At 42.9% G+C, this 144,179-nt stretch overlaps 3 protein-coding genes across 4 annotated transcripts; all 3 read right to left on the reverse strand.

Moving 5' to 3' along the window:
* Positions 1-627: 627 nt before the first annotated feature.
* On the reverse strand, positions 628-69,835 carry GCKR (glucokinase regulator). Of its 2 annotated transcripts, none has more exons than XM_089659711.1 (20): positions 69,802-69,835; positions 64,358-64,439; positions 64,127-64,282; positions 63,286-63,354; positions 60,120-60,188; positions 52,970-53,043; positions 52,764-52,830; positions 50,020-50,073; positions 49,779-49,873; positions 49,599-49,704; positions 49,323-49,438; positions 47,107-47,205; positions 43,437-43,534; positions 34,740-34,816; positions 33,388-33,484; positions 13,253-13,350; positions 5,205-5,288; positions 3,470-3,619; positions 3,253-3,387; positions 628-1,082 (listed from the first exon to the last, which is right to left on the reverse strand). In XM_089659711.1, the coding sequence occupies exons 2-20, from the start codon at positions 64,415-64,417 to the stop codon at positions 915-917; spliced, it is 1,872 nt and encodes a 623-aa protein (XP_089515837.1). In that variant the 5' UTR covers positions 64,418-64,439; positions 69,802-69,835; the 3' UTR covers positions 628-914. The 2 variants fall into 2 exon arrangements, with proteins under 2 accessions (XP_089515837.1, XP_089515836.1); XM_089659710.1 differs by lacking the exon at positions 69,802-69,835 and adding an exon at positions 69,736-69,780.
* A 15,158-nt stretch (positions 69,836-84,993) lies between these two features.
* Positions 84,994-86,124, reverse strand: LOC149438566 (4-galactosyl-N-acetylglucosaminide 3-alpha-L-fucosyltransferase FUT5-like). The gene has a single exon (XM_089659712.1). It carries the CDS (start codon positions 86,084-86,086, stop codon positions 85,109-85,111), a length of 978 nt encoding a protein of 325 aa, XP_089515838.1. The 5' UTR covers positions 86,087-86,124; the 3' UTR covers positions 84,994-85,108.
* A 23,861-nt stretch (positions 86,125-109,985) lies between these two features.
* Positions 109,986-137,490, reverse strand: LOC149438567 (vomeronasal type-2 receptor 1-like). Its single transcript, XM_089659651.1, has 7 exons — positions 137,282-137,490; positions 136,527-136,818; positions 134,177-135,004; positions 129,914-130,138; positions 127,951-128,074; positions 123,016-123,906; positions 109,986-110,977 (listed from the first exon to the last, which is right to left on the reverse strand). Exons 1-7 carry the CDS (start codon positions 137,488-137,490, stop codon positions 109,986-109,988), a joined length of 3,561 nt encoding a protein of 1,186 aa, XP_089515777.1.
* Positions 137,491-144,179: the final 6,689 nt, after the last annotated feature.

Raw genomic sequence — 144,179 nt, forward strand, 5'->3', positions numbered from 1 at the left:
TCTTAACCAAAAATATGTTTTCCAAGGGAGATGAACATTTGCACTAGTTTCTCCTAACCACACACCTAGACATTTACTGTCTGTTTAGCTTTTTGACTTTTATGATCAGAGAGGTAGCAGCCTAGGACTACGGTTCATACATAAATGTAAATTATCTGCCTCTGTTGCCATAAAAAAGTCTTATAAATGCCTGTGATGTCACCATATAGCCCCACTGGCTTCCTAAAACTTCAGAGCACTAGAAGGATCCGAAGTATAAAGGACCCAGCAGAGGACAGGATGTGGTGAGGCAAAGTTAGGCTCCATTCACACTTGTGTGACTTGTCATGTGACTTTGCACATCAAAGTCATATGACAAGTCACAGCCCATTCTTTTCAATGGCACCAGTTGAAATTGGTGCGGTTTTCAGTGGCAGCAATTTTTAAAAGTTACATGCACTACTCTGGTGCGGCTTTTGATGCGACTTTGATCCAGAGAATGTCAACTCAGATCAAAGTGGCACCAAAAGTTGTGCTTTTGTGAATGTGAATGGAGCGTGTTGCATAGTCAGAAGTACAGCATGAATTGAAACCTCTATGGATTGTGGATGGGAATGTGCAAGATAAATAAATACCAAGGTACCAATATTGAGTTTATATAACAATACTTTTATTGGGAAAGCTGGAGCATGAGGATGATTTACCATACAATGGTCTATTTAAAAAAAAATAAGCTGTAATAGCTGTGGAAGACCAAAACTTTGAGTGTCCTTTAAGGAAAATAAATTTTCTTCCAAACATGGAGTTTTTCACAGTTCACTATCATTTTGGTGGGTTGAAATCTGGTGAACATTCATTTTGTAAAAAACAAGAACACATAAGAAAAGCAAAAAAAACAATGGAAATAAAATATAACTATGTGGTTTCCTGAGCACCTATCGGCTGCGCCCCTCTGTCTCTGTGCTCTCGGCCCCCCTTTTCCTTCCAGGAACGTTGAGAGATGCCTCTATGGTGGCACGAATGGTCACCGAGGAGTCTAAGCGGATCCTGGCCTCCTGAACAGAGCAATTCCGTAACAAACTCACAATGGCCACGGGAAGAACCTGAGGGGAAGATCAAAGGTTTGCCATTATTTCCTAACTGGAAAATGTGGTAATAATGTGCAGAATTTCTTCAGATTATGACCACAAAGACACCACACCCAAAACGTGTCTCCATCAATGTGATGAAGTAAAGCCAAGAACGGTATTCTCCTGTGAGAAACAAATGATTCACTAGCTAGCAGGTGCAGAACGATTGTCCGTGTGATTTGATAAAGACTCTTGGACTGTTGGAAATCCATTTACAATGCTAAAAGAGTACAACCCTACACTGTGCACTCAGGAAAGGTTGAACCAGAGTTGAGGCATAGCAGTAAAGGTGATAAAATAAAAAATGGAGCTGAACTTCTATTGGCCTTGAGTTATTTTGTTAATGGTTAGGTGAAGAATTTTTAGGTTAGGGATCATTTCATGCCACCAGTAATCACATTCAAATACGTAAATTTTCCATTTAGAGGATATAAATTACATTTTTCTTAAGCTGAAATGATAATCTTATCCCAAGCCCTTAGCTGACCCATTGTGGAACACACCTCTTTTGGGTACCAGAGCCAAGTTTCCTCTCTGACGTGCTGCCACCAACACTACCAAGTTTGATCTAGAAGTACTGGGGCAGCAACCAGTCAGTAGACAGCCCTACTGTTTGGTGTCATCTTAAATTGCAAAGCATTTAACCAGTACATTGCAATACTTTAGCTGTGCCTCCCTGCTGCAGAACGTATCTGCCTCCTGTGGCCCAGTATTCTCCAGAGTTATCTTGCCTCCTCCATGCACAACCACCTGCTTGAGTCTATGACTACCTCAGCCCCTTATGTCCTCCAGTGTCCCCATATACCCCGTGCCTTAGTGTGTCTCCAGCATGCCTCTGTGCTTTTCCATGCCTCCAAGTGTACTACTGTGCCATCAACGTTTCTCTGTGAACCTCCACCTGCTAACATCACATCCAAGATATTGCCTAGCAGCAGTGTTATGTCTTTTAGATGTCTACACCAGAGAGGCGTTTATAGTTAAATAATACTATAATAAATATTTGAAATGCACATGTAATCTTATTAATATAAAGCCCAATTCAACTTTTAGGTTTAAATTAGCAAAATATATTGTAGGTGTAACAGTGAAAAATAGTGCAAAGTATCAAAGTTGATTATCTTTTGAAGGTTGCCACAGCCTGAGTAGAAAAACCTACAGTATCCCCTACAAGGATGTTGCAGAGTAGGACCCTTGCTCTCCATGTGGAAGCAGTGGTCTGGCGCACTAAGGCAGAGCCAGAGCTCTCCAATCATCAAAGCTCATGCTCCTCCCTGATTAAAAAGCTCTAGTTCAAACTCAGAAGGGGGTGTATGGATTTAAACTGGATTCAAAATGGATTCCCCCCCCCATAGATGACCTTTCCAGTAGAGATCTATGAAGCTTACACCTATCTGTTTTGGAGCTCTCTATGGGTGACACCCAGGGGCGGACTGACCATTGGTAAACTCGGGCACTGCCCGAGGGCCCAGGGTCAGTAGGGGGCCCCATGAGATGTCCCTGGTACCTTTCATATGCTTTTTTGGGTGTGGTTTGAGTGTGGGCAAGGACACAGGGGCCCCATGATCCCCTATTGCCTGGGGGCCCCATGAGTTGTCAGTCCGCCCCTGGTGACACCCCTCCTTGTATATCAGGTGAGAGGCTGATGGTGACAGTATCACACAAGTGGTGTTATCATAAATTATAGCCCTGTGCACTTGGATAGGATTGATTCAGTATACATGGAAGCTGGAAAAGACTTTCATTATCGCAGATGCATTGTTATCCTGAATTTGCATTGTCTATTGACATACATATAAGGACTATATTAGCATTATATATGTAGCGTTGTCCTGGACTTTGTATTGAATATCTTCCGCTGCTACTTCTGTAGGTGAGCTTTCCTTCAACTGGCGATGAAGGTGACACCCATCTCTTTCAGGGATCAGTGTGGGGGAAGCTATCCCCCACTGGAACCCTCTTTCCACTTAAACTCTGGAAAGATGACAACAGATTTCCACTGGAGCTCCGTGAAGGTGAAAACATATCTATAATGGAAACATCTATAGGTGGCATTTATAGTATACTAGAATCTTGTGTTTATGGACACCTGTCTTCTGCTGGGTACATTTCAGGTGAGGTGGTCACCCTGAGTCGTGTTTCATACCTTGTCCTTTAATGAAGCCACCTCTACATGTCGGGAGATCTCGGTGTTCTTAGTCTGGTCACTCAAGATCTGCTCTCCATGGATAGACTGGAAAAGAGCCTCTGTGCACCGGGCCTGGGAGTGTCCTGTCAGACGCTGTGGATCATGTAGATTCGTGTTATGGGGTTGAATTATATAAAATGAAGCATATTTTTGGGAGGTGGCTGCAGAGACATACCTGTAGGATTGAGATTGCCCTATGAAAGTGTTTGTTATTACTGACTCTGAAATCCACTGGGAAGTTACGGTATATTTGGCCCTTAAGGACATGGGCCCCACTGGTCACCGTGTTCAGGATCCACTTACTGCTCAGCTCCCTCTGGAACGTCTGTTAGGGATGGAATAAGAAGAAATTATACTACATGCACAGAGCAATGAAAGAGCTATGACATCAGCAACATCCCACCCGTTGAATGATGTCATTAGACTGCCAGCATTCACTACATTGGCTCTGAATGATTACATAAAACTGTAACACCTCTAGCATTTACTACATTGGTCCTGAGGAATCACATGACATCATCACACTACCAGCTTTCACTATAATGGTTCTGATGAATCACATGACATCACCACTATGCCAGCTTTTATTACATTGGTTCTGAGGAATCACATGACATCATCATGCTGCCAGCTTTCATTACATTGGTTCTGAGGAATCACATGACATCATCACGATACCAGCTTTTATTAAATTGACTCTGAGGAATCACATGGCATCATCACGCTGTCAGTTTTCATTACATTGGCTCTAAGGAATCACATGACATGATCATGCTGCCAGCTTTCATTACATTGGTTCTAAGGAATCACATGACATCATGAAGCTTCCAGCTTTCATTACATTGGTTCTGATTAATCACATGACATCATCACGCTGCCAGCTTTCATTACATTGGTTCTGATTAATCACATGACATCTTCACACTGCCAGCATTCAATATATTTGCTCTAAGAAATCACATGACATCGTCACGTTGCCAGCTTTCATTACATTGGCTCTCAGTAATCACATGACATCATCACGCTGTCAGCATTCATTACATTGGTTCTGAGGAATCATATAACATCATCACGTTGCCAGCTTTCATTACATTAGTTCTCAGGAATCACTTGAAATAATCATTCTGCCAGCTTTCATTATATTGTTTCTGATGAATCACATGACATCATCATGCTGTTAGCTTTCACCACATTGGCTCTGAAAGTTCACATGACATCATCACGTCTGACCTTTCCTTCTACTAGAGAACTATGAAAGTGACACCTATCTGTTTTGGAATTCTGTATGAGTGACACTTATGTTCAACTGGATCTCCTGTAGGTGATCTTTCCTTCAATTGGAGATGCAGGTGACACCTACTGTATCTTTTTCTGAGATCAATGTGAGGGAAACTATCCCCCACTGGAACCCTCTTTCTACTTGAACTCTGGGAGGAGTCACATTTACATGATTGGAATGATTACATCAAACTGTAGCACCTTTAGCATTTACTACATTTGGTTTTGAGGAATAACATGATATCATCACACCACCAACTTTCACTACATTAGTTCTGATGAATCACATGACATCACCACACTGCCAGCTCTCATTACATTGGCTCTGAGGAATCACATGATATCATCACGCTGCCAGCTTTCATTACATTGGTTCTGAGGAATCACATGACATCATCCCACTGCCAGATTTGACTACATTGGCTCTGAGGAATCACATGACACCATCACACTGCAAGCTTTCATTACATTGTTAGCATTCACCACAATGACTCTAAATGACCAAATGACATCACCACGCTTTCATCTTTCACCACATTGGCTCTGAAGGATCACATGACTTTATCCATCTCCAGCTTTCACCACATTGGCTGACCACAAAGAGGCAACACCGATTGGGGGATGAAATGTACCTGGATGAAGGCTCCTTCGTACTCCAGGAACAGGATGGGCCACGTAATACTGATGATGTTGGGGATGAGATTTTTCGTAGTGTTCTAATGGAAATAAAGATATAATTTGATATGTAGCGCTACCCTCGTACAGGCTGCTGATATTAACTGTTTAATTCCCAGACAGTGCAGAGGCTAACAATCAAACAGGCAACAGTCCATCCATACTGGCTTCAATAAACAGTCTAGGGGATGTTGTTTTGATATATTGCTTAATGAAGTGGTAATAGGAGAGGGGTCGGGGTGGTATAAGATACTCCAAAAATGCTGAATTGTGAAGGGAGGACGCACTTCACTAGGTGAGACTTCTTTGAACAGTCTTTAAGGCAGAGACCAAGGAAAATACCAGAGCTGATACCCTGTAGGACAGCACAATCGTTAAATCTTGAGCTTGGGTCAGTACTCACAATATCCCAGGGTAGCTGTACAACTCTCAGCTTCTGCCAGATGCTCCTCAGTGAGTTCTCTTGAACAAATTAGGAATAGGCCCCCAATTCTGCCACAGCTGGGACCTTGATGAACATCAGCCGACTCCATCAGGACTTCCTCAAAGGGGCAGCAACCCCTGAGGCTTCTGAAGCAGAACTAGACCAGCAGTGCCAGGACAAGGTCATCTGGCGCCTCACCTCCCCAAAATGTATGAGCATTATAAGCATTATGTCAGCCAAATTTCCCTCCCTCCCCAAAAAACATTTTGAACACTAATCTGCATGCTTACTGTCTAAGCATAAATTCACCTTGCAAGCCAAAATTCTCCCCAAACAAAACCCCCTCTTCCTCTACAAATACACAAATTCCCCCCTCCTCCCAATTAAATTCCCAACCCAGCACAAATCTTTGCCCCCGCATCCCCTCTCCCATCTCAAATCCTCTCCCTCCTTAACCAATTCAATACCGGGCACTTTTACCCTCCCTTCCTGCCCAGGCCAATTTTCAGGTTTCAGCGTTCTCACACTTTGAATGACAATTGCGCGGTCATACAACATTGTACCCAAACTAAAATGTTATAATTTTCTTCACACAACTAGAGCTTTCTTTTGGTGGTATTTAATCACCACTGGGGTTTTTATTTTTTGCTAAATTAACAAAAAAAAAAAAAAAAAAGTTTTTCTTTGTTTCTGTTATAAAAGTTTACAAATAAATAATTGTTCTTCATACATTTAGGCCGAGATGTATTCTGCTACATGTCTTTGGTGAAAATAACCCAAATTAGGGTGTATTATTTAGTTTGTAGGAAAGTTATAGAGTTCACAAACTATGGTATAGATCTGAAAATTGATCAATCCTGAAGTACTGACGGCCAATCTAATTTCTTGAGGTCCAAGAATGTCAGAACAGTACAGATATCCCCCAAATGTCAGAACAGTACAGATATCCCCCAAATGTCAGGACAGTACAGATATCCCCCAAATGTCAGGACAGTACAGATATCCCCCAAATGTCAGAACAGTACAGATATCCCCCAAATGTCAGAACGGTACAGATATCCCCCAAATGTCAGAACAGTACAGATATCCCCCAAATGTCAGAACGGTACAGCTATCCCCCAAATGTCAGGACAGGACAGATATCCCCCAAATGTCAGAACGGTACAGATATCCCCCAAATGTCAGGACAGTACAGATATCCCCCAAATGTCAGAACAGTACAGCTATCCCCCAAATGTCAGGACAGTACAGATATCCCCCAAATGTCAGAACAGTACAGATATCCCCCAAATGTCAGAACAGTACAGATATCCCCCAAATGTCAGGACAGTACAGATATCCCCCAAATGTCAGAACAGTACAGATATCCCTCAAATGTCAGGACAGTACAGATATCCCCCAAATGTCAGGACAGTACAGATATCCCCCAAATGTCAGGACAGTACAGATATCCCCCAAATGTCAGAACAGTACAGATATCCCCCAAATGTCAGAACAGTACAGATATCCCCCAAATGTCAGAACATTACAGATATCCCCCAAATGTCAGAACAGTACAGATATCCCCCAAATGTCAGAACATTACAGATATCCCCCAAATGTCAGAATAGTACAGATATCCCCCAAATGTCAGGACAGGACAGATATCCCCCAAATGTCAGGACAGTACAGATATCCCCCAAATGTCAGAACAGTACAGATATCCCCCAAATGTCAGGACAGTACAGATATCCCCCAAATAACCCCTTTTTGTCAAGTAGACAGTCCGACGTATATCATAAGAGGCATGGCGAGTTTTTTGAAGTTGTATTTTTTTTGTCATAATTTTTCGGAAAATGAAAAAATTTAAAAAATTATTTTCACTATATTTTTTTTACATACTGTCACCAGTGCAGTACAGCGTCATCATATAACTGGCATGGTGGTGATCAGGGACACTGACTGGTGACAGTATGAAAAAAAAAAAATATATATTTTTTTTTTATATTTTATTAAATGTTTTTTATTTTTTTTAAGATTTTTTTTCATATTTCACTATGACCAAAGTAGTACAATGTTACCATAGTGATCAGTATTTTTGTTTTTTTTTTACACAATTTGCTTATAGCAAAGAATTACTTTGCTATAAGCAAGCATTTACCTGAATGACATCGATTCATTCAGGGGTTTTTTTTTTTTTTCTTTTGTGCTTAGCTGTGATTTGGCCACAGCTAATTACATGACATGTGCATGTGATTAGCTGTGACCATTCACAGATTCACAGCTAGGCACTAGTATACAATGTATAGCATGAATGAAGCCATCCATTGTATACAACTGTCATGTGACCTGCTGTGATTGGTCACAGCAGGTCACATGGTACCGGCAATGGGGGCCGGTACTCAGATCTGTCATCGGCCGTGTCTGAGGTACACGGCCAGTGACAGATCGTGCCGCTGCGCCGATCTGCAGGAGTGAAATCTGCGCATGTGCGGGAGGACGCCATATGGCGTCCACCCGGAACGCTGATGACATTTGCCACCCGCCATTCGGCCATAGGGCAGGCGGCAAATGGTAAATCCCCCCTTCTAGCACAAATACTACATAGTCTGGCTAAAAAAAGACAACAGTCCATCCAGTTCAATCAGAAAAAAAACTGTTATAATCCTATACCCACAGTTGATCCAGAGGAAGGCAAAAAAAACCAGCAAAGCATGATCCAATTTGCTCCTTCAGGGAAACAATTCCTTCCTGATCCCCTATGAGGCAAGCGGATATTACCTGGATCAACTTTACCTACAAAGGTTAGTTACATAGTGTCCCATGGTTGGTATCAATGGGAGGAACAATGCTCCATAGTTGGCTTCAGTGGGAGGAATAGTGTCCCATGGTTAGTATCAATGGAAGGTATAGTGCCCCATGGTTGATATCACTGGAAGGTATAGTGCCCCATGGTTAGTATCACTGGAAGGTATAGTGCCCCATGGTTAGTATCACTGGAAGGTATAGTGCCCCATGGTTAGTATCACTGGAAGGTATAGTGCCCCATGGTTAGTATCACTGGAAGGTATAGTGCCCCATGGTTAGTATCAATGGAAGGTATAGTGCCCCATGGTTAGTATCACTGGAAGGTATAGTGCCCCATGGTTAGTATCAATGGAAGGTATAGTGTCCCATGGTTAGTATCAATGGAAGGTATAGTGTCCCATGGTTAGTATCACTGGAAGGTATAGTGTCCCATGGTTAGTATCACTGGAAGGTATAGTGTCCCATGGTTAGTATCACTGGAAGGTATAGTGCCCCATGGTTAGTATCAATGGAAGGTATAGTGCCCCATGGTTAGTATCACTGGAAGGTATAGTGTCCCATGGTTAGTATCAATGGAAGGTATAGTGTCCCATGGTTAGTATCACTGGAAGGTATAGTGTCCCATGGTTAGTATCACTGGAAGGTATAGTGCCCCATGGTTAGTATCAATGGAAGGTATAGTGTCCCATGGTTAGTATCAATGGAAGGTATAGTGTCCCATGGTTAGTATCAATGGAAGGTATAGTGCCCCATGGTTAGTATCACTGGAAGGTATAGTGCCCCATGGTTAGTATCACTGGAAGGTATAGTGTCCCATGGTTAGTATGAATGGAAGGTATAGTGCCCCATGGTTAGTATCACTGAAGGGTATAGTGTCCCATGGTTAGTATCAATGGAAGGTATAGTGCCCCATGGTTAGTATCAATGGAAGGTATAGTGCCCCATGGTTAGTATCAATGGAAGGTATAGTGTCCCATGGTTAGTATCACTGGAGGGTATAGTGTCCCATGGTTAGTATCAATGGAAGGTATAGTGCCCCATGGTTAGTATCACTGGAGGGTAGAGTGTCCCATGGTTAGTATCAATGGAAGGTATAGTGCCCCATGGTTAGTATCAATGGAAGGTATAGTGCCCCATGGTTAGTATCACTGGAGGGTATAGTGTCCCATGGTTAGTATCAATGGAAGGTATAGTGCCCCATGGTTAGTATCACTGGAGGGTATAGTGTCCCATGGTTAGTATCAATGGAAGGTATAGTGCCCCATGGTTAGTATCAATGGAAGGTATAGTGCCCCATGGTTAGTATCAATGGAAGGTATAGTGCCCCATGGTTAGTATCACTGGAGGGTATAGTGTCCCATGGTTAGTATCAATGGAAGGTATAGTGCCCCATGGTTAGTATCAATGGAAGGTATAGTGCCCCATGGTTAGTATCACTGGAGGGTATAGTGTCCCATGGTTAGTATCAATGGAAGGTATAGTGCCCCATGGTTAGTATCAATGGAAGGTATAGTGTCCCATGGTTAGTATCACTGGAAGGTATAGTGCCCCATGGTTAGTATCACTGGAAGGTATAGTGCCCCATGGTTAGTATCACTGGAAGGTATAGTGTCCCATGGTTAGTATCACTGGAAGGTATAGTGCCCCATGGTTAGTATCACTGGAAGGTATAGTGTCCCATGGTTAGTATCACTGGAAGGTATAGTGTCCCATGGTTAGTATCACTGGAAGGTATAGTGTCCCATGGTTAGTATCACTGGAAGGTATAGTGTCCCATGGTTAGTATCAATGGTTAGTATAGTGCCCCATGGTTAGTATCAATGGTTAGTATAGTGCCTAGGAATGGAGGTATAGTACAGTATATCCAATAAAGAATCCAGGCCTTTTTTAAAGAATAAAATACTCTTTTCCTAAAATTTACCTTCTGAGCATCAATCCTTCCAAACCCCCCTCCTAGCATATCCCTCCAAAATCACCCCCCCATATTTGTCCTCCTAAACCAAATCTCACGCCACTGCTGCCCCCCAAATGTCTCCTCAGTACAAGTCCTCTCCCACTCAATTCCCCTTTCTTGCACATATACCCCCAAACCACCCACCTGGCACAAATCTTCTTCTCCCCCCCCACTCCTAGCTGAAATACTCTCATCCCCAGCACAAGTGTTTGTTACACTGCCAATCACTACTCCTGTCAGCTTGTTGGTAGGAACTTGCCATGTGGTGCCCCCCCACCTCACATGATACCACTGTGCTCAGGGTAGCTTGTCCTCCCACCCACTCCTTGTCCTGGACAGGTAGACCAGGGTTGCCCCAAAAACCCCAGTTATTTATGTTCCCTTCCGGCCACCTACTGAGTACACCTTCCTGGGGATTGGCTGAAGCACAATTCAAGCTGCCTATTTAACTTTCCAAGCCCTCTGTGTTCTGGAAACCTCCAAAATGTAGGGGGAAACAATCAAACCTGCAACCTGTGAAATCTGGAGCAGCCCAAAGAAATCAACAGCCGCGCCCAAGACTACAGAGGAGCCAAAAAACAAAGTTTACCTAGAATTCTATACTAGGAGGGTGCGACAATTTTAAGATATCATTAAAAAAAGACTAAGAAGGAGCAGATGGAAGTGGAGGCTACAGACATTTCAGACACATAGTAGACTTACTCTGCATAGCTTAAAGGGAAATGTTAGTGCATTATCAGTCAGTACCCGTTTGCACGTTTCACATACAGGTTTGTGCATCAAGCAGTACAGTCAGCAATCCTACTGAATGGCTGCTGAGGCAAGATTAATTAGTCATGTAGAGGGTGTATTATTACCTAGTCTGGGTGGATTGATTGACTTGCATTGAAAGGAAGGAACGGTAAAGCACACTCACCATGCTGTGCTACTTTACCCATATATTTACAAAGGGGGCACTCTTTACTTCTGGAGGAAAATAAATTTAACCTCCAAATACGGAAAGGTTTCTTCACAGTGAGAGCTGTGAACATGTGGAATAGACTCCCTCAAGAATTGGTTCTGGCCAGCTCAGTGGATTGCTATAAAAAAGTCCTGGATTCTTTCTTGGATACACAGAATATAACTGGATAGTAACATTTATAGGTAAAGTTGATCCAGGGAATATCCAATTTCCTCTCGGGGGATCAGGGAGGATTTTTTTCACCTGCAGGAGCAAATTGGATCGTGCTTTGCTGGGTTTTTTTGCCTTCCTCTGGATAAACTGTGGGTATAGGATTATAACTTTATTTTTTTGAATGGTTTAACTGGATGGACTTGTGTCTTTTTTCAGCCAGACTAACTATGTAACTATTCCTCCCATTGATACTAACCATGGGAAACTATTCCTCTCATTGATACCAACCATGGGGCACTATTCCTCCCACTGATACCAATGATGGGGCACTATTCCTCCCACTGATACCAATGATGGGGCACTATTCCTCCTACTGATATCAATGATGAGGCACTATTCCTCCCACTGATACCAATGATGGGGCACTATTCCTCCCACTGATACCAATGATGGGGCACTATTCCTCCCACTGATACCAATGATGGGGCACTATTCCTCCCACTGATACCAATAATGGGGCACTATTCCTCCCACTGACACCAATGATGGGCACTATTCCTCCCATTGATATCAACCATGGGGCACTATTCCTCCCACTGATACCAATGATGGGGAACTATTCCTCTCATTGATACCAACCATGGGGCACTATTCCTCCCACTGATACCAATGATGGGGCACTATTCCTCCCACTGATACCAATGATGGGCACTATTCCTCCCATTGATACCAATGATGGGGCACTATTCCTCCCACTGACACCAATGATGGGCACTATTCCTTCCACTGATACCAATGATGGGGCACTATTCCTCCCACTGATACCAATGATGGGGCACTATTCCTCCCATTGATACCAACCATGGGGCACTATTCCTTCCACTGATACCAATGATGGGACACTATTCCTCCCACTGATACCAATGATGGGGCACTATTCCTCCCACTGATACCAATGATGGGGCACTATTCCTTCCACTGATACCAATGATGGGGCACTATTCCTCTCATTGATACCAACCATGGGGCACTATTCCTCCCACTGATACCAATGATGGGGCACTATTGCTCCCATTGATACCAACCATGGGGCACTATTCCTTCCACTGATACCAATGATGGGGCACTATTCCTCCCATTGATACCAATGTTGGGACACTATTCCTCCCACTGATACCAATGATGGGGCACTATTCCTCCCACTGATACCAATGATGGGGCACTATTCTTCTCATTGATACCAACCATGGGGCACTATTGCTCCCATTGATACCACCCATGGGGCACTATTCCTTCCACTGATACCAATGATGGGGCACTATTCCTCTCATTGATACCAACCATGGGAAATTATTCCTCCCATTGATACCAACCATGGGGCACTATTCCTTTTGTTAAAACCAATGATGGGGCAGTATTTACTCCCACTGATGCCAGGACATTTTCTACTTACACTGGCCACAATCCAGCCCCCCTAAGGCCTTAAGAACAGTAAGCTGACCCCTTGTTTAAAAAGTTTGGAGACCCCTGTTCTTGAGCATTCCAACCTGACTCTACAACAAACCACAGTTCTTTTTTTTGATGGTTGAACTGGATGGACTTTTGTCTTTTTTCAGCCAGACTATGTAACTATATTAACTGTAACAATGATTCCAAGTTATGAAAGCCATAGTATCGGGGTGTGACAGAAGAAAAAGAAAATCGTAGAATGACACAGCTCACTCACCGGCAAATATTGTCCTGCTGTAGCATGAGAAACAGCATGGATGTTCGATGTCTTCTCCTTCACCAGATCCACCAGCTTCTCTACCTCGCTGAGCTCATCTGCAGGCAGAAGAAGAGTCATCAGCACTCTTATCCCTCAAGAGAAGGGGGACACTGGGCAGGATCCACGTACCCATAGAACCCCAAAATGTTTCATTGGTGGGTGCCTGGAATATTCTGCTGCCAATGCTCCTTGAGCAAACAAAGAGAATGTAATACAACCATGTCCCTATTAGATAAGCCAGGATTAGAGGTGTCTCGGAGTTTTCTTCCTTACATGTGCTTTTAGGTGACAGTGGTGTGATTCTGATCCTCGAGGGCAGGGCTGCCGTTAGAAAATAAGGGGCCCCATACAGCCTACATGACAAGGCCCTCCCCCCACCCTCAAAAATATTGAAACAATATTTTCACGACAAATACACAAATAATTTAACACCAAAAAATGAATTATGCTATGGCTATACCAAATCAAAATTAAAGTGTGAAAAACCTCAAATGATAACTGGAGCAGCTGCTCACATGTGTTCCAATTTTACTCAAAGAGAAATTCCTTTAGAACAGCGCTTTCCAGAACGGTACTTGCCTGACTGCATTGTGCCAAGTGTAAAGTTTGGTGGAGGGGGATTATGGTGTGGGGTTGTATTTCAGGGGTTGGGCTTGGCCCCCTAGTTCCAGTGAAGGGAACTCTTAAGGCGTCAGCATACCAAGACAGTCCGGACAATTTCATGGTCCCAACTAGGGATGGGCTTCATGTTCAAGTCGAACATAAGTTCAACTCAAACCTGGGCTGTTCGTTTGTTTGTGGAACACATGAACGGTAGGGAAGTTTGGCGGGCTGTTCGTCCACCAAGCCCCACAGTGCACTGTGCCCTGGCAGTGCATTGCGATTGGTCAAAGCCAGGGGCGGACTGACCATTTGGAAACTCGGGCACTGCCCGAGGGCCCGGGGTCAGTAGGGGGCCCCATGAGATGCCCCTGGTACCTTTTTCATAGGCTTTTTTGAGTTTGGGCAAGGATACAGGGGCCCCATGATCCCCTATTGCCGGGGGCCCCATGAGTTGTCAGTCCGTTCCTGGACAAAGCAATGCACCTGTCCACGAGTTAGGTGCAATGTTTTGACCAATCACAGCATGTGATGACATCACAAGGGGGTTGGGCGTGGCCTCATAGTTCCAGTGAAGGGAACTCTTAGGGCGTCAGCGTACCAAGACAGTCTGGACAATTTCATGCTCCCAACTAGGGATGGGCTTCATGTTGGAGTTGAACCCAAGTTTGACTCGAATCTGGGCCATTCGTGTTTGTGGAATACACAAACAGTACGGGCCCTGACAGTGCATTGTGATTGGTTAAAGCAATGCACCTGACCACAGGTGAGGCGCAATGTTTTGACCAATCACAGCGCGTGATGAAGTCACAAGGGGGCAGGGTAAACCCCCCCACCCCCTTGTGATGTCATGACAGTATATAAGAACTGTCATTGCGGGCACAGCTGTTAGACGGCGGGAGCCAGCATCATGAGCAAAGCAATTTTTTCTTTTTGCGGCGGCAGTGGGCATTGTGATTGACGTTGGATCTATTTCAGGGGACATTTTTTAAATTTTATTTTTAATAAAGGACTTGTCAAAAACTGTCTCCTGTCTTTTTTTTACACTACATTTTCTATGTTTTTTTTTTAAATGTTAGTTTTTATTAGTGAAATGCAAAGGTTACATACATAAGCGTATGGACAAAGGCACCGCATAGGCATAATATGACAAAAACAGTAATCAGAATGTAAAACAGTACAGATAGTTATTAATATAAATAAACATTAGAATTGTACATATAGGCTCATAACATCAAAATGTCCATACAAGGTACCACTCATGGCAGAAAGAAGAAAAAGAAAAAGGGAAGAGGACGAAAGAAAGGGAGCCGATAAGGGATAGTTTACATACATGGTATGATATGGGGTGTTAATATAGGCTATTAGCGCGGATATAAGAGAGCTATCCAGCAAGTAGAATACTCAAAACAAAAATCAGGTATTACACCACATACTGTAAGCCAAGCTTTCCAGGCTTGCTTAAATGTGGGTAATGTGTCAGGTTGGATAGTTATTAATCTTTCATATGAGTAATGTTGTTGACTGACGGATTGGGGGCCAGTTCCTTTTTTCCAATGTTTTGTAATGGTTAATTTAGCAGATAACAGGTGGTTGGCAATAATCTTGCGGTAAGGAAAGGGGAAGTTATCTATTCCCAGGTTCAATATAGCCAGACCAGGATTAGGGGGAGTAAGTATACCTGATATGTCTGACAGGATTTGGAATATTCTTTGCCAGAAGCTGTGAATACTTTTGCATGTCCACATTATATGAAACAAATTCCCCGTAGACCTCTCCAGCAAAGGGAAGAGCACTCAGGATATGTGCGAACCAACTTATAAAGTGTAAGATACCATCTTGTATTTAATTTTAAGGCCAATTCCCAATGGTTCACACAGTCGGTAATATTATACGTGTATTTTATGGCATATTGCCAGTGAGAGATGGTGAAGGCCACATTGAGATCCATTTCCCATTTTAGCATGGGGTTATTTTTTTAAAAATTTAGATTTGTTTTGAAGTAGATTGTAGATTAGAGATATTCCTCTTGATGGTTTCTCTGGGCATGTTAAGAAACACTACAAATTAGGGTGTAGATAAATCCTAGGTAGAGGATGAGATAACAAAAAATATCTAATATTTAATAATGTAAATAATGTTGTTCATGGTAATTTAAATGTATTTATTATAGTTTCAGGAGTGTCAGGGTTTCCATCTGTGAGCAGTTCCTCAGCCCAGGTAATTCCATATTCCTCCCAGTTGTGTATTCCTATGTTTGGGATTAAAATTTCCAGTATGTGAATGGGAAATCTTACATTGTCATCATGTAAGGGAGGATGAGTGGATTTGATTAATGTTCTCCAAGCCAGAATATATGCTTTTGGTGGTAATGGGCAAGTTCTCTATGGGGATCGGTCTCCAAAGGTCTGCTAACAGCAAGTGGCCTAATGTAGCGTTTTTTGTAAGATGTTTTTTGATATCAACCCAAAGCGGAGTCTCACTGGAAGAAAACCAATAACCAATATTTCAATTGGTCAGATTGAGTTGCTGTGGGGTAAGATATCTATTATCCCCATGCCTCCCACTCTCATGTGTTTTGTGAAAAGAATATGTGAGCATTTAGATTTTTTTCCCATTCACATAAATTTTTTAAGCATAGTGGATAATAGAGATAGGTACAAACGTGGAGTGGGAATATGTAGGGTTCTAAATAAATAAAGGATTTGAGGGAGGATGAGTATTTTGAAAGCAGTAAACCTACCTGTCCATGATAGTTCAACTTGGGCAAGGGCGTTTAATTCTATTTCTTGTTTAGAAATAAGAGTTTTATGAAGTGATTGGCAATCTCAAGGGCAGTGAGTGAGGTGCTGGGTGGAGGTGGGGGTGGTGGGAGTAGAGAGTTGAAGGTGGAGAAGAGTCGGCGAGGATTGGAGGAGAGGGTCTTGATGAGGGTCAGGAAGTAGGCTTGTTTGGCTGCGTGGAGGGAGGAGGTGTAGGTGTGGAAGGCAGATTTGTAGCGGGTGAAGGCTTGTTGGGATTTGGTTTTGCGCCATAGTCGCTCCAGGGCACGACTGTGTCATTTGAGGGTTTTGGTGTGATCAGTCTGCCAGGGCTGGAGTGGTCGGGGTCTGATGCTGTGTGTGGTTAACGGCGCTAGTGAGTCAAGGGCTGTTGACAGCGCATTGTTGTAGGCAGTCATGGAAAACTGACACCGTGCATTCCACGTGTAGTAACGGATATCAACTGTAACGGCAGAAGAGGAAGCTATTTGTATTCCAAGATAGGTGATGCTTGTTCTCGCCCACGAATATGGTAGATGTTGTTGCAGGGAAAAGCAGAAGGATGGAGGACATTGATATTAGAAGTGAATGATTTACTGAAATTTACTTTATAGTAAGAGATCAAACTAAACTCCAACAGGATAGTATGGGCTTGATAGAGTCATATTTCTGGGTTAGTTAGCATTAGGATAACATCATTTGTGAACAAGTTAATAACATGAGACAGATCTTTAACAAAAAAGTCATTATGAGGGAGTGGGATTGTATATGTAAGATGGGGAAACAGCTCTCATTGTTTGAACACTGGAGTAAATCAAATGTTTTGACTGACATTCTGCGGTTTAGCCACAAGATGTCACTGTTTTTCTAGCACAGCCTCAGACTGCATAGATACTTCTATATTCATGAAGAGGTGGGGTTTTCACACAAGAGTTGAGTGAACAGGGAGAGGAGACAGCAGCCATGCTTTGGAGAATGGGGCTGTGTGTGAGCTGAGAATCCGATGCCATTCAGGTGTGAGAACATCCCTCCGTAATCAGAAATGCAGCTAAGTGAAGCTGATGGTGTTCAAGACGCTGATCCTGTTCAGAGAAAGGAAGATTGCTGCCAGGAATGCTGATGAGATTGCTGCTTGTTGGAGAGACATTTGTTCTGTTCAGAGTCACCAGAGGATGCAAAGCAGACCTGGGTCGGTAGGATCGTGCACGCACCTCATTTCAGTGTTGGCGCCTTTAGACTGAGTCCAGGCCTATAGTTAGTTAGTTAGGGTCTCTGTTTGTGTCAGGCCACAAGTGTTGTTACTGATCATTGGAAGGACTCCACAACTTAAAGTGACATTTCACATTGGAGAGCTGATAAAATCCCACAAACTCAAGCCAGACTGACATTTTGCTCAGAAGGAATACTCAGGCACATGCTACAGGACCATTTATGGGAGGGGGAATACTGTAGAGTTGTGTAAGATTGTAAGCTGTTGTGCTGCACTGCCACAGGCTAGCCCATACCGTACACCCATCCACTGATTCTTCCTCTTTTAGGGTAATAACAGGTAAGGTGTGGCCGCTTAGTTGTGCCCACCAGTAGGTAAATTACTTCACTTTCTACCTTCATCCATCAGAAGGCACCGTGCTGTGCAGCACAAGGGTCTCAGCCTTTGGGCTGGGTGTATGTAAATTTATTGTATGTTGCCAGCATTTGTGGTTGTGTTTATTTGCCACATCTAAGTAAAATTCTGTTGTGGCAAAAGCTGGTGTTGGGGTTGCTTTCCTGGTTCGTAACTTCACTGTATCCTGGGGAGCCCACCCCGGTACACGGCTTATATATATGCTCTGCTAAAGGCTCAGTCATCAAATTGAAAATTAAGGGGGGTAATGGGCATCCTTTGTGGGTGTCATTTGTAATAGAGAATGGCTTAGAGACAAGGCTGGAAGTGTAGACCTGGGTTGAGGGAGATGAATAAAGAGCTAGTATGGCAGATAGAATCGGACCTCGAAAACCAAATTGACTTAATACTTGTGACATATAGCCCCAATGAAAGCAGTTGAATGCCTTCTCTGCATCTATAGACAAGAGTAGAGAAGGCGTCCGACCCTGCCCTACATAGTGAATAATATTCATGAGTCTTCTAGTGGCATCTGAGGTTTGTCTATCAGCTATAAACCCCATTTGGTCAGGTTTAATCAATTTAGGCAAAAAGGATGATAAGCAGAAGGCTATAATCTTTGCTTAAAGTTTTATATCCAAATTGAGAAGAGAAATGGGTCTAAAATTATTGGAGAGTTGGGTTATACCCAGGGCTTAGGAAGAGTCACAATATGCGCCCTCAACATCTCTGAGGGGAAGGAGGATTGTTCAGCTGCTGCATTAAATAACGTGGTTAAGTATGGAGCCAGGTGTTCTCCAAAAGTCTAATAATATTCATTTGAGAACCCGTCAGGGGATTTACCTTTTGGTAGTGATTTAAGAACATGGAGTACCTCTTTATTGGAAAAGGGCTGGTTAAGATCGATCAGATCAGATGTTGATAACGAGGGAAGCTGGAGATGGTCTAAGAAGGTAATAATTGCCATTGGTGATGGATGGGGTGTGGTAGAATCTGGAGATTATACAGTGAAGCATAATAATCTGCAAACACATCCGCAATATGTTGGGGATTGTCACGGAGTGCCAGTGCCTTTCCCATCCCTCCCTTCCCCCTTGCACATTCAGATGTCCTTGTAGCTTCCATGAACAAGGCTGGGCCCGCCGTTGCAACCTAGCAGCGTCCCGCATGGATTTTAAAAGACTGGCACAAGAAGCACACTGCTGGAATCATCTGGAGAAGCTGGCCGCTGTGAGGGCCCCTGCCTTCTGATCACTGGGCCCCTGGAGAAGCTGGCCACTGTGAGGGCCCTTGCTGCTGATCGCTGGGCCCCTGGAGAAGCTGGCCACTGTGAGGGCCCCTGCCTGCTGGTCCCTAGAAAGCTGGGTGGGAGCTCTGCTAGGCCAGACTCCACAGCTAGAGTCCCATTGAGTCCCCAAGACCCCTGCCCAGGGATAGGTTGCCCGCCTGTTGCCCGAGTCTCCAATCCGCTGTCCAGTCACGGAGGGAGCTCGGCTAAGGCGGGAACCTCATGACCAGACTTTGCCTGGCATCCCCCAAGCCTAGGGGGGAGATTGCCTGCCTGTTGCCTGAGACCCCTGCCCAGGGGTAGGTTGCCCGCCTGTTGCCCGAGTCTCCAATCCGCTGTCCAGTCATGGAGGGAGCTCGGTTGAGGCGGGACCCTCATGACCAGACTCTGCCTGGGACCCCCCAAGCCTAGGGGGGAGATTGCCTGCTTGTTGCCCAAGACCCCAGTCCAGGGGTGGGTTGCCTGCCTGTCCCTGAAGACCCCCGTGCCTGGAATCGTCCCTGGTTTGCGCACATATCACCCTCCCTGCCATTTCCCCATTGAGTGTCTGTCAGTTTGTTGTTTCAATAAAGCTTTGTGTGTTCCCCATCTTCTCCGTGTGCTCTGTCCTGCCTACGCTTCCGTCACAGGGATTATGCAGTTTTTGTTTAGTGGCATAATTAAACAAATAGGGAATTTTAGATTTGGCCCTTTGTGTTTTTAGACGGGATGCTAAAAATTTCCCCAATCTGTTATGATGAGCATAATACTTAAAGTTTAAGTTGACTGAGTAGCCAGTCATGGTTATCAGTAAGAACTCCATGTAGTTCCATTCGTAGACTAGTAAGCGTACGCGCCGTACTTGGATTTGGAGTGATTTTATTTTGGGTGTCTAGGGAATGAAGTGTGCTTAGTTGAATCATTATGCCAGTACCTGGAGTGAAATAGCTTTTTCCAGTCATTGTTCTTGCGGAATGCGGATAAGATGCGTTCCTTGACTTGGTAATAGTGTATTCGCATTAGAACATCTCTGGAAACCTCTTGTGGTAAGAAGGACGGTTTAGCTAGAATATGTTATGAAAAGTTGAGAAGAAATAAAGAGAGGGGTGGTTTGGGTGTGCCAGATTTTAAGAGATATTATAAATCTGTAATAATGGCGAGAATTTTTGATTGGATGCACAACCCAGGGAAAAGTTGGGTCAAAATCGAAAATGCACTGAGCGGAACAAATTTGAGTGTAGGCTCTGATGGGTGCCCGTGGATGTAGTGCTTGTGGAGCTATAGCTTCATGCGGCCATCTTTGGTGAGCGGTCGTCACTCCCCCCCACACTACATTTTTTTTTTTGTGAATGGATACTGGTACCAAGTACCGCATACTCATTCACATGGGGGGCTGGGATCTGGGGGCCCCCTTATGAAAGGGGGCTTCCAAATTCTGATAAGCCCCCTGCCCCCACAACCAAAGGCTATGCTTGTGGAGAAGAGGCCCTTGTCCCCATCAACATGGGGACAAGGTGCCACCCCAAAGCACCCCCCCATATTGAGGGGATGTGGCCTGTTATGGTTCAGGAGGGGGTGCTCGCTCATCCCCCCCTTCCTGTCAAGCCGGGCGACATGCTCGGATATGTGTCCGGTATGAATTTTGGGGGGGACCCCCATGTCACGTCTTTTTTTAACCCTCTTCACAGCGACATAACACAACTGGGCTTTTTTCCGTGGGGCTAAATATTTGCATACCTGTCTATGTGCTGGGAGTGCGCTGCACAGCACGCTCCCAGCACAAAGACTGGGGTGTCACTGAGATCTCTGAGCCCCATTCTAACTCCCGATTCTGGGTCACATGATCACTGTGATAGCCTCTGATTGGCTATCACAGTGATCAGTCACTGTACAGCCCACCCCCTTTGTTTTCTTTTTTTTGTGCATGGTATCTCTCTCTCTCTCCCTGCATAGAGAAAAAAAACAACTGTTTGTTAAAAAATAAATAAATATTAAAAAATAAAGGAAAAAATAAAGAAAAATACCTAGATCAAGGTTTGAGCTAGTTCAGTTCCAGGGTCAGTGTTTGGGTCAAAGGTCAGGGTCAAAAGTCAGGATTTTTTTTCCTAAATTGGTATCAGTGTCAGTTTGTGTCAGTGTCAGTGTGTTTTAGGTAAACAAAAACCCCAAAATGCGCACTATTGTTTCTGGGCTGTACTACGGGTACAAACACAAATAACATACACATAGCTGGTATCGCTGTGAACGTCAAGAGCTGGAAAATTTATTTTGGGTTATTTTTTAGTAGTAGGTTATGGAAGTAGCAAGAAACACACAGCTAAATTAAAAAATGTTTTTTTTTTACTATTTTGACCCAGTTTTTCTTTGATACAAAATTAGGAGATATCCATTACCATTTACCACCAAATGAAAGCCCAGTTTGTCCTGAAAGAAAAACAAGGTATGATTCACCTGGAGGTACAAAGTAGTTGTGATGATATGGACGGTTTTACTAAAACATGTCAAAGTTGCAAAATTGTGCTTAGGCATTAAGATTTGTTTTACGCTTAGGCGTGAAGGGGTTAAATTCCCCTCAAATTTCATATCAGACCTGAAGGGCTTGGTATGGATGGCAGGGCGGACCCCATGCCATTAACCAACTCAATACCGGGCAATTTTACCCCTTCCTGCCCAGGCCATTTTTCAGGTTTCAGCGCTCTCACACTTTGAATGACAATTACGCGGTCATACAACATTGTACCCAAACTAAAATTTTATCATTTTCTTCACACAACTAGAGCTTTCTTTTGGTGGTATTTAACCATTAGCCGCCCGGCCAATGGCCGTTTGGCGGCTTCAAATGTGCCTCTGCACTCCGGGTGCACGCCATTTGGCGTGCTCCCGCACATGCGCATTTTGCGCCAATGCAGAGCGGCGCAGCAGTGCGATCTGTCACCGGCCGTGCACCTCGGACACGGCCGATGACAGATCCGAATACCGGCTCCCGTTGCTGGTACCATGTGACCTGCTGTGACCAATCACAGCAGGTCACATGACAGTTGCATACAATGGATGGCTTCATTCATGATGCCGTCCATTGTATACTAGTGCCTAGCTGTGAATGGTCACAGCTAATCACATGCACATGTCATGTGATTAGCTGTGACCAAATCACAGCTAAGCACAAAAAAAAAAAAAAAAAAAAAGCTGAATGAATCGATTTCTTTCAGATAAATGCTTGCTTATAGCAAAGTAATTCTTTGCTATAAGCAAATTGTGTAAAAAAAAAAAAAAATACTGATCACTTCCCCAAAGTAGTACAATGTTACTATGGTAACATTGTACTACTTTGGTCATAGTAAAATATGAAAAAAATTTTTAAAAAAAATAAAAAAAAATGTAATAAAAAATTAAATATAATAAAAAAATAAAAAAAAAATAAAAAATATATATATTTTTTTTTCATACTGTCACAAGTCAGTGTCCCTGTTCACCGCCATTCCAGTTATATGATGACACTGTACTGCACTGGTGACAGTATGTAAAAAAAAAAATAGTGAAAATAATTTTTTTCATTTTTTCATTTTCCGAAAAATTATGACTAAAAAATACAACTTCAAAAAACTCGCCATGCCTCTTATGAAGTACGTCGGACTGTCTACTCTGCAAAAAGGGGTCATTTGGGGATATCTGTACTGTCCTGACATTTGGGGATATCTGTACTATTCTGACATTCTTGGACCTCAAGAAATTAGATTGTCTGTCAGTACTTCAGGATTGATCAATTTTCAGATCTATACCATAGTTTGTGAACTCTATAACTTTCCTACAAACTAAATAATACATCCTAATTTGGGTTATTTTCACCAAAGACATGTAGCAGAATACATCTCGGCCTAAATTTATGAAGAACAATTATTTATTTGTAAACTTTTATAACAGAAACAAAGAAAAATGTGGGTTTTTTTCCAAATTTTTGGTATTTTTTTGTTAATTTAGCAAAAAATAAAAACCCCAGCGGTGATTAAATACCACCAAAAGAAAGCTCTAGTTGTGTGAAGAAAATGATAAAATTTTAGTTTGGGTACAATGTTGTATGACCGCGCAATTGTCATTCAAAGTGTGAGAGCGCTGAAACCTGAAAAATGGCCTGGGCAGGAAGGTGTAAAATTGCACGGTATTGAAACGGTTAATCATCTCCGGGGTTTTTGCCTTATAGTTAATAAGAGGCAGTTAGTGGGCGGTACACATGGGGTTTTATGTATCATACGTCATCACAAAGAACTACAAATATTTACCCACAACCATCAATTACATGTAGACTTTTAGGGCAGGTCTGACTATATGTGGTGGCAGAGCCACCATTAGAAACCATGGGGCCCCATTCAGCCTACCCAACAAGATCCCCTTATCTCTGTCTTGACCAATCAAGGCAAGACTTTCTTTACAGTGCTCACTCCTGCAATTCAGGAGCTGTTTTGTACATTTGGTATTAGAATTAATGGGGCCGCAATGTGCCAGAAAGTATCTCTATTTCTTAGTAAGGGCACATTGCTACAAATGGCCTTGAGTTTCACATACGTTCACCAATGGGATTGTCAAGTGCAATACTCATATTGCCCACCACTTGCTGAGCAGGTGGGTTCCCAAAACTGTACTCACACACTATGGTAATGGCCTCAGCGTATGCAACATCTCCAAGATATGCTGCTTCCTAACCAATGACACCACAAAGCTTCTAACTCACTCCCTGGTCATCTCCCGCCTCAACTACTGCAACTCCCTCCTCACTGGCTTACCTTTATATAGGCTATCCCCACTCCTCTCCATCATGAATGATGTTGTCAAGCTCATCCACCTTACCAACCGTTCAGTGTCTGCCACCCCTTTCTGCCAATCGCTCCACTCCTCTTACCCAATGAATTCAATTCAAGATACTTACAACTTATAAATCCATCAACAACTCAGCCCCCAGCTACATCACTAACCTAGTCTCAAAATACCGACCAAATCTTTCTCTTTGTTCCTCCCAAGAACGCTTGCTCTCTAGCTCCCTTCTCACCTCCTCCCCTGCTCGTCTCCAGGACTTTTCCAGAGCTGCTCCCACCCTCTGGAACCCCCCTCCCCAAATGTGTCCAACTATCTCCTACTCTGTCCACTTTTAGATGATCCCTAAAAACTTATCTCTTCAGAGAGACCTATTCTGCCCCCACCTAACAACTGTACATGTATTTTCTCCATCAGCTCATCCTCCACAGTTATTACCTTATGTATCATAATAAATGAGCAAGACCCTCTGATTCCTCCTGTATTTATTTGTATTGTAATAGTACTGTCTGTCCCTATGTTGTACAGCGCTGCGTAAATTGTGCGCTATATAAATCCTGTATAATAATAATGGTGCTGATCACTTTACTATTACTGGCTGGTATTTATAAGAAGCTTTGGTTCTACCCCTGCCCACCATACAACCACTACCCAAGAAGTGGAGATCCCAGCATAACTGACTCTGCCTCCTGGATTGTCGCCAACTATTAAGCAAAGCCACCCACTGTTTTCAGAGAACTGCCTTCAGGTTTGCATGGTGGACAGAAAAGGGGTCTCCACAGACTCTCTTTCTAACGTGTCTGTCTCCAACATGGTACCATTGGGTCGTGTAGATATAGTTTAAGTCACCAGCACATTTTTTCCCCTAAAAACTCTTCTATTTACAGTATGCATGTTCAAAAAGTCACAAATGCGTGCAACATTTCAGACCAATGATAGTTTCCTCAGCAAGGCAACATGACACCATTCTGCCTCGATGAATGTCCCCCGTGCAGCTCCGAAATGTTGTATCTCTTTTTTTCAGTATGCACAAACAAAAAAGAAGTCCATGAAGAAAGAAGGTGTGCTGGTGACTTAAGCTATATCTGTAGAACACGTGGCTATCAGTTGCCACATCACCTTCCAGACAAGGTTCAATGGTGGTTTGGTGTGCAACAAAGATAATTCAATGAATACAACAAACAATAAAAGGGTGAAGAGCCTGTCTGTAGGCGTTGATTGCATAAATGTTACACCAATGACAGAATATTTACTCCAATATGAATCTGACCTTTTAATATACAGCCCCGTCCCCAACCACACCTTCACCACCATACCCATAGGCCAATTCTGACTTTTCTCACATACATGTAAAATCCCCACACCGTAATCCCCCTTCCACCAAACCTTACACTTGGCACAATGCAGTCAGGCAAGTACTGTTCTCCTGGCAACTGTCAAACCCAAACACGTCCATCAGATTGCCAGACAGAGAATAGTGATTGGTCACTCCAGAGAACATGTCTACACTGCTCTAGAGTCCAGTGGCGGCGTGCTTTACACCACTACATCCAACGCTTTGCATTGCACTTGGTGATGTAAGGTTTGGATGCAGCTGCTCGGCCATGGAAATCCATTCCATGAAGCTCTCTACTTACTGCTGTTGTACTAATCTGAAGGCCATATGAAGTATTATTGACTCTGCAGACAGTTGGCAACATCTGCCCACTGTGTGTTTCAGCCTGCGCTGACCCGGCTCCGGCATTTTATGTGACCTACCACTTGGTGGCTGAGTTGCTGTTGTTCCCAGTTGCTTCCACTTTGTTATACTCCTACTAACAGTTGACTGTGGAATATTTAGTAGCCAGGAAATGTCACGGATGGACTTATTGCACAGGTGACAACCTATCACGGTACCACGCTTGGATTCCCTGAGCTCCTGAGAGCGACCCATTCTTTCACAAATGTTTGTAAAAGCAATCTGCATGCCTATGGGCTTGATTGTATACACCTGTGGCCATGGAGGGGATTGGAACACCTGAATCCAATGATCTGGAAGGCTAGCCCAATACTTTTGGTAATATAGCGTATATTTCATACATTGACTCCACAGCTGCCATACACAGTATAGCACACCGATACTCCACTTCTTTGTACTGCTTGACTTGTTCACTTATATATACACCATGCACCAAAAATAAACTTCTTAAAGTTGTTGTCGTTTTCCTGGAGTATGAAAAGTATATGGACTACTTTATCCCAATTTGACCAACCAAATTCTGATATCATCCACTCAATGTTTCCTTGTATAAACGCCATGGTATCCAAGCAGGAAAGCTGTAAAATCAGAATTTTTGCTCTGGTGGATTAATTCAACCTCACGTGCACCCTGTCTTTGTCAAAATATACAGATGAGCAAAAACTAGAGGTGAACAGGTATGTACAGATTGTAAAAAAAAAATAGTCCATATCTACTTATCAAGGCTGAATTGTTTGCATTCTCTCACTCTGAAAATGAAGAGGCTTCATTGCTTCATCTACAACAAACAGTCAAAGTCCTCAACAAATGCAGTGGAAAAAAAAACCAGCATTTCGATTTGAATTTTGAAAAAGAAAGACTAAAAACAAGGCTGCAAGATGAGACAGGAGGGTATGGAACTGAGTGGGTGTCATGGTCGGGGGTCGGGCTCAGAGATTAGTAGACTTATCAGCAGAGAGACTCCCACTGACCAGCTGGAACAGTACAATACACAACCTGGTAACCCTGGCAGAAGATGCGGGCTCACCGCGGGTGCTAGGTTCTAAGCACTAGCCAGTGTTCACCAGAGCTCCTGATGATGGAGATTTGCACTGTGTTAGTACCAGGTCTTGGTCCTCAGGATCATCCCACCAAGAGGTGAGCAAGCCAGGGTCCAGTAGCAGATACAGTAGGTAGGGATCAAACAGAAGAGTAGTCAGTAAAGAAGCCAGAGGTCAATAACAAATGGTTTCAAGTTGGGATCAAGCAGAAGAGTAGTAAAGATAGGTAAGCAGTAGTGGTGGAGAATAAGACAGCTGCAGGTACACAACGGAGCAAGATATCGACTGGAGAAAGCACAATATTCTGGCAAACAGTAAGTGCAAAAGAATGGATAAAATTGGAAGTTCATAGGAGGAGCAAAGGCTTCAAGCAAAACACGACACAAGGCAAGGTTGTCTAAGGAATCAGGCAGGGAGCTCTGCAATATTTTAGGTGGCTAAGCAAGAAGAACTACTGCCTGATGATATATCATGAGTTCAGATCCTAATCGTGACAGGGGGTGAATCCTGGACACTTGGTATAAATGTTGAGCCTTCTGGAGATCTAGTGGACTTATCAACAAAACATCAATGAAAAAGAGTGCCCACTTGATGACCCTAGTGATGAACTACACTCCCGCTCTTCACCAATCTCAACATCAAAAGTTCTGATTTATTATAGGGACTGAAACATCAAATCAATTGGACTTGTTCTGTTATGTTGAGGACATTTTGTAGCTTGTCCAAGTCACTTCTCAAAGATGTAATGAGTGTCAATAAAATATCCCAACATATGTTTCCAGATGGGAATCATATACACCTTGACCCAAACACCATGGAAAGAAAAATTGTTTTGTTTAAGGGCAGGATAGAGAAGTGTGAAAATTGTAGAGTGACCCTGTTTTCGTTCCCTAATCTCATTCTTTATGTCAGAAAGGCTTTGCAAATGCTAATTCTTCAATTTATGAGGTTAAAGACGTGAATTGTTGTCAAACCACAAGGGTAGCGGTGTTAAAGAGAGACACACTCTCGGAGAGACACTGCTTGGGAGTGCAAGCCCCAAGCCACAACTCCATCTCCACCATCAGGAGCTCTAGAGAAGATCAAGTAGAAGACCAGGTACTTTCAGGTGTTGCCCTTCATAATTAATCTTTGCTGCCCATTTGTGACACCACTGTTTCAATTTCTGTTCGGTCTACCTTTGTGCTTTGTGGTTTCATCCTGGATAGTCAAACTGCCACTGACCTCTGCTATTGTCTGATATTCTGTATGGTCCACCTGCCACTAACCTCTACTATTATCTCACATTCTGGATGGTCCACCTGCCACTAACCTTTGCTATTATCTGACATTCTGGATGTTTAGCCTTCCACTAACCTCTGCTATTATCTCACATTCTGGATGGTCCACCTGCCACTAACCTTTGCTATTATCTAACATTCTGGATGTTTCGCCTTCCACTAACCTCTGATATTATCTCACATTCCGGATGGTCCACCTGCCACTAACCTCTGCTATTATCTGACATTCTGGATGATCCACCTGCCACTGACCCCTACTATTATCTGACTATTTCCTTTGGCATTTGACCCTTAACAATGCTTTTGTCTTTGGTAATTTTGTATTTACCCTTGAGCCAAGACTAAAAGTATCTAAGCACCTAACCCCAACCATTCTGCTGGTCCTATGGGCTCATCAACAAAAAAATGAGAACCCTGATGATGTACCTACCCTCACACTTGTCATCACAACAATACGCCGTGAGTGGAACAACACCAGCAAACCCAATAATCTCTACAAACAATTCAAATTTAATGTGTGGATATAACACAATGACAAAGAATGATGATGTAGCTACCCACATCCTTGTAACCAGACTGATAACATCACGCCATGAGATTGACATATCAAGTCCTATTACCTCTACAGGTTTACAAACAATTCAGACTTGATGAGTAGATATGGACTACATTTTTTTTTGTATACTTACCTGTTGACCCTGTTTGAACTACAGAATCCAATCTGACAGGTTTTGTGCTTGAGCACCATGTGATTTATATAAGAAAACAATGAGCATATTATATGAAACTTCAAGTCAAAGTGGGATAAAGTTGATAGTGTACTTAAACTTCTTCAAGTTGTATTTGTAGACCTGAATAATTTAATTTTCATTACATGGCGAAGTGAACGACTCAAGCAATACAGAATAGTGGAGTGGCTGTGTGCTGTACAGTATATGGCAGCCGTAGAATCAAAGTGAAATATATTGATTTCAAATATTTATTTATTTTACCAAGCACAGTGGTCTTTGTTTTACGGGTCCATAATACAATGCATGGTGGCCCATGTATAGATGAGGTTTGTAGAGCTGTGTGTGATTTATGAATTAAATTGCTAATATATACACAAGACCATGTTTATGATGAGTCTTCTCTGATCTACAGTTTTTAACAATTTTTTGTAAGTCCTAATAAAAAGGTGAATATGGGATAAATAGGATTCTAAAACTCTGATTTCACATTGACAAAACAAAAATTTCCTTTTTTAGGGGCAGGGTTTTTTTCAATCAAAACGCATTTCTGGCACCTGGAGCACTGAATATGTAATGGCAGGGGGTGCAGGGGCATGCTGGAGGGTGCTGGCTGCTGGGGGATCTATTGTTGCTGAGGAGATCTAGAATTGCCGGTATGAGATCCATGTTGTTGGGAGGGTTTATGTTGCTGAGGTTTCAATTGTCTCTGGGAGAGATCTACTGTTGAGAGAGGGGGTTCTACTGATGCTGGCTTTTGGGAGTTACATTGTTGCTAGCGGGGGTCTATTGTTGCTGGGTGGATTTATTGATGTGGGGAGGGTATATTGTTGCAGGTGTTCTGTTGTTGCTGGGGAGTATATTGTTGAAGGGGTTCTATTTCTGCTAGTGGGGGTCTTTTAGTGCTGGGGTGAATCTATTGTTGTTGGGGAGTATATTGTAAGGGGGGTTCTATTGTTGCTGGGGGTTATACTATTGAAAATGTTATATTGTTGTTGGGGGATATATTGTTGCAGGGGGATCTGTTGCTACTGGGGGTCTATTGTTGCTTGGGAGGATCTATTGTTGCTTGGAAGTACATTTTTGAAGGGGCTCTATTGTTTCTGGGGGGTCTATTGTTGCTGGGGGATCTATGTTTGCTGGCTGCAGAGGATCTATTTTACTGCTTTTCATGTTATCATTAACACGTTCCATACAAACTACTCAACACAACAACAGGATAATTGATGTTGTATTCTCTAAAAGGGGCAATTCAGGGAGGTGGGTTGGGGATGGAACCAATGTACAGTGCTCAGAGGTGGGTAGGGGTTGGAGACAAGGGGTGACTTAAAAGGGGGGAGTACCAGAAGCTATTCTCTGAGAAAAGAACAAAACAAAAAAACTGCCTATTTAGGGATATATATATATAACATGGTGACATTTCAATGATCATGGATGGATACTGCTGGGCATCTGGTAAAATGAAATTCTTTATTATCAAATCAAATACTTAAACAAGTGATGTGATATCACTTTGATGCCTTATTGGAAACAATATTGGAGTTCAAAATAGGTAACTATAACTGCTTTTAACGGAACCGGACCCTGACTGCCCTAGGGAATTTCCACTAGACTCCCGCTTCCGTGTCCGAACATTATCCACGGACACCACCGCTGACCATACAGGACGAGACAGCACCAGGCTTCTTAAGACGGGAAGTGAACTGCTTTATTTTAAAACAAAACACAAGATATATACACAGGGCGGGGCAATACAACCAGTAACAAGAAACACATCAGCAGGCCCTCCCATCAGGGGGAAGGGCTGCCGGAAACACCCCCCACCAAACCAAGACACACAATAGAACAATGGGATACACCACTTGGCAGTAGACAATACAGGAACACATACATCCCATAATAGTTTTCTCCTAAGCAAGACACATAATAGAACATGGGACAACCACCTGGCATTAAACAATGAACAACCCCCCACACCAATACACAAACATTACATTCCATAATAGTTTGCTAGAACAATGGGATGCAGCCACATGGCAGAGAACAATGAACAATCCTCATACCAGTATTAGAACATTTCACCCTGTACCCCTAACAGGCATAGGGTGACTTACACATAATGGGAACATGGGGAGCTGAGACAGGAGTCCCCCCACCCCCAAAAGTCACTCCTGTCACACTGCTCCCCAGCATGTATTATGTCCACTATCAGACTTAGGACAGCCACTGAAGACCCAGCCCAATCCAATAATCCATATGTTTCATTGCGTTCAGGTATGGAGAGACTGTCAGGTCCATGTTGGTTGGGTGTGTGATGAAGATGTTTCCATGATTGTTTTGTGGGATACCCATGTGGCTCTGGTAACATTGAATCATTTTTCATCAGATCATCAAACTGGTGATGTGGCATTAGAACATTGTAGCAAGTAACATGCTCACTATCAGGCCTAGGACAGCCAAACACAGCCAGCCTCACCCCCAATAACCCATATGTTTCATTGTGTTCAGTTATAGCAAGTCCTTAAAAGGAATACAAGGTCCAATGGTGGTTGGGTATGCAAATAAGACATTTCAATGATTGTGTTGTGTGAATACCTCTGTAGCACTGGTAACACTTTATCATCATCCCATAAAATAATGATAAGTCATTGCTTTAAAAATGTCACTTTGGACCCCTGTTGGAAACACCGTGGAGTCAGTAGCCATAATGATGCCCCAGCATGTTCAAATGTCCACTATCAGGCCTAGGACAGTTGTTGAAGACTATGCCCACCCCCTCCCAATAACCCACATGTTGCATTGTGTTAGTCATGGAGAACCACTCTAAAGGGACTACAAGGTCCAATGATAGTTGGGTGTGTGACAAAGATATTTCAATGATCATGTTGTGTTGATACCATTCTGGCTCTGGTAACAGTGAATCCTTTATCATCAACCCATGAAACTAATAAGGCATTGCTTTGAAAATATCATTTTGGCCCCTTGTTGGAAACACTGTAGGAGTCAGTAGCCTTAATGGTGTGCTAGCATTTACAATGTCCACTATCAGGCTTAGGACAGTTGTTGATGAACAAGCTCCACCTCCCCAATAATCTACATGTTGCATTGTGTTAAGTCATGGAGAACCACTCTAAAGGGACTACAAGGTCCAATGATAGTTGGGTGTGTGACAAAGATATTTCAATTATCATGTTGTGTTGATACCATTCTGGCTCTGGTAACAATGAATCCTTTATCATCAACCCATGAAAATAATGTTAAGGCATTGCTTTGAAAATATAATTTTGGCCCCTTGTTGGAAACACTGTAGGAGTCAGTAGCCATAATGGTGTCCCAGCAATTGCAATGTCCACTATCAGGCTTAGGACAGTTGTTGATGAACAAGCTCCACCTCCCCAATAATCTACATGTTGCATTGTGTTAAGTCCTGGAGAACCCATCAAAAGGGACTACAAGGTCCAATGATGGTTGGGTGTCTGATGAAGATATTTCAATGATCATGTTGTGTTGATACCATTCTGGCTCTGGTAACAATGAGTCCCTTTGTCATCAACCCATGAAACTAATGATAAGGCAGCGCTGTGAAAATATAATTTTGGCCCCTTGTTGGAAACACTGTTGGAGTCAGTAGCCATAATGGTATTCCAGCATTTACAATGTCCACTATCAGGTGTAGGAGAGCTGTTGGTGATCAGGCTCCATCCCCCAATAATCTACATGTTGCATTGTGTTAAGTCCTGGAGAATCCCTCTAAAGGGTCTACAAGGTCCAATGGTGGTTTTATGTGAAGAAGATATTTCACTGATTGTGATGTGTGGAAACTGTCGTGACTCTGACAACATTGAATCCTCTCTCATCAATATCAAGCTAATGACACAAATTGGCATTGTAACATTGTAGCACGTACCATGCCCAAGTCATTGAAGACTCAATCCCACTCTACCTCCAATAATTCATATGTTGCATTGTGTAAGTCATGGCAGGGGCGGACTGACCATTTGGAAACTCGGGCACTGCCTGGGGCCCAGGGTCAGTAGGTGGCCCCATTAGATGCCCCTGGTACCTTTTTCATAGGCTTTTTTGAGTTTGGGCAAGGACACAGGGGCCCCATGATCCCCTATTGCCCGGGGGCCCCATGAGTTGTCAGTCCGTCCCTGAGTCATGGAGAGCCACTCTACAGGTTCTACAAGGCCCAATGTAGGAGTGAGCAATGGTGCTGTATCCTCTGCAGGACATGAATTCAGATTTTTTAATGGTATATTCACTCACCATCAATCGTAAAGAGGAAGAGGACAGTGTCTGTCTCAGATATGGATGGGAGGACGCTCTTCACAAAGTCTTCATGGGAAATGGCAAATTCAGCACCCTGTGGATAACAGAAACATTGAATTTGGGGGGTGTTCTGTGCCATGCAACCTCAGGGACCCACTCACATCAATAGAACTCTTTTAAACCCAATTGAATTGGAATAAGTAGGGGAGAAAAATGTTATAGTGTACCCATCACAGCAGTAATATGATCAACACCATAACTGAGCACTTTGTTTATTTCAGTTACTTATATAGCTTTATCAATTTACACAGCACTTTACTTATATATTGTTCATTCACATCAGTCCCTAACCCTCAAGGGGTGTACAATCTAAGGTCCCTAACTCACATTCATACATACACATACTAGGGACAATTTAGACAGGATCCAATTAACTTACCAGCATGTCTTTGGAGTGTGGGAGGCACAAGCAAGAGAGAACATGCAAACTCCAGGCAGGTGGTGCCATGGCTGGGATTTGAACCAATGACCCTAGTACTGCCAGATGGAGGTGCTAACCATTTAGCCACTGTGCTGCTCAAAGATCTTGTAGAAATTCTAGTTACCTGCCTGACCCTGGTCCTTTAATGCATCACATGACCTCTGTCCTGAAATTGAACTTGGGACCATCCCCTGTACTCAGCTATTGGCCAATAAGTCCACATATCATAGCTCTAAAACAATATGGAGGTGTGCAGGATGGGAGACCCTCAGGAAGTAAAGTGATGGTTCGTATAAAAGAGTAAAGTCCTTTTTCATCACAGTTAAACATTTAGAGATGCAAACTAAGTCCATCCAAAACTGATAAACAGCATTTGGAAGATGATGGAGAATTAAACCACTTGACAATTGCTTTCTTTTTTTTTTGGGGGGGGGGGCTGTTCTACTTATACCCAGTGTTAGGTGATCTTCTTGGGAGGTCTGCAAGCTTCTTGCTGGACTTCCCAGCTCCAGCTGTCAGAACCTGGATCACCTGCTAGAGGCGCTGTACTTCCCAGAGTGGAACGTTGTAATTTCAGAGTCCACCAGCAGATCCCAGTAATCAGTTTCCACCTGATGCTGGCTGGTGGGATGGTATTTAGGTCCTCCTCTACTAGTACCTCTCGCCGCTGCCAGGAACACAAAAGAGGAGATCTTACTAATGGAATGCAAAGGATTGGACAATGAGTTCATACTATAAGAACCAACCTGGGAGTGAAATAACAGTTTTGGGTGAACACAACTTTGCATTGTCCATAAATAAATAAAATGTACCCATCTGTCTGACTTCAGGAAGTTTTTTTTTTTACCAGTGACTGTCAACCACTCACCAGAGAGGTCAGGTCCCCCTCCTTGTTTTCCATGGTTTGATATCCTCCATTTATAAATCCACGCACATCTCTCCAATCTGCAAAAAAAAATCACATGGTACATTGTCAGCTACTGACATGCAACATCCCTGCTAGGAAGAATCAGGCAATGATCCAATCAGAGTGCAGAACCTGGCCCATGAGGAGACCCAGTGCAGGAACTGCACCATCTATTAACTTAAACCCTTTTTTTATATACTTTTTTGGTTATGAGGAGCATACTGACCAACATTATGGTAATGGGTTTTGGGAAATGGGGAAACCTTGAACTCCAGCCTTCCCTTCAGTCTTGAACTGTTGTATCTCTTCCTCTCCTAGACTGCAATGGCTTTAACTGCACACTGTGAGCTTCTCGCAATGTGCATTAGAAGCTGCAGCAAGTCATGTAGAGCCCACCTCATTTTTAGGCTGGAAGATGTCTTTTGTCATCTAGCTCTTTTTTCCACACCCTGACTGTTACTGGTCTGCCCCTTTCATTCATAGGATTTCAGCTCTTCCAATGATGGAGGTCCAGTGTCACAACACAAGCCAACTGATCTCCACTTTAAAGTATACCTAAACCTACGAGTAAAGGTAATGGTAAAGAGGTTATGGTTAGTGTTAGAAGGATAGCGATTGGGTTAGAGCAGGGGTGGACTGACAACTCATGGGGCCCCCGGGCAATAGGGGATCATGGGGCCCCTGTGTCCTTGCCCAAACTCAAAAAAGCCTATGAAAAAGGTACCAGGGGCATCTCATGGGGCCCCCTACTGACCCCAGGCCCTCGGGCAGTGCCTGAGTTTCCAAATGGTCAGTCCACCCCTGGGTTAGAGTTATGCCCCATACACATGATCAGAAAATCATATGACAAATACCGATTCCGAAGTGATTGCACAATAATCTGATCATTAGTACACAGCTTTCGTAGGAAATTATTAGAAGGGACAAGCAGGAACATCTTTCTCGTACGATACCAGATTGTACAATTTTCATTTAATCAATACACTTGTCCAAAAATACAATACAAATACATTACATCACTTCCGAATTTTTTTTTCTGTCTTACGAGAATTTCTGTTACTTTAGTAACTTATTCGTTTTTGATATGAGACTAGCAGGCACAAAAAAAAAAAAAAAAACGGAAGGTCATTTGTCCGAGATTCTAATCGTGTGTACGACACATTAGAGCTAGGGGGTTAGAGTTTGGGTTAGACTTAGGGCTCGTTTACACTTGCTTCAAAATTTGGCATTGGACACGCTTTTTTTACAGCACACTGAATGCCAGTTAAAGCACCTGTCTCTAAATAAAATGGTTAGCTTACAGTCCTGTTCACACATTGAATTTGTTTTGCTTTGCTTCAAAAATTATACCCCGTGTAGCTTTTTTGGTGCTTCAAAGTGTCTTCAAAGCCACCATAGAAGTTTATGACAATGCTCACTAACAGCACCTACAGCCTTTGAAAGGCTTTTATTCAGCTTTAACTTTGCTTTGTTTTGGAGGTATTGCTGGTGTGAGATATCCCAGGATGCACTGGGAAACCAACATGCGAACCAGAAAGATGTCATCAGCAGTAACTTCCAGTTTATGTGTATATATTCTGGATGTGTCTAGTGCAGACGTCACATCTTGTGTGCAGAATGGAGAAGAATGAAGATGAGCGGGGACTGAAGCAGGAGAAACTAGCAGATGTCACACTTGGTAAGCAGCATAAGAGCAATATAGTGGGAGGTGAGTGGGAATCAGGGAGAGAGGAGGGTCAGCAAACCAGAGGATCAGCAGAGCTGGGGGTTACTACTGAGTGGGAGATCAGCAAAGTTGTGGGTTACTATTGTGCAGGGGATCAGCAGACTTGAGGGTTACTATTGTGCAGGGGATCAGCAGAGCTGGGGGTTACTAATGAGTGAGGGATTAGCAGAGTTTGGGATTACTAATAAGTGGGGGATCAGCAGAGCTGGGGGTTACTAATGAGTGGGGGATCAACAGAGATGGAGGTTTCTACTGAGAGAGGGAATAGAAGAGCTGGGAGTACTACTGAGCCAGGGATGATGATACTAATGAGCTGGGGATCTGCTGAGTGGGGGAACTAATGAGCTGAGGATCTACTAAACAGGGGTACTAATGAGCTAGGGATCTGCTGAACAGGGAAATCAATCAGCTGGAGGATCTGCTGAGGGGAGGAACTAATGAGCTGGAGACCTGCTAAACAGGGTTACTAATGAGCTGGGAGTCTTCTGAGTAGCTGAAGTAATGAGCTTGGGGACCTGCTGAGTGGGGGAACTAATGAGTTGGGGATCTGCTGAGCAGGGTAACTTATGAGCTGAGGATCTTCTGAACGGGGGAATCAATGAGTTGGGGATCTGCTGAGTGGGGGAATTAATGAGCTGGGGATCTGCTGAACAGGGGTACTAATGAGCTCGGTATCTGCTGAGTGGGGAAATTAATGAGCTGGGGATCTGCTGAGTGGGGGAACCTATGAGCTGGGGATCTGCTGAATGGGAGAATTAATGAGCTAGGGATCTGCTGAGTGGGGGAATTAATGAGCTGGGGATCTGCTGAACAGGGGTACTAATGAGCTAGGGATCTGCTGAATGGGGGAATTAATGAGCTGGGGATCTGCTGAACAGGGGTACCAATGAGCTGGGAATCTGCTGAGAGGGGGAACTAATGATCTGGGGATTTGCTGAGTGGGGGGATCTAATGAGCTTGGGATTTGCTGAGTGGGGGAGCTAATGAGCTGGGGGATCTGCTGAGCGGGGGAATTAATGAGCTGGGGATCTGCTGAACAGGGGTACTAATGAGCTTGGAATCTGCTGAGTGGGGTAACTAATGAGCTGGGTTTCTGCTGAGCAGGGAAAATAATGACCTGGGGATCTGCTGAGTGGAGAAACAATTGAGCTAGGGATCTGCTGAAAGAGGGAATAAATGAGCTGGGGGATCTGCTGAGCAGGGCAATTAATGAGCTGGGGATCTGGTGAACAGGGGTACTAATGAGCTGGGAAGGACTGCTATCAACGCTTTATAAATCCAGCAGGGTTGGTGGAAAGCCCTCATAATGGTCAAAGTAGACCTGTGAACTCTGCTCAGAGATCTCACCAGTAGAGTCCTCAGGAGACCGGACAGAGCAATGGGGGCTGCCATTGTCTTGCTGACATGTGGATCTTCTGGCTTCAAAGGCCTTAACCTTACTGGGTGAGATCAGGAATTCTAATCTTCAAGTTCCCTTTAAAACAGGGCAGGGCAGAGACACGATAATTCCTTATGTTTGGTGTAGCAGATGGTCTTATTTTCATCAAAGCTCCTCCCAGTTTCTCAGCCTAAGAAAAAAGTATAACCTCATTATAACAACGTAGAAGGTTTTTTGTTGTCTCAGTCCTTTGTAGACTGTATATGAGGTGATGTCAGCTGCATGTTTCAGGTCGGGGAGTGGAATGTTCTTTGAAACAGAGATACCTATCTAGTTACCGAATGTTCTTTACCAGAAGAAATGCAGGAAGTGCGGGCAGAATATGCCGAGAATTTCCAAGATTATTCTTTGGTATTTGGACCACAATGGGTTATTTTAGGGTGGAAAACCCTACCATCTACTTCCTTCTCTGCTGCTGACCTACTTCACTGAGGGGCCCCAGAGAGGTCAGTCAATGGGAGGCCCCATCAGCAACCAGGATATAATAACCCAGGCTCTGTGAATCTTGCCATATTTCTTTCTATTGGATCCCATATTTCGGTATTTTTAACGATAAGATCCCTTATGAAAAATTGTCCTTCATCCTGATTGGCTGCTGCCATCCCAGATGCAGGTATTTTTAATCCATTCATCCATTTCTGGGTTTTTTTTTAACCCTTTGCCCAAACTGTAGGCAGAAAAATATGAGGGGCGTTCAAGTCAAACCGGAACATTTCATTTTATAGGTATGAAAAGGGATGCTAGTGTGGCGGTACTACATGTAGTAGTAAGTGGCAAGTGTGTCCTTGTACTGATAGGTTGCACCAGGGCTCCTGTTGGTAACCAAGGGGGCCCATACAGCCAACCTAACAGCCCCCCACCACCAAAAAAACCCCCACAGTTTACTATGTCTCAGTTATGAATGAACACCATGAATGATTGTTACCGATCACTCATTGTGTACATTCATGAAAGGAAGGTGCTGGTAAATGTGAAATATTTAACAGACCCTTCCCCTACTCTCCATCCAGAGGGATCCTACTGAGTGCTTGCAGATGCTCGTGGGAAGGAGAGGAGGAAAGTCGTCAGCACTGTGGGAGTGGGGGCATATAGGGGGGCCTGGGCAGCAGGAGGAAACGTATGGGGCACAGGAAAGGTAATGAGTGCGGCAGGGGAAATTACTGGAACCGATCCCCTGTATGGCTTTCTCTGCAGCAGCTGAAAGCCAACAGGAGGTAGAGAAGAAGAAACCACCCTCCTTGCCCACATCTGATTCACCAAGCTGCCTGGGCCCCCCTGCTGACCTGGGCTCCATACAGGAGGACTGGTGGTACTCCCTTATCCACATATCAAGGGCCAGTCCAGGGACCAATAATCAAGATGGCAACAGTGGTATTGAGTGCATGGAACAGCGTGTGATGATGAAGGCGTAAAACCCATGGATATCTACAGAAGACATCAAGCATGATACGGTGCCGCAGTAAGACATTTGAATGGTGTAAACATTTCAAAGATGGCCGTACAATCCGGCTCCGGCTCCAATTCTGGTTCCCAGCCCACAAAAGTCATTCCTGTGAGCATTAAGCACATGGAATGCCTGATCTTGGATAATGGATGCATAACCTGTCATGAAATTGCACATGAGACAAATCTTTATGTGGGAACGGTGAACACAATCATTCAGGCTGTCCTAGGATGTACAAGCGTACTGGTGAATCTTTCTATGCCAAAGCTTTCCAGGCATTAGTTAAATGCTGGAATAAGTGTATAAATGTAGCAGGGGAGTATGTTGAAAAGTAAATGCACTTTTCCTCTCCTTGAAATTTGTTATTTTATTATATAAACTCAAAGGTCCCAGTTTGACTTGAAAGCCCCTCATAGTAATATCTGTATCTCCCACCTTTTTTTGTTTTAATAAATGGTCTCCCAGTTCCATCAAAAAAGAGCCCATTGTGTGGTACTCTGCAGAGTTAGACCTACATCTGTCCAATCAGCAAAGTTGATGAGGAGAGCAAAGGTAGCTGATTGGAGAGCAGTAGGTCTGATGCAGCAGGGGGCGTGTTACACAGAGTGCACAGGGTTAACAGCTCCAATCTCCATAACCCTAGCTCTAACCCTAACTTTAACCCCCTAACCTCAATTCTAACCCTTACTCTACTCTAACCCTTAATCCTAACTCTAATCCTAACCCTATCATCCTAATCCCCAAAAACTAACCCTAAACCTAACCCTAACCTAACTCTTACTCTAACCCTAACTCCCTAACCATTATTATAACCCGAACTCTAATCCTGATTCTATCATCCTAATCCCCAAAAACTAATCTTAACCTAACTCTTACTCTAACCCTAACCGCAAAACTAACCCTATCATCCTAATCCCCTAAAACTAACCCTAACCTTACTCTTACTCTAACCCTAACTCCCTGACCATTATTATAACCCGAACTCTAATCCTGACCCTATCATCCAAATCCTCAAAAACTAACCCTAAACCTAACCCTAACCTAACTCTTACTCTAACCCTAACCTAACTGTTACTCTGACCCTAACCATTATTATAATCCTAACCGCAAAACTAACCCTATCATCCTAAATCCCCTAAAACTAACCCTAACCCTAACCTAACTCTTACTCTAACTTCCTAACCATTATTATAATACTAACTTTAATCCTAACTCCCTAACCCTAATTCTAACCGTAACTCCCTAACCCTAATTCTAGACCCAACTCCCTAACGCTAATTCTAACCGTAACTCTCTAACCCTAATTCTAACCCTAACTCCCTAAATCTAACACTAACCCTAACTCCCTAACCATTATTATAATCCTAACTCTAATCCTAACCCTACCATCCTAATCCCCTAAAACTAACCCTAACACCCTAATCCTAATTCTAATCCTAACTCCTTAACCCTAATTCTAACCCTAACTCCCTAATCCTAATTCTAGACTTAACTCCCTAACCCTAAACCTAACTCTTAACCTAACCCTAATTCTAACCCTAGCTCTAAACCTTAGCCATAGCCCCCTAACCCCAACTCTAATCCTAACCCTATAACCCTAATCTCCTAAAGCTAACCCTAACTCCCTAACCCTAATTCTAACCCTAACTCCCTAATCCTAATTCTAGACTTAACTCCCTAACCCTAAACCTAACTCTTAACCTAACCCTAATTCTAACCCTAGCTCTAAACCTTAGCCATAGCCCCCTAACCCCAACTCTAATCCTAACCCTATAACCCTAATCTCCTAAAGCTAACCCTAACTCCCTAACCCTAATTCTAACCCTAACTCCCTAATCCTAATTCTAGACTTAACTCCCTAAACCTAACTCTTAACCTAACTCTAATTCTAACCCTAGCTCTAAACCTTAGCCATAGCCCCCTAACCCCAACTCTTATCCTAACCCTATAACCCTAATCTCCTAAAGCTAACCCTAACTCACTAACCCTAATTCTAACCCTAACTCCCTAACACTAAACCTAACTCTTAACCTAACCCTACCTCCTTAACCCTTATTCTAACACTAGCTCTAATCCCAATCCTAATCCTAACCCTATAACCTTAATTCTCTAAAACTAACCCTAACTCTCTAACCAGAATTCTTACCCCAACCCCAATCATTATCTCCAACTCTAAACTTAAACCTGACCCTAATTCTCTAACCCTAATTCTAAACCATAACCCTAACCCCCACCCCAGCTATAACCCTAACAGTAATATTAACTACCTAAACCAAATTCCAACCATAACTCCAACCCTAACCCCTAACCGCAAAACTAATCTTAATTCAAACTCCAAATGCTAATCCACTAATACCCAAACCCTAACTCCCAACCCTAATTCTAACCCTAACTCTAATCCTAATCATAACTCCTTAACCCTTATTATCATCCTAACTCCCTAATCCTAATTCTAATCCTAACCCTAACCTTAACTCACCCTAATTCTAATCCTAACTCTAAACCTAGTCATAACCCCCTAACCCCAATTTTAACCCTAATTCCCTAACCATTATTCTAACCCTAACTTTAATCCTAGCAGTATAATCTTAATCCCCTAAAACTAACCCTAACTCCCTAACCCAAATTCTTACCCTAACTCCAACCTCAATCCTTAACTCCAATTCTAACCCTAAACCTGACCCTAATTCCCTAACCATAATTCCCAACTCTAACCCTAACACTAATATTAACTACCCAAACCAAATTCCAACCCTAACCCCTAACTACAAAACTAACCCTAATTCAAACTCCAAATCCTAATCCCCTAACTCTAACACCCAACCCTAATTCTAACCCTAACTCTAATCCTAACCCTTATTCTAACTCTAACCCTAATTCCCTAATCCTAATTCTAAACCTAACTCTAACCCTAACCTTAATTTATTAACCCTAATTTTGATCCTAACTCTGACCCTAACACTAAATCTAACTCTTAACCTAACCCTACCCCTTAACCATAATTCTAATCCTAGCTCTAAACCCTAGTTATAGCCCCCTAACCCTAATTTTAAACTTAACTCCTTAACTCTAATTATAACCCTAACTCTAGCCTAAATATATCCCTATAACTTTTATCCCCTAAAACTGACCCTAACTCCCCAACCCTAACCCTATAATCCTAATCCCCGAAAACTAACCCTTGACCCAAATTGTAACCCTTAACCCCAACTCTAACCCTAAAATAGCTTGATTCCCTAACCCTAATGCTAACCTTAACTCTTAGACTAACCTCCTAGCTCCAGCTCTAACCCTAATTCTAACTCCAACTATACCCGTAACTCCCACTAACACTAACCTGAATTCCCCAACCTTAACTCCTACCCTAACCCCTAACACTAACCTGAATTTCCCAACCCGATATCTAACCTTAACTGCTACCCTAACCCCTAACACTAACCTGAATTCCTAACCTGATATCCAACCTTATCTCCTACCTTAACCCCTAACACTAACCTGAATTCCCCAACCCGATATCTAACCTTATGTCTGACCCTAATCCCTAACAGTAACCTGGATTCCTCAAGCCGATATCTAACCTTATCTCCTAACCTAACCCCTAACACTAACCTGGATTCTTTAAGCAGATATCTAACCTTATCTCTTACCCTAACCCCTAACACTAACCTGGAATCCCCAAACTGATATCCAACCTTATCTCCTAACCTAACCCCTAACATTAACCTGGATTCCTCAAGCAGATATCTAACCTTATTTCCTACCCTAAACCCTAACACTAACCTGGAATCCCCAACCTGATAGCTAACCTTATCTCCTAACCTAACCTCTAACACTAACCTGGATTCCTCAAGCCGATATCTAACCTTATCTCTTGCCGTAACCCCTAACCATAAAGCTAACCCAGGTCATGGTAAAGTTAGTTCCGAATAAGCCGTCCTGTAGCAGAAGTGTAAGAATGTCTCTGCTCTATTGGGGGAGGGGGACTGGTTAGGACATAGAACTGGTTGATCACAGAGAAGGACTAGAAGAGGGGAAAGTGAAAGACTGTACCTGCATGATAGGCCGGCACGCACTCCGCCGCCTCCATCATCGCCATCATTCCCAGGGTCCCCCAGCCCAGAACGTAGAGGTGGCCCTTCTTCTGTAGGCTGCCAACAGGGAGAGAGCAATGGGTCAGAACTGATCTATATGGAGGTGGATTTGCCCATTACATATGTAGTGTCTGCTCCCTGCATAGTAGCGGTGTATAGTGACTGCGCTTTACAGCTCCTCAACACTAACAGTTTTCAATCAATCTGCGCACACCAATGGACTTAAAGTAGACCTGGTTATCAGATATGTCCTACCATTTTGGGTGCAGCATGCTGAGTAATGTATCAGTACAACCCTTCCAGGTTTGTCTTGACAATGCCTTCATCTATGTTTCCCTCCAGAAGGGCAGTCCCATCTTTGTTCAGGCATCATCCAGGGTCACCATCTACTTCCTGGACTGAGATGCCAGCTCAGAGATAACACCATCAGGGTACTTGTGCAGTTCTTTGCTGTGTTCACAAATGTCTGACATAGATCAGCCCCCTGCTGCAGCCTCTCATCTTCTGACTTGCTACAAAATTACAACGTACAGTCTGAAAACTGGGGGAGAGTTGACTGAGGAAATGCTTCCTCCTTCCTGAAGCAGACAGATAACACCATCTGAGACTAGGCAAAGTCACTGGGGGGAGACTGATGCAGGCCATAGATGGGGAGAAAAAACGGCAGATTTTTCTTTTAAAAAACGAAAATTCGGTTGCTCAAGCGGCCGACGTTACCATCAATGGTAAAAAAAATCGGCCGATTTTCATCCCTTCTACAGCTGGCAAAAAATGTCCCTGCAGAGAGCTCCGCTATTTCTGACAGTTCTGACAGTTCCTTCACATTTACAGCGGTTGAAACATTGTATCTATTTGTTTCCATTTAGGATACAGATGTTTTTATTCGGAAACAAATAGATACAATGTTTCAACCGCTGTAAATGTGAAGGAACTGTCAGAGAACTGTCAGATATAGCGGAGCTCTCAGCAGAGATACTTTTTGCTGGACTCAAATTCTTCTTATTTTCATCCTACTTCTTCTTCTTCTTCATCCTCATCCTCTTCTTCTTCTTCTTCATCCTCATCCTCTTCTTCTTCTTCATCCTCATCCTCTTCTTCTTCTTCTTCATCCTCTTCTTCATCCTCATCCTCTTCTTCTTCTTCTTCTTCTTCCTCATCCTCTTCTTCTTCTTCATCCTCATCCTCTTCTTCTTCATCATCCTCATCCTCTTCTTCTTCATCATCCTCCTCCTCCTCTTCTTCTTCTTCATCCTCCTCCTCCTCCTCTTCTTCCTCATCCTCATCCTCTTCTTCTTCTTCTTCTTCTTCTTCATCATCCTCATCTTCTTCTTCTTCTTCATCCTCCTCCTCTTCTTCTTCATCATCCTCATCCTCTTCTTCTTCATCCTCCTCCTCCTCTTCTTCTTCTTCTTCATCCTCCTCCTCCTCCTCTTCTTCCTCATCCTCATCTTCTTCTTCTTCATCATCATCCTCATCCTCTTCTTCTTCATCCTCATCCTCATCCTCTTCTTCTTCTTCTTCATCCTCATCCTCTTCTTCTTCTTCTTCATCCTCTTCTTCTTCTTCTTCTTCTTCTTCTTCATCCTCATCCTCTTCTTCTTCATCATCATCCTCATCCTCTTCTTCATCCTCATCTTCTTCTTCTTCATCATCCTCATCCTCTTCTTCTTCTTCTTCTGCATCCTCATCCTATTCTTCTTCATCCTCATCCTCTTCTTCATCCTCATCCTCTTCTTCTTCATCCTCATCCTCTTCTTCTTCATCCTCATCCTCTTCTTCATCCTCATCCTCTTCTTCTTCATCCTCATCCTCTTCCTCTTCTTCTTCTTCTTCTTCATCCTCTTCCTCTTCTTCTTTTTCTTCTTTTTGTCTTCCTCTTGCAGGTCACTGCTCATGCGCAGATTTTTTATCGGTAAAAAATCGGCCGATTTGCCCACTAATTGCCGCGAAAATCGGCCGATCGGCAAAATCGGCCGATTTTTTTCCAACTTTACCGAAAAAAAAAACCGGCCAAAATACCGAAAAACGGCCGACCAAATCGCCCACTAACGATCCGAAAATCGGCCGATTTTATTTTCGGCCGAAAAATCGGCCGATTTTCGACCCATCTATGGCCTGCATTATGCCGATTTTCGGATCGTTAGTGGGCGATTTGGTCGGCCGTTTTTCGGTATTTTGGCCGTTTTTGTTTTTCGGTAAAGTTGGAAAAAAAATCGGCCGATTTTGCCGATCGGCCGATTTTCGCGGCAATTAGTGGGCATTAGCATTGATGGTAACGTCGGCCACTTGAACAACCGATTTTTCGTTTTTTAAAAGAAAAATCTGCAGTTTTTCTCCCCATCTATGGCCTGCATAATGCATAGATGGGGAGAAAAACTGCAGATTTTTCTTTTAAAAAACGAAAAATCGGTTGTTCAAGTGGCCGACGTTACCATCAATGTTAAAAAAAATCGGCCGATTTTCTACCCGTCTAGAGCCGGCAAAAAGTGTCCCTGCAGAGAGCTCTGCTATTTCTTTGACAGTTCTCTGACAGTTCCTTGACATTTATAGAAGTTGCAACAATGTATCTATTTGTTTCCATTTAGGATACAGATGTTTTTATTCGGAAACAAATAGATACAATGTTTCAACCGCTGTAAATGTCAAGGAACTGTCAGAGAACTGTCAGAAATAGCGGAGCTCTCTGCAGAGACACTTTTTGCTGGACTGGAATTCTTCTTATTTTCATCCTACTTCTTCTTCTTCTTCTTCTTCTTCTTCTTCTTCATCCTCATCCTCTTCTTCTTCATCCTCATCCTCTTCTTCTTCTTCATCCTCTTCCTCTTCTTCTTCATCCTCATCCTCTTCTTCATCCTCATCCTCTTCTTCTTCTTCTTCATCCTCATCCTCTTCTTCATCCTCATCCTCTTCTTCTTCATCATCCTCATCCTCTTCTTCTTCTTCTTCTTCTTCTTCTTCTTCTGCATCCTCATCCTATTCTTCTTCATCCTCATCCTCTTCTTCATCCTCATCCTCTTCTTCTTCTTCTTCATCCTCATCCTCTTCTTCTTCATCATCCTCATCCTCATCCTCTTCTTCTTCATCCTCTTCTTCTTCCTCTTCTTCTTCTTCATCCTCTTCTTCATCATCTTCACCTTCTTCTTTTTCTTCTTTTTGTCTTCCTCTTGCAGGTCACTGCTCATGCGCAGATTTTTTATCGGTAAAAAATCGGCCGATTTGCCCACTAATTGCCGCGAAAATCGGCCGATCGGCAAAATCGGCCGATTTTTTCTCCAACTTTACCGAAAAAAAAAACGGCCAAAATACCGAAAAACGGCCGACCAAATCGCCCACTAACGATCCGAAAATCGGCCGATTTTATTTTCGGCCGAAAAATCGGCCGATTTTCGACCCATCTATTAGGAAATGCTTCCTCCTGCCTGAAGCAGATTGATGATATTATTTGAGCCTAGTCAAAATGGGATCATTGGTCTGTCATACAGCCACGAGCTCTGTTACCATCTTGTGGCCACCTATAGGAAATGCACATTTTAGGATATCATTGCTCTGTGTTTGAACAGAAAGCTTCACCTGAGCTCTGCTGCCATCGCATGGCCACATGTATGAATTGCGAGGTGTCGGGTACGAACCTGGTGGCTGACTGCTTGAGCAATGCAGCAATTTTCTTGCTGTGGGCATAGGTCACCTTGTGTGCCCTCTCATACGTCCGCAGGATTTCCAACAAGCACCTGAGAAGGAAACACACAGAAAAGATTTAATCCTGGTCCACCCCAGAGGCTGTCTTCGAAGAGCTTGTATAGGTCATGCGTTTCCTCTAATAGTAGTTGAATAAAAGCCTTTTGTCTGCACCTCTCTGATTTAGTTTCACTTTGTGTTCTGACTAAGCTTAGCCATGCTTAATGCCATCCTTCCTGTCCAACAGTGGTTTCTGAGGGATGACCATTCTATGTGTCCCTGACAACCTTAGAGCAATCCCTTTCCTCCTCTATACTCTAAGGGCTCACAAGTAGTAACCCCCAGCTCTGCTGATCCCCCACTCAGTAGTAACCCCCAGCTCTGCTGATCCCCCACTCAGTAGTAACCCCCAGCTCTGCTGATCCCCCACTCAGTAGTAACCCCCAGCTCTGCTGATCCCCCACTCAGTAGTAACCGCCGGCTCAGCTAATCCCATGCTAAGTAGTAACCCCTAGCTCTTCTGATTCCCCACTCAGTAGTAACTCCCCAGATCAGCTTATCTCCTGCTCAGTAGTAACCCCCAGCTTTGCTTATCCCCCACTCAGTAGTAACTCCCAGCTTTGCTTATCCCCCACTCAGTAGTAACCCCAGCTTTACAGCTTTACTGATCCCCTGCTCAGTAGTAACCCCGAGCTCTGCTGAACTCCCACTTAGTAGTGCCCTCTGCTTTGCTGACCCCCGCTCAGTAGTAACCCCTAGATCTTCTGATCCCCTGCTCGGTAGTAACCCCCAGATCAGCTGATCTCCTGATCAGTAGTAACCCCCAGCTTTGCATATCCCCCACACAGTAGTAACCCCCAGCTCTACTGAACCCCCACTCAGTAGTACCCTCAGCTTTGCTGATCCCCCGCTCAATAGTAACCCCTAGCTTTTCTGATCCCCTGCTCAGTAGTAACCCCCCAGATCAGTTGATCTTCCACTCAGTAGTAACCCCCTGCTCTGCTGATTCCTCGTTCATTTGTAACCCTTAGCTTTGCTGATCCCCTGCTCAGTAGTAACCCCCAGCCTTGCTGATGCCCTACTGGTAGTAACCCCCAGCTCTGCTGATCCCCACTCAGTAGTAACCCACATAGGGGTGGACTGACAATTCATGGGGCCCCCGGGCAATAGGGGATCATGGGGCCCCTGTGTCCTTGCCCAAACTCAAAAAAAGCCTATGAAAAAGGTACCAGGGGCATCTCATGGGTTCCTCTACTGACTGTGGGCCCTCGGGCAGTGCCCGAGTTTCCAAATGGTCAGTCCGCCCCTGAACCCACAGCTTTCCTGATCCTCTGTTTGGTAGTAACCACCAGCTTTGCTGATCTCCTGCTCAGTAGTAACCCCCAGCCCTGCTGATGCCCTACTCTGTAGTACCCCCAGCTTTGCCAATCCCCTGCTCAGTAGTAACCCCCAGCTCTGCTGACCCCCACTCAGTAGTACCCTCAGCTTTGCTGATCCCTCATTCAGTAGTAACCCCTAGTTCTTCTGATCCCCTACTCAGTAGCAGCTCCTCAGATCAGCTAAACTCCTGCTCAGTAGTAACCCCCAGCTTTGCTAATCCCCTGCTAAGTAGAATCCCCCAGCTCTGCTGATCCACCGCTCAGTAGTAACTCCTAACTCTGCTGATTCCCCACTCAGTAGTAAGCCCCAGTTTTGCTTATCCCCATTCAGTTGTAACCCCCGGCTCTGCTGACCCCCACACAGTAGTAACCCCAGCTCTGCTGATCGCCCACTCAGTAGTAACCCCCTGCTCTGCTGACCCCTCACAGTAGTAACCCCCAGGTCTGTTGATCCTCTGGTTTGCTGATCCTCCTCTCTGGTTCCAGATCACCTCCCACTATATTGCTCCCACGCTGCACACCACAATTGAAAATGCTAGTTTTTCCTGCTTCAGTCTGCCAGCTCTGCTGATCCTCCACCTTGCTTTTTAAAAAAGCAAGTGCAATGCCAAATTTTGAAGCAAATGTAAACGAGCCCTAAAAACTAATACAACCAGCACTGATGATGGGAACCCCTCCCACTGGTTAAACATCTCTTCCTCTGTGGTACTTTTATACTCATCTATCACCTGAGCTTCCAGCATGATTGGCTGGTACAAGATGTTGGGTAGATTCAGCCTGTGGTCACATACTTCTCAGTCACCTCCACGTTGGAACTGGCTTTGTGGGCCACCAGGAACAGCGTCTCCAGCAGGATCTTTGTAGCACTGCCACCTTTCATACGCGAGGAGCCACAAATGCCCTCGGGCTGTAATGAGAATGAAAAGTGGTTTTTGCTTGATATTCACAGTGAGTGGTCACTCTACAGAATTAAAACAACATGCCAAAATGCCAAGGCCTAACTGGGCCCTGAAAAACAATCTTTAGTCTCTTCAGGGACTTTCCAAGAATGAACATTTCAGACTTACCCCAATGGCTGGGTTGAGTACAAAGCCCCTCTGTGTGTCATGGAGGCTCTGCATCCGCTCAGCCACTTGCCGGAAGGTGGAGGTCCATCCTTCGATTCTCTCATTCCTGGAAGGTAACATGAGAGGTCAGCCTTCCTTCTCTGCCAGGGAGACCAAGATCTGCCTCCTTCCACAACCTACCTGGCTGTACCCACAGGATTAAACCCTACCAGAACTGGCAGGAAGACATCCAGGTTCTTCATACAGAAGTCCAACTGACCAGCAATGAATGGAGCCTATACAAAATACAAAGTCAATGGACTTGTTGCTAATATTGATATAGCACCAACATCTTCCATAGCATTGTTCAAAGTGTGCTCACCCAGTGAATGTAACTAAAGAATGATATTTGTGATTGGTGATTGGGGTAGTCAGTACTTACTGATAAGCTGCAGGAGATGCCCAGGTAGATGACCTTCTTCTTCCCAGCACACACCTGGAATGGCAAACACCAACATATGAAGTAATAGCCTTGGTGGAGGAGAAAGGACCAACAGGACAGACAGGAGAGATCAATGAGCTCTTTGACACACATTGGATCATGTGATTATGGGAAAGGACTGGGGTTCTGCCATAGCATTGGCCACAGATACACAGATGTTTTCATATAAAAGTCCAACTGGCCAACAATTTATGAGGCCTGTATGGCTTCTCTGATGGAGGAGGAAGGACCGACAGACAACATAGGTCACTGAGCTCTGACATTAATTATTTTTGTCTGCCATTGTTGAGTTGTCTCCAGTAGCTAATGCAAGTTATTAATATCTATCTGTTTTAGTCAATCACTGAGGGTTTTATTTTCATGGTGTGGTTAAGGGGAAAGGATAAATATTCTGAGCAACCTTCTGGAAAGCTCCTTCCTGGGTTTCTGCTTGGCGAGGATGCCACTGCAATGAGTTTTTTTCTTTTTGCATCCTGAGCCTGTGCCAAAATCAAAGATATCTACATCAGCCTAAGCTAAGGCTTCAAGAACCCAAGTTATTTTGATGGGGGATAGCTACCATTAGGTAGAATTTCTATAAGAAACAAGAAGATGGCTACCTGGAGGGAGCATCTTCAGAGAATCTGGAACAAGAAGGTAGATACTTGGGAGCATCTTTTAGAAACTAGAACAAGAAGATGACTGCCTGGAGGGAGCACCTTCAGAAAAACTAGAACAAGAAGGTAGATACTTGGGTGCATCTTTGGAGAATCTATAACAAGAAGGTGGATACTTGTGAGCATCTTCGAGAAACTAGAGCAAGAAGGTAGTTTCCCAGTGAGAGCATCTTCAGAGAAACTAGGATAGGTGGCTTCCTGGCTGGAGCATCTTCAGAGATTCTAGGAGAGGAAGGTGGCTATTCAGAGTGAGCTTCTTCAGAAAAACTAGAACAAAAACGTAGATACTTGGGAGCATCTTCAGAGAGTCTAAAACAAGAAGGTGGATACTTGGGAGCATCTTCAGAGAATCTAGAACAAGAAGGTGGATACTTGGGAGCATCTTCGAGAAACTAGAACAAAAAGAAAGCTTACCATTGGGAGCATCTTCAGAGAAACTAGGATAGGTGGTGTAACGGAAGCACAGGCAGGACAGAGCACAGCGTTCCAGGGACAACCAGCGATCAGCAGACAGCAGCAGCTCCCAGGGCACTCAGCAGCAGACAGCTTCCAGGGACACACGGCCACGGACAGTGTGCAGGGTCCCTCAGCAGCACCTCCCAGGGCACTCAGCAGAAGACAGCTTCCAGGGACACGCAGCCACGGACAGTGTGCAGGGTCCCTCAGCAGCAGCTCCCAGGGCACTCAGCAGCAGACAGGGTGCAAGGGTGCCCAGTAGACAGGCTTACAGGCTTACAGGCTGGCAGGGTCTCAGCTGTGGGGTCTGACCTTTGAGGGGAAGGCTCATGCAGAGCTGTGGAAACTCCCAACCCTGGGGTATTGCAGAGGGCTACAGTCCTGACCTTTTGGGGGTCTGCAGAGTGCACAGGGGGGATGGCTGGGGAGGCTCGGTCCCCCTCACCCGAGCCTCCCAGCATCTTTCTGGGAGCAAGATGATTCCAGCAGCATGGACAGGAACAAAAAAAGAAGGTCTGCTTCCTGTGTGGGTCTCTTGAAGATCATGTGGGACGCGGCTAGGTTGCCTCGGCAACGGCCGGCCCAGCCCTGTCCATGGAAGCCCCACAGGCCTTGGAATATACAAGGGGGAGGGGAGGGGTGGAGGGATATGGCAGGGGATGGGAGAGGCCCTGCAGTCCGTGACAGGTGGCTTCCTGGCTGCAGCATCTTCAGAGATTCTAGGAGAGAAAGGTGGGTACCCAGATGGATCATCTTCAGAAAAACTAGAACAAGAAGGTAGATACTTGGAAGCATCTTTAGAGAATCTAGAACAAGAAGGCGGATACTTGGGAGCATCTTTGAGAAACTAGAACAAGAAGGTACAGTAGCTTCACATTGGAAGCATCTTTAGAGAAACTAGGATAGGTGGCTTCCTGGCTGGAGCATCTTTAGAGATTCTAGAATAAGAAAGTGACTACCTTTTTGGATCATCTTTAGAGGAGTCTGCTATGCTGAAGAGAGTCCAGAAGAGCTTAAAAGAAGTGGCTGTTGGATGGACATTGCATGCAGACCTCATTACTCAACATTTAGGGTACCTGTATCTGCTCACACAGGGTCAAAGGGCCAACCACTATTAAAAGATTGCTACAGACCATGACATCGTTCTCTCATGAAGTCACTTCCACTCATTTTACTGCTAACAAAGGATTAAAGAGCCAAGTATTGTTGGAAGTCCACTTTTATAGGATCTCTATCGATTTTTCTGCAACTGGAAAGCCTGACATTTTTCTGTTTTTTGTATTCAGTGGCCCAAAACCCTCTCTGCAAGAATTCAAAACAAAGGTGAATGACACCAAACCATTTTTTTACTCCATAATAAGCTAAGGACCCACCGTGAGATGGTAAAATGCTACCCTGTTTTGGGTGTCATCCTCTACTGCCCAGATGCGAGGAGTGATAAAGTGAAAAAACTATTCTCTTTAACTTCCATTGGCTGTCTTTACTGAAAATAACAGTTTTTATGGCCAATAACAATCTTTATATCTGAAATAAACCCCAAGTTTCGGGTGCCTTTCAATGGTTGGGGCTTACCCTTTCCAGTTCCTGTGCTCCCAGCAGCGGACTGTCCTCAGGTGCCTCCTGTGCCGCCACGATGGACCTGTGGAGACAATAAGTCACTGAACATCTCCACTGCTGCCAGGACAAAGAGAGAACTGGGCATCACCACCACAATACCCCACCCATGTATCCCTGACAGAGAAAAGGGTGATGACACAATTACGGTGACGCACACTCACCGGTCTCCTCCCGCTATGATGTACGTGTAACACGGCTTCCGGTGCAGACCTTGTAGAAGGTGGTTGAATGAATTCTGTGGAGTTATATTTTTAATTTTTTTTTTTTTAACTTAGCTTTATACAGCTTTGCTTATCAACAAAGGGTTATGGTTAGAAGGTTAAGGTTAGCATTAAAGGGTCATTGTTAGGGTTACCATTGGAATTAGTGTAAGGCTTTGTTTTTTTTTAAAGTTCCAATAATTATTTTTCATTTTAACTATTATTACTCCTTTAGGAAAAGTCTTTCTTTCTTTATATGGATTTATCGACAAAGGGTTTTGAGTATGGTTAGAGTTAGCATTGGTGATAGTGGTATGGTTGGAGTTCGAGTTATGGTTAGTGTTAGGGTTATCTTTAGACATAGTGTTAGGGTTAGTGTTAAGGGTAGAATTACAAAGTTAGGGTTAGTGTTAGGGTTGGTATCAAAGATAATGTTCGGGTTAGGATTAGTAATAGAGTTAGTGTTAGGGTTAGTATTAGTCATAGTATTCGAATTAGTGTTAGAGTGTTAGGATTAGTGTTGTGATTGGAGTTAGAGAGTTAGTGTTAGAATTAGTATTAGAGATAGTGTTAGGGTTAAAGGGTTAGAGATTATGTTAGGGTTAGAGGGTCAAGATTAGTGTTAGCATTAGAGATAGAGTTAGGGTTAAAGGGCTAGAGATTGTGTTAGTGTTAGGGTTAGAGGTTCAAGATTAGTGTTAGCATTAGAGATAGAGTCGGCGTTATGGTTAGAGTTAAAGGGTTAGAGATTGTGTTAGTGTTAGGGTTAGAGGTTCAAGATTAGTGTTAGCATTAGAGATAGAGTCGGCGTTATGGTTAGAGTTAAAGGGTTAGAGATTGTGTTAGTGTTAGGGTTAGAGGTTCAAGATTAGTGTTAGCATTAGAGATAGAGTCGGCATTATGGTTAGAGTTAAAGGGCTAGAGATTGTGTTAGTGTTAGGGTTAGAGGTTCAAGATTAGTGTTAGCATTAGAGATAGAGTCGGCGTTATGGTTAGAGTTAAAGGGTTAGAGACTGTGTTAGTGTTAGGGTTAGAGGATCAAGATTAGTGTTAGCATTAGAGATAGAGTTCAAGTTCGAGTTATGGTTAGAGTTAAAGGGACAGAGATTGTGTTAGGGTTAGTGTTAGGGTTAACATTAGAGATAGTGTTAGTGTTATGATTAGGGTTATAGAGTTAGTGTTAGGGTTAGCACGGGAGATAGTGTTAGGGTTAGAGTTAAAGAGTTAGTGTTATGGTTAGCATTGGAGATAGTGTTAGGGATAGTGTTATGCTTAGAGTTAGAATGTTAGTGTTAGGGTTAGCATTGGAGATACTGTTGGTGTTTTGGCTAGAATTAGAGATTTAGGATTAGTTTTAGTGTTAGGTTTAGAGTTTTATTGTTAGGGTTAGTATTAGAGATAGAGTTAGGATTAGTGTTATGGTTAAAGGGCTAGAGATTATGTTAGTGTTAGGGTTAAAGGGTCAAGGTTAGTGTTAGCATTAGAGATAGAGTCGGTGTTATGGTTAGAGATAAAGGGTTAGAGATTGTGTTAGTGTTAGAGGATCAAGATTAGTGTTAGCATTAGAGATAGAGTTCAAGTTCGAGTTATGGTTAGAGTTAAAGGGACAGAGATTGTGTTAGAATTAGTGTTATGGTTGAAGGGTTGGTGTTAAGGTTAAGTTTAGAGGTAGTGTTAGGTTTATAGTTATAGAGTTAGTGTTAGGGTTAAGGTTAGAGATGAGCGAATCGAACCAGGCGAACCGGAATTCGATACGAATTTCAGGAAAAATTCGATTCGCGTCGAATCCGAATATTTGCCTACTTCGGGTGCATTCGCGATCGGATTTTTCGCGATCAGCCGGCAAAAGTGTCCCTGCAGAGAGCTCCGCTATTTCTGACATTTCTCTGACAGTTTCTTCACATGTACAGCGGTTGAAACATTGTATCTATTAGTTTCCATTTAGGATACAGATGTTTCAACCCCTGTACATGTGAAGAAGCTGTCAGAGAACTGTCAGAAATAGAGGAACTCTGCACATACACTTTTTGCCGGTTTGGAATTCTTATTTTCATCCTACTTCTTCTTCTTCTTCTTCTTCATCCTCATCCTCATCCTCAGAAGAAGAAGAAGAGGATGAGGATGAGGATGAAGAAGAAGAAGAAGAAGAAGAAGAAGTAGGATGAAAATAAGAAGAATTCCAAGCCGGCAAAAAGTGTATCTGCAGAGCTCCTCTAAGTGTATCTGCAGAGCTCCTCTAAGTGTATCTGCAGAATAGAGGAGCTCTGCAGATACACTTTTTGCCGGCTTGGAATTATTCTTATTTTCATCCTACTTCTTCTTCTTCTTCATCCTCATCCTCATCCTCAGAAGAAGAAGAAGAGGATGAGGATGAAGAAGAAGAAGAAGAAGAAGTAGGATGAAAATAGGAATAATTCCAAGCCGGCAAAAAGTGTATCTGCAGAGCTCCTCTAAGTGTATCTGCAGAGCTCCGCTATTTCTGACAGTTCTGTGACATTCACTCCATACAGCGGTTGAAACATTGTATCTATTTGTTTCCATAAATGGATCCATTTATGGAAACAAATAGATACAATGTTTCAACCGCTGTATGGAGTGAATGTCACAGAACTGTCAGAAATAGACAGAAACTGTCACAGAACTGTCCTTCTTCTCATCCTTCTCCTTCTTCTCATCCTTCTTCTCATCCTTCTTCTCATCCTTCTCCTTCTTCTCATCCTTCTCCTTCTTCTCATCCTTCTCCTTCTTCTCATCCTTCTTCTTCTCATCCTTCTCCTTCTTCTCATCCTTCTTCTCATCCTTCTCCTTCTCCTTCTCCTTCTCCTTCTTCTCATCCTTCTCCTTCTTCTCATCCTTCTCCTTCTTCTCATCCTTCTCCTTCTCCTTCTTCTCATCCTTCTCCTTCTTCTCATCCTTCTCCTTCTTCTCATCCTTCTCCTTCTTCTCATCCTTCTCCTTCTCCTTCTTCTCATCCTTCTCCTTCTTCTCATCTTTCTTCTCATCCTTCTCCTTCTTCTCATCCTTCTCCTTCTCCTTCTTCTCATCCTTCTCCTTCTTCTCATCCTTCTTCTCATCCTTCTCCTTCTTCTCATCCTTCTTCTCATCCTTCTTCTCATCCTTCTCCTTCTTCTCATCCTTCTCCTTCTTCTCATCCTTCTCCTTCTCCTTCTTCTCATCCTTCTCCTTCTTCTCATCCTTCTCCTTCTTCTCATCCTTCTCCTTCTCCTTCTTCTCATCCTTCTCCTTCTTCTCATCCTTCTCCTTCTCCATCTTCTCATCCTTCTCCTTCTTCTCATCCTTCTCCTTCTCCTTCTCCTTCTCCTTCTTCTCATCCTTCTCCTTCTTCTCATCCTTCTCCTTCTTCTCATCCTTCTCCTTCTCCTTCTTCTCATCCTTCTCCTTCTTCTCATCCTTCTCCTTCTCCTTCCTCATCTCCAAGGGCATTTAAATTAAAGGTACAGTGTTCTGCACTAATTTAAAGGCTCTCTGAAGCCTAGAAACCCTTTTTATAAGTTAACTTCGTAGCGAATTAATTCGCATCGAATCGAATTTCTTCCTGAAATTCGGGGAATCAGCCGAATCGAATTTTTGAATAATTCGCTCATCTCTAGTTAAGGTTATAGAGTTAGTGTTAGGATTAGCATTAGAGATAGTGTTATGGTTAGAGTTAGAATGTTAGTGTTAGGGTTAGCATGGGAGATAGTGTTAGGGTTAGAGGTAAAGAGTTAGTGTTAGGGTTAGCATGGGATATAGTGTTAGGGTTAGAGTTAAAGAGTTAGTGTTAGGGTTAGCATTAGAGATAGTGTTAGGGTTAGTGTTATGGTTAGCATTGGAGATACTGTTGGTAGTTTGGTTAGAATTAGAGTTAGGATTAGTTTTAGGTTTAGTGTTAGGCAGGGGCGGACTGACAACTCATGGGGCCCCCGGGCAATAGGGGATCATGGGGCCCCTGTGTCCTTGCCCAAACTCAAAAAAGCCTATGAAAAAGGTACTAGGGGCATCTCATGGAGCCCCCTACTGACCCCGGGCCCTCGGGCCATGCCCAAGTCTCCAAATGGTCAGTCCGCCCCTGGTGTTAGGTTTAGAGTTTTATAGTTAGGGTTAGTGTTAGTATTAGAGATAGCATTAGAGTTAGAGTTAAAGGGCTAGAGACTGTGTTAGGCTTAGGGCTAGGGATAGAGGGTCAATGTTAGTGTTAGCATAAGAAATAGTGTTAGAGTTAGTGGTATCAATAGAATTAGAGACTTAAGGTAAGTGTTAAGGTTAGCATTAAAGAGAGTTTTAAGGTTGGTGTTGTATAAGAGTTAGAGAGTTAGTGTAAGGGGTTATTGTTATGGTTGAAGGGTTAGTGTTAGCATTAGCGATAGTGTTAGATATAGTGTTATGATTAGGGTTATAGATTTAGTGTTAGGGTTAACATTGGAGATAGTGTTAGAATTCGAGTTCTGGTTAGAGGTAGAATGTTAGTGTTAGGGTTAACATTGGAGATAGTGTTGGAATTCGAGTTCTGGTTAGAGGTAGAATGTTAGTGTTAGGGTTAACATTGGAGATAGTGTTAGAATTCGAGTTACGGTTAGAGGTAGAATGTTAGTGTTAGGGTTAACATTGGAGATAGTGTTAGAATTCGAGTTATGGTTAGAGGTAGAATGTTAGTGTTAGGGTTAACATTGGAGATAGTGTTAGAATTCGAGTTACGGTTAGAGGTAGAATGTTAGTGTTAGGGTTAACATTGGAGATAGTGTTGGAATTCGAGTTCTGGTTAGAGGTAGAATGTTAGTGTTAGGGTTAACATTGGAGATAGTGTTAGAATTCGAGTTACGGTTAGAGGTAGAATGTTAGTGTTAGGGTTAACATTGGAGATAGTGTTAGAATTCGAGTTATGGTTAGAGGTAGAACGTTAGTGTTAGGGTTAATATTGGAGACACTGTTAGTGGTTTGGGTAGAGTTAGGGTCGGTTTTAGGGTTAGGTTTAGAGTTTCACAGTTAGGTTTAGAATTATGATTAGCACTGGAGATGGTGTTAGGTTCATAGTTAGAGTTACAGAACTAGGGCCAGTGTTAGGATTAGCATTAAAGATAGTGTTAGGGTTAGTTATGATTAGAACCTAAGTTCAACTCGAACATGGGCCATTCATGTCTTCAGCATGGGGTCCCCCTCCCATCCATATCAAGCTGTTTGGGTCTGGTATGGATTTTGATGGGAACCCCCATGCCAACATTTAAAAAAAAAATGGCATGAGGGTCCCCCCAAAATCCATACCAGGCCCTTATCCGAGCATGCAGCCCAGAAGGTCAGGAAAGGGGAGGATGAGCAAGCTCCACCCACCCCTCCTGAACCATACCAGGCCACATGCCCTCAACATAGGGGGTGCTTTGGAGTGGGGGGTTCCCCCTTCAAAGCACCTTGTCCCCATGCTGATGGGGACAAGGGCCACTTTCCCATAACCCTGGGCTGTGGTTGTGGGGGTCTGTGGGCAGGAGGCTTATCGGAATCTGGAAGCCCCCTTTAACAATGGGGCCCCAAACCATGACTGGTATGGGCATTGGACGGGCTGTTCACCTGACGCACCCCATAATGCACTGTGCTCTGTCAGTGCATTGTGATTGGTCAAAGCAATGCACCTGGCCGCAGGTCAGATGCAATGCTTTGGCCAACCACAGCATAGGATGATGTCACAAGGGAGCGGGGTTCACCCCGCCCCCTTGTGACATCATGACTGTATTTAAGAACTGTCATCCCGATGCAGCTGTCAGACGGTGGAAGCTGGCGTTATGAGCGGAGTGGTTTTTCATTTTGGGTAGCAGCGGCATCAGGCATCATGATTGATGTTGGATCTGCTTCGGGGGACATTTTTTTTAAATTTTTTTTTAATAAAGGACTTGTCACAGACTGTCTCCTGTCTTTTTTACACTACATTTTTTTTTTGTGAATGGGTACAGCATATTCATTCATATGGGGGCTTCCAGATTTTTAAAGGGGGCTTCCAGATTCCAATAAGCTCCCCGCCCGCAGACCTCCACAACCACAGCCTAGGGTTCTGGGGAAGAGGCCCTAGTCCCCATCAACATGGGGACAAGGTGATTTGAGGGGGGAGCCCCCCACTCCAAAGCACCCCCATGTTGAGGGAATGTGGCTTGGTATGGTTCTGGAGGGGTGGGGCACTTGCTTGCCCCCCCCTTTTCCTGATCTGTGGGGCTGTATGCTCGGATAAGGGTCTGGTATGGATTTTGGGGAGGACCGCCATGCAATAAAAAAAACTTTGGCATGGGGGTTCCTCTCAAAATCCATACCAGACCCGAAGGGCTTGGTATGGATGGGAGGGGGGGGCCCCATGCTGTTTTTTTTTTTAATTTCAATTTCCGGGCAATGCCGACAATTCTTTTTGCATTCAGCTGTCAGAGGGGAACCCCACTGACAGATGAAACATGAATGAATGTCTCACTACTAAAATACCGCATGACTTCATCATTTGTTATATTTTTATTAATTTTACATTATAAATGTAACAAAAATTTCAAAACATCACAAGCCTTATTGACACGTTCCGGTGTGTTTTTAATGCGTTCCCGTTCATTTTTTCCCCTTCTCTTTGTCTTCGATTTAAATAGGGACATGTGAGTTCCAGAGCGTTTTTGGGTTTTTCTATGCGTTTTACCACGTTCCAGTACAATTCTGTGCAGGAAAAATGCAGCCTGATCTTTCTTTTTCTTTTTCTGCATCCAGAACGCACCGGAGCTGCAAGCACTGAAGTGAACAATGACATTGACAACCATACCTACTTTCTGTGCAGTCTGGGTGCAGAAAAAAAAGCGCACTGAAACGAATGGAGTGTGAACCGGCCCTTAGTGTTAAGAATTCGAGTAAGGTTGGAGGTTTTTGTTAGGGTTGGCTTTGTTTATCAACAAAATCGTTACTCATTATATCAGCGCTTTTACGGCGATCGCACGGCTCACAAAAAAAATTAAAAAACAAAGCCATTTCACGAAGCGAAGTTCCGGTCTTAAAAAAATAAAAAATGTGAAAGTGATGTGTCCCAGGATGAGAGACCAGAGATCGGCACAGCGAACATAGCCAGAAGTGTGCTTGTGAATTTTTCAATAGAAGTACGTACAGCCAGGAGCAGCGCCAAACGCCCGGACGTGCCGCATCCACTCAGGACGACGAGACCATCATCGGGATTCTACGGGGAAGACATTGGTGACATTATGACTTTCCTTCATTCCCTTTCTTCCTTTCTTTGTCCATATTATGTCCATTTACTGGTACTGTTTCCATAAACAAAATTAAAAAGTAACAAGGACAATTCTACCGTCTAATGTGCTGAGTTTATGGCTGACGTTTAAATTGCATATATTTTTCCTTCCTCTGTCCCCCCCCCCTCCCGTTCATCAACATGCTAATGATTTTTTTTTTTAAATAAATATTAATTTGTAGATATTAAATAATAATAATTTAATGTTCTGTTTTCATTACAAACCTTTTTCTAGGTCATCACTGGGCCTCTGTGCCTCTCTATGCAATGCAGGCAGATCATGTCTGGTGGGAGGTGTAGCAAACTTGCTCGTCAGAGTTGGACACAGAGTTCCCCTTTTTTATTAGAAGTATTCCTCAATCCTTCATTCCCTACCCCCTCCCTGCCTGAGAGGCACATTGACAGATGGTGTGGGCTGGTATGGGTCAACAGCAGGTTAAGGCATCCTTAGTTCGGTGCCGAGCAGTCTGCGAAAGTGTAGACTTCCTCACCTAGTGTTCCTCAGAGAATTGGGAAGCACTGACCCCAGAACTTGTGTAGGCTCACACATCATAAAACAGATAAGGCAGCTTCTCCCAGGAATTGAGAGAGATTGTAACCTCACAAAACCTAACAGTTAAAGGTGACAGAATGAAATGAACATTCCTAAATCAGGTTTTTCCCCTATGTTTCATGTCATGGATTATGACAGATGTTGGTTCTAATTCAGAGTTCGCCCGACTGACCCCTCCCAAAAACAGGGTATTGGCCAGTATTCAGAGCCACCCCCCCCCCCTGCAGGGAGACTTTAAAAGACAGGCTGGCAAGCCTAAAGTTTAAGCTAAGGAGATCTCCTAATTTTTTACATCGTAACAGCAGGAGATCAAAGACCCTTTCCGCTCTGCAACTTGGATCTGCTTACCTTAAGGCTGAACATGGCAAGTAACTTAACCTTTTAACTTCCCCCTGTTATCTCTGTGCTGAGCTGTTTTCTTTGCATATATATACAGTATATATCTTAGTTACATTTTCTTTGTAAATATTTTATTGCACCTGTTTGACTCTTTTAGTAATAAATCTTTCTTTCTGCAAGTGTTAAACTGCTTCTAAGCGCTTACTTGCAATTAACAAATTTCTGCCTTTTGAAGAGATGCTACTGTGTTTGTTTAATCCTCTGCCCAATCGGGCCTGCAGTGACCGTATTGGACAGGTGACCTTTCAACCATTACAGCGTATATTTGATAAAGAGAGTTTCCCCTTTCTCTGTACAAAAAGGGGTGGTGGCAGTGAAGGGTTAGTTGCGTAATTAACCTGACCCAGTAACAAGCGCATTCAGGCTGCTGGTGCGTCGATTGTGTTCCATTAGCTGTACAATCGTTGTGCATGGTGCAGCTGAGTGTGGCATTGTTACGCACGTCACATCGCAGTTTTAGATTGGCCGGTCCTTTGGTCACGAGTTTGGTGAGAAGGTCTGGGGTCTGACGCTGCGGGCATGACGTAATATTGTTGGTCGCGGTCGTGCGATTGTCGCATGTTGAGGGTGGCGATCGGCCGATCGTGACAGGAGGGGCCAGCAAGGTGCTTCCTGAAAACATCACAGCGCCCTGCCTCAATACTCCTTTCAAGAACCCTCAGCACTGAAGTAGTGGGAGGAGTTATGCAAATATCACTATGCCTTGATGGACAGGTGTTAGTCTGGAGGAGTTGGCATTCCTAGGCAGGCTGTGGTTATATGAAGGCCACTCTCAGTGATGCTGAGACTTCATGATTGACAGAACTGAAATCCAATGAATGAAAGAGGTGGGCCAAGGACTGTCAGGCTGGGGAGGAAAGAGCTTAAATGCTGCTGGAGGTTCTCATGCCAGGAAAGGAGGCGGAACTCTATCTGACTTGCTGCAGCTTCTAATGCACATTGTGAGAAGCTCACAGTGTGCAGTGAATGCAGAGCTAGTGCTGGGTTTTCTTATTAGAATCAGAGTAAGCCATTTCAGACCAGGAGAGGGGCCAGTACAACTGCACAAGACTGAAGGGAAGGCCGGAGGTCAGATTTAGGGAAGATAATTAATTTAGATAAAAAATACAACAACAATGGTCGGTCAGAACTGTCAGTAGGTGCAAAGATAGTGCTAGGCTTTCCTATTAGAACCAGAGTAAACTATTTCAGTCCAGGAGGGGAGCCAGTATGACTGTGTAAGACTGAAGGGAAGGCTGGAGTTCAGATTTAGGGAAGGAATCAATTTAGATAGAAAATACAACAATGGTCAGTCAGCAATGAACTGTCAGTAGGTGCAGAGCTAGTGCTGGGCTTTCCTATTAGAATCAGAGTAAGCCATTTCAGACCAGGAGAGGAGCTGGTACAACTGCACAAGACTGCAGGGAATGCCAGAGGTCAGATTTAGGGAAAATAATTAATTTAGATAGAAAATACAATAACAATGGTGGGTCAGCAATGAACTGTCAATAGGTGCAGAGCTAGTTCTGGGCTTTCCTATTAGAATTAGAGTAAGCCATTTCAGTCCAGGAGGCGAGCCGGTACAACTGTGCAAGACTGAAGGGAAAGCTGAAGGTCAGATTTAAGGAAGAGAATTTAGATAGAAAAAACAACAATGTCCGGTCAGCAATGAACTGTCAGTAGGTGCAGCGCTAGTGCTAGGCTTTCTTAATAGAATCAGGTTAAGCCATTTCAGTCCAGGATAGGAGCTGGTACAACTGTGCAAGATTGAAGGGAAGGCTGGAATTCAGATTTAAGGAAGAGAATCAATATAGATTGAAAATAAAACAACACTGGTTGGTCAGCAATTAACTGTCAGTAGGTGCAGAGCTAGTGCTGGGCTTTCTTATTGGAGATCAATGTAAGCTTGCCAAGTGCAATGTTATAGAAACAGAATGTATTACATTGCTTATTAACAGGAAGAAATAACAATGTATCAGTTTATAAAATTACAAACTTTCAATAATATTTAGGATAAAAATCACAAAGGCCCATTACAGCCCCACCCACTGCAGTCCTGGATGATGGTGAAAACCCAGAATGTGTCATTTTTACCTCTATGACATCCTGCACCCGCTTGGCGATGTCTCCTACCATCTTCAAAATGGATTCACTGTACAGCCTCTGTGGGGGAGCAGACACAGGTGAGAGATCACTAATATGAATTAGAGTGTAAGCTCCTCTTGTGCAGAGACTGATGTGACTGGCTCAGTGTTCTCTGTACAGCACTGCAGTATATGTCAGAGCTATAGAAATGTATAATAATAATAGTGTGTGACTGTGGGGGGACATTAGAGTGTAAGCTCCTCTGGTACAGAGACTGATGTGACTGGCTCAGTGTTCTCTGTACAGCACTACTGTGGTATATGTCAGAGCCAGGGTGCGGACTGACCATTGGGGAATTCGGGCACTGCCCCGAGGGCCTGGGGTCAGTAGGGGGCCCCATGAGCTGTCCCTGGTACCTTTCATAGACTTTTTGGGTGTGGTTTGAGTGTGGGCGAGGACACAGGGGCCCCATGATCCCCTATTGCCCGGGGGCCCCATGAGTTGTCAGTCCGCCCCTGGTCAGAGCTATATAATTGTATAATATTAATAGTGTGCAAATGGGGGGGGGCATTAGAGTGTAAGCTCCTCTGGTACAGAGACTGATGTGACTGGTTCAGTGATCTCTGTACAGCCCTGCGGTATATGTCAGAGTATAATATGTATATGACATATGTATATGTCAATGTATAATAATAATAGTGTGTGAATGTGAGGGGATGTTAGAATGTAAGCTCCTTGGTTGCAGAGGCTGATGTTACCTGCTCACCTACTGTGTTCTGTTCTATGGTACAGTATATGTCATCATCTTATAAATACAAGCAGTTCTGGAGGAGAAACATTGTCCTCTCACCTTATAGTTGATGATGGCCTCATCCTCCTCTTGAAATATTTCAGCGTCACAGTCTCGTAGAAGTTGAACCATCTGGTTGGGGTCGGCCTTATCCAGTTCCCGAGTGATGGGATTAGACTTCTCACTGATGGGGAGGGACTCCTCATACCCGGCTAGCTGGGGACCATAATGAGGAAGTCAAATATCACATCCATGTCATATATCACATCATTTTATTCACTGGGTTCTTACCTCCCACTTCCCAGTGTCAGGGGTCTCGATAACATGCTTGTATCTGCGGCTTCCTCTCATGTTTGGGGTTCAGTAGCGCAAGCTGTTGGAAGATTCCATATACTACATTACAATCTCATTATTATTTGGCCAATACACTCTGCAGAGAAGACTGGTAGAGGGGAAACTCTTTAAAAATGTAGAGTGGGGTGGAAAGGTTTGGACACCCTTAGCCTAATTGGATTTTATTGCCCTTCTAAGTAAACATAAGTAAATACAACCTCAGCAGGGAACTCCTAAAATCATGACTGGTTCCTTTAGATTCATGCATAAAAACATAAAATGTGTCATGTGCAAATTCTGGGCTTCCTGACCATCATTAGAAACATTTCCTGCTGGAATTTACATCCTTCAACCAGTTTAAGTCTTTCTGCTCTTTCTTTAGATGTTTATTTTCTTACATGAGTCTAGTTCACGAATATCTTAGGTTGTTTTACATGTACATTGTACTTAATGTTTGAGATCTCCCTAAAGATATTCATTAGTATTCAACTCTGGACACTGAGCAGATCATTTGAAAAGTTCAGTTGTGTTTTGGATTTTCCTGATGGTCTTTTTGAGCTTTGGTTCCTTTACACTTGACTTAATTTTAAAGGTTTGGTTGATACCTTGTAGAACCCTTTCCTCCTATTTCCTCTACTTCTGTAGTATCTTTTGTGTCACTGGCTGTTGGACAACCCCACAAAGATCGGTGGTTTTTAGTAATTTTACCCAGAAAGATTGTCTCATTCGACTCAGCACAGACCACAGACTACATTTGGCTTTATAGGTGCCTCCTAACTTTAGGTTGTGTTTTGGATTGTCCTGATGGTCTATTTCAGGGGTCTCCAAACTTTCTGAGCAAAGGGACAGTTTTCTGTCATTCAGGATTTAGGGGGGGCCGGACTTTGGTCAGTGGGAGTAACAAATGCCCCAGCATCAGTGCCCCATCATTGATTTAATTGGTAGGAATAATGTCCCACTGTTCATATCAATGAGAAGACTAGTGCCCCATTGATTATGTCAGTAGGAGGAATGGAGCTCCCTCATTGGTATCAGTTGGTGGAATAGTGCCCAAGGGCCAGATAAAGCCAAGCAAAGGGCCCCATTCAACCCCATGCCACAGTTTGAAAACCATTGGTCTATTTGATCAGTTTACATCTTTGGTTTCTTTACACAAGAGGTTTAGTTGGAAGTAGAATCCATTATTCCTGTCACTTGTATAGTATTTGTTGTGTCCTTGGTTGCTGGATAATTTGTGAGAGATCCACCTCTAGGCTTTACATGTGCCAAGCAAGGTGTACCTTGATTATCCTTGTAGACCACAGTGGATGGTTTTTAGTAATTGAACCAAACAGCTTGTCTCATCCCCTCAGCACAGACCAAAGACTATGCTTAGTCTTAGAAATTCCTCTGTGCTATTTCAGGGCTGTGTGGTCTCTCTGCACACTGTAGAGGTCATTGGAGAATTTTACAGTTGACCTTGAGTTGTAATATGGATTGTCCTGATGATCTACTTGACCTGTTTACAGCTTTTGTTTCTTCATACTGGGCATTATCTTAAAGGTGATACTTCCTGCTCCCTCCACTTATGTAGCATTAGCTGTATCATTGACTGCCAGAAAACCCATGAAAGATCCACCTCCAGGCTCCACAGTTGGCAAGGTATATTTAAATGTTATTAAAGATCAAGTTGGGTGATTTTAGCAATTGTACCCAAATGGCTTGTATCATCTCCTTCAGCACAGACTACACTTGTTTCCATAGATTCCTCTATGCTATGTCAGGGTGGACTTCCCCAGTTGCTGAATTATGTGATGATACCACAGATATGGTTTCCCAGTTACCAACTCCTGGTGACATCTGAACCTGTCAGCAGTGTTGCTATCCTGACCAGTTCACAAAAGACACAACAAAACCATATTAAAATACTGCAACCAAAGCGTATTTGTTCTCCTTGACTTCCATTTATTAACAATATTCCAGAGAGTGCAAATTGCAACCTGAAAGCTTTAGATCCTCTTTAACAGAGTCCCTCCCTGTGTAAGAGCTGGTAATCTCTTTTGTCAAATTCTCAGTCAACTGCCTAGAGGAGCCCATGACAGTTGATTGGACACATGCTGCCCAAGAAGATAGTTAATTCAGCGTTATAATTGTCCTTTCTTGCTGTAGCACCTTCCTAGTGTACAGTAGAGAAGAAGGGCATGAAGCCTGAAAATTTATGGAACTCCAGCCAACACCTGGGCAGGTGTAACCAGTAGGTGGTGAGAGAGTCCTTAAATAGTCTGAGGCCTGAGCAATGGGGTGCAGTGCACCTGCGTCCAGTCCTGCAGGTGGAGACCCCTGTTCAGGGGCTCTGCCTCTGAAGTAGAAGTCTGAAGGAGCTATTAGGAAGACACCAAGGTTTCACCTAAGCTTAGCTGGGGTGGGCTTATTCGCAAGCTCAAGCCCGGGGATCAAGTCGGGTCTGGAGAAGCTCTCTGGAGAGAGTCAGAAGGAAGTTAGTGAGAAAGAGTCCAGCTATCCTATGGTGGTGAAATCTACATCTCCCTCTCTAGGAAGAACCTGATGGACATCAACAGGAGGAAAATGATGATCCTATGGCTAATTGAGTAAATGATCCCAATGATAAAGAGTAATGACTGTGTGTAGCTTTTGACTCTAGAAGGAATACCGGCCAGTGTCAGCATAGAGATCCTGTGGGACATTCCTTGTTTTGTACAGTGTAGCCAAAGTTTGAGGAGTTTTCAAGTTGTTAAGTTCCACAGTTTATAGTGGTATTCCATGCTCCCTATCCCTATCCAAGGTAATTGTTCTCAATAAAAACCCAAAAAGATACCCCTAGACCGTTCTTTGGAGCCAGTGCAAGAGTGCACAAAATGCTGTGTGCCTGGCTGTGTGTGCTCTAAAAGGGAAATAGGACTCAATTCACCAGCGGCTCTTTACTGGGTGACTTGGATCAAGGCTAAATCTTACCATACATATTACAATCTGACTGTATAAACAACATGTAATATGAGGACCGACTTAAACTATCTAAGCAATTTACAATATAACCAATCAAGCAGGTCCTTGAACCACATAGTTGTTGGTAGATGTAAAGACAGAATGTAATTTATGTGTTGTATATAAATGAGTCTATTAAAGTGCACCTGTAATGAAACAATTATGAAAATAGACCCAGGTGTCCAAACCCGACAACCGATCACATTGTAACGCAGCAAGACATCTGCATACAAGTACAATTAAAAAACAACTTTATACTCCTGCAGTAATGAATCAACTTGTCAGGCTTGTAGTGCTGATTATGTCCACGTTGGGAAGATTTCCTTTCATTTGTAGACAGTGGACACCTTTCCATTCAAATTTGGATATTGATTTTAATTTGGGGAAAACATCACATGTGATGGAAGTTGTTTGTGAGCAGAGCAGGCTGCTTTGTCAGCAAATTCTTCTCATATTGTTGCATTGTAGAAGCTGAACTGGCTAAAAGATGTTCTAGAAGTTCAGCCTCTAAATGGAGCAAAACATCCCGTTCATCTCCAGAACCCATAAAGCCCAGAGGACCACCATACCTTACAGAGCCCAGAGCACAAATCTTCTAAAGCCAAGAGAACCACCATATCCTCCAGAGTTTAGCTACATCCCCAGGTCTCCTTAAAACCATAGAACCACTATTTCCTCCTGGGTCCAGTGCATACCCAGTTCTCCTATAACCTAGGGAGATTTCCAGACCCCCCCAGAGCCTTGTGCATCCCCAGAAACCCTTGAAGCCCCGATAATCATCAGATCATCCAGAACCCAGAGCATCCCCAAACATTCTAAAGCCCAGAGAACCACCAGATCCTCCACAACCCAGAACATCCCCAGTTCCCCTATAGACCATAGAATCACCAGATCCTCCTGGGTGCAGTGCATCTCAAGACCCCTTATAACCCAAGGCATCTCCCCAGAGCCTTGTGCATTCCCAGAACCCCTTAAAGCCCAGAGAATCACCAGATCCTCCAAAGCATTCCCAAATCCTCTAAAGCCCAGAAAACCACTAGATTCTCCAAAGCCAAGGTCATCCACTAATCTTCTAATGTCCAAAGAACCACTAGATCTTCCACAACCCAGTGCATCCCCAGGTGCCGTATAGACTAGAGAACCACTAGATCCTCCTGGGTCCAGTACATCTACAGATTCATATAACCCTAGACATCTCCAGACCACCAGGCTCTCATGCATCCAGAGAACGTCTTAAAGCCCATAGAACCACCAGATCTTCCAGATCCTAGAGCATCACTAGATCCCATTAGGCACAGGGCATTTTCAGATGCTATACAAAAAAATGAAAACCACCTCAACCTATAACTAGCCTTTGGAGCAAGGGCAGCACACATCGCAAACAAATGTTTGTGAAATTCCCAGAACCCAGACCATTCCCAGATCCCATTAGGCACAGGGCTTTATCAGATACCTCAGAACCCAGGGCATCCCCAGATCTTTTAAATCCCAAGGAATCTCCAAAGCTGGCAGAACCTAACCCATCCCTACATTTCATGAGGCCTAGGACATTCCCAAATTCCACAAAGCATCCCTGGATCCTCTAGAGCCCAGGACATCACTAAATTCCCCATGGCCCAGGGCATTCCCAGATCCAGCACAGCCTAAAGCATCCTCAGATTGCCAAGAGCCCAGTGTATCCCTAGGGACTTGAGAGACCTTCCAGATCCCCTGGAGTCCAGGGTGCCTGTAGATTACACAGAGTTCATGTTTTTGCCACATTCCCCATAGCCCAGGGCATTCTCATGTTCTCTACAGTCTAGAACATCACAGAATCCCACTAAGCCCAGGACAACCCCTGGTCCCATAGAGCCCACAGCATCCCTTGGTCCACTAGAGCCCAGAGAATCCCCAGATTACCTATAGCCCAGGGCATCCCCAAAACCTTCAGAGCTCAGGGCATTCTCAGATCCCCCAGAACCTAGGATATCCCAGATTTCCCAGAGCCCAGGATATCCCCAGAACCTAGGGCACAAGGACAGAATGTAGTAAGCTCCTCAGGGTGAGGCTGATCTGGACATCTTTGGCATCATATGAAGCATGGTGCAGGAAATTCAAAGTTCTATAAATGAGTGGAAAAAATTTTTATATATTCCACCACAAAAAACAATGATCTGGGAACCAATGTGCCCAACTCTGGGAGTTTCCTTGGTAATGACTGGAACTCCTGAACCCTGGATGAAGTCACTGTGCAGTCATAATGCAACAAATACAGTGATTAAGTGTCACCAAATTCTGAATCCGGTCTGAGCACCAAAAATATCTCCTCCCATACCAAGAACAACAAGAAGTGAAAGAACTCCAGATTGGCCCACCACCGCAGAGGGGTCCCAATGTGTCCCATCCCAGGGATCCACCAGCCTTCCACAAGGAATACTCACACACTGTCCTTGTTCTCTGTGTCTCATACAGTCCTCCAGTCTCTGCTGTCATAGGACTTGTTTTTTCTGTTGTTATCAGATAATAAAGTAATCATTAAACTTTCTGGTTAAATTTCAAGCAAAGTTTTCCTGAGTGCTGAGAAAAACAGATGGAGAGAGAGAAAACACTGCGCACCTGCCACCACAACACATTACATCACACCCTGCACACTGGCCAGATCTATCTATTTATCTATTTATCTATCTATCTATCTATCTATCTATCTATCTATCTATCAAAAAAAAAAATGAAAGGAGCACTTTGAAAACACATCAGATCTCAATGGGGAAAAATCTCCTGCTGAATCTCTATACTGCTATGGACTGGGTAATGTGTTAGGAACGTAAGGATGCCCCATCATTTGATGGAAATGAAAATGATCGACCTACAGAGGACTGAATTCAAAGACACCCTGAAAATCAAAGTGAAAAAAATGATGCAGCAGGCTAGTCCATTTTTCTGAAATGTCATTGCAGCAACTCAAAATGGTCCTCAGTAGTTTGTATGTCCCCCACCTGCTTGTATACATGCCTGACAGAGTTGGGGTAAGCTTCTAATGAGACGACGATTGGTGTCTTGGGGTATTTACTGATTTACTATTTACAGATCTGGACCAGGGCATCCCTGAGCTCCTGGGAAAGTCTGAAGTGCAACCTGGCGGTGTCAGATGGACGAAACATGGTATCCAAGAGGTGTTCTATTGGATTTAGGTCAGGCGAGTGTGGGGGCCATTCAATGGTATCAATTCCTTCATCCTCCAGGAACTGCCTGCATACTCTCCTCACATGAGACTGGGCATTGTTGTGCACCAGGAGGCACCCAGGACCCACTGCGCCAGTGTAGGGTCTGACACCTAAGTGGCAGTCACGGTGCTATTTTCTAGCCTGTAGAGGTCTGTGCATTCCTCCATGGATATGTGCTTAAAGGGGTGGGGGGACTGTGTTGGGCACCCTGAAGTAATTGGGGCTCTGATGTAAGGGGGGCTCTGATATAAAGGGGTCTGACAATAGGGACCCTGATGTGGCTAAAATGTAAGCAGGGACCCTGATGGGGAAGGGAACTCTAATAGGGACCCTGATTTAAGGAGGGACACTGATGGAGACCCTAATGGGTTGGCTCTGATTAAGTTCATGATTAAAGGTAGGGGGCACTGATGTAAGGGGATTGTGATGGAGACCCTAATGTAAGGGGAATTTTGATATAAAAGAAACTTTGATAGGGACCCTGAAGTAAGAGGACTCTAATAGGGATTCTGGTGTATGAGGGTGACCCTGATATTAGGGGATCTATGGCAGGGACCCAGTGTAAGAGGGACTGTGAAGGGGACAGTAATGTAAGGGGAGGGGGTCCTCTAATGAGGACTGTGATGTAAGGTGCTACTCCGATGGGGACAGTAATGTAAGGGGAACTCTGCTAGGGACCCTGATATAAGGGGGATTCTCATAGGGGCCCTTTCTCTTTTGTTTTGAATCATGTCATGGTAATTAAAAAAAATCCTTAAAAACTTAATTCATTTATAAAATGTATTTTGTTTTTGTCTACAAAAATGTGTAAAATATACAATGTGGCCGTCTTACTGAAAAGTGGCGAGACCCTTGCTCTAGGGGGTCACTTGGAAGTTTGATAGAATCAAATGAGCATAGTGATGGTAAAGTGTGCTAGGAGGAGCTCTGCTACCCTCTAGTGTTCACCTGACAGCATCACAGAATCAGGTGAGTTCAGTGATGTTTTAAGGGAAGTGCTCTTCTGCCTTCTAGTGCTCACTTTGCAGTATTACACAAGTGACATGAACAAAGCACACAACTTGTTTTTCCGCAGAGCGAGGACAATGACCTGTACTCCAGCGTCATTCCTGCAGATCAGCAATCCAAACATCAGTGTTGATCCCTGACATTGCCAGTCTGACCAGCACAGAGGAAGAGACATATGCTGATTATTAACCTGCTGAGCTGGACAGATGATTGTTATGATTTTACAAAACATTGACTTTACTTATTCTCATTTCCCTTTTTGTTTGTTCCTTTCTTGGAATTCTTTGGCACACGTTTTTGTTGGCAATTCAGCTGTTTGTAAAAAAATAAAATTATTCGACATTCAACCTCACAGTTAAATCAGAGGAAATGGAACAACTTTAAGGGTAGTATGGAGTCTGGTCACAAGTGATGTTCACAGGTAGCCAGGCAAACAGGTGCAGAGTCAGGGTCAAGTTCAAGATCAGGAAAAGGCAGGAGTTGGTAATGTGCTGGCAGCGAGGTATCAAGTCAGGAGGTGGAGACATGATCAGATATCCAAGCTGAGGTCAGTAAAACAAGCGAGCAGCAGACATAACAAGCAGGAGTGCTCAAAGAGAAATGCTAGGTGTAGCCGGGTCATAAACAGGTGCAGTATCAGGATCAAGTTCAAAGTCAGGAACGGGCAGGAGTTGGTAATGTGCTGGCAGTGAGCTATCAACTCAGGAGGTAGAGATGTGGTCAGATATCCAAGTTTAGGTTGGTAAAACAAGCTTGCAGCAGACAAAACAAGCAGGGGTGATCAAAGTGCAATGCTAGGCGTAGCCGGGTCATAAACAGGTGCAGTATCAGGATTAAGTTCAAGATCAGGAACAGGCAGGAGTCAGTAACATGTTGGCAGTGAGGTATCAAGTCAGGAGGTGGAGACATGGTCAGATATCCAAGTTGAGGTCAGTAACACAAGCGAGCAGCAGACATAACAAGCAGGGGTGATCAAAGAGAAGTGTTAGGTGTAGCCGGGTCAGAAACAGATGCAGTGTCAGGATTAAGTTCAAGGTTAGGTACAGGCAGGAGTTGGTAATGTGCTGGCAGTGAGGTATCAAGTCAGGAAGTGAAAACATGGTCAGATATCCAATTTGAGGTTGGTGAAACAAGCGAGCAGCAGACATAACAAGCAGGGGTGATCAAAGAGAGGAGTTAGGCGTTGCATGGTCAGAAACAGGTGCAGTGTCAGAAACCAGTTCAAGGTCAGGAACAGGCAGGAGTTGGTAATCTGCTGGCAGTGAGGTATCAAGTCAGGAAGTGGAGACATGGTCAGATATCCAAGTTGAGGTCGGTAACACAAGCGCGCAGCAGACATAACAAGCAGGATTGATCAAAGAGAAATGTTAGGCTTAGCTGGGTCAGAAACAGGTGCAGTGTCAGAAACCAGTTCAAGGTCAGAAAAAGGCAGGAGTTGGTAATATGCTCGCAGCAAGGTATCAAGTCAGGAAGTGGAGACATGGTCAGATATCCAAGCTGAGGTCGGTAAAACAAGTGAGCAGCAGACATAACAAGCAGGAGTGATCAAAGAGAAATGCTAGGCATAGCCGGGTCATAAACAGGTGCAGTATCAGGATCAAGTTCAAAGTCAGGAACAGGCAGGAGTTGGTAATGTGCTGGCAGCGAGGTATCAAGTCAGGAGGTGGAGATGTGGTCAGATATCCAAGTTGAGGTCGGTAAAGAAAGCTTGCAGCAGACATAACAAGTAGGGGTGATCAAAGAGAAATGCTAGGCGTAGACGGGTCATAAACAGGTGCAGTATCAGGATTAAGTTCAAGATCAGGAACAGGCAGGAGTCAGTAACATGCTGGCAGTGAGGTGGAGACATGGTCAGATATCCAAGTTGACGTCGGTAACACAAGCGAGCAGCAGACATAACAAGCAGGGGTGATCAAAGAGAAGTGTTAGGTGTAGCCGGGTCAGAAACAGATGCAGTGTCAGGATGCAGTTCAAGGTTAGGAACAGGCAGGAGTTGGTAATGTGCTGGCAGCGAGGTATCAAGTCAGGAGGTGGAGATGTGGTCAGATATCCAAGTTTAGGTTGGTAAAACAAGCTTGCAGCAGACATAACAAGCAGGGGTGATCAAAGAGAAATGCTAGGCGTAGCCGGGTCATAAACAGGTGCAGTATCAGGATTAAGTTCAAGATCAGGAACAGGCAGGAGTCAGTAACATGCTGGCAGTGAGGTATCAAGTCAGGAGGTGGAGACATGGTCAGATATCCAAGTTGACATCAGTAACACAAGCGAGCAGCAGACATAACAAGCAGGGGTGATCAAAGAGAAGTGTTAGGTTTAGCCGGGTCAGAAACAGATGCAGTGTCAGGATGCAGTTCAAGGTTAGGAACAGGCAGGAGTTGGTAATGTGCTGGCAGTGAGGTATCAAGTCAGGAAGTGAAAACATGGTCAGATATCTAATTTGAGGTCGGTGAAACAAGAGAACAGCAGACATAACAAGCAGGGGTGATCAAAGAGTTAGGCTTTGCGTGGTCAGAAACAGGTGCAGTGTCAAAAACCAGTTCAAGGTCAGGAACAGGCAGGAGTTTGTAATGTGCTGGCAGTGAGGTATCAAGTCAGGAGGTGGAGACATGGTCAGATATCCAAGTTGAGATTGGTAACACAAGTGAGCAGCAGACATAACAAGCAGGGTTGATCAAAGAGAAGTGTTAGGTTTAGCTGGGTCAGAAACAGGTGCAGTGTCAGGATCAAGTTCAAGGTCAGGAACAGGCAGGAGTTGGTAATGTGCTGGTAGCAAGGTATCGAGTTAGGATGCAGAGACGTGGTTGGAAATCCAAGCCAAGGTCAATAACACAAGCTAGCAGCAGACATAACAAGCAGTGGGGATCAAAGATAAATGCTAGTCGTGGCTGGGTCAGAAACAGGTGCAGTGTCAGGATCCAGTTCAAAGTCAGGAGCAGGCAGGAGTTAGTAGCATGCTGGTAGTGAGGTGTCAAGTCAGGAGGCAGAGACATAGTCATATATCCAAGTTGAGGTCAGTAAAACAAGCAAACAGCAGACATAACAAGCAGGGGGGATCAAAGAGAAATGCTAGGCGTATCCGGGTCATAAACAGGTGTAGTATCAGGATCAAGTTCAAGGTCAGGAACAGGCAGGAGTTGGTAATGTGCTGGCAGCGAGGTATCAAGTCAGGAGGTGGAGACATGGTCAGAAATCCAGGTTGAGGTTGGTAACACAAGCGATCAGCAGACATAACAAGCAAGGGTGATCAAAGAGAAGTGATAGGCGTAACCGGGTCAGAAACAGGTGCAGTATCAGGATCCAGTTCAAGGTCAGGAACAGGCAGGAGTTGGTAATGTGCTGCCAGTGAGGTATCAAATCAGGAGGTGGAGACGTGGTCAGATATCCAAGCTGAAGTCAGTAAAACAAGCACGCAGCAGACTTAACAAGCAGGGGTGATCAAAGAGAAGCGTTAGGCGTAGCCGGGTCAGAAACAGGTGTAGTGTCAAGATCCAGTTCAAGATCAGGAACAGGCAGGAGTTGGTAATCTTAGAGATATTAGATCAAATGACCCTGACAGTAATCTTGCCCAACATTATGCCAAATATCATGGAGGTAAACTGGACGGTACAATAGTAAAAGGTTTCTATGCACTGCACTTCCCACAAAGGAGAGGTGATTTTGACAGAGAACTGCTTAAAAAGGAGAAACACTGGATATATAAACTTGATACACTGTACCCTAAGGGGTTAAATGTGGAATGTGACCTCCAAGTGTTTTTGGAAAAATAGGTTTATAGGACTATGTACCTGCTTATTGCCATGCGGTGGGCAATTTACGGCATTTTTTTGTCTTTATAAAGGGTTGGACTTTAGATTAAATAACCCCAAAATAAACCTATATATATTGGGAATATTAACAAAAATATGGATGATCTTATGGTATGAGCTTATATATAGCTCTAAAAAATGTAAAAGGATTGATTGTCTGGTTAATTGTCCCTTAGTATCTCCTCTTTTTGAACAATAACCACACCATAGGATGGTTGCCTGAGAATTGAGGTATTTTTGTTGAAATGACCCTTATGAGAACTCTCAGGTTATATTGCCATCTTGTGGTGTCTTTTGGTAATTTACATTGTCTCTTAAATAACTTGATTCAATGAATAGAATTGTTGATTCTCTGATTTATATCGCCATCTTCTGGTTAAAATGTGATAAAAGCCTTAATTGACTGGTATGTTTAATTCATGATCTTTTGATCAATATATGCAATGTCAAAATTGCCAAGCCTCTCCCCTCTCTGTGGTCTCCAGCCGTCTGTCTTTTTAATTATATTCAACAAAGACCAGCAGCTGTGCTAAGTATTTAGCCCCCTTTTTTTCTTCCATTAGGAACAATTGCAGGTTAGCTTTTTTGCATAAATGGGTGGGTCTTTACCCACTATAAATAGGAAATTGAAATGCAGTTGTTTCATTGGTCCTGACGAAGCTGAGTGAGATACGCCCATCGGCGAAACGCGTTGACGTCATACGTCAGATACGTCACTTCCGGTCATGCGCATCAGGTGGAACGCACGCTGACCCACAAGGAGGAAGCCATTTTCACATGCCATGAGGCAAGTGTGAGCAGCACAAGCGCCAAGAAGGGGCTGGAACCCGCGGTATATCGGCGGATGTCAGCGGTGGTTCCTAGGCCTTTGTGGCCGTGTATGGCAGTACCCATGAAGGACATCTCTTTCATTCCTAATACCCACAGCACAGGTGGTGAGTGGATTGTTACAGGACATTAGATATATGGTCCTCTGTGATCTTTATGACACCTATATATCTTATTGAGTGGAAACTCTGTCAGTGACTTCCCACATATCATTTATCTCACTACAGGATGGGGACATCATGGTGCGTTGTGTAGGATACAGGATATACCACATATATTTCAACAGGCAGAAGATCTTTTGGGATATGTCCTGTTTTCCCTACGAAAGGTGGTGTGTAGTCCACATATAGTGGTGAAGATACCATTTCAAGCAGAGTGTTGCTTTTTGCATCTTTTCTTCCACCCTGGGAATAAATGGGGCATATTTTCATTCAAGAGCTCTAGGATACAGCTGTTTATATTACAGATGAATGGGCCCCAACCACGTGTGCTGGCACAGGAATGTATTGCATCATATATTTGACATTTAAGTCTCCTTCCATACAGGCCTAGGCTTGGTGTTCTCTTTTTGACGCATATTGTGCTTGCTGCTTTGCATACATGTGATATTTATATCCATAGTACAATTTTTGGATTCCCTGTCTGGGATTCACCATAATGGTATTGTTCTATTTATAATATTCAATATTATGGTATGCCTATGGTATAATTTTTGGATACACCTCTTTTGGGAAGTGTTCACCTATGTGTCTGTGCTACAGGGACATTAGACTCTTGCAGTCATTTTCTCTGTTGCACATGCATAAAGACCGGTCTTGGTGTCATTTTATATGGTTTTAGGTCTGTCTATGTGTATTGTCTCATACTGAGGTGATGGTAAACCAGGGCGAATGCCCATATGTCATATTTATATATGTGTAATAAAGCATAATTTTTGGAAATTTTTCTGAGTGTCACGTTCTGTTCATTATGTAGCCGCTTTTTCTGTGAATTTCTTTTCACAAATCCCCTTTTTTTGAAGGAGTTGGTAATAGCCAACTGCATGTTGAAATGCGTTTTTATATATTTAATATATTTTTACATATATTTGTAAATGCATTCCAAAAATGTAGACACAGTATATATGAAATGTATATTTAAAAATATTTTTCATATATTTTGTAATAAAAACCCATTTCAACATGCAATATATATACAGTATATATATATATATATATATATATATACATATATATATATATATATATATATATATATACATATATATATATATCTTAATTTAAATATATTTTGAAATACTGTATATTGAATATGGCCAAAATTGTAGTATTTCAAATATATGGCACTAATATTTGTTAATATTGTTAATATTTCACTTTAAGCATTGCTAAAACTGCTGCTCCTCATCAAATGAAATGAAAAAAGTTTTTTTTTGCTTCTTTCTAGGGGATAGTTAGTTATTTTCAATAACATTAACCATAGGCAGGGATAGGAATAGCTTCAAATTGTATAAATTTATTCATTCAGATGCATATGAGAGAACAGTTTAAGACACTTAAATATTACATCTGTTACTTATAAAGAGTTATACATCAAGATAAGAAGTAACCCAACACATCATTATCAGTTAATTCATTATTCCAATTATATTGAAGGATTTAAATATATAACCAATCACATGACAGAGTTTTATAGCCAATCATAGGGTGTCACCACTTCACCATACATGACAAGTGCTCAGGATACAAAATGGAACGTTGTGTGAAATCTACATAAGAACAGAATTCAGCAATCCGCAAATCCCACAAACCCATATTTTATTCACTATAGAAAATAGAAAACATGTGAAATGTTTAAACTGATAAAAATGGACCGTTGTAAGAAAAAATAAGATCATTTTGAAATTGATGGCAGTGACATGTCTCAAAAATGTTCGGACAAGGCAACAAAAAGCTGATGATGTAAGCTGTACTAACAAGGAAGAGCTGGAAGAACATTTTGTAACACATTAGGTCAATTGTCAACAGATCAGTAATGTGACTGGGTATAAAAAGAGTATCTTAGAGATTCAGAGTGTCTCAGAAGCATAGATGGGCCGAGGTTCACCAATCTGTGAAAAGCTATGTTTAAACTTTGTCCAACAATTTCGGGATAATGGTCCTCAATGTAAAATTGGAAAGTCTTTAAATATATGCCGATAAAAAGATGTGGGGCAACTTTTTTGTGTATGTAGTCTCTGTGCCTATAAATTCCATTTATACAAATTCCTTCATAAATTGTAAATATATACCAGTCTCCAGTACATAATATCATCAAGATATTCAGAGAATCAGGAGAAATCTCTGTACACAAGGGACAAGGCCAAAACGCAATATTGGATGCTTTTGATCCTTTGGGCCCTCAGAAGGCATTGCATTGAAAACAGGCATAACTTTGTGATGGACATCACCACTGCATGGCCTCAAGAATACTTAAAAAAATGTAAGGTAAAGCTCTATCATGCAAAGAAGAAGCCATATCTGATCATGATCCAGAAATGCTGTTGTCTCCTCTGGTCCAAAGCTCATTTAAATGGTCTGTTGCAAAGTAGAAAACTGTTCTGTGGTCAGACAAATATAAATTTGACATTCTTATTGGCAACTATGGACACAGTCCTCCAGAATAAAGAGGAGAGGGACCTTCCGGCTTGTTATCAGCTCAGTTCAAAAGCCGGCATGTCTTATGCTATTGGGGTACATTAGCATTTGGAATGGGCAGCTTGTACATCTGGAAAGGCACCATCAATGCTGAAAGATATATCCAGGTTTTAGAGCAGCATATGCTCCCATCCAGATGATGCCTTTTTCAGGGAAGGCCATGCATATTTTAGCAGGATAATGCTGAACCACATAGTGCATCTGAGACAAATCTAAATTTGACATTCTTTTTGGCAATGCTCTATCATGCAACGTTCTATCATGGTAAAGCTCTGTCATGCAAAGAAGAAGCCATATCTGAACATGATCTAGAAACACTGCTGTCTTCTCTGAGCCAAAGCCCATTTAAAATGGTCTGTTGCAAAGTGGAAAACTGTTTTGTGGTCAGACAAATTTAAATTTGACATTCTTTTTGTCAATGCTGTATTGTGCAACACTCTATCATGGTAAAGTTCTATCATGCACAGAAGAAGCCATATCTGAACATGATCTAGAAACTCTGCTGTCTTCTCTGGGCCAAAGCTCATTTAAAATGGTCTGTTGCAAAATGGAACACTGTTTTGTGGTCAGACAAATCTAAATTTGACATTCTTTTTGGCAACGCTCTATCATGCAACACTCTATCATGGTAAAGTTCTATCATGCACAGAAGAAGCCATATTTGAACATGATCTAGAAATGCTGCTGTCTTATCTGGGCCAAAGTTAATTTAAAATGGTCTGTTGCAAAGTGCAAAACTGTTTTGTGGTCAGACAAATCTAAATTTGACATTCTTTTTGGCAACTATGGGCGCGGTCCTCCAGAATAAAGAGGAGAGGGACCTTCCAGCTTGTTATCAGCTCAGTTCAAAAGCCGGCATGTCTTATGATATCGGGGTACATTAGCACATTTGGAATGGGCAGCTTGTACATCTGGAAAGGCACCATTAATGCTGAAAGATATATCCAGGTTTTAGAGCAGCATATGCTCCCATCCAGATGATGCCTTTTTCAGGGAAGGCCATGCATATTTCAGCAGCATAATGCTGAACCACATAGTGCATCTGTGACAACAGCATGGCTTCATAGTAGAATTGTCCAGGTGCTTAACTGGCCTGCCTGCCGTCTAGACCTTTCACTAATATTTGGTGCATTTTTAAAAGGAAAATACAGCAAAGAAGATCCAGGACTGTTGGGTAATTAAAATCTTATATCAGGCAAGAATGGGACAACATTTCTCTCCCAAAACCCCAGCAACTGGTTCCCTCAGTTCCCAGATGTTTACAGAGTGTTGGTAAAAGAAGAGTGGGTGCTACACCGTTCTAAACAGGGCCCCGTCCCAACTTTTTTGAGACATGTTGCTGCCATCAGTTTCAAAATGACTTTTTTTTTTTCTTAAAATGGTCTATTTTCTTAGCTTTCTAGTTCCTGTTGTGAATATAATAGGGGTTTATGAGATTTGCAAACCGTTGCAATCTGTTTTTATGCAGATTTTACACAGCTCCCCGACTTTTTCGGAAGTGGGGTTGTAGATAAGAGTAAACCATACCACAATCCCCCCTGGTATTTTCCCAATGTAGGTGACTTATCCCCATTTCTAGTAACAAAGCATAAAATGAACTTAGACAAGGGTAGACATGTTCTTTATAGCGCCGTCATATATAATAATGTTGACATATTCAATAATATTTCTATATGATTTCACACACTCTATTATAAACATTTCCATTATACATTGTTTTTCTTCTGCATTAAAATATAGCAAGCAATATAAAGTGAGAAAAGGTGATACAGACAAAAGATATAAAACCTTATGCACTTTGGTACAGGGCCCCCTGATGGCTAGGCCCCCTTCCATGAGTCCCTGGTCTATGTCATGTGGTCTCTTTGTTCCAGGTCTGTGGACCTTCCCTCAAGGCCCAGGAACCTTCCCGCTGATCCTCGGGCTCTTTACTCTCGTTGCAGGGCCCTTTAAAAGCCCCGGACACATAGGGGTTTATTTACTAAAGCTGGAGAGTCCAAAATCAGACTCCCTTCTGCATAGAAACCAATCAGCTTCCAGGTTTAATTGCCAAAGCTTCATTGAACAAGCTGAGGTTAGAAGCTGATTGGTTTCTATGCAGAAGGGAGTCTGATTTTGGACTCTCCAGCTTTAGTAAATAAACCCCATAAAGTCACATGACAAGTAAAAACACATTCATTTGAATGGGTGCCATCCAGGGGCGGACTAACAACTCATGGGCCCCCCCCCGGGCAATAAGGGATAATGGGCCCCCTGTGTCCTCGTCCACACTCAAACCACACCCAAAAAATTCCTATGAAAGGTACCAGGGGTATCTCAGGGGCATCTCAAGATCCCGGACCCTGGGGCAGTGCCCAAGTTCCTGAATGGTTAGTCCGCCCCTGGTGCCATCTTAATCAATGAGACTCAAGTCACATAAATGAAACAAAAAAGGTCCCTGTGCTGCTTTTCTTAGACTTTGGTGCAATTTGAGTGCCTTAGATTGTAATGATGACAAAAGCCACAAGCAAGTTGCAAAGAAATCACAAGCAAGTCGCACACAGTGTGAACCGAGGCTTAAGGTCCCCTTCCTGCTGTCTTGGGCCACCCACAGAGGTGGAACGCCAGGACCTAGTTGCAAATGCGACCCCTGCGACCCTGGTAGTTCTGCCACTGCTTTGGGAAATGTTCCTTAAGGCAGTGCATATTAGCCCAAAAAAAGCCCAGAACTGTTTTTTAACATTTGGCTTCCATTGACTTCAACGGGGTTCCTATTTGGCACCCGAACTTTAGCACTCTTTGCCAAACCCTGCTTGAACCAAACCCAGGTATATTCAGATTCTCACTTATCCTACTATGCCCGGTAAAAAAAAAGGTCACTTCCGCCGCAGACATTTTTTTTTTTAAATAGGGAACTCTTGAAGAGCAAAGGCAGACTGACCTTTCCGGTGCATTGTTCCCTTGTAAGTCTTCTCGGCACTGACAGTTTACACCGAGATCCCACCCACTGCCCACCCTGTCAAAGTTATTGGTTGGTACCAGGGGCGGACTGACTATTTAGAAACTCGAGCACTGCCCGAGGGCCCGGGGTCAGTAGGAGGCCCCATGAGATGCCCCTGGTACCTTTTTCATATGCTTTTTTGAGTTTGGGCAAGGACACAGAGGCCCCATGATCCCCTATTGCCCGGGGGCCCCATGAGTTGTCAGTCCGCCCCTGGTTGGTACGACTGCCTAGTGTCCTATGAAGTGCTTGCACAGGTCCATCATCATCATCAGAGGATGTAACTTCCTCCTCCTTCCCACATGGAAGATAAATATATTTTAAATATATTTTAAAAATATTCTTCTCAATTATATTTACATATATTTGAAATACTACAATTCTGGCCGTATTCAATATATTTCAAAATATATTTCAATACATACAGTAAATTTGAAAGTTTATTTTAAAAATGTTTTTCATATATTTTGTAATAAAAACACATTTCAACATGCAGTATATATATATATTTACTGAAATATATTTTGAAATATATTGAATACGGCCAAAATTGTAGTATTTCAAATATATGTCAATGTATGGCAGGCTGCCACTGTGGTCTCCTTATGCTGTGTGTGGGGGTCTGGGGAACTGATGGCTGCTTGCTATGCTGAGACTTGTAGTGGCCTCAGTAGGGACTGAGTAATGACAGCCCATTATGCAGGCATTTGGAATGCTGTCTGTGGGGGATTGAGATATGACAGCCATCTTTGCTAGGATTTATAGTGCCTTCTATAGGGGACTGACGGATGTCAGCCTGCTATGCTGGGACTTGTAGTGATCTAGACTGTGGGGAACTGAGGAATTATCAGTTCCCCACAGAGGGCACTACAAGTCCCAGCATAGTGTGCCACAATATCACTGTCCCCCACAGAGGGCAATACAAGTTCCAGCATAGCAGGCTGGCATATCTCAGTCCCCCACAGAGGGCACTACAAGTTCCAGCATAGCAGGCTGGCATATTTCAGTCCCCCACAGAGGGCACTACAAGTCCCAGCATAGCAGGCTGGCATATCTCAGTACCCCACAGAGGGCACTACAAGTCCCAGAATAGCAGGCAGCCATATCTCTAGTGCCCTAGAATGTTGGGGACTGAGGAATAACAGTGTAAGGGGAACTCTGGAAACCCTGATGTAACAGAGATCTTTGCAGTCTCTGAAGTAAGAGAGAACTCTGGAAACTCCGATGTAAGAGGGAACTCTGGGATCTCTGATGTAAGGGGGAACTCTGGGATCTCTGATGTAAGGGGGAACTCTGGGATCTCTGATGTAAGGGAGACTGTGGGATCTCTGATGTAAGGGGGAACTCTCGGTACTCTGATGTAAGGGGGAACTCTGGGATCTCAGATGTAAGGGGGAACTCCAGACTACGATGTAAGGGGGACTCTTGGATCTCTGATGTAAAGGAGACTGTGGGATCTCTGATGTAAGGGGGAACTCCAGAATACGATGTAAGGGGGACTCTTGGATCTCTGATGTAAAGGAGACTGTGGGATCTCTGATGTAAGGGGGAACTCTCGGTACTCTGATGTAAGGGGGAACTCTGGGATCTCTGATGTAAGGGAGACTGTGGGATCTCTGATGTAAGGGGGAACTCTCGGTACTCTGATGTAAGGGAGAACTCTTGGATCTCAGATGTAAGGGGGAACTCTTCAGACTACAATGTAAGGGGGGCTCTGGGATCTCTGATGTAAGGGGAAACTGTTCAGACTCCGATGTTAGGGGGACTTTGGGAACTCTGATGCAAGGGGGAGCTCTGGTAACCACATCATTCTCCCTTACATCAGAGTCCCCAGCATTCCCCATTAAATTAGGATTCTCAGAACTCCAGAGGCACCATGGGCCTTTGGGTTGTACTTGCCCCCTGGGCAAAAAGTTGCCAGTCAGTCCCTGCCCCTCTTAGACAGTTTTCACTGAAACAAGTGTCCCCATTGGCGCATTTTCCCTTTACTCTTGCTCTGGTGAAAGCTTGAAATGTTAGATTTCTGATCATATTCAATCAAGAGACAGTGGTCAGTGGGAGTGAATCTCACCAACGGGGGGCATAAACAGCAAAATAAAAAGCTTTTCAGGGCTTGCAGGGATTTTTTACAACAGGAATGTGAGGGGAACGCAGTTATGGCACCTCCAGCACTACAGCAATGAATGTATGTAATGGCAAGGGGTGCTGGGGTGTGCTGCTTGGTCCATTGATGTTGGCTGCTGAGGGGATCTATTGTCACTGGGGTGATATTATTCCTCGCTCCTTGGAGAGCTATTGTTGCTAGTGGGGGTCAGCTGTTCCTGGGGTGGATCTATCATTGCTAGGGAGGGTCTTTTGTTGCAGGGGATCTACTTTTGCTGAGGGTGATCTATAATTGCTGGTGGTGGGGATCCATAGTTGCTGGGGCATCTATAGTTGCTGTGGGTCTATATTTGCTTGGGAGTATATTTTGTTTCAGGGAATCTTTTGCTGGTGGGGGGGGGGGGGGTATTGTTGGTAGCCACAGGGGATCTATTTTACTGATTTTCTTATCATTCTCATTACATTCCATACAAATTATTTAGCACCACAAAATGATGCTTGATTCTGTATTCTCTCAAAGAGGTCCTACTGGGTGGTGGCTAAGGGGTGGAACCCAGGGACAGTGCTTGGAGATGAGCAGGGGGCAGAGGCAGGGGGTGACTCTGAAGAGTACCTGCATCTATTCTCTGAGAAACAAAAGCCCAGGAGGCTGGCGAAGAGCTGAAAAATTAAAGTTTTGATGGTGTCAGCCAGTTAGAAGACATTGTTATGTTAATTGGTATATAAAAAGTTTATAGAACAATTTCAAATTTGCTTTGGGGGATTAGGGCTCCCCTCTCTTTTGAGTTTATTTGATAATGTAGCTGTAAACCATAGGGGCTGGATTCAGTGTTTTCTTTATTTATTTTTTGGATAGTGTGGAGCATTCGCTTCAGTCTGGTCCAATTCTGGAATGGCAGCTGCAGGCAGGACCTGACCAAAAAATCCTGAGGAAAGTCCAAGAGTTGTGCTGCCAAGGACTACCTAGCTCCAACCAGGTCCAGCACCAGTCTAATCCCACAACACTCTCTAAAAAAAAAAGGTTTAAGACAAACTTTTAGTGCATTTTTGTTTTTACTGTTAGCTCCAACACTTGATTTTGGATCGATAAGGGTACATCTGGATTACTTGAACCATTCAGCAATACTTGGTATTGTCCTATAAGTCGGGGCCTCCTTTAATACTTTACATATTTTGCAGTATGCTGGTAGAAAAACACCACTGGATTTTGTTGGCTGATATTTGAACCTCCAGTTAAAATACTGTCTGTATTTGTTCTCATCTTTATCCAAATCCAGGAGATATTCAGCCAGTTCTCGAGGAGATGAAAAGTCGTCAACATGAATAAAAGCGTCAGCTGGAATGAAACGCTCATAATTTTTACGAGGAGGACCCATGACGATGGGCACAGTTCCCGCCAGAAGTGAATTTCTCCATAACTTTTCCGTGATGTAATCCTCATGTATAGAATTCTCAAAGGAGAGGTAGAACTTATACCGGGCCACAGTTTTCAAAGTCTCATTCCGTGGAAGAGGCAAACCGTATTTTCCGTAGACGTCAACTGGAATGTATTTCTTTAACTCCTCGTAATAATTAGTTCGTCTGTACTTTGTCTTCCAGTTGCTACTTATCCATGCTACCAACTTTGACTTTTGGGGGATTGTAAAATTTTCTTTCCTGTTGACTTTTTCCAGCCAGCCATATGGGGTAAATATATCTGAATCAAGCCGATAAGACATTGTGAGGTTCATTTTGTTGTCCATGAGCGTCAAGTTTGGGCAATTGGTTGGAGACTCCATGCTAAACCAGATCCAGTATTGGTAGTATGGTCTCGAGACTGGGGGCAAAAGCTCCTCTGACTTATATACATCCTTATGACTAATAACAACAGCATCTGCTGTAGAGTACACATCACGGTTCACGGTGTAGAAACAGCCGGAGTTTTCATTTCTTGGACACCTATTTAGAGGAAACTGGTATCCTAATGGCCATGTCCAAAGTAAGATGGTCAGCAGAGGCTTATTGAAAGTCTCCAATGTCTTAGTTGGCATTGACGGCTTTGTCACAGTCAAGTGATTTGATATTCCTGAGCGCTCTGACATGGAGTCAGATGCCACCTTTGGCAAGAGGTTTATTGCAACATTTCTTTCATTTATCTGAATATAAGCAAGTATAAAATAGGAAACAGTTCCTAGTAAAAATAATTTGAGGAGCAACAAATGCCATATTGAGAAATGTGTTACGAAACCCATTGGAGGGTGAGGTAGGCCATTCAATCTGACTAATAATTGAGAGTCTTTTTTTGATGTTTATCTCTGTGTCCACGTTCCTAGGAAATAAAAAGACACATAAACTGGTGACACATAAAGTACATTTATGGTGACATCTTGAAAGCTTTTTTTTGTATAAAAAGAATGACTTTTTCAGGTTCCACAACGTGTAAACATTAAAATATACTTTTATTTAATAGAAACTATAAAACCAAGCATATTAAACAATTTAATACCTTCCTGTCACCAACAGGTGTGTTGAAAGTACCTACAGGAATTTCTTTCACAATGGTACCCCATATACTGTACATATAATATAATGTGCATTTGTTCAATAAACAATACAAAATAACAATGTAACTTCAAAAAATGTATTGCTTGCGGGGTATCCAAGTGGAAAGGGTAGACTTTCGATACGTTTCATGAGTGAATCTAGGATTCAGCAGTGTCCTCACCCCACCCAGCTCTTTACCGATCTTCAGTCCCTGGTGCCTGCATCTTAAGAGTAGACAGATGGTTGTGACTCCTTGCGGCTTCACAGCCAGCTGCCCACTGAGCATGTGCGAGCCAGGTCTCCTGGGACCTGTGATGTGTCCTAAGAAGCTGTGGGGAGAGGTAAGTGGGGGTGAACTTCCACTCCGATCGCCTTGGCGATCACCTGTCAAAATCAGGTATCCGCTTCTACCCCCCAAAAAATAATTTCCAAAAATCAGTATAAAAATAACACAATAAGAGATTAATAACATTACATACATCCATTGTACAAACATCTATTATCAGTAATGGGCCCAATAGGAGCCCTGGTGGAACTGTGCACATATCCCTGGGTATATATAGTTCTTTATAGAGATACCTCCAGATGAATGTTGCAGAAAAATCCAGTTCCAGGGGTCCCTGAGGTTGATGTGGCATCTGTCTTTATGTCAGAAACCTGAAGACAAGGTCAGCGGTCATGGGAGATCCTCCAACTGTTGTCCAACCAGCCTGGAATGGAGCCTATCACCGGCAGGAACTGTGGTGTTGCTCCAGAACTGAGTCATCCTATCTATTCTACACTTTTGTCCCTCCCTAGTAGTGTACACTAGTCTCTACTGGTTCAGGCATTAGTGGCATGGACAGGATATGTGGTTGGGTCTCTTTCTTTCTCTTCATTTCTCCCTTCCAGGGCTTCTAAGCCAACAACCCAGGGGCAGGGGCACACATAAAGGCATTTAGAAATTCAGACAGTAGAGGGCAGCAGATCCCTGCATTTCCATATATAGAGTGGAGTCTATAAGAAAAGACAAAGCAGAGGCATAGAACTGCGATATATAATGGTACACTGAAGCATAGATGATCCTGGTGTCAGTTACAGTGGAGAAAATAATTATTTGATCCCCTGCAGATTTTGTAAATGTGCCCACTTACAAAGAAATGAAGGATCTATACTTTTTTTCATAGGTGTATTTTAAATGATAGAGACAGAACATCAACCAAAAATCCAGAAAAAAAACACAGTACAAATGTTATAAATTGAATTGCAGTTCAGTCAGTAAAATAAGTATTTGATCCCCTATCAACCAACAATAATTCTGGCTCCCACAGACTAGCTATGTGCTCATGTGGTACACAGATTAGTCCTGTCACTTTAAAAAGGTGCTCCTAAAAACAACTTGTTATGTGTATAAAAGACACCTGTCCACAGAATCTCTTTCTTGGGCACCACCATGGGCAAGACCAATGCGCTGCCAAAGGACATCAGAGACAAGATTGTAGACCTGCACAAGGCTGGAATGGGCTACAAGACCATCAACAAGAAGCTTGGTGAGAAGGAGACAACTGTTGAAGCAATTATCCACAAATGCAAATACAAAATAAGCATCAATCGCCCTCAGTCTGGAGCTCCATGCAAGATTTCACCTCATGGGGTAAGGATGAGCATGACAAAAAAGTGAGGGATTACCCCAGAACTACACAGAAGGAGCTTGTCAATGATCTCCAGGCAGCTGTGACCACAGTCACCAAACAAACCATTGGTAACACAATACATCTCCATGGACTGAAATCCTGTAGGGCCCGCAAGGTCCCCTTCTCAAGGAGGTACATGTACAGGCCTGTCTGAAGTTTGCCAATGAACATCTAAATGATTCAAAGAAGGATCCGGAGAAAGTACTGTGCTCAGATGAGACCAAAATTGAGCTCTTTGGCATTAACTTGAATCACCGTGTTTGGAGGAAGATAAATTCTGACTATGACCCTAAGATCACCATTCCTACAGTCAAGTTTCACTGCTAAAGGTATAGGCTGACTGTTCTGCATTGGGGGGGCAAATGGATGGAGCCATGTATTGTAATATGTTACATGAGAACCTTCTTCCCTCTGCCAGAACACTGAAGATGGGTCATGGATGGATCTTCCAGCATGCCAATGACCCAAAACATACCGTCAAGACAACAAAGGAGTGGCTCAAGAAGAAGCACATTAAGGTCATGGAGTGGCCTATCCTGTCTCCAGACCTTCATCCTATAGAAAATATATGGATGGAGATAAAACTTTGAGTTGCCAGGCGACAGCCAAGAAACCTTAAGGATTTGGAGAAGATCTGTAAAGATGAGAGGACCAAAGTCGCTCCTGAGATGTGTGCAAACCTGGGAACCAGCTACAAGGAAAGTCTTACCTTTGTGCTTCCTAACAAGGGTTCTCCACCAACTACAAGGAACGTCTTACCTCTGTGCTTCCCAACAAGGGTTCTCCACCAACTACAAGGAACGTCTTACCTCTGTGCTTCCCAACAAGGGTTCCTCCACAAAGTAATAAGTCATGTTTTTCTCGGGGATCAAATGCTTATTTGACTCACTGAACTGCAACTCCCTATATAACATTTGTATCACGTGTTTTTTCTGGATTTTTGGTTTATGTTCTGTCTCTATCATTTAACATACACCTATGATACAAATGATAGACCCTTAATTACTTTATAAGTGGGCAATCTTACAAAATCTGCAGGGGATCCAATCATTATTTTCCCAAGCGTATGCCTCTATCTATCTATCTATCTATCTATCTATCTATCTATCTATCTAATATCTATCTATCTATCTATCTATCTATCTAGTGATGTATTTAGGTTTTGTGCTGCCCTAGGCAACACAAAAATCAGATGCTCCTCCTCCCTTGCGTAGAGAGCCTGAGACCAACCAACACCAGACCCCCCCCCCCATGGAGGAAGTCTGACAGTGACCAAAGACACCCCTGCCCCATCATCCCCCCCACCCAAGAGAGCCTTTCACTAACACCCCTCCCCCCAGGCAAACAGAGAGACACTCACCTTTTACAGCTCTGGACATCCCCAGGAATGACATTCGGGCTCTGCATACACCATCAAGCTGCCCGCAGATTCTCTCAGATCCCACCTGGTCCCCATGCCCCTTCTTCCAGGGGGCAATGCTGCCCCTTTAAAAAGTACTGCCCTAGGCATATGCCTTGTTTGCCTCGTGGTTGTAAATTTTTAGCTTCGTACACAGAAGTTTAACATTTAATATTCCAAGAACATTGCGTGGATATGTACTGTATGGACTAAAATAACAATTGCAAAAAAACAGGAAAGAAAAGGACACACAGAGATATTGGTTGGATATTACCAGGAAATAAAAACTGAAGAAGCACAGAAATTCATTTGACTGTTTGGGCAGTATTGATTTATACAGTTGAAGGGAACACACCGGGAAGACCCAAAGTGGTTGCTCTTTTGATTTACTTTTCAATAGGTTTTATTTCTACGTACCTTTATTTATAAGTACCTTTATTTATAAGTACCTGAAATAAATAAAATAAATTTAGTTTTAAAGAGAGGTACAAATGAAGTTTACAAATTGATGCCCAAAAGCCGAGCAACCAATATATCGACAAAAACATAACAAAAATGGTACAAACTGCAAGGTGGCATAGTCAATGATTGATCAATATAGCAAAACAGTGAAGGAGATGGCGGCCAAAAAGCTGATATTATTGATTGACCTGAATGGCTGATATGGCACCCCTCGGGGAACAGAGGATTACCGTATATACTCGAGTATAAGCCGAGTTTTTCAGCACATTTTTTGTGCTGAAAAACGGCCCCCTCGGCTTATACTCGAGTCAACGTCTGCAGGGGGCTGCTGTCTCTTACCTGGCTCCGGTCCCACGACGATCTGGTCCAGGAAGCGCGGCTGCTCCTTCATTCGGTTCGTCCACTGGATGTTCGCGCGGCTGCTCGGCTCCGCCTTCTCACCTGTGATTGGCCGCCAGAACTGTAGCTCAGGAAAGGCACACAGGCAGCCAATCACCGGCGAGGAGGCGGAGCTGAGCGGCCCCGCGAAAATCGAGTGAAGGAGATGCAGGTAAGTGTGCCGTGCTTAGGTGCTGCTGCAACCACATATGCTGGCTGCAGCAGCACCATACTGGAACAGGGGTCAGCAAGTGTCAGTGGGAGGAATAGTGCCCCATCATTGGTGTCACTGATACCAATGATGGGGCATTATTCCTCCCACTGACACCAACGATGGGGCACTTTTCCTCCCCCCCACTGACACCAACGATTGGGCACTATTCCTCCCCCCCCCACTGACACCAATGATGGGGCACTATTCCACCCCCCACTGACACCAATCATGGAGCACTATTCCACCCCCCACTGACACCAGTCATGGGATACTATTCCTCCCCCCCACTGACACCAACGATGGGGCACTTTTCCTTCCCCCCCACTGACACCAACGATGGGGCACTATTCCTCCACCCCCCCACTGACACCAATGATGGGATACTATTCCTCCCACTGACACCAATGTTGGGACACTATTCCTCCCACTGACACCAATGATGGGACACTATTCCTCCCACTGACACCAAAGATGGGGCACTATTCCACTGACACCAATAATGGGGTGCTATTCCTCCCACTGATACTAATGATGGGGCACTATTCCTGCCACTGATACCAATGATGGGGCACTATTCCTCCCACTGACACCAATGATGGGGCGCTATTCCTCCCACTGACACCAATGATGGGGCACTATTCCTCCCACTGATACCAATGATGGGGCACTATTCCTCCCACTGACACCAATGATGAGGCACGATTCTTCCCACTGGTGTTCCCACCCTCGGCTTATACTCGAGTCAATAGTTTTTCCCAGTTTTTTGTGGTAAAATTAGGTACCTCGGCTTATATTCGGGTCGGCTTATACTCGAGTATATACGGTAGGTTCCATTAGGAAGAAGCTATTTTGCTTTTAATTATGATCTGATCTTTGATTTTTGTTATGATTGACTTTTAATTATTACTACAATCTGACCTTTTGGCTATTCTTACAATTGTCATTTTATTATTATTACACTTGACCTTTGAATATTATTATAATCTGATCTTTGATTAATATTACAATTGACCTATGATTATTGTTGCAATTGACCATTGATAATTGTCTGACCTTTGAATATTGACATAATCTGACTTATTATTATTATTATTATTATTGACCTTTTGATTGTTATTATAATCTGACCTTTGATTATTCTTATTACATTTGACCTTTGAATATTACGATAATATGAATTTTGATTATTATTACACTTGACCATTGATTATTATAATTGTCCTTTGATTATTATTACACTTGGACTGTGATTATTACTATAGTATTACCTTTGATTATTATTACAATGGACCTTTGATTACTGTTACAATGACCTTTGAATATTATTACAGATGACCTTTGATTATTGTTACAATCTGAATTTTTATTATTCATACAATTTACCTTTTTAATTATTACAGTCTGACCTTTGATTATGATTACAATTGACGTTTGATTACTGTTACAATGACCTTTAAATATTGTCACAATCGACTTTTAATAATTGCTACAATCTGACCTTTGATTATTGATATAACTTGATTTTTATATTATTATTACAATTCACCTTTGAATAATAATAATACATTCTGACCTTTGATTATTGTTACAATAGACCTTTGATGATGATGATGGTGATTATGATGATGATGATTATTATATGACCATTGAATATTATTACACTTGACCTTTGATTATTATTATAATCTAACCTTTGTTTAAATTACAATTGACCTTTGATTATGATATTTGAACTTTGATTATTATTATCATTGACCTTTAAATATTATTACAAATTAACTTTGATTACTGTTACAGTGACCTTTGATTATTGTTATAATCTGGCTTTTTATTATTATTACAATCTGATCCTTGATTATTATTATTATTATTATTATTATTATTATTAACTGATCTTTGATGATAATAATAATAATTATTATTAGTATTATTATTATTATTATTATCATCATCTGATTTTTGATTATTATCACAATGACCCTTGATTATTGTTACAATTGAAATTTAATACGTGTTACAATCTGACCTTTAGTTATTGATAGAACCTGACTTTTGTATTATTATTATTATTATTATACAATTGACCTTTGATTAATATTATAATCTGACCTTTGATTATTGTTACAATTGACCTTTGATCGCTATTACAATATGACCTTTTATTATTATTACACTTGACCGTTGATTATTACTATAATCCAATCTTTGATTATGATTACAATTGACATTGGAATATTATTACAAATGACCTTTGATTACTGTTACAATCTGACCTTTGATTATTGATATAATCTGACTTTTTATTATTAATACAATCTGACCTTTGATTATAAGTATAATATAACCTTTGATTGATATTAAAATTGACCTTTGATTGTTATTATAATTGACCTTCGATTACTGATACAATGACGTTTGATTATTATCATAATCTGACCTTTTATTATTAATACTCTTGAACTTTGCTTGTTATTATAGTCTGACCTTTGAATATGATTACAATTGACCTTTGATTATTATTACAGTCTGATCCTTGATTATTGCTACTATAACTTTTATTATCCTTACAATTGACCTTTGATTTTTATTATAATCTGACTTTTGATTATTGCTACAATCTTACCTTTGAGCATTCATACCATACAACGTTTAATGATTGACACAATCCAACCTTCAATTATTGATATAGTTGACTTTTGATTATTAATTTAATTGACTTTTGATTATTGATTTAATTAACTTTTGATTATTGAAAAACAATTACCTTTTTCGATGCAATTTTTGATTTGTACTCTAAGCTACTTTTTTTTGTGTCTTGCATCAATATTATACTTTGAAGTTCAGGTATCTTCTAGGCTTTCCCCTAGGAAAATAAATAAAGGCAGTCTACTCAGAAGCATTCTCTGGATTGTTTTTAGTGGGACTTATATGATGCAAGTTTGGCACAGGAACATTTTGAATTTTATAAATTGCTCATTTGTTCTTGTTTATGCAAGAGAAGGGTTCTGCACTGTGTACTTACATAGTTTACATACTGTAGTTTGCGGGGTTGAAAAGACTCAGGTCCATCCAGTTCAACCCATGGGTGTGATTTTTATTCTTTAACAATTCCCATAGCCCTGCATATAGTCTGCTTCCTGATGTGGAAACAAAGGTTTTGTGAGGTTGTTGACACTCCCAGCTCATTGTAACAATAATCAAAGCATATTGCAACAATATTCTAAGGTCAGATTGTATCAATAATCAAAGATCAGTTGTAGCAATACTCAAAGATCAGTTGTAGCAATACTCAAAGATCAGTTGTAGCAATAATCAAAGCCACTGGTATCAATAATCAGAAGTCAGTTACGTCAATAATTAAAGGTTAGTTGTATCTACAATCAAAGGTGAATTGTTCAATAATTAAAGATTAACTGTATAAGTAATCAAAGGTTATCAATAATTTAAGTTCAATCTAATCCAGGGGCAGACTGACAACTCATGGGGCCCCCGGGCAATAGGGGATCATGGGGCCCCTGTGTCCTTGCCCAAACTCAAAAAAACCTATCAAAAAGGTACCAGGGGCATCTCATGGGGCCACCTACTGACCCCGGGCCCTCGGGCAGTGCCCACGTTTCCAAATGGTCAGTCCGCCCCTGATCTTATCAATAATCAAAAGTCAATTCTAACAATAGTTAGGAGTCAGATTATATCAATAATCATAGGTCAGAGATTTTGCCTACTTGATGGTGCTGCCTGAATTATCCCTACGTATTTTGCTCTATTATTTTGATGGGCGATTAGAGTAAAAATTGGTATATGTCATTTATGCTGTATCTCGTAAACTGGAGCTAACTGGGAAAATTTGGTGGCATTTTTTTGGAATGAATGGGTCAAATATACCCAGAAATGGGTTTCACATTCGAGGCACAAATATGTGCGCTGACCTGTGTAATCAAAGGCCAATTGTATCAATAATCAAAATTCAGATTGTATCAGTAATCAAATGCCACTTGTATCAATAATCTAAGGTGAGATCATATCAATCATCAAAAATTAATTGTATAAATAATCTAAGGTTAGATTATACCAATAATCAAAATTCAGAATGTAGGATTAATTAAAGGTCAGATTGCATCAATATTCAAATGTAAAATTATATTAATAAAAATTCAGATTGTATCAGTAATCAAATACCACTTGTGTCAATAATCTAAGGTGAGATCATATCAATCATCAAAAGTCAATTGTATAAATAATCTAAAGTTAGATTATACCAATAATCTACATTCAGAATGTACGATTAATTAAAGGTCAGATTGCATCAATATTCAAATGTCAAATTGTATTAATAATCAAAGGTCAGATTGTATCAATAATCAAAGGCCAAATGTATCAATAATCAAAGGTCAGATTGTATCAATAATCAAAGGTCAGATTGTATCAATAATTAAAGGTAAGATTGTATCAAAAATCAAAGGTCAAAAATAGGAAAAAATTGGTGCCATTTTTTTAATCAGCGTGCCAAAATACCCAGGAACAGATCTCACATTGGAGGCACCAAAATGTGTGTTGCCTTGTGTAATCAAAGGCCAATGGGTCAAATATACCCAGAAACGGGTTTCACATTCGAGGCACAAATATGTGCGCGGACCTGTGTAATCAAAGGCCAATTGTATCAATATTCAAAAGACAGTTTGTATCAGCAATCAAAGGTCACTTGTATCGATTATCAAAGATCAGATCATATCAATAATCAAAGGTCAAATGTATCAATAAACAAAGGGTCAGAGTGTAACAATAATCAAAGGTCAAATGTATCAATAACTAAAGATCAGATCAGATTGTATTAACAATAAAAAAATCAATTTTAGCAATAATCAAAGCCACTGGCACCAACAATTATAGATGCCAGTTGTATCAATAATCATAGGTTAGTCAAAGGTCAGATTTTATCAATAATTAAAGGTCAGACTGTAACAATAATCAAAGGTCAATTGTATCAATAATCAAAGGTCAGATTTTATCAGTAATTAAAGGTCAATGTATCAATAAACAAAGGTCAATTGCAAAAATAATCAAAGGTCAAATGTATCAATAATTAAAGGTCAGATTGTATCAATAATTAAAGGTCAGATTGTATCAATAATACAAGATCAATTGTAGCAATAATCAAAGCCACTGGTATCAATAATCAGAAGTCAGTCATATCAATAATCAAAGGTAAGTTGTGTCAATAATCAAAGGTCCATTGTAACAATAATCAAAGGACAGATTTTATCAATGATTAAAGTTCAGACTGTAACAATAATCAAAGGTCAAATGTATCAATAACTAAAGGTCAGATTGTATCAGTAATTAAACGTCAGATTGCATCAATAGACAAAGATCAATTGTAGCAATAATCAAAACTACTGGTATCAATAATCAGAAGCCAGTTGTATCAATAATCAGATATTAGTTGTATCAATAATCAAAGGTCAGATTGTATCAATAATTAAAGGTCAGACTGTAACAATAATCAAATGTCAGAGTGTATCAATAATTAAAGGTCAGATTGCAGCAATAGTCAAAGATCGATTATAGCAATGATCAAAGCTACTGGTATCAATAATCAGAAGTCAGTTGTATCAATAATCAGATATTAGTTGTATCAATATAATCAAAGGTCAGATTGTATCAATAATTAAAGGTTAGACTGTAACAAAAATCAAAGGTCAAATTGTGTCAATAGTCAATTGTAGCAATAATCAAAGCCACTGGTATCAATAATCAGAAGTCAGTTGTATCAATAGTCAGAGATTAGTTGTATCAATAATGAAAGGTCAGACTGTAACAATAATCAAATGTCAGATTATATCAATAATGAAAGGTCACACTGTATCAAAAATCAAAGGTAAAAGGTGTATCAATAAACAAAGGTCAATTGTAAAAATAATCCAAGGTCAAATGTATCAATAAACAAAGGTCAATTGTAAAATAATCAAAGGTCAAATGTATCAATAAACAAAGGTCAATTGTAAAATAATCAAAGGTCAAATGTATCAATAATTAAAGGTCAAATTGTACCAATAATAAAAGATCAGTTATAGCAATACTCAAAGCCACTGGTATCAATAATCAGAAGTCAGTTGTATCAATAACCAGAGATTAGTTGTATCAATAATCAGAGATTAGTTGTAGCAATAATTAAAGGTCAGACTGTATCAATAATCAAAGGACAAATGTATCAATAAACAAAGGTCAGTTGTAAAAATAATCAAAGGTCAAATACATCAATAATTAAAGGTCAGATTGTATCAATAATCGAAGGACAAATGTATCAATAATCAAAGGTCAATTGTAAAAATAATCAAAGGTCAAATAGATCAATAATTAAATGTCAGATTGTATCAATAATAAAAGATCAGTTGTATCATTAATCACAGTCACTGGTATCAATAATCAGAAGTCATTTGTATCAATATTGAAAGGTCAGATTGTATCAATAATTAAAAGTCAGACTGTGACAATAATTAAAGGTAAGTTGTAGAAATAATCAAAGGTTAGTTGTAACAACGATCGAAGGTCAATTGTATGGATAATCTAAGTTTAGATTGTAGCACAGACACAGAGTGGTCGTCTTTGTACACGGAGGTGTCTCGGGACATTCGGTAAGTGATACAACAAAGATGGATATCTCTTCTCTTCTAAAATGTCTCCAAAAAATAATCCAAGTGGTTTTTAAACCGAAGCCTGCAGATTATATGATATATCATCAAATGGCAATGAAAAGCATAACTTCTATTTTTCCATCCATGCTAGCCATAATTGTATGCCATGTTCCGAAACCAGAGGTCCAAACATTGACCAAAGTATGGAGATGGTACCAACAGGCAGGCTTCCTCAGACTGGGACCACCATGGACCTACCTGGAAGATGTCAGTAAGAGAAGAGCCGGATATCTTCTATCATAATAATGTGGACAGGAGGATGACACTCCAAGTCCGTGTGGCTGATCTGGAAGTAGACAGGTTGGAGATCACTGTTAGTAGACAGGTTGGAGATCACTGTTAGTAGACAGGTTGGAGATCACTGTTAGTAGACGGGTTGGAGATCACTGTTAGTAGACGGGTTGGAGATCACTGTTAGTAGACAGGTTGATCTGGCAGTAGACAGGTTGGAGATCACTGTCCGTCCTACAGTATGCTCCCAATGGCATATCTAAACAAATGTCAGTCGATTATATAAAGTTCAGTCTCAAACAAGGAGCAGTCAGTTGTGAGGCACATCAATCACAATCAAAGACATCCAAACACTCTGAGTCATGACAAATAGAGTTCTAGTCAGGGGTGGTGCAAGAATGTTTGTCTACACAAGCCAAGGTGCATTTTGCAGCCCCTGGTCACACTTGGTACACTTTGACCTATGGCAGTGGTTCTCAACCTTTGGGTCGCGACCCCTTTGGGGGTCGAACGACCCTTTCACAGGGGTCCCCTAAGACCATCAGAAAACACATATTTCCGATGTGTAAAGAGTAGCTACTGTGTAGAAAGCAGCTGCTGTGTTGAAAGCAGCTACTCTGTTAAAAGCAGCTACTGTGCTGAAAGCAGCAGTATTGGAGGTAAAACGACACTCATGAATTATAATTACTGGGTAAATAATTTTATGGTTGGGGGTCACCCCAACATGAGGAACTGTATTAAAGGGTCACGGCATTAGGAAGGTTGAGAACCACTGTCCTATGGTGATCTGTGCCCATCCTGTGACAAGGACAGCTTGATTGAGGATCGACCATCTGAGGCTCCGGTATTCAGTGGTGCCACTCCACCCCCCACCGTAGGGAACAGAAGACAGGTATTTTCAAAATCCCAATCCCCATCAAGTGGCCGGGGATTTGGATTTTAGCGCCTCCCTATCCTGGAGTGCTCATTCTGGTGCCAGCGCTGGTTTTAGTGAAACCGTGTTTACAAGTGCGAGTCACTAGACATGTGCAGAACGGAAATATTTGTTTTATTTCATTTTGTTTCATTATTTCAACAAATTAGTTTAGTTAAATTTGTTTCATTCATTCTTAGAATTAGTTTTGTTTATTTGCTTTAGATTTTTCCGAATTCGGTCAAATTAAATTAAATCGAAAAGTAGCAAACTAGAATTCAAATTTATTCTTTTTGAAATTTGAATTTCAGAAGAATTTCTTTCGATTTTGTTCTATTTTTTTCTATTCTATTCTGTTCTAGTCTATTATTTTCTATTCTATTCTATTCTTTTCTATTCCTGTTATCTCACATATATATTCTTATTATTATAGCCAAATTTACCACCCTAACTCCTCCCAGAGTTTTTACACTACATAGACAGTAATATACCGAAACGTGCGGCTTGTTCCCGATTGGTGTGCTATTACTTTGTGGAACGTTTTGCCGAATGGTTCACGAAATATTGCTGTTTTTGTGGTGAAATTGGTCCCGTAGGAATGAATGGCGGAATGTTCTGAACTAGAGTGGGAGCTGACAAAAGCTAGAGTGTGAGCTGAAAAATCAGGACCTGATTTCTAAACTGCCACCACTCCCTCATTTTCAAGCCGTTTGGCTATCCCTGCTGCCACTAAAAATGTCCACGGCTAAGCCATAGTCCTGATAGTTTTCACAATATGACCATTTGTTTGCAACTCACACCGCCCATTGACATTCATTGAAACTCCACTCTAGCCACCTCAAATTTGAAGGGCAATTTCTAAACTGCGACTGTGCCTTCATTTTTAATATTTTAGAGACATACTATGCATAGAAATATAGGTCTGGGTCTTGTGATTCTCACAATATAAAGCTCTTTGGTGTAGGATTTATACTTTTTAAATTACAACCATTTGAAGATGGCAACTGCCAGTGAAGTGAGCAAGTTGGAGCAGTTTGTTACTCCAGCCACTCCAACCACACATCAGTTACTCAAGCCACTCAACCCAGTTACTCCGCCCACTCCAGTTGTAGACTACTGGTGGAGGCAAGAACACTTCACACAATTTCCCCAGAAATTGTAGCTTTTCTAGTCTATTTTATTCTAGTCTTTTATTTTCTATTCTGTTCCATTGTACTCTTTTTTCTATTCTGTTCTGTTTTATTTTTTCTGTTCTTTTTCAAAATTTTAATTTGAAAGGTGGTGATATCATGTTTTAGTCTTTATTATTCTATGCTACGTCTTTTCTACTCTAATCTTTTCTATTCTATTCTTTTATTACTAGTCTATTCCATTCTATTTTATTCTAGTCTTTATTTTCTATTTCAATTCCACGTCTATTCTTTAATTTTATTTTCCGTTCTGTTCTTTTTTGTTCTATTCTATATTATTCTATTCTATTGGTTTTTCTATTCTATTATTTTCTATTATGTTCTGTTTTAATCTATTCTTTTTTTATTCTATGCTGTTTTATTTTTTTTGTTTCTTCTCGACATTTGAATTTTGGAAGGCGGCAATATTCCATTTTTTTCTATTCTATTTCTTTTCAAGTCTATTATTTTCTATTCTGTTCTGTTCCTTTATTTTCTATGCTATTTATTTATTTTCTTGCTTTCAAATTTTTTTTTGTTTTCTGATTCGATTTTGATTTTGAATTCAATTTGAATTTCGTTTGAAAGTTTGTTTTGTTATTTCAGATTTGCTTAAATTCGCTATGTTTGTGATTCAGAAATTCATATACATCCGAATCTCTGAATAATGAAAATTCTGCGGGAATTTCAATTCAGAACTAAACGAGCGTCGACAAGTCACCCAAGAACAGTAGAGTGCACATGACTACTTACGTTTCCATTTGGGCAACACCTCATTCACAAGGAGAGAACCTTTCTCTGATAGTCCAGGTGGCCAGCTGGAGGGTTCCCTGGACCTCTTCCACAGGCAAGGGCATGAAGAGACTCTGGTATGGACACCTGAGTGAATGACTGATTTCTCATGTAATGGGGCACTGCAGCCAGATTCTGATATAAAGAGGCACTCAACTGGATTCTGATGTAAGGAAGAACTGCACTGGATTCTGACGCAAGGAGTCACCCCACCAGATTCTGATATAAGGGGGCACTCTGCTGGATTCTGATGTAAGAAGGCACTCCACCAGATTCTGATATAAGGGGGCACGATTCCAGATGTCAATGTAAGGGGGCACTGTGCTGGATTCTGATGTAAGAAGGCACTTCACCAGATTCTGATGTAATGGGGCACTCCCTCCAGATTCTGATTTAAGGGGGAACTCCCTCCAGATTCTGATGTAAAGGGGCAACTCCCTCCAGATTCTGATGTAAAGGGGCACTCCCTCCAGATTCTGATGTAAGGGGGCACTCCCTCCAGATTCTGATGTAAGGGGGCACTCCCTCCAGATTCTGATTTAAGAGGGCACTCCACCAGATTCTGATGTAAGAGGGCACTCCACCAGATTCTGATGTAAGGGGGCACTCCCTCCAGATTCTGATGTAAGGGGGCACTCTTCTGGATTACCGCTGCCGATACAGTGAAGGCAGAACACAACACTGCTGACATCATCCCGCAAGAGCTCTCTAGCTGATAGATTGCAAAAAAATTCTGATGACATCACTGGGATGTCCCATGTGACCGCAATGTGGAAGTATCTGCTGAGCTCTCCTATACAGATGAAAGAAAGTGAACAGTGTACAGTGCAGTGTACCACACAGTGTTTTGTTTTTGCTCAGAATGCAGTGGTTTTACTGATATAAGGGGGGTCTTACTCCACAGTGTACCACGAGGTGGCTCTTTTTTTCCACAGAATGCAGTGGTCTGACTCTGCCGTGTACCACGAGGTGGCTCTTTTTTTCCACAGAATGCAGTGGTCTGACTCTGCCGTGTACCACGAAGTGGCTCTTTTTTTCCACAGAATGCAGTGGTCTGACTCTGCCGTGTACCACGAGGTGGCTCTTTTTTTCCACAGAATGCAGTGGTCTGACTCTGCCGTGTACCACGAGGTGGCTCTTTTTTTCCACAGAATGCAATGGTCTGACTCTGCCGTGTACCCCGAGGGGGCTCTTTTCCATAGAATGTACTGGTCTGACTCCTCAGTGAAACACAAGGTGGCTCTTTTCCACAGAATGCAGTGGCCAGACTCTGCAATGTACCACGAGGGGGCTCTTTTTCACACAATATAACTGGTCTGACTCTGCAGTGTTCCAAATTATTATGCAAATGCTATTTTTCTCATTTACCTAAATAATTGATGTAAATAACAGTCAGCATAATTCTCATGTTACAACTATTAAGAGTACAATTCACATTTTATTGAACAAACCTCCTAATGATAACAGGATTTTTGTTCCAAATTATTCCGCACAGTATGTTTCAAAACACTTTATAGGTTGTAAAGAACTGAAAATTGTCATTTGTTGTGTTTGCAGCATATTTACTGAAATCAAAAGCTATTTCAATCAAACTTTTAACAACATTTTAACTTTTTAAACATTTGAACCGGTCACGTTACATTGTAACATAGGACCCCTTATCTGATAGCAGATCACAAGTCTTGCATCCATTGAACTTGGGAGTTTTTGGACAGTTTCTGCTTGAATTTGTTTGCAAGATGTCAGAATAGCCTCCCAGAGCTGCTGTTTGGATGTAAACTGCCTCCCACCCTCATAGATCTTTTGCTTGAGGATGCTCTAAAGGTTCTCAATAGGATTGAGGTCAGGGGAGGATGGAGGCCACACCATGACTTTCTCTCCTTTTATCCCCATAGCAGCCATTGATGCAGAGGTATTCTTTGCAGCATGAGATGGTGCATTGTCATGCATGAAGATGATTTTATTACGGAAAGCATAGTTCTTCCTTCTGTACCAGGGAAGAAAGTGGTCAGTCATAAACTCCACATACTTTGCAGAGGTCATCTTTACACCTTTGGGGACCCAAAAGGGGCTGACCCATGTTCCCATGGACCCTCTGTTCCCATGATTCCAGCCCAAAACATAACTCCAACACCGCCTTGCTGACGTCACAGCCTTGTTGGAACAGGGTGGCCGTCCACCAAACATCCACTACTCCATCCATCTGGACCATCCAGGGTTGTATGGCACTCATCAGTGAACAGGAGTGTATGAAAATTAGTCTTCATTTATTTTTCTGCCCAATGCAGCCGTTTCTTCTTGTGAGCATTGGTTAGTGGTGGCCGAATAGAAGGTTTATGCACAGTTGCAAGACTCTGGAGGACTCTACACCTTGATGTCCGTGGGACTCCAGAGGCACCAGCAGCTTCAAATATCTGTTTGCTGCTATGTAATGGTATTTTAGCAGCTGCTCTCTTGATCCGATGCATGGATCTGGCAGAAATCTTCCTCAATGTGCCTTTATCTGCACCAACCCGTCTGTGCTCTGAATCAGCCACAAATCTCTTAATAGTGCGATGATCACGCTTAAGTTTTCGTGAAATATCGAATGTTTTCATACCTCGTCCAAGGCATTGAACTATTTCACTCTTTTCGGCAGCAGAGAGATCCTTTTTCTTCCCCATATTGCTTGAAAATGGTGCTCTGCTTAATAATGTGGAACGCCCTCCTTTAGTAGTTTTTCCTTAAATTGGGCTCACCGGCCAATCTAATTATCACAGGTGTCCGAGATTGTTTTCAGTGATCAAAAGAGCCCTGACACACAATGCTATCCATGAGTTAAACTGAAAAACAAAATATTTCATCTTTGTGACACTTAAATAAAATTTGCATAATAATTTGGAACAGGGTGTATACTACGAGGGAGCTTTTTTCCACAGAATATTGTGATCTGACTCCGCAGTGTAACACAAGGTTGCTCTTTTCCACAGAATGCAATGGACTCCAGTGTATCACGAAGTGCCTCTTTTTCATAGAATACAGTGGTCAAACTCTACAGTATACCATGAAGCAGGAGCGGACTGACAACTCATGGGGCCCTCGGGCAATAGGGGATCATGGGGCCCCTGTGTCCTTGTCCAAACTCATAAAAGCCTATGAAAAAGGTACCAGGGGCATCTCATGGGGCCCCCTACTGACCCCAGGCCCTCGGACAGTGCTTGAGTTTCCAAATGGTCAGTCCGCCCCTGCCATGAAGTGCCTCTTTTTCATAGAATACAGTAGTCTGACTTTGCAATGTACAATAAGAGGGATCTTTTCCACAGAATGCAGTGGCCTGACTCTGCAATGTATCACAAGGTGGCCCTTATTCACAGAATATACTGGTCTGACTCTGCAGTGTACAATGATTGAGCTCTTTTCTACAGAATACAGTAGTCTGACTCTGCAGTGGATCATGAAGTGGCTCTTTTTCATAGAATACAGTGCTCTGAATACACAGTGTAATACAAGGTGGCTCTTTTCCACAGAATGCAGTGGTCTGACTCTGCAGTGTACCACAAAGTGGCTCTTTTATAAAATACAGTAGTCAAACTCTGCAGTGTACAATGAAAGGGATCTTTTTCACAGAATACAGTGGTCTGACTCTGCAGTGTACCACGAGGTGGCTCTTTTCCACAGAATGCAGCGGTATGACTATGCAGTGTAACACAAGGATTGCTTTTTTCCACATAATACAGTGGTCTAACTCCGCAGTGTATGATAAGGTGGCTCTTTTTCACAGAATACAGTGGTCAGACTCTGCAGTGTACCACGAGGTGGCTCATTTCAGCAGAATACAGTGGTTTGACTCTGCAGTGTACAACACAGTGGCACTTTTACACAGAATACAGTGGTCTGACTGCAGTCTACCTTGAAATGGCTCTTTTCCATAGAATACAGTAGTCTGACTCTGCAGTGTATGATGAAAGGGCTCTTTTTCATAGAATACAGTGGTCTGACTCTGACGTGTACAAGGTTTCTCTTTCCCACAGAATGCAGTGGTCTAACTCTGCAGTGTACAATGAAGTGGCTCCTTTTTACAGAATACAGTGGTCAGCCTCTGCAGTGTACCCCAAGGGGGCTATTTTCCACAGAATGCAGTGTTCTGACTCTGCAGTGCCCCACAAGGTGGCTCTTTTTCACAAAATACAGTGGCCTATCTCTGCAGTGTACCACACAGTGGCATTTTTCCACAGAATACAGTGAACTGACTCTGCAGTGTACTACAAGGTGGCTCTTTTCCACAGAATACAATGGTCTGACTCTGCAGTATACCATGAGCAGGGGTGGACTGACAACTCATGGGGCAATAGGGGATCATGGGGCCCCTGTGCCCTTGCCCAAACTCAAAAAAGCCTGTGAAAAAGGTACCAGGGGCATCTCATGGGGCCCAATACTGACCCAGGGCCCTCGGGCAGTGCCCGAGTTTCCAAATGGTCAGTCCACCCCTGACCACGAGGCATCTCTTTTCCACAGATTACAGTGGACTGACTCAACAGTGTACCATGAGGTGCCTCTTCTCCACAAAATACACTGATCAAAAAAATGAAAGGAACACTTTGAAAACTCATCAGATCTCGATGGGGAGAAATCTCCTGCTGGATATCTATACTGATGTGGACGGGTAATATGCTAGGAACGTAAGGATGCCCCATCATTTGATGGAAATGATTGACCTACAGAGGACTGAATTCAAAGACACCCCGAAAATCAAAGTGGAAAAAATGATGCAGCAGGCGAGTCCATTTTGCTGAAATGTCATTGCAGAGACTCAGAATGGTCCTCAGTAGTTTGTATGGCCCCCACATGCTTGTATGCATGCTTCACAACGTCGGGGGAGGCTCCTAATGAGATGACGGGTGGTATCCTGGGGGATTTCCTCCCAAATCTGGACCAGGGCATCACTGAGCTCCTGGACAGTCTGAGGTGCAACCTGGAGGTGTCGGATGGACCAAAACATGATATCCCAGAGGTGTTCTATTGGATTTAGGTCAGGGGAGCGTGGGGGCCATTTAATGATATACATTTTTTCATCCTCCAGGAACTGCCTGCATACTCTCGCCACATGAGGCCGGGCATTGTTGTTCAAATGCCAATCGATCGGGGCGTGGCTTGCCAGCAACGAGGATGGCTGCCTAAGCCTTGAGCTCCACCACACAGAAATGCAGACAAGATGGCGTCACTGCTTCCTCTGCTACTGCTGCTGCCTCCTAATTTTCTGATGTGACTGATATACTGTACAGTCCTCCCCCAGACAGCTGCAAACCGCCCAGGTCCCTGTAGCCCAGCAAAAGCCCTCATGAGGCTAGAGCCCCTTACATCTGGAACATCAGTATCATCAGCACAAGCCCAGGAGATTAACCCTTCACATCCCCATTCAGCCTCACACTCATCTATAGCAGCTTTCCCAACCTCTGGTCAGCCTGTAATTGACTCTACTGAAAGAAATGCTTCTCTCCCTACAATCCTCATTAATCTCAGAATTTTCTTCTCTTTTCCACAAATTTTCTTCTGATTTAAATAACATGGGAGAAAGGGTCCAATTTGTAGAGAATAAAATGGGTGAATGTACAGAAACCATCAATGACCTAGTAGATGCGTATGAAGAAGTTAAAGAAGATACCGTATTTTTCGCACCATAAGACGCACTTTTTTCCCCCCAAAAAAGGGGGGAAAATGTCAGTGCGTCTTATGGAGCGAATATGGAGCGGCCGGTCCGGTATTTCCACTGCCGCCGTGTCAGAATACCGGGCCGGCCGCTCAGCTCTACAGCGGGACCTTATAGAGATGACTGCTGACCTTTGGGGAGGGGGAGGAGCGGGTACCTGAATTTGACAGATACCCGCTCCCACTTCCGTGGAGTTGTTCTTTCATCTTACCCGTTCCTCTATCCAGCGGCGCGGTCTTCCCGGCTTCTGTAGTGTGGGCATGACAGCCGGGTGCCAAGTGCGCATGCGCAGGAAGCGGTGCTTTTTGTGAATGGTAAGGCGGCACCTGGGACACATGACAGATCCCAGAAGCCGCCGGACCAATCACAAAGCGAAAGTGCTTCTCGCTCATGCGCTCTGGGCACCCGGCTGTCATGCCGAGCGCCATTACAGAAGCCGGGAAGACAGCGCGCGGCTGGATAGAGGAACACGTAAGATCAAAGAACAACTCCGCGGAAGTGGGAGCGGGTATCTGTCAAATTCAGGTACCCGCTCCCCCCCCTCCCCAAAGGTCAGCAGTCATCCCCTGTACTATCCACAGTCTCTGGTCATCCCTGTGCTGTCCGCAGTCTCTGGTCATCCCTGTGCTGTCCGCAGTCTCTGGTCATCCCTGTGCTGTCCGCAGTCTCTGGTCATCCCTGTACTGTGTCCGCAGTCTCTGGTCATCCCTGTACTGTGTCCGCAGTCTCTGGTCATCTCCTGTACTGTGTCTGCAGTCTCTGGTCATCTCCTGTACTGTGTCCGCAGTCTCTGGTCATCCCTGTACTGTGTCCGCAGTCTCTGGTCATCCCTGTACTGTGTCCGCAGTCTCTGGTCATCCCTGTACTGTGTCCGCAGTCTCTGGTCATCCCTGTACTGTGTCCGCAGTCTCTGGTCATCCCTGTACTGTGTCCGCAGTCTCTGGTCATCCCTGTACTGTGTCCGCAGTCTCTGGTCATCTCCTGTACTGTGTCCGCAGTCTCTGGTCATCTCCTGTACTGTGTCCGCAGTCTCTGGTCCATCTCCTGTACCGTGTCCACAGTCTCTGGTCATCTCCTGTACCGTGTCCGCAGTCTCTGGTCATCTCCTGTACCGTGGCCGCAGTCTCTGGTCATCTCCTGTACCGTGGCCGCAGTCTCTGGTCATCCCCTGAACTGTGTCCGCAGTCTCTGGCCATCTCCTGTACTGTGTCCGCAGTCTCTGGTCATCCCCTGAACTGTGTCCGCAGTCTCTGGTCATCTCCTGTACTATGTCTGCAGTCTCTGGTCATCTCCTGTACTGTGTCCGCAGTCTCTGGTCATCTCCTGTACTGTGTCCGCAGTCTCTGGTCATCTCCTGTACTGTGTCCGCAGTCTCTGGTCATCCCCTGAACTGTGTCTGCAGTCTCTGGTCATCTCCTGTACTATGTCCGCAGTCTCTGGTCATCTCCTGTACTGTGTCCGCAGTCTCTGGTCATCTCCTGTACTGTGTCCGCAGTCTCTGGTCATCTCCTGTACTGTGTCTGCAGCCCATTAGTTCAGAATTTTTTTCCCTGTTTTCTGCCTCTAAAACCTAGGTGCGTCTTATGGTCAGGTGCGTCTTATGGAGCGAAAAATACGGTAATTCATGGATTAAAGCTAAACTCGAGGTTCTTGAGGACAGATCCAGACGTAACAATGTTAAACTACGGGGAATCCCAGAATCCGTCCCTCAATCTGATTTACACGCATATGGTCGAAATTTGATGTCCGCCATTCTCCCTGAAGCTGCACCTATTGACCTTACAATTGATCTCATCCACCGTATTTCTAAAGCATCACACTTGGAGGATTCGATACCTAGAAATGTATTAATGAGGGTTAGGGACTGATGTGAATGTACAATATATATGTAAAGAGCTGTGTAAATTGAGGGCACTATATAAGTACCTGAAATAAATAAATAAATAAATAATGAGAGTACATTTCTTTCAAACAAAGGAGCAATTTCTTTCTTCCCTTAGATCCATGACTAAACTGCCTGCACCTTTTGCAGATCTCCAACTGTTTTCGGATCTCTCCAAACACACCCTAAAACTTCGACGACAGATGAATTCAGTAATGAAAGCTCTCCAGAATCACAAGATTCCATACAAATGGCACCATCCAGCTACCTTGCTGATCTCCCATAATGGCAATGTGCACACTATCAACTCCCTCTATAAAGGATCACATGGGGAATCATAGTGGACCCACCCCAAGAGTCCAACATTCCAGCCTCACCTCATTCTTCACATCACCCTGGACAACCGCAACCTGGTAGACGCAGACATCATCCGTGACTTCACATAGAGGCCACCACTTGTAATATGCTGTTATCCCTCTGCCCTATGGTTCAAAGTTTAAGTAAATCTCACCCCGTTTGATCTGTAGCATCTCGGTTTGAATCAACCTGAGCTTCTGCTACGTCGTTTTTACACTTCTGGTATTGTTTGCGGTTATCTGCTCTTTCTTGACTTCCTCACTGACTCTCGTACACAACTCCTTGGTACTTTCCAGTGACACAACTGTTTTGGTTTTTTTTAGCTTAAAGATTATCAGTGAAGTAGACTTTCAAAACCCCAATTGCCACCGACTACAGCTGCCATCGGCCATAAATTATCTTGCTATTAAGCACCCTGTGAATTACTCCTCGATCTCCTGTTGTGAACATTCACACCACCAAGAATGCCACTTTCACTCTTGTCTATAAATGCCAGAGGTCTAAACCATCCTGCAAAACGGAACTCAGTATGGAAAACGGCACATGACCATAAATGCGACATTTTATGCGTACAAGAAACTCATTTTTCCCGTTCAGCCCAACCATATTGCCAACATAAGGACTTCCCCCATGTTTACAATGCATGTTTCACTGCTAAGAAAAGTGGGGTCTTGATAGCGTTCAATGACTCTGTTTCATTTACTTTACACCACCAAGTCGCCGACCCTAATGGTCGATTTCTTATTCTGATCTGTACGATTGACAACATTCCATATACTCTGATAAATGTGTATGCACCTAACAAGAAACCCACTGCCTTCCTCACCAAAGCTATCCGTCAAGCTAGAAAAAAAAAACAAGGACATCTACTCGTTTGTGGAGACTTTATCATTGTCCCAAATAACGTGATGGATTGATCTGCTATGGCAAAACGCCACTCCCCATCTCTGCAATCCTTCCTGCATGCCTAGGAGCTATTTGACACGTGGAGGTGTTACCATGCCAGTGAACATGACTACACATATTTCTCTCCTTGTCAATTCTTACTCTAGAATTGATCTGATTTTACTTGACAAATGGTTATTGCAAAAAGTACTGAGATCCATACAATAACGTGGTCGGACCATGCCCCTATCTCAATATTGCTTACAGACACCCCCTCGTAACCAAATGCTCATCCTGTTCCTCCTTGCACAAAGGAGCAGATACTGGTCCTGCTGATGGGTTAAGGACCTTCTACGGCCCTGTCCAGCTCTCCTAGAGTAACTGCCTGTCTCCTGGAATCTCCTTCATTCTCTTGAGACTGTGCTGGGAGACACAGCAAACCTTCTGGCAATGGTATGTATTGATGTGCCATCCTGGAGGAGTTGGACTGCCTGTGCAACCTCTGTAGTGTCCAGGTATGGTCTCATGTTACCAGTAGTGACACTGACCCTAGCCAAATGCAAAACTAGTGAAAAACAGTCAGAAAAGATGAGCAGGGAAAAAATGTCAGTGGCCTCCACTTGTAAAACCATTTCTGTTTTGGGGGTTGTCTCATACCACGAGGGGGTCATTTTCAATAGAATACAGTGGTCTGACTCTGCAGTGTACCACGAGGGGGTCATTTTCAATAGAATACAGTGGTCTGACTCTCCAGTGTACCACCAGGGGGTCCTTTTCCATTGAATACAGTGGTCTGACTCTCCAGTGTACCATGAGGGAGTCCTTTCCCATTGAATGCAGTGGTCTGACTCTCCAGTGTACCACGAGGGGGTCCTTTTCCATTGAATACAGTGGTCTTACTCTCCAGTGTACCACGAGGGGGTCCTTTTCCATAGAATACAGTGGTCTGACTCTCCAGTGTACCACAAAGGGGTAATTTTCCATAGAATACAATGGTCTGACTTTGCAGTGTACCACGAGGGGGTCCTTTTCCATTGAATACAGTGGTCTTACTCTCCAGTGTACCACGTGGGGGTCCTTTTCCATTGAATACAGTGGTCTGACTCTCCAGTGTACCATGTGGGGGTCCTTTTCCATTGAATACAGTGGTCTGACTCTCCAGTGTACCATGAGGGAGTCCTTTTCCATAGAATACAGTGGTCTTACTCTCCAGTGTACCACGTGGGGGTCCTTTTCCATTGAATACAGTGGTCTGACTCTCCAGTGTACCACGTGGGGGTCCTTTTCCATTGAATACAGTGGTCTGACTCTCCAGTGTACCATGAGGGAGTCCTTTTCCATAGAATACAGTGGTCTGACTCTCCGGTGTTCCACGAGGGGGTCCTTTTCCATTGAATACAGTGGTCTGATTCTCCAGTGTACCACGTGGGGGTCCTTTTCCATTGAATACAGTGGTCTTACTCTCCAGTGTACCACGAGGGGGTCCTTTTCCATTGAATACAGTGGTCTGACTCTCCAGTGTACCACGAGGGGGTCCTTTTCCATTGAATACAGTGGTCTGACTCTCCGGTGTACCACGAGGGGGTGCATTTCCATTGAATACAGTGGTCTGACTCTCCGGTGTACCACGAATGGGTCCTTTTCCATTGAATACAGTGGTTTGACTCTCCAGTGTACCACGAGGGGTCCTTTTCAACAAAATACAGTGGTCTGACTCTGAAGTGTACCAAGAGGTTTAGCTGGAGATAAATGCTAATTTATAAGTATTTGTGCTACTATTGGCCTGGTCAAGTATGTCAGAGGCAGAAAAATGTTGTTTTTTCTTACCATAAGTGAACCCATTGTTTCAAGAAAACATTTATAACAATCTTTGCATATTCTGCATTCTGTGCATGCCAGATATTTATTTTGGTTTCCAGAAACATTCTGCTTGAGGTGATTGTAGCCGTATTAGTGCACTTGCGACAGAAACAATTGAGTACTGACGTGATAATGTAACTTCATCTCCCACACGCCCATCTTCCAAATACACAAAGATACAGAGATAACAGAAAAAACCTTTCTCTGATATTATAACCAATTGATAATTTGGGAGGGGTATAATACAAGTTGATCTGCTATACTAGACATATGAAATGACTGCGTCTTTCTGCCCTGCTTTAAAGTGAACCTGTCCTTCTACAGGGGCTGCCATTGCCGGTACTTGCCTTTTAGTCATTGTAATCATCTGATTTTAGGGTTGGTTCACACCTGAATCGCACAAGAATGTGGTTAGCGGTCCTGTGTGATTCAAGTGCAATTCCAATGTTGTGCGATTTTCAAAAATGCATTGCACCAAATTGCGTGATGCTGCAGTACCATACAATCCGGAGCAGGCAAAGGCACTTTTTTTTATATTGACACCCACAGCAGATCGCACACTCATTTGGAACACGGTGCGAGAAACTTGCACAGGACACAGGTTTTCCGCACCGCATTCTGGTGTGAACGAGCCCCTAATAATGTCTGATTCCCATGACAAGTGGTCAGCCAGGCAGGGCCGGTGCTAGACTATTTTGTGCCCTAGGTAAAACCAGCTACTTGCACCCCCCCCCCCCCCGAAAAAAAAAAATTATGAAATAAAAAATTGTAAAAACAGTAGAAAATAATAAATCAACAAAACATGAAATTGCTAAATTTCTTTTAATTTGCAAAAATAAGTGCCATAAGATGCCACCAGCACCAATATTAAAGACAAAAACAGTGTCACGGACGGACTGTATCTGTGGCTGGCAGTGGCAGGGTGACAGTTGCAGTGAGTGGAGGATGATGGATCCACACTCTGACAGATCCCAGGCTAGAATTCTCCAGGCAATGTGGGGATAAAACGCTGTGACAGCAGGCAGTCCAGCCCCCCCCACACACACACAGATTAGCAGGCACTAGAAGAGCACTCTTTGGGATTGTGATGATGTCACCACTAACTGACACATTGCACATGTGATGGATGGCCAGCCGGGTAACATTTATACAAGACATCAGAGTCAGACATTACCTTCCTCCGCAGACGCAGCTTCGCCTCCACTGATACATGGGAACAGAAGTGCTTGAACTCCACAGTGGCCAGCAGCCGCCAGCCAGCTTGCAGTAAGGGACTAAGTCTGAGAGGAATACTGGAAGGGGTGGTAGCTCAGCTGCTACACTGGCCACAGACACCTGGCATCTTCCTCTGCCCTTTCTCTCTCCCCTCTGCTGCTCCTCAGCTAGAGGATCATTCATGCATCCCGCATAGAGAGAGTGCCGGCCTGTGCTGGACCCAGGCACCCCTTGGTGGCAGTGCACCCTAGAGTCAGACATTACTTTCCTCCGCAGATGCAGCTTCGCCTCCACTGATACATGGGAACAGAAGTGCTTGAACTCCACAGTGGCCAGCAGCTGCCAGCCAGCTTGCAGTAAGGGACTGAGTCTGAGAGGAATACTGGAAGGGGTGGTAGCTGAGCTGCTACACTGGCCACAGACACCTGGCATCTTCCTCTGCCCTTTCTCTCTCCCCTCTGCTGCTCCTACCCTCAGCTAGAGGATCATTCATGCATCCCGCATAGAGAGAGTGCCGGCCTGTGCTGGACCCAGGCACCCCTTGGTGGCAGTGCACCCTAAGCGGTCACCTAGTTTGCCTAGTGAAAGCACCGGCCCTGCAGCCAGGGGGTAAAGATCTCCTGATCTTGCGACGGGACTCAAAGACCATTGAAGCCAAGGGATCAACATGACAGTCAGGTGATGGCAGCCCCAGTGTGGTTCTCTTGTGTTGGGGTTGGCTTCAAGATAAATGGCAGCTAGTGGGAGTTGTTCAGTAAACAAAAGCAAAACAGGGCGAACTCTCATCGTGCATTAACGAGGTAAACCACAAAGTTATTTAAAACCATATAGATGTATACTCACAAACCAAAGAGAATAAAAACAGAGCAGATAAATCCGTAATGTCAGTCTAATGGAATGATAGACCCTTATTGGGGTAAACTAACGCATTTTGGGAGACATACTCCCTTCTTCAGAGCTTTCCTGATCTTCGAAGGGCTGCACCTCAACGTTTGGCATTTAAAGGTTTTTCTAGTCTGAATGAAGATTTGAGCCCTGGTTTCATTTGTACATTGGGAGTTGTTCAGTGTCTGGGGTAGCACCTGACCCCTTTATCATCATGGATGAACTAGCAATGGTTATAATGTGTCAATGTAATGAGTTACACTAATACAAAATATCTTGTGATCATGTCCATCAAGCCCTAGCTCAAGCTCTGTATATTCTCATGTGTATGTTACCCTCCAGTGTTGGACCAAAGCATAGTCCTTTTATCGGGATGGGCAACCTTTTGAATGTATTGTGCCAACTCAGCCATGAAGTGGTAGGCCACATAAAATGACAGAGGGGGTCAGCGCATGCTGAATCGAACAGGGCACAGAAGTCGCCAACTATCTGCAGAGTCAATAGCTAAAGACCTCCAAACTTGGTGTGGCCTTCAGATTAGCACAACAACATTGTGTAGAGAGCTTCATGGAATGGGTTTCCATGGCCAAGCAGCTGCATCCAAGCTTTACATCACCAAGTGCAATGCAAAGCGTCGGATGCGGTGATGTAAATGCTGCCACTGGACTCTAGAGCAGTGGATATGTGTTCTCTGGAGTGATGAATCCCACTTCTCTGGCAATCCCATGGACGTGACTGGGTTTGGCGGTTGCCAGGAGAATGGTACTTGCCTGACTGCATTGGACCAATTTTGAAATCTGGTGGAGGGGAAATTACGGTGTGGGGTTGTTTTTCAGGGGTTGGACTTGGCCCCCTAGTTCCAATGATGGGAACTCTTAAGACATCAGTATACCATACTGTTTGTGGGAACAGTTTGATAATGGCCCCTTCCTGTTCCAACATGACTGCTCACTAGTGCACAAAACAAGGTCCATAAAGACATGGATGAGCTAGTTTGGGGTGGAGGAACTTGACTGGCCTGCACAGAGTTCTGACCCCAACCCGATAGAACACCTTTGGGATGAATTAGAGCTGAGACTGCGAGCCAGGCCTTCTCGTCCGACATCAGTGCCTGACCTGACAAATGTGCTTCTGGAAGAATGGTCAAACCTTCCCATAGACACCCTCCTAAACCTTGTGGATGGCCTTCCCAGAAGAGTTGAAGCTGTTATAGCTGCAAAGGGCGGGGCCAACTCAATATTGAACCCTACGGACTAAGACTGGGATGCCATTCATGTGTGTAGAAAGGCAGGTGTCACAATACTTTTGGCAATATAGTGTATATACTGTATATATGTCCAGAAAGTATTGTCACATTTTGTTATGTTACAGCCTTATTCCAAAATGGATTACATTAATTTTTTTCCCCAACATTCTACAAACAATACCCCATAATGACAATGTGAAAGAAGTTTGTTTTGAAATCTTTTACAATTTATTAAAAATAAAAACAAAAAAAAACACATACATAAGTACTCCCAGCCTTTTCTCAATACTTGTTGAAGCCCCTTTAGCACCAATTCCAGCCTCAAGTCATTTGGAGTATGATGCTACAAGCTTGGCACACCTATTTTTGGGCAATTTGTCCCATTGGTCATTGCAGTACCTCTCAAGCTCCATCAGGTTGGATGGGGAGCATCGGTGCACAGCCATTTTCAGATGTCTCTAGAGATGTTCAATTGGGTTCAAGTCTGGGCTCTGGCTGGGCCACTCCAGGACATTCATAGAGTTGGCCCATAGCCACTCCTTTGTTATGTGGGCTGTGTGCTTAGGGTCATTGTCCTGTTGAAAGATGAACCGTCACCCCAGTCTAAGTCCAGAGCGCTCTGGAACAGGTTTTCATCAAGGATGTCTCTGTACATTGCTGCATTCATCTTTCCTTTGATCTTGACTAGTCTCCCAGTTCCTGCTGCTGAAAAACATCCCCACAGCATGATGCTGCCACCACCATGCTTCACTGTAGGAATGGTATTGGCCAGGTGGTGAGCGGTGCCTGGTTTCCTCCAGACATGACGCTTGGCATTCAGGCCAAAGTTAAATCTTTGTTTCAACAGACCAGAAAGTTTTGTTTTTCATGGTCTGAGACTCCCTCAGATGCCTTTTGGCAAACTCCAGGCTGGATGCAATTTGCCTTTTACTAAGGAGTGGCTTCCGTCTGGCCACTCTACCATACAGGCCTGATTGGTGGAGTGCTGCAGAAATGGTGGTTCTTCTGGAAGGTTCTCCTCTCTCCACAGAGAAATGCTGGAGCTCTTTCAGAGTGTCCATCAGGTGCTTGGTTACCTCCCTGGCTAAGACCCTTCTCCCTCGATTGCTCATTTTGGCCTGGCAGACCATTCTAGGAAGATTCCTGGTGATTCCAAACTTCTTCCATTTATGGAGGATGGAGGCCACTGTGCTCATTGGGACCTTCAATGGTGCAGAAATTTTTCTGTACCCCTCCCCAGATCTGTGCCTTGATACAATCCTGTCTCAGAGGTCTACGGACAATTCTTTGGACTTCATGGCTTGGTTTGTGCTCTGACATGCACTGTTACCTGTGGGACCTTCTATAGACAGGTTTATGCCTTTCCTAATCATGTCCAATCAGCTGAATTTCCCACAGGTGGACTCCAATCAAGTTGTGGAAACATTGCAAGGATGATCATTGGGAACAGGATGCACCAGAGATCAATTTTGAGTGTCATGGCAAAGGCTGTTTATGTACAGTTGTGTTCAAAATAATAGCAGTGTGTTGAAAAAAGTGAATAAAGCTGAAAATCCTTCTAATAGCTTTTATTTCCATCCACACAAATGCATTGGGAACACGACACATTCTATTCCAAATCAAAACATGAAGAAAAATACATCACATTTGTGTTGTTCCTCTAAAAAAATAGAAGAAAAGTGAATATTAGACGGTTCAAAAAAATTGCAGTGTTTGTATTTTTCTTTACAAATTCAAACATTCACTATATAAACTAAAAAATGTTTGAAGATTTTGCTTTCCTTTGAATGACTTAATGAATATTTGGTTGTAGTCGCACTGTTTCTGAGAACTGCTGTACATCTGTGTTGCATGGAGTCACCCAACTTCTGGCCCCTGTGATCAGGTATTCCAGCCCAGGGTGATTGGACTACATTCCACAGTTCTTTTCTATTTCTTGGTTTTGCCTCAGAAACTGCATTTTTGATGTCACCCCACAAGTTTTCTATTGGATTAAGATCCGGGGATTGGGCTGGCCACTCCATAACGTCAATCTTGTTGGTCTGGAACCAAGATGTTGCACCTTTACTGGTGTGTTTGGGGTCGTTGTCTTGTTGGAACACCCATTTCAAGGGCATTTCCTCTTCAGCATAAGGCAGCATGACCTCTTTAAGTATTCTGATGTATTCAAACTGATCCATGATCCCTGGTATGCGATAAATAGGCCCAACACCGTAGTATGAGAAACATCCCCATATCATGATGCTTGCACCACCATGCTTCACGGTCTTCACAGTGTACTGTGGCTTGAATTCAGTGTTTGGGGGTCGTCTGACAAACTGTCTCCGCTCACTAGACCCAAAAAGAACAATCTTACTTTCATTAGTCCACAAAATGTTGCACCATTTCTCTTTAGGCCGGTCAATGTGCTCTTTGGCAAATTGTAACCTCTTCAGCACATGTCTTTTTTCCAACAGTGGGACTTTGCGGGGGCTTCTTGCAGATAGCTTGGCTTCACATAGGCGTCTTCTAATTGTAACAGTCCTCACAGGGAACTTTACATCTTCTTTCATCCTTCCTTAAAGCATTTGCGATCATTTTAGCTGAGCAGCCTATCATTTTCTGCACTTCTTTATATGTTTTCCCCTCTCCAATCAACTTTTTAATCAAGGTACGCTGTTCTTCTGAACAATGTCTGGAACGACCCATTTTCCTCAGAATTTCAGAGAGAAATGCACTGTAACCATCATGTACAACATTTGCTGCCTTCCTTCCTTAAATAAGGGCAATAATTACCACCTGTTTTTCAAAGAATGAATGACCTCACTAATAGAACTCCACACGGCTATTATTTTGAACATGCCCCTTTCAATGAGTGATTCAATGACACAGAATCAGCAGCATGCATGTCATGACTGTTGGGTCTGTTGGATTTCTATTACTCTACTAGACCTGCTAGTAAATTATTTGCCATGTAGAAATATCATTTCTACCAAAAACAGTGATTGATCCGGTTAGTGATGTCTGACTGCTATTATTTTGAACACATATATCTTAATAGTCAGAGGAAATATGGTTGCCCTCCTGCAGACTGAGTTGTCCTCAATTTGGGACAGAAATATTTAGCCACAATCTTCCTTAAGAAATCTATGAATATATAAATGAATTCCACAGTTCAGACTGTTGGAATATTGTATGAATGTTGTCTTATGATGACATATTATATAAGTGAAAGCAAACACCTGAAAGACAGCATGTGTAACTGCCTTGGTGTATTCAGGGTTAGAAGTGCCAGGCTGTCTGGGGTGGGCTCCCTGGCTTGCTTGGGGGCTTGGCTGTTGATTAGCTTACTGTTAGCTGTTGGCTGTGCTGTTTACTGCTTGCACTGTTTAGGATAATGTGATCCAGTTCTTACCTAATCAGTGTGGCATGTCTATCTGAATGTGTAATATTTGTTCTTATGGTTCATGTGGGGACTGCCCAAGAGTTCCAGTTTTTGCATCTAAGCTAGTGTCATCTAGTCTTGGGTGCAATGTCTTGCTATAATTTCTTGGTCCCAGTAGCGAGGAAGCAGTTCTCTGACAGAATCACCCAATCGGGGTGGCAGGTAATCTGTCACACATAGGTTTCATATCCAGACATCTTTTAACACCACAGTCCTCTAGAATGGCCTATCTCAACCTTTTTAACCCAGATGAATCCTTGAAATCATTTTAAGGTCCCAGAGAACCACTACTAAAAACATTTAATTGATGGTGAGTGGGAAAAATGCCCCTTACATTGGTGGTCAGTGGGAAGAATGCTCCTTACATTAGTAGTCAGTGGAAAGAATGTTCTTTACATTGGTCATCAGTGGTAAGAATGTTCCTTACATTGGTGGTTAATGGGAAGAATGTCCCTTATATTGGTGGTCAGTTGGAAGAATGTCCCTTACATTGGTGATCAGTGGGAAGAATGTCCCTTACATTGGTGATCAGTGGGAAGAATGTCCCTTACATTGGTGATCAGTGGGAAGAATGTCCCTTCCATTGGTGATCAGTGGGAATATTGCCCCTTACATTGGTGATCAGTGGGAAGAATGTCCTTTACATTGGTGGTCAGTGTGAAGAATGCTCCTTACATTGGTGGCCAGTGGGAAGAATGCTCCTTACATTGGGGGTCAGTGGGAAGAATTCCCCTTATATTGGTGGTCAGAGGGAAGAATGTCCCTTACATTGGTGATCAGTGGGAAGAATGTCCCTTAAATTGGTGATCAGTGGGAAGAATGCCCCTTACATTGGTGATCAGTGGGAAGAATGCCCCTTACATTGGTGATCAGTGGGAAAAATGCCCCTTACATTGGTGATCAGTGGGAAGAATGCTCCTTACATTGGTGATCAGTGGGAAGAATGCTTCTTACATTGGTGACCAGTGGGAATAATGTCCCTTACTTTGGTGGTCAGTGGGAAGAATGTCCCTTACATTGGTGGTCAGAGGGAAGAATGTCCCTTACATTGGTGATCAGTGGGAAGAATGTCCCTTACTTTGGTGGTCAGTGGGAATAATGTCCCTTACTTTGGTGGTCAGTGGGAAGAATGTCCCTTACATTGGTGGTCAGAGGGAAGAATGTCCCTTACATTGGTGATCAGGGGGAAGAATGCCCCTTACATTGGTGATCAGTGGGAAGAATGTCCCTTACATTGCTGATCAGTGGGAAGAATGTCCCTTACATTGGTGATCAGTGGGAAGAATGTCCCTTACATTGGTGATCAGTGGGAAGAATGTCCCTTACATTGGTGATCAGTGGGAAGAATGTCCCTTACATTGGTGATCAGTGGGAAGAATGTCCCTTACATTGGTGATCAGTGGGAAGAATGCCCCTTACATTGCTGATCAGTGGGAAGAATGTCCCTTACATTGGTGATCAGTGGGAAGAATGCCCCTTACATTGGTGATCAGTGGGAAGAATGTCCCTTACATTGGTGATCAGTGGGAAGAATGTCCCTTACATTGGTGATCAGTGGGAAGAATGTCCCTTACATTGGTGATCAGTGGGAAGAATGTCCCTTACATTGGTGATCAGTGGGAAGAATGTCCCTTACATTGGTGATCAGTGGGAAGAATGCTCCTTACATTGCTGATCAGTGGGAAGAATGTCCCTTACATTGGTGATCAGTGGGAAGAATGTCCCTTACATTGGTGATCAGTGGGAAGAATGTCCCTTACATTGGTGATCAGTGGGAAGAATGCTCCTTACATTGGTGGTCAGTGGGAATAATGTTCCTTACATTGGTGGCCAGTGGCAAGAATGCTCCTTACATTGAGGGTCAGTGGGAAGATTTATAAAATTATAGAGTTAGGATTGAAGTACACACAGAAGTGTTGATGTACGCACTGTTACTTACGCATACTATATATTTGAAAATGTGTGCACACGAAACCCTTTGTTTTTAACATGAATTGTTTGACAGGGTCAATTAGTTTTATGTTTGTTTGTTTGTTTTTTTTTTTTTTGTTTATTATGTGAGTTGCTCTTCCATGAGCCCTTTACTACAAAGGCTAATTATAGGTTGGGGTGGTTGCCCCTTTTTTGTACAGCTGGTTGAATTGGATGTGGATGTGGGGACGCCCTTCATCTTCCATTGTGGTCTTGCTGGGCATCCCGTTTGTCCTTGTGCCTTTAACCTCCCTGGCGGTATGATTCTTTCCGATTATTTATGCTGAAAGCGGTACCATTTTTTTGCATGGAAATATGTTGTTTTTTTATTGTAGGCTTGTAATTTTTAGGAATAACTCACTGAAATCTGTCCGAACAAGAGTCTAGTAAACATCCCGGGTATGATAAAACTTGAAACACAAAATCATAAATTATAATTTAATAAATAATCATAAAAAATAATAATATAATAATAATAAATTTAATTAAATAATATAATCAAACCAAAACCACTGAAATTTGAAATATAGCGCCAAGTTCGCACATCGCTGAGCAAAGTCGCAAAATCGTTTTCAGTGTCTGATGAGGAATTTCCCCCACAAATCATTATCACTCAATTCTGCAAGTGGTTCTGATTTACTATCGCTGTTCTCTAGCCGGTCTAAAACTGCTTTTGACCTAAAGGGACGCTTTTTGGACGCCATGGACTTTTCTAAGTTTCCAGGCAGAAAGAACAGTCAAAATGCAGGCAGGGCGCAGGACAAAGCAGTAGGGACAAAATATATGTGAAATGCATTGAAACAGCAATGACAGCAAAAATGAAATTTTTAAAAAATTTCAAATTTGCCCCCGGTTCCGGCGCCCGTACGTCCCGACATCACAGGGATCGGAACACGGAAGCTGGATGCCGGTATCGGCCGGAGGAGATGGCCGGGGACGCTGCAGGGGACACATGGCGGGAGCGAAGGACAAGGTAAGTGCTGCAGGGACCCCCTGTGCAACGCTGCATGGTAAGCCCAAGTGTAGCTCGGGGTTACCGCTCTTGATACTCAAATTTTACTCCGAGCTACACTCGGGAAAACCGCTAAGGAGGTTAAGGAGGGTTTGGCTTCCTCCAGGAAAACCTGCTCTTAATCTATCCATTGCTATACCCACTACTATATGTGCTCCAACATGGGAGACTCTGAAAAATATAGAGTTAGGACCACAGTATACAGAGGAATGTTGAAGTAGGCACTGTGGCTTATGCATATATTTGCAAATGTGTGCAAATAAAACCCTCTGTTTTTAATGTGAATTGTTAAACAGGGTATTTTTTTTTTTTTGCAGGCTAGCTGGTGACTGTGCTGGGAAATGTTTGCTTGTCCATTATGTGAGTTGCCCTTCCATGTGCACCTTACTGCAGAGGCTAGTTATAGGTTGGGGTGGATGCCTTCAGCTGCCATTGTGCTCTTGCTGGGCATCCCATGTGTCCTTGTGTCTTTAAGGAGGGTTGAGCTCCCTCTAGGCAAACCTGCTCCTAATCTATCCACTGCTAGAGTGCTCCAACTTGGGAGACTCTGAAAATGATAGGACCACGGGATACAGAGCATCCTTGACGTAGGCACTGCGGCTTACGCATTTTTTTGCAGGCTAACTAGTAAGTGTGCTGGGAAATCTTTGTGATGTGTGTTACCCTTCCATGTGCACCTTACTGCAAAGGCTAGTTATAGGTTGATGTGGTTGCCACTTTTTTTTTTACAGTCAGTTGGAAGAATGTCCTTCTTACAGTGGTAGTCTGATTTCTACCCTCACATATGACTAAAAAGGTCTCTGGCATCATGTCACTGGCTCTGCCAAGTGCTGTTGGTGCTATTTAATGGGAGGCCATCAGCTGAAAGTCAAGGAACCCCTAACAGTCTCAGGAGGAACCCTCGAGTTCCATGTAACCCTGGTTGAGAATGACTGCAGCAGACACTTTTCTTTTAGTCATACAATTATTATGATTGTTTTTTTTATTTCATTAATTAAGATTGTTTTTGTGTTTTCAATTTTATAATTATACAAGTACTACTTCAGTAGATGTACACTAATTGGCCACTCTCTTAGGTACACCTTTCTAGTACCAGGTTGGACCCCCTTTTGTCTTCAGAACTGCCTCAGTTCATCATGGCATAGATTCAACAAGGTATTGGAAACATTCCTCAGGGATTTTGGCCCACATTGGCATTAGTTCTATCATCTTCAATCAGTCTGCCAACTCTCCTCTGACCTCTAACAAGGCATTTTTGTCCAACTGCTGCTCACTTGATATTTTCTCTTTTTTTGGACCATTCTCTGTAAACCCTACAGACGATTGTGTGTGAAATTCCCAGTAGATCAGCAGTTTTTGAAATACTCAGACCAGCCCATCTGGCACCAACAACCATGCCATGTCCAAAGTCACTTAAATCCTCTTTCTTCCCCATTCTGATGCTCGGTTTGATCTTCAGCAAGTTGTCCTCACCACATCTAAATGCCTAAATGTATTGAGTTGCTGCCATGTGATTGGCTGATTAGCAATTTGTGTTACCAAGCCATTGAACAGGTTTATCTAATAAAGGGGCTGGTGAGTCTTGGCCAAACTCTTCTGGTGATCTCATGAGACACTGGCGCAAGATATACATGTAATATATCTGCCCCTTGAAGATGGGTTGACTGGACTAGAGAAAGTGTACTTGCTCTTAGATTTAGTAGCAACATATATCTGTTGGGTCAAACATATGAAATAAGTTGTCAGTTTTAACACTTTCCCAACCTTTCCCAACTGGAATGATTACTTGTAAGTCCGGGAAAGCATATTGTTTCCTAGGTTTTTGAATTGTGGCAAGTGAGAAAATTTTTCACACAATGACCAAGCTTTACATTACTTCACCTTTATCTTCTCCAGTCTGAACAAATTACCTCTTATGTAGACTAAACTCTACACAACAATGCCCCCTTTTAACCAGAATGTATTCTCTTTTTACTATCTGATAAGAATTCACGGATGTTCCTCTCTGGTCTCAGCAATATAATATAACATTTTAACCAGAATGTATTCTCTTTTTACTATCTGATAAGAATTCACGGATGTTCCTCTCTGGTCTCAGCAATATAATATAACATTTTAACCAGAATGTATTCTCTTTTTACTATCTGATAAGAATTCACGGATGTTCCTCTCTGGTCTCAGCAATATAATATAACATTTTGGTAGGAATATACAGCTTAGCAGTCCAGTGCTGGAGGCCAGTATAGCAAATATCTGAACAGCCACAGTGTATTTGCCACTGGTGCTCAGATAGGCCGGGATGAAGGAGATCCAGACACAGCAGAAGACCAGCATGCTGAAGGTGATCAGTTTGGCCTCATTAAAACTTCCTGGGAGGTTCCTTGCTAGGAAGGCCGCTAAGAAACTTACCATGGCCAGAAATCCCATGAATCCCAAAGTCATGTAAAAATATAATTTCTGTCCTTCATTACATTCAAATACTATCTTCTGGCTCTTAATCTCCGTATTCAGCATTGGAAATGGAGGTGACCTATGAAGCCATAAGGAACAAATGCCCACCTGAAACATGAAACAAAGTCCTACAACACCACGAGGGATGGCAGGACCCAGCCATTTTCTCAAGGGACTGTTCAGTCTGGTGGCTTTAAAGGCAATGATCACCATGATAGTCTTGGCCAAGACTGAGGAGATGCTGATAGAGAAGGCCACACTGAAGAAGGTTTGTCTCAGAAGACAACTGAATTTGGACGGTTGACCAATGAACACCAGGCAGCAGAGGAAGCAGGGAATGAGAGACACCAGCAGGATATAGCTCAACTCCCTATTGGTGGCTTTGATGATGGGTGTGTCCTGATTTTTAAAGAAAATAATTAAGATGCATACAGTCAGGACTGATAACATAACAACCATTATCACGAGCATGATTCCCAATGGTTCATCGTATGAGAGGAACTCTAGGACCCTTAGGACACACCTGTCCCTCTCCTCATTGGACCACTGATTGGAGGAACATCTGGTACACTCGCCAGCATCTAAAAATGAATTTGGAAATGATTAATAGTTGTAAACAGTTCATGTCTGCAGGCCAATATTCACTACAGGAATTCTTTATTAGGTTTACAAATTTACAAATATATGGGTTCAATTGTACATGCTTACTATGTACTGCAGGCCTGCTTGCATCTTGGTAACTCCTTCAGACTGACAAGGCATTTTGAAATTTGCATAACTCCTCCCAAAAGCCAACTAGCTACTTGCATCAGGACTGAGGGCTTTTGGGATGAGTACTGAGGCAGGGCGCTGAGGCGTTTTCAGGAAGCCTTGTACTTCACCCTACCAACCCTCTTACCAGCCATGATTGGCCCGCATTGTATAGAGAAGCATAAAGATCCATTGATGACATCACTGACTCTAAAATTGGGCATATAATTAAAAACTGTGGCTTTAACAAAAACAGTCATATGCAACACCGGATATCAAAAATAGAAGATCCTATGCCTCTTACACATGTATCTCAGGGTTTAGTTGCTGTTGCTATTAGAGAAAATTCAGCCACACTTGCTATTAGGGTATGAAAGTATAAAAATAATTCTCTCGGGAGGGCCATGGACAAAAACAAAACACACATCTTTAGTAAAGTGGGGAAGGACTAGACCTACTGACATAGTTTCTCTTGCTGTTGATACCCTTCTGCCCCCGATAATAGCTCACCCCATTTATTGTACAGGTGTCACAGGGACAGGAAGTTTGAGTAAATCTCCAAAAGGAGATCAGAGACAGAAATTAATGACCTTATAGACTCTGTAACTGAAGTTAGGCTTTCACAAACTTCCCTTCTTCCTGCTCATTAGGACATATAAACTTTCCGACTTTGTCCCAGGGGTCTGTTCCCTGTTGGACTTTCTGGCTACATTAACACTTGAGCAAAGTTAATCTGAGCAGTTTTCAAGCGTTTTTGAGCAAACATTTTTACACCATTTTGGACATTTTCATAGAGTGTTTTTAGGCATTTTTAGTTAGTTGGTTAAGGGGTTAATTATTATTTATTTGTTATTTCATATTATTAACCACTTGCCTACTAGGCACTTATACCCCCTTCATGCCCAGGCCAATTTTCAGCTTTCAGCGCTGTCGTACTTTGAATGACAATTGCGCGGTCATGCAACACTGTACCCATGTGAAATTTTTATAATTTTTTTTCACACAAATAGAACTTTCTTTTGGTGGTATTTAATCGCCACTATAGTGGTGTGACCCTCCTGCGCTCCAAATGTGTGTTTAAAACAAACTAAATTAATATATGAACCCCAAACAGCTGCTAGCATTAAATCATATACCAGTGATCAAGTAAATATAAACCATATAAATGCTGCGCTACATTCAAACTTATTTAAGTGAATGTGGAATCCAATAACTCAAATCAAAATAGTGACAATAATAATGAAAATAAATAATATGTGCTTAATGATAACAAAATTACCAAATAAACCACCCAAACTGATGAAAAAGCACAAACTTAAATCTATACGTATGTGCATGAGAAATACACATACATATATTACATCACACGTGCACAATGTGAAGTGAAATAATGACTAAATAATAAACGCAAACTCAAAGTCCAATAATGAAATGTTGAAGGTGAACAAAACTGTAAACGGTGTTTCCAATAATACTGTAAGGTGACCACAAGTGAAACAAATCGTGCAGATATCTGGGTGTAGATAGAGCTTGTGAATCCAACCACCTTCTGGATTAGCCTCTCACCTCATCACTTCGACCCTTGCGGGTCAAAGAGCAGTAATGGATCCCTCTCACAGATCCTCCAGGCACCACAGCACTCCAAAACCACTTTTCAGGATTTAGTATTCCCACTCAGGCTCTTCTCCAAGTATAGGTGAAATATCAATTTCGGGTTTTGTCCAGAAGTCTCTCCAGAACACCCAAAAGGAGACCCAGGCGAAGCTTCGTGTCCAGTGTTGCTGACCCAACAGGAGGGGGTCCGGGGACAGGCCGCACACCAGAGAGGGGAACGTACACCTGGGTGTACGTTCCCCTCTCTGGTGTGCGGCCTGTCCCCGGACCCCCTCCTGTTGGGTCAGCAACACTGGACACGAAGCTTCGCCTGGGTCTCCTTTTGGGTGTTCTGGAGAGACTTCTGGACAAAACCCGAAATTGATATTTCACCTATACTTGGAGAAGAGCCTGAGTGGGAATACTAAATCCTGAAAAGTGGTTTTGGAGTGCTGTGGTGCCTGGAGGATCTGTGAGAGGGATCCATTACTGCTCTTTGACCCGCAAGGGTCGAAGTGATGAGGTGAGAGGCTAATCCAGAAGGTGGTTGGATTCACAAGCTCTATCTACACCCAGATATCTGCACGATTTGTTTCACTTGTGGTCACCTTACAGTATTATTGGAAACACCGTTTACAGTTTTGTTCACCTTCAACATTTCATTATTGGACTTTGAGTTTGCGTTTATTATTTAGTCATTATTTCACTTCACATTGTGCACGTGTGATGTAATATATGTATGTGTATTTCTCATGCACATACGTATAGATTTAAGTTTGTGCTTTTTCATCAGTTTGGGTGGTTTATTTGGTAATTTTGTTATCATTAAGCACATATTATTTATTTTCATTATTATTGTCACTATTTTGATTTGAGTTATTGGATTCCACATTCACTTAAATAAGTTTGAATGTAGCGCAGCATTTATATGGTTTATATTTAATCGCCACTGGTTGGGGATTTTGCGATTTTTCGATTTTGCAATTAAGCAAAAAAAAGCAAACAAAATTTGAAAAAAAGTTTTCTATGTTTCTGTTATAAAATTTTGCAAACAGGTAATCTTTCTCCTTCACTGATGTGCATTGATGAGGCTGTACTGATAGGCAGCACTGATGGGCACTGATAAGGTGGCACAGATAGGTAGCACTGATGGACACTGATAGACTGCACTGATGAGGTGGCACTGATGAGCCGGCACTGGTGGGCATTGATGAGGAAGCACTGATGATGCTGCACTGATATGCAGCAATGATGGTTACTGATAGGCGGTACTGATGGTCACTGATAGGTGGCACTGATAGGCAGCACTGATGGGCGGAGTTGACTGACAGCCCTGACTGGCAGCACTGACTGGTAGCACTTCTGTGCACTGATGGGTGGCACTGCTGGGCAGCACTGCTGAGCACTGATGGGCACAAATGCTGGGCAGCACTGATGGGGCACTGCTGGGCACTGATGGGAGGCACTGCTGGGAACTGATGGGTGGCACTCCTGGGTGGCACTGCTGGGCAGCACTGCAGGGCACTGATCATCAGTGCCATGATGATCAGTGCAGATCTCCTGTGTGACAGCTGCCAAAAGTGCTGCCGATAACCGGCAACTGTATTTACTCCGTGATCTGCTGTGTCATTGGACACAGCTGATCATGTGGTAAAAGGCTGCTGTGATTGGCCTTTTACCTCATCACGTGATCAGCTGTGTCCGTAGGACACAGCGATTGCGGAGATCGCTGGGTGACTGCCGGGTGACCGCCCCTGAGGGCGCATTCTGGTAGGATGTCATATGACGCTCTCCCGGAACTGGGTAACTGCACTGTAGCGAAATTCGGCTATAGCTCAGTTGTCAAGTGGTTAATTTATTTTGTTTATTAGTTATTTATGATGATTATTTATTTGTGTACTTATTTTATTTATTTTACATTTATTTATTTATTTATAAAATATGATTTTTTTTCCCCATTTCTTCATTGGAGCAGAAAATTGTGCTAAAACACAAGGAAAACTGCAAAACATGCAAATTGCACATTTATGTTAATTTCTATGGGAGTAAAATTAGCCAAAAGCATGCACATCTGCCAGATTTGAGCTACAAAAAAAAACTTCAGTGTTTGAGCTTCAGGCATTTGGCTTTAGGTGACTTGGAGTGCAGATGTGGACCATCTCCATTGAGAATAATTGATTTTTGCTCCTCGAACTACAAAACACTTAGGTTTGAAAGGGGACTTAAACCAACCCAATGGCCACTTATTAACTCAAAAGTTCAGAAACTCCACCACCTGATACCTGTGTGATTGGTCATCTCTCCCATGGAACAGGGGACACAGTCATAGCAGCAGATGGGTCTTCCTTGCAGAGGGACTTTCCTGTATCCAGGCTGGCAGCTGTTACTGCAGATGGAAATCGGCACCTGCCAAGAAGACAATATCATCATAATGGCGTATGGAAGAATCTGAAGAGAGGAGCTATTATACTGTTATGATAGGAGCCACGCTTCTGCTGTCTGCTGGGATAGACAGTCTGTGACGAACCGTCCCTTTTTTATAACATTTTGCCCTTTCTGTTCTGGTTTTATCCCCTTTTTAAGTGGTCTTTCCATTCTCCCCTTGTTAAGTGGTCTTTCCATTCTCCCCTTGTTAAGTGGTCTTCCCATTCTCCCCTTGTTAAGTGGTCTTCCCATTCTCCCCTTGTTAAGTGGTCTTCCCATTCTCCCCTTGTTAAGTGGTCTTCCCATTCTCCCCTTCGTAAAGCTGTATACGTTTAGCAGCTGTTATGGAGACAGACATTCTACACTGTTTGTTTAGGGAAATGTCACCTTGTAGTCTTTCACATCTAGAGTTCATACTGTATTGTTGGGTTGTAGGATTTTGTTCTGGGTGGGGAAAACCCGCTGCCAGGCTGTCTGGCGGGGGTGGGGGTGAAGCTGTATATACTGAACTGTGTTCAATAAAGATTGATTCATTTCACCCTACACGAAGTTCCGACTCGTGGTTTGGGATAGCAGGGAAGGATTGGTTTTGAGCTCTAATACCTGCCTTGGCAGAGGACTGGGAGACTTGCAGGACAAGGGAACCATTGGCTGAGATGCGATTCCACCACACAGTCCCAAAAGGGAGAAGAGTGCACAAAGCAGTTCAAGGTTCAAACTCATCCAGGTTGTCATCACTACACAGTTAAGGTCCTTGCTGCAGATAAAATGGACCTTATGTTCAGCTTCAAAAAATAATCATTTGTGCTTACAAGGCTGCCATCACTCAATCTCTGAAGGCCACCATAGCCTAGTGTCGCCAAGGTTTAAGAGTAAACATGTGATCAGCCGGCTTCAGCTAAAGAACACATCCAACCTTTAACATGATTGGCTCTAATTGGGCCAGTTTTCAGACTGGCTTACTGACTAGTTTTCCCATTACTTTTCCACAATATGAATACAAATGTATGCACTGCATTAAAATAAAGGAGGAATGAAAAAGGTCAATACAAATTTTATTTGTGCAATAAATGGCCAAAGGTTTGTGGAGACCTGATCTTTACACCTTTGCAAGCTTGTTGGACACCCTATTCAAAACTACAGCCTCTACTTTTCTGGAAAGGATTTTTGCAAGATTGTGGAGTGTGTCTGTGGGATTTGTGCCTATTTAGCCCACAAGAGTATTTGTGAGGTCAGGTAGAAGACCTGACTCTCAATCAGTGGTTCAATACATCTAGTAGATGTTCAGAAGTTCTGAGGTCAGAGCTCTTTCGTTCACACCAAAAATGTCAAGCTATGTCTTAAAGGAGCTAGCTTCGTGAACTAGGGCACAATCAAAACCATGGGTATTAGTATACAAACTCCACTCTTCTAAGAAGGATATTTTCATAAGAATTTGGAACGTGTCAAGTACTGATGTTGGACAAGAAGACCTAGTTCACACTTGGTTTTCCAATTCAACCCAAAATTATTCAGTAGGGTTGAGGTCAGGACTCTGCACCTCACTAATCTGGTCAAACCATGTCTATGGAGTCAACTTCATGCACAGGAACACAGTCATGCTGGAAAAGAAAAATACCTTCCCCAAACTGTTGTCAGACGAGAGGCCCACAGGTCAATATGAAATCCCTTTCCGGACTTTCACTGTGACTTAGAAAAAATAACAGTCATTCTTTTGCCCCATGTCTTTAGATTCATTAAGGAATATTCCATCAGGAGTATATACTGTATGAAGCCCCTGAAAACTTAAAGAAACAGCAATGTGGTGTGTGTATCTGTTACCTGTAAAAAGTGATCATTCCATAGGATGGCACTAATGTTCAGGCTGATCATTTGCCCTAGTTTGGCCTTGGGGTCAATTCCCCCGACTTTCACCAGGTTGAAGCTGTCATTGAGGATCTGGACGTTCATGATGTCATATAATGCTGGGAGGTCCCCCTCAGAATTAAACTTCATTACTTCACCAGACTTTGTGTGGAAATCGGTTTTCTTGAGGTAATGGAGCACCTGGGGTATTTTCATGACACCAATTAGCAATATATTGAAATGTATTTGAGTTGCATTTAATTCTAACCATATTTGGTAACAATACAGCTTTATTATGAATATAGTGAACTATTCCATTCAGAGCCTATAATTTAGGACTTTAGGTGGGTATGGAGAAAAGGAGCAGATACTGAAATCCTATATTTTTTGGAACTTTGTAGAATTTTCCCACAGCAGTTTGTGTCTCTGCCCCTCCCATAATGGTGAGATTGCCCTCAGTAATTTGTGCCTTTGCCCCTCCTATACTGGTGAAGTTTCCCCGCAGTAATTTGTGTTTTTGCCCCTCCTATAATGGTGAGGTTTCCCTGCAGTAATTTGTGTTTTTGCCCCTCCCACAAAGTGAAGATTTCCCTGCAGTAGTTGGTGTCTTTGGCCCTCCTATACTGGTGTGGTTTCCCTGCACTAGTTTGTGTCTTTGCCCCTCCTATAATGGTGAAGTTTTCCTGCAGTAGTTTGTGTCTCTGCCCCTCCTATATTGGTGAGGTTTCCCCGCAATAATTTGAGTCTCTGCCCCTCCTATAATGGTGAGGTTTCCCCACAGTAGTTGGTGTCTTTGCCCCTCCTATACTGGTGAGGTTTCCTGCAGTAGTTTGTGTCTCCGCCTCTCCTATATTGGTGAGGTTTCCCCACAGTAGTTTGTGTCTCTGCCCCTCCTATAATGGCGAGGTTTCCTGCAGTAGTTTGTGTCTTTGCCCCTCCTATAATGGTGAGGTTTCCCCACAGTAGTTTGTGTCTCTGCCTCTCCTATAATGGTGAGGATTCCTGCAGTAGTTTGTGTCTCTGCCCCTTCTATAATGGTGAGGATTCCCCCCCGCAGTAATGGTAAAGGTCTTATGCTCTGCCACACAAATCAAATAAAAACCTACACTACAAATAAAGGCAAAAAAATCAAGAAAGCAGCAAGCACCCGTAAGGTGTTCCACCTCTATAAGGAATAAAAGAAGAAAAAGTGCTGCGCTAACAAACAAGACAATAATTATATAAAACTCAATACTTTTAAAGTGTTTAATCTGTTTGAAAAACTGATGGTCATGCCAAAAATAATTATGCGTTAGACAAAATTCCAAACAGTTTGAAAGATAATTCCTCTGTGTGAAATGAAGGCCACTTAGATCCCTCATTGCCCAGTTCATAGCATCCAATGCCTCCTTATGTCCAATAATGGTATGTAATGAGGACACATCCACTGTAGCCAACAGTAATGGTCTGTCAGGGTCCTGTCCACAGCAGGAGTTCTGGAAGATCTGGCATTTCTGACAATACTCTACATGGCCGCAGAAGGATACATCAGCCTCAGTCTGGTGCCAGACGGCCTTTATAAGGAGACTCATCACTTCCTCTGGTTGCTGGATGATCTCTAGCTCCCCATGCCCTGTGCCCTGTTCCTGTTCCCTGTGTTTCTGACTTGTGTTCTCCTGTTACCGACTCGGCTTGTTCCTGGACCTGTCTACTCTGATTTACCCCTGACTTGACTTTGGCTTAGCTTACGGATACTCTCTCTCTCTCTCGCTCCTCTGTGAATGACCTCGGCTTTCCCATCTGACTACGTCTGCTCTAATTCCCACCTGGTACCTGACCTTGGCTTGAACCAACTACTCCGTAAACATCCAAATCCCGGAAGGGCTTGCATACCACGCACAGGTGCCTCCTGTCTGCAGACCTATCTCTGTGCACCAGCTGTGCTTCTGAGTGGACCACCAACCAGCACTCCTACAGGTGACCTGTGCAACTTTGTGCTTGACTCCCGCTGTCCCACTCTCAGGGGAGTCCGGAACTTAGCTGCAAGGGAAGCCCTCTCTCCATTGGCCTCCATCACCAGGTATGTGATACGGTCCCTCATTTATCAGTGTATCTTCAAGTATTTGGATGTTTGGTATTCCCTCCCAAATATTGGCCAATCCTTGCTCCAACCGATTGAATCCCATTCATCATAGGACGACCAGGAGGTTTCTTCTTATCCTTATGTATTTTCGGTAGGGTATAGATGACTGGTATCCTACACAAATCTGGGACCAAATACCTTACTTCTTTTTCATTCAAAATGTTTTTCCTCAGCCCTTTAGTAACCAACACTTCCAGATCTTTTTTATATTTTCTCGTTGGATCTCTCAGGAGTTTTTCATAAGTCATATCATCCTCAAATTGTTTCCTTAAATCTTGCATATAGTAATCTCTTGATAGGACAACTATTCCACCTCCTTTATCTGCTGGTCGTATCACCACATCCTTTCTTTTTTCTAACTGCCTAATCCCTCTTTCAATTTCCCTAGATTCTTTGATTAATGGTAATTTGATATCATGTAACTCCTGTGTAACCATTCTTTTAAAGACCTCAATATGTCCATTCTCATTCACTTGAGGGTTAAACAGTGACTTATTCCTTATTGTTGTATGTTGTATATTAGTCTGACTACTCCTATGCATACTGTTCCTTTCCTCTGGCTTAGTCATCATCAGGGGCGGACTGACAACTCATGGGGCCCCCAGGTATTGGGGATCATGGGGCCCCTGTGTCCTTGCCCAAACTCAAAAAAGCCTACGAAAAAGGTGCCAGGGGCATCTCATGGGGCCCCCTACTGACCCCGAGCCCTCGGGCAGTGCCCGAGTTTCCAAATGGTCAGTCCGCCCCTGGTCATCATATATTTTATAATGTTTAATTTCCTCATATACTTCTGCAAATCAACATAGATATCAAATTTATTAGCATTCTTTTTAGGAGAAAACTTAAGTCCCCTATCTAAAACTTTCAATTCATCTTTGGTCAATAAAACATTACTAAGATTAAAAATCCCTTCTCCTAATACTCTCTTTTTCTTTTGTTTTTTCCAGCCGTCTCTGCACCCCGTCCTCTGTTGGGGCTTCTTCTTACCCATCCTTCCCTGTTGGGTATCTGAGTGTTCGCTCTTGTCTCCAATGGTCTAGAAAACCTTTTGGGGTCTGTTCCTGCTCATACGCATGTTCTTCTCTTAAAGGTTCAAATCTATTATACATGGGTATCAGACTTCTTTCTTCATATCTTGGCTGATTCTGGGGTTTCCAATTATACAGACTCCTTTCATCATATTGATATTGGTTTGGTGGTCTCTGATTAATTGGAAGTCTCCAATTATTCCAATAACCCCTCCCCTGAGGTTTCCTATAACAGGGAATATGACCCTTTGGTCTCCATCCATTCCCTGGTGTTCTATATTTATAGTTATTAGACTGCATGTGTTCCTTACCCACTCTCGGGGGGGGGCTATTCACAATTGAGGGTTTGTGCTGTTTATCAACCCCTTGAATCTTGGTCTCTTTCTCTGGTGTAGTGTTTGCAGATGGATACTCCCCTTCGCTTACTGTAGTCTCCCATTTAAAAACTTGTTGGTTCTTATAATCATTGATACTGTATATCTCTGATATTTTCTTATTTTCCTTTGTTTAGCTTCATTATCCTTACTTTCCAAGATTTAAAGGGATGAGGTAGCAACCCTACATCTGCCCTTAGTCAAGATGGCTGCAGCTACAAATGCCAGGAGGGTGTTTTTCACAGTGATTTCTCAACAAAACAAAGCATGGAGACATGGATGGATGGGGGAGTTTGCTAAATAAATAGAGTTTTCAAGTTGTGGTGCTCTGATATAGTTTATTTCCATTTTCAGGTACTTTTTCAGAGTGCAATGAGCTTTCAATATCTCACTGGAACTAGTGAAGCTCCTCTCAAGTATTCTGGACGTATTCTTGTGCCAAAAAAGTGCTCATTAGCTGGGAACTTGATAATAGATATTGAAGATATTGAGGTACCAAGATCACATGGTTTTGTTTACTCTCTGAGTTTTTTTTGAATTATATTTCACAAAAACATAAAAATGGAAACATTTTGGAATAATTTTGGGGACATTTTGGCTACGACAGAATCAGATTTGGCAAAACCATTGTTTTCTTTCCTATTTGTTATGGAGCTGAGCTGTTAATCCCTTTTGGAGCTGAGTAAAAGTCTATAATATAAAATTTGCCACTCACCTTCCAGGGTTGAGCATCGGTGATATTTGAGCACATTCCATTACTGAAATATCCGATTGATCCAACACGACAGCTGAGAAGTGAATTCAGGGCATGTACATAAGCGTACACAGCCAGGTAGGCATGATAAGTGTAGGCAAGATCATTTGTTTCAAATAACTTTGCAAACCGACTTCCAAACTCTTCCTTTCCTGTGCAGGCCACATCTTTTTTCACAATAGAGTTTGAAACTCCATCAGGCCAGTTGCAGCTGAATGCTTTCTCCCAGAATGACCTAATAAATGGGTAGGTTGAATTAGCAGCTGGGTTAAGGTTCAGGAGGAACTCCTCAAAACCTGGCATAGTGCCAGTGCGAGGGATAAGTCCAAGAGTCCCATTTAGAACCTTCCAGGCTTTCTTTGAGAAGAGCCCCGGTGTGAGTCCAAAGGAAGCTGAAGAGATGAAAATAACCCCAGTCACTCCTTCATCAAACATAACATCTAGCAGGGCCTTCATATGGACCTCTGGGCTGTGGAGAATGATGACACTGATGGAACTTCCTTTAATGGTATCCACCACTTTCTTGATCTGCTGGACTGAATAACTCAGATGGATTTTCTCCAGAAAAGCAATACAGCCTCCATTTCTCTCTATCCCAGCTCGTATAACCTGGGCACCCTGTTGCCCAACATCATTGTCCACCACCAGCATGCCAACCCAGGTCCAACCAAACTGGCCAACAAGCTGAGAGAGAGCAACATTCTGAAACATGTTGCTGGGCACCGTCCGTAGGAATGATGGGAAGTTAATTTTATCGCTCAGAGCTGACAGGGTTGCCCCATGACTGATCTGGACAGGGAAATATATATAAATAAGCATCTATGGGTGTTAAACACAGAACCTACCAGTATGATAGGTAACAAAAATTTTTTACAATTGCCAAATTTGTAGGGATTTGTTATAATTTTGAAAAAAATGTCTGATGTTATTTCCATATTTCACTTATTCGATATTCCAGTTTTTACCCAAAGTGCTATGGCCAATCAGAAGACAGTTCTCCAGGCATTGGCTTTAAATGGCAAAGTGTTATAGCCATCACTGCACCTAATCTGAGCCCTCAGCTGAGGTACATCCCATGTCTCCAGCGACCACTGTGCAGTCCTGTGACCCAAATGTCCTCTGTGTGTTTCCACACACAGCATCTAGTGTCACTCTGTGTCCTCTGTGACTTCAAAGCACCCTGAGCATCCAGTGTCACCTTGTGACTCTCTGTAACTCCAGAGCATTCTGAATATTCTGTGTCACTCAGTGACTCTGTAACTCCAGTGCACCCTGAGCACCAGTGTTAGCCCTTGACCCCTGTAACTCCAGAGCACTCTGAAACTCCAGTGTCACCCAATAACCTTTGACTCCAGAGCAACCTATGCATCCTGTGCCCCCCTGTGACCCCTATGACTGCAGAGTATATTGAGCATTCTATGTCACCCCGTGACCCCTATACTTCCAGAACACCCATTCAGTGTCATCCTGTGACCCCTGTTACTCCAGGGCATCTTGAGAATTCTGTGTCACCTTTGTAACTTTAAACCACATTGGGCATCCAGTGTTAAGTCATGACCTCTGTAACTCCAGAACATCTGGAGAACTTTGTGTCTACCCATGACTCCTGTGAGTTTAAAGCAACCTGAACATCCTGTGTTACCCCATGGTCACTGTAACTCCAGAGCATCCTGAGCATTTTGTGTGTCCCCATGACTCCTGTGGCTCTAGAGCACCCTGAACATCAACTGTAATCCCTTGGCTCCTGTTACTCCAAAGCGCACTGAGCATCCAGTGTCACCCGTGACCCCCTTGACTTCAAAGTACTCTGAGCATCCATTGTCACTCCATGTCTCCTGTAGCTCCAGAGCACCCTGAACATTCTGTGTCAAGTCTTGATGTCTGTAACTCCAGAGATCCCAATGCATCCAGTGTCATCCCTGTGACTTAAGAGCACTCTGTGCATCTTGTGACCCTAGAGACTCCAGAACATCCTGTGTTAATCTCTGACCCCTGTTTGCTGCAGTGCATTTTGTGTCGTCCAGTGACTCCTGGTGGGTGCAGTTCACCTATGACTTCATGTACCCTTTGGTACACACCTTTATTCTGGAACATCTATCTCTCTCTGTAAACAGGAACCCCTGTCCATGTCATGCTGCAAAAAAATCCATCACAGGATAAGAAGCTGTCAGTGATTTTTTTTTTTTTTACAATGACATTGGGCTGAAATATTGCCATTAAATACATCATTTTTGAGAATGTGAAGATTTCCTTAGCATATAGTATACAAGGCACAGAATTCACATTCATAATATAAATAAATGTAAGATACCTGTGGGTAGTGAAGAGGACCAAGTATTCGAGCAATGGGAAGAGATAAGGCAGATACAAGGTCACCTACAACCCCAACCATGACTGATGGTGTATGACAATCATATCCAGGAAAGGGGTTTCCAAGTCCTGACAGCAGGGACAGAGCCCCTCCAACAGCCCGGAGCTCAGACATACAGGAATCCAGGAGGCTGAAGCCGAGAGTGATATTAGGCAGAAGGTCGGGAGATTTGTTAATTTCATCTACTGCAAACATGAGGCCCAGAACATCCCGATAATATCGAATGTGGAACCTACACAGGATGGATGAACATGAAGACATCAAGGAATATACCAAATGTACATGGTCAATATTCTCCTGTCTTTCTACAATCATATTTTTAGGCAAGCTTTTAAAAAATAGTGCATTTTCTTGTCTAGCTGTGCTAAATCTTCACTAGACCTTTCAATCATTTATGTCCACCAATTGTGGGGAATAAAAAGAAAATTTAATGTTGGAGTAATCATTTGATAACAGTGTCTGAATTTGGACCTGTGTACCTGCATCTGTCCACATGTCAGATTTTGACATGCGATTGTGTCCATGAATCCACTTTTGTGGATCTTCAAAATACATTTTGGTGGGTCATCATTACTTCATTAAAAGTACTGGAGTAGCTTTGGAGAAACCTAACAAAAAGTTCTCCTTTTACCTTAAATTATCATGAGTAGAGAAGAAACTCATCATCGTGTCAGACAGTTGCCTCGAGAACTTACCCCGTACAAGAGACTGGCTTCGGCACCTCCTGGAAGGTTGGTGGTTGGAAGACAAATCCAGAGTGAACCACAAAGACTCCACCAATCAGAATATCACCAGATTGTGAGAAGGTATCCATTGGCCAACCTTGGAGAAAACAGCCAGGATCAGACTGACCCTCATCCAGCCATGAGAGGAGGAGGAGGAGGACCTGCAGGAGTCTACTCATGAGGTTCACTCAGACGTGATCTAAAGTAACATATGGTCGGATGCCATAGGGAAGTTAGCTTGTTCACCTGGAGGATGAAGAAGTCAGAGGTTGCAATTATTTGGTCTTATCAGGTAGGCACAGTACAAGCTGCTTTAGAAGAAAAAAAAACAGTTATTAAGTTAGGAGTCTACGAAACCTCTAAACTAAGAACCAGTTTGCTGGCATTGAGACTTTAGATATGCTGGACTGTTGCCAGTGGGTGTAGAAAATGGCTCAAGCTTGGTATTCAGTGGCAATAAAAAAAATTGTTTAGTTTTCCTAACAGATTTCCTAATGGGCCCCCTTCAATTCCAGGCCCCATACTACCTGCATGTACTATTATTATTATTATTATAAGATATCTTTTTATTGCCATTTTTTCACCAGTCTGTTAACTTTGCAAAATTTCTTTACACTTAGACATTGCAAGTTTAATAAATTTAATTAAAAGAGAATCCCAATATATTACCTTGGGAAAAGTAAGTAAACACAACCATAGATGGAAATCTGGTCTTCCATAGCCAATAGCTCTTTCAATACCCAAATCTGTTTAGCTGGTACCTAACTCCTGCTTGTACTTTCAAGCATGTCTCAAGATATTCACCTCTTTTGAGGCTGTGGCCTAGGGGAAACAATGCTACATTTGTGGTGGTCATGTCTCAAAGCCTGAAGGCTCTAAATTAGGGTTTGTGTATATTATAAAGGACGCGCTTGTTGGAGCCCAACCTCTGTAGCTGTAAGATAAAGGTGCCAGATGGATATCAGGGATGGATGGATGGAAGCAGTAACACTGAGGCAGCTCTTCTTAGAGTGGAAGCAAGGCTCTAATGCAGTAACAAGAAAAAGAGGAAGGTGCCTCTAAGTATTAACAATTTATTAGTAGACAATGGAAAATTTGCACTTATAAGATAAACAGTTAAAAAGACTTATCGTGTGGTAATTGGATCCAGGTGGGACATCCAGCCGCACAGCAGAAAGCTGTGCCTATAGGATCAGGAAGTAGAGTCCAGGATGTGCCTGTGCATCAAAAATGAAGCTTGGAGAGCAGAGTCAGATGTAGCAGGTGAAAGGGGCGGTAATGCATTTTGGAGCATGCTCAATAGGCTCCTTCTTCAGACCCCCTGAGGGGGCTTCATTTTTGATGCACAGGCACATCCTGGACTCTACTTCCTGATCCTATAGGCATAGCTTGCTGCTGGACGGCTGGATGTCCCACCTGAATCCAATTACCACACGATGAGTCTTTTTGACCGTTTATCTTGTAAGTGCAAATTTTCCATTGTCTACTAATAAATTGTTAATACTGCACTTAGAGGCGCCTTCCTCTCTTTTTCTAAATTAGGGTTTACTTACTTGAATTGTAACCCACGCAAAGACCCTATTGAGGTCTTCTTAAATGAGCCAAGCCAATGCAGCCATAACAAAAATGATTGGATTTATAGTCAATGCCACCAAACAAACTATAGCCCAAACAATGTGTACACACATGAAAAACTGTACATTTCAGCGCTCAGAGGTCTACCGAAGAGGAATATGACCACAAATGATGTATGATATACAATAGATCATGAACTTCACGTGTACTTGATGCTGGTCCTCCTCAACTGGAGACGTCTTGTGAAACTACAAAAAGAACAAGCAGAAGGGCGCAAATGCCTAGTGAATTACCAATGATTTGTTGTTCACAAAATATACATGCCAAATGGATATTCACAGAAGTCGAAATAAACTCGCATAAAAACCACAAGATGCCACAGCAAGGGGAATTGCGTGTGTCCATGCAACCCAGCTGGACTGGCAAGCTGACAAGTTTTGGAGGAGTACCTCCTTCTTCAGAGCTATGCATTTTACTCCCCTAAGTTGTAGCCTATGCAAAGACCCTATCGAAGTCCTATTTAATGAGCCAAGCCAATCTAGCCATGGCAAAAATGACTGGATTTATAGTCAATGCCACCAAACAAACCATAGCTTAATGATAGCAATCACCTGCAAGAGGTTAAAACATTACTAAATGGCACAATGATCAACAAAAAATTAACGGCTGCCTATCCTTGCTTACTGATGGTGACAACCTTGGACCATGCCTGAGGAATGTGTGTCAGCAAAGCCCTATGTGGTCTCCTTTCGCGGAGCATATGAAAGGGCGAAAATGCAGGAGACAGGGACAAAGTGTTGTCACCCTATAACAAGAAGTACCTGAACAAGGAATTTCATGGCAGGGTCACCAATGATTTAAAAAGATTGAAAACCATTTTTAAAATTCTTGTATTCAATTTCAGTGATTAAGCTAGCATCTAAATTAACAGAAAAGTAAGCTGAATTCAACACAACTCTGGTGCCATCTCCTTCCTTGAAGCCGATAGGCAGGGTATCACTTGGAAAGTAGTCATTGTTTAAAGTGGAAGTCAAGTCAAAGGCTAACTAAGCTTAAACTTGCTTCCACCTTCATTTTAAGCCCTTTGCTAACTACCCTGTAAAGGAAAGATATGTCTACTTACCTAATCTAAGTGTGCTCTGGTCCGGTCACTTGATCGGGTCCCAGCAGCTAGTTTTAAGGGAAAGGAGGGAAAGAGGGCAACGGATACCCCATAGTAAGTCTATGGGTGACATCACCACCCAGTCTCTGCAGCTGTTGTTGCTGTTTTCTCCTCTCCTCAAAAGCTGGCCGCTGGGGAGGATCAGAGCGTCCTTCAATTAGGTAAATATACACATCTTTCTATTACAGGGTAGGTAGCATAGGGCTTAGAATGGGGGTGTGAGAAGGTTTAAGTTTAGTTAGATTTTTACTTGACTTTAACCTCCCTAGCGGTATGATTATTTCCGATTTTTTGTGCTGAAAGCGGTACCATTTCTTTGCATGGAAATATGTAGTTTTTTATTGTAGGCTGTAATTTTTAGGAATAACTCACTGAAATCTGTCTGAACAAGAGTCTAGTAAACATCCCAGGTAGGATAAAATTTGAAACACAAAATCATAAATTATGATTTAATAAATAATCATAAAAAATAATAATATAATAATAATAAATTGAATTCAATAATATAATCAAACCAAAAACACTGAAATTTGAAATACAGAGGCAAATTCGCACATCGCTGAGCATGAATCGTTTTCAGTGTCTGATGACGAATTTCCCCCACGAATCATTATCACTCAATTCTGCAAGTGGTTCTGATTTACTATCGCTGTTCTCTAGCTGGTCTAAAACCGCCTTGACATAAAGGGACGCTTTTTGGACGCCATGGACTTTTCTAAGTTTCCAGGCAGAAAGAACAGTCAAAATGCAGGCAGGGCACAGGACAAAGCAGTAGGGACAAAATGTATGTGAAATGGGTTGAAACAGCAATGTTTTACTATGTAATAATCATTTTAAAAAAAGACATTTTTTAAAAAGTTCAAATTTGCCGCCGGTTCCGGCGCCCGTACGTCCCGACATCACAGGGATCGGAACACGGAAGCCGGATGCCGGCATCGGCCGGAGGAGATAGCCGGGGACACTGGAGGGGACGCATCGTGGGAGCGAAGGACAAGGTAAGTGCTGCAGGGACTCCATGAGCAACGCCACATGCTAAGCCTGAGTGTAGCTCGGGGTTACTGCTCTTGGTACTGAAATTTTACCCCGAGCTACACTCGGGAATACCGCTAAGGAGGTTAAAAAAGGACTCCAGTCCAAGTGATACACTGTCCATAGGCTTCAAGGCTGGAGATCTTACCAGAGTTGTGCTGAATTCAGCTTACTTTGCTATTCATTTAGACTTAGGACCTAGAATGGGGGTGGGAGCAGGTTTAAGCTTTGAAGGCTTTTGATTGGACTTCAGCTTTAACTTTAAGCAATAAAATGGGCACTTACCATTAGCGTAGAACTCTATCACCTGGGTGCTTTCTGGAAGGTAGGTACAGGGTAGTAATGTAAAGTGCAACTAAAGGGCTTCCATTCCAAACATCATATACATGATATGGTACACTTGTTATATCGCCTTTTAAAAAAAATGATTATACAACATGCAGGCAACTCCCAGAATCCTTTGCATGAATTATCTGGATGTATCCCTTCAATCTGAAGATTCCATTGAGCTTTTAGAATTTAGGTCCAAAAAAAAAGACATATTATGATAAATTAGTATAACATGATACATAAACGATACATTGTACTCCAGGTTGCCTCCCCTCACTTCTATAAATAGAGGTGAATGCACTGATATTTATAGGGATGGGGAGAGCCGGTAGTGAGGAGCAGGTGAGGAGCTGGTGGTGAGGAGCAGGTGAGGAGCCAGCACTCTGCGGACACAGAACTGATATAATTACTGGTTCTGTGTCTTCTACTGAGAGATTGTGTGATTACAGGAATTGTGTGTGTGATAATTACAGGATCTGATTCCTCGGTGACCCCAAGATTTGTGACAGAATGTGAAGAGGTCAGAATTCTGGGAAACCAAATTAACAGCTGTATGGTCCCATTTGTCCTGTGGCTGCTCTGCTATTAAATACTGTACAAGGGAAGGGAAGTAAAAATACCCCTGTGTGCTGGTAATTACATATTTACCCTCTAATTATTTCCTCTGTATAAGTAGTGATCAGCTTCCGATGTCTACCAGTAATAAGTATTATAACATCCTTTTGGTGCTCATGTTCAAAACGTGTGTAGGATCTGATAATCCCAGGAGATCCCTCCAGAGATGTACACAACTCTTTTCTTTTAAACAAAAGGTTTTATTAAACATTTTCTGATGGTACAAAATAAAAATTCAGTATTTTGGCATCAGAAAATGTACAATAAAAATGTAATTAAAAAAAAAAAAAAAGATTTGAACATCTAAGATGCGTAGATACAAATAAACATGATACATGGGGCGTTCAAGTAAAACCGTGACTTTTCCTTTTACAGGTATGAAACTCCTAGCGTGGTGGTACTACACACAGTAGTAAGTGACAAGTGTGTCCTATTACTGATAGGGGGCGTACATGTCATGGGCCAGTCCAGAGACCATTAATTAAAAGATGGCAGACCACAGGGTCAGTGAGTGCATAGAACAGCGTGTGGTGGTGAAGTTTCTTGTGAATGAAGGCGTAAAACCCATGGATAGCTACAGAAGAATTCAAGCACAGTACGGTGATGAGACACTCAGCCACAGTCAGACCTTTGAATGGTGTAAACATTTCAAAGATGGCGGCCGGTGGTGGTTTCTAGCCCACAGCAGTCATACCTGTGAACATGCAATGCGTGGAATGCCTAAACTTGGATAATCATTGCATAACCTGTCATGAAATTGCACAATAAACAAATTTCTCTGGTGAACACAATGATGAGGAAGTAAAGCCAGCTGTCCTGTGATGGTTCAGACGTGCCGACAAATCTTTCTATGCCTTTCCAGGTATTCGTTAAACGCTGGGATAAGTGCATATATGTAGCAGGGGTGTATGTAAAAAAAAATAAATGCAGTTTCCACTCCTTGAAATGTATTATTTTATTATATAAACTCAAAAATCTTGGTTTGACTTGAACGTCCCTCGTAGATATGGCAGTTGGTCACCACTATTAAGCATTCACAAATGTAAACTCAACATTCATTAAGGACCGTGAAATACAACAAGGTAGTGGGTAGGAGGGAAGTATGGAAGACAATAGGCCCCTCTAACAGCTGAACAAGAGCTACTGTTGGTCTGGCTAGGAACCATGAGGAGTCATGCAGAAGGTAATCTTTTCTTCTTAACATTTATGTCCAGGCAAAAAACACACACATATCCCCAAGTTTTATTTCTTCAAACACCCTTCAAATATGGAAAATTAATATCTGATGTGCCAGAAATATAGAGGGCCCTACTGTCCTCCATACACTGTATCATTGGATCTGAATTCTAAGGCATGTGTTGTCAGTGGCATAGATCCGCAGATTATTTTTAAACACTTCTTCCACACACTCCCCTATATGTTAAATAGGGATGGGTTTGATGTTCGACGCGAACATCGTCCACTCGTGTGTTCATCGAACGGTAAGGGTGTTTGGCGGGCTGTTTGCCCCACAATACAGTGAGGCACTGAACTGTGTAGGGGCACTGTACTGTGAGGTCTTTAGCTATTGACTTTGTAGATACTTGTGTGCACTGTGCGCTTCAGCATGAGCTGACCCTTCTCTGTCATTTTATGTGGCCTACCACTTGGTGGCTGAGTTGCTGTTGTTCCCAGTTGCTTCCACTTTGTTATAATCCCACTAACAGTTGAGCGTGGAATATTTAGTAGCCAGGAAATGTCACGGATGGACTTATTGCACAGGTGACAACCTATCACGGGACCACGCTGGGAGTCACTGAGCTCCTGAGAGTGACCCATTCTTTCACCAATGTTTGTAGAAGCAGTCTGCATGCCTAGGGGCTTGATTTATACACCTGTGACCATGGAGGTGATTGGAACACCTGAATCACATGATCTGGAGGGCTAGCCCGATACTTTTGGCAATATAGTTTATCTCCTTACTAAACACATAGATACGTTTTTTAAATCCTCTTGAAAGCAAGATATAGGCACAATGGGATATTCATAGTATGTTGGCCAAACTAACCCAATTGTTCATGTTACATAGGACATATCATACACCTCAATGTCTAATTAATATAGGGTTATGTACCAAGAAAGGTTGGGTGGGAACAAAGATTAAAGTCTCAGCGCTAC

The sequence above is a fragment of the Staurois parvus genome, unplaced genomic scaffold (assembly GCF_062004578.1).
Source record: "Staurois parvus isolate SC_StPar_1 unplaced genomic scaffold, SC_StPar_1.0 ptg001181l, whole genome shotgun sequence".
In the NCBI taxonomy this organism is placed as follows: Eukaryota; Metazoa; Chordata; class Amphibia; order Anura; family Ranidae; genus Staurois; species Staurois parvus.

What these genes read in the sequence shown, in the direction of transcription:
- LOC149438566 (XM_089659712.1), bottom strand. Translation starts at nt 86,086, where the DNA reads ATGTCAGAGCGCTCAGGAATATCAAATCACTTGACTGTGACAAAGCCG.
- LOC149438567 (XM_089659651.1), bottom strand. Translation starts at nt 137,490, where the DNA reads ATGAGTAGACTCCTGCAGGTCCTCCTCCTCCTCCTCTCATGGCTGGAT. An exon ending in AAGCCAGTCTCTTGTACGGG is followed by an intron (nt 136,819 to 137,281) that starts GTAAGTTCTCGA and finishes CATCCTGTGTAG; the next exon opens with GTTCCACATTCGATATTATC. An exon ending in CCGATGCTCAACCCTGGAAG is followed by an intron (nt 130,139 to 134,176) that starts GTGAGTGGCAAA and finishes AAAATACCCCAG; the next exon opens with GTGCTCCATTACCTCAAGAA.
- GCKR (XM_089659711.1), bottom strand. Translation starts at nt 64,417, where the DNA reads ATGAGAGGAAGCCGCAGATACAAGCATGTTATCGAGACCCCTGACACT. An exon ending in GTTTGGCGCTGCTCCTGGCT is followed by an intron (nt 53,044 to 60,119) that starts GTACGTACTTCT and finishes ATAACTCCACAG; the next exon opens with AATTCATTCAACCACCTTCT. An exon ending in ATCATAGCGGGAGGAGACCG is followed by an intron (nt 52,831 to 52,969) that starts GTGAGTGTGCGT and finishes TTGTCTCCACAG; the next exon opens with GTCCATCGTGGCGGCACAGG.